General features: G+C 34.5%; 5 protein-coding genes across 11 annotated transcripts; 3 read left to right on the forward strand and 2 right to left on the reverse strand.

Annotated features, from left to right (window-relative positions):
- Nucleotides 1–6,328: 6,328 nt before the first annotated feature.
- On the reverse strand, nucleotides 6,329–25,011 carry MS3_00002969 (uncharacterized protein). 3 transcript variants are annotated; one of them, XM_051210644.1, is made up of 3 exons: nucleotides 22,397–25,011; nucleotides 20,544–20,690; nucleotides 6,329–8,259 (listed from the first exon to the last, which is right to left on the reverse strand). In XM_051210644.1, exons 1-3 carry the CDS (start codon nucleotides 24,702–24,704, stop codon nucleotides 8,078–8,080), a joined length of 2,637 nt encoding a protein of 878 aa, XP_051070659.1. In that variant the 5' UTR covers nucleotides 24,705–25,011; the 3' UTR covers nucleotides 6,329–8,077. The 3 variants fall into 3 exon arrangements, with proteins under 3 accessions (XP_051070659.1, XP_051070660.1, XP_051070661.1); XM_051210645.1 differs by having other exon boundaries at nucleotides 6,329–11,855; XM_051210646.1 differs by having other exon boundaries at nucleotides 6,494–8,259; nucleotides 24,958–25,011.
- A 7,322-nt stretch (nucleotides 25,012–32,333) lies between these two features.
- ARPC1A_1 (protein 2 3 complex subunit) lies at nucleotides 32,334–51,682 on the forward strand (the record flags this gene model as incomplete). 3 transcript variants are annotated; one of them, XM_051210648.1, is made up of 5 exons in its annotated part: nucleotides 32,368–32,828; nucleotides 32,878–33,343; nucleotides 47,387–47,634; nucleotides 49,229–49,359; nucleotides 51,119–51,682. In XM_051210648.1, 2 exons carry the CDS (start codon nucleotides 32,532–32,534, stop codon nucleotides 33,217–33,219), a joined length of 639 nt encoding a protein of 212 aa, XP_051070663.1. In that variant the 3' UTR covers nucleotides 33,220–33,343; nucleotides 47,387–47,634; nucleotides 49,229–49,359; nucleotides 51,119–51,682. The 3 variants fall into 3 exon arrangements, with proteins under 3 accessions (XP_051070662.1, XP_051070663.1, XP_035586787.1); XM_035730609.2 differs by having other exon boundaries at nucleotides 32,532–32,828; nucleotides 32,878–33,193; XM_051210647.1 differs by having other exon boundaries at nucleotides 32,334–47,634; nucleotides 49,229–51,682.
- Nucleotides 51,683–66,150: 14,468 nt separating this feature from the next.
- Nucleotides 66,151–91,956, forward strand: SOAT1 (Sterol O-acyltransferase 1; the record flags this gene model as incomplete). 2 transcript variants are annotated; one of them, XM_012943730.2, is made up of 3 exons in its annotated part: nucleotides 66,390–66,724; nucleotides 83,474–83,864; nucleotides 90,647–91,956. In XM_012943730.2, the coding sequence occupies 3 exons, from the start codon at nucleotides 66,390–66,392 to the stop codon at nucleotides 91,691–91,693; spliced, it is 1,773 nt and encodes a 590-aa protein (XP_012799184.2). In that variant the 3' UTR covers nucleotides 91,694–91,956. The 2 variants fall into 2 exon arrangements, with proteins under 2 accessions (XP_051070664.1, XP_012799184.2); XM_051210649.1 differs by lacking the exons at nucleotides 83,474–83,864; nucleotides 90,647–91,956 and adding an exon at nucleotides 69,762–70,217 and having other exon boundaries at nucleotides 66,151–66,724.
- A 5,240-nt stretch (nucleotides 91,957–97,196) lies between these two features.
- Nucleotides 97,197–109,070, reverse strand: RAB4A_1 (Ras- protein Rab-4A). Of its 2 annotated transcripts, none has more exons than XM_051210650.1 (5): nucleotides 108,776–109,070; nucleotides 108,604–108,743; nucleotides 106,498–106,580; nucleotides 103,619–103,892; nucleotides 97,197–98,614 (listed from the first exon to the last, which is right to left on the reverse strand). In XM_051210650.1, the coding sequence occupies exons 1-5, from the start codon at nucleotides 108,819–108,821 to the stop codon at nucleotides 98,507–98,509; spliced, it is 651 nt and encodes a 216-aa protein (XP_051070665.1). In that variant the 5' UTR covers nucleotides 108,822–109,070; the 3' UTR covers nucleotides 97,197–98,506. The 2 variants fall into 2 exon arrangements, with proteins under 2 accessions (XP_051070665.1, XP_051070666.1); XM_051210651.1 differs by having other exon boundaries at nucleotides 97,702–98,661.
- Nucleotides 109,071–126,224: 17,154 nt separating this feature from the next.
- MS3_00002973 (uncharacterized protein) lies at nucleotides 126,225–135,408 on the forward strand (the record flags this gene model as incomplete). The annotated part of the gene is made up of 3 exons (XM_035730608.2): nucleotides 126,225–126,390; nucleotides 132,709–132,858; nucleotides 134,770–135,408. The coding sequence occupies 3 exons, from the start codon at nucleotides 126,225–126,227 to the stop codon at nucleotides 135,171–135,173; spliced, it is 720 nt and encodes a 239-aa protein (XP_035586786.1). The 3' UTR covers nucleotides 135,174–135,408.
- Between the last annotated feature and the right edge of the window lie 8,771 nt (nucleotides 135,409–144,179).

A 144,179-nucleotide genomic window follows, 5' to 3' on the forward strand; every position in this document is an offset into this window, starting at 1 on the left:
TTGAGATTTAGATGGTGGTTGGAGGTAGTCAACAGGAAACCCGGGTCCAGGGTTTCCTGTTGACTACCTCCAACCACCATCTAAATCTCAATACATAGTGCCCGCAGTGTCGAGTCACCTAGACTGGTGGCCCCATTGCAACATGATCGATAGCATTCGATCTGCACTAATAAGGACTAGACAAGCATGACATTGATCACCACCCAGTGATCAATCAATTGTGATTATTTTGTCATATCCCCTATATCAAGCGAATGATTTCGTTTTGATGTTGAGTGACGTAAATAATTGTTATCAATTATATTATTTTCATTTGTAAAGATAATGACTCTGTATAACTAATAAGTCCCAAATGCCGAGAAGTCAGTATGGCAATATTGGTAACATTATAAGTGTTCCGCCCTGTACTTAAAATGTACTAGCCGGAGAAGAAATGAAAAAAGCGAAATACAATACTGTAAAAAAGTCTCATTAATAATAATGTTATTATAGAAGTAACATCAAACTTATGAAAGCAGCCATATGACAGCTGACTAAAATATTTCATATTGATACTGATAAGGTTTTTTTAAATATTAAAAAGTCAAGAGACTATTACAACTTAATTACTCTCCTTGTATAAAGACCTCCATGTACTTTTTTCAAAACTTTCTTCTCTATTGTTTTTATGCTTCTAACAACATAATTCACAGAATATACCTCAATACCTTCATGAATTGAGTTATAAAAAATATCTTTACAATCAAGTAGATGAATTAGTGTAATCCATTTTCAAGCTCAGCGAAATCAACATGGCTACCAAGGAATTAGTTATCGTACGGTACTGTGGTATATACATTATTTATTTGATAAGCGTAAATCTTATCAGATTCAATAGTGAAAATAAAAGAATTATTAGAAATTACTTTACAATTTGTAATGTTTACTTTTTAACAGAATGGGGAAATAACTACCAAACTCGATGAGGATATAATCGGTTCATTCGCGAACGCACCAGCCTAATAGGATGAGCTTATCAACATATGAACATTTAAAATCGACCATAATTATAAGCATTTTTGATCGAATTGAATTTAGTCATTTATCGACACATGTACTTCTTTTTAAATGACATTTCACCTTTTGACTTTCGAGGACTATTTAATACTGCTTGTATAAACCTCTTAAGAATTGTTATATCAAACAACACAACTTATTTTGTATTGATCGTTTTATTCTTAGGGATTAATAATAAAGCTTATATTTTGCGCAAATTAAATAGGTAGTTCTAACAAATTAACCACGTGAATTAAGATGATCGGATATTAGTAATAATAATCATTTTAATGTTATTCCTGTTGTCGGCAAATAAATGTGTATTTATTTCATTTATTTGATAAATATATCCCAGCTGGCTAATTCACAAACTCAAACATATTTACTCAAGAAACTAAATGGTATATTCAGTTGCAAATTCAGGTGAAACTATGTGATAGCTACTCAAATGACTTCGTATGCTTTATAATAATAATAACAACAACTGTGTATAAAAGTTATGTAGCAGAAAAATGGGTTTAATTTGCTTTTTATCAAAGTGATACACATGTTACAAAAGACTGCATGTTATCTACTTAACAAATAATAGCATTCTTCACAATATGTATATGTATCTACCAGAGTAATTCACAACCAGCTCGATCATATGGATAATAATTCACCAAACAATACATGTAATGATTCATTTTCCGCTCAAGTTTCTACTGCTAGTCAGCTGTGTGAAACCGTGATCACATTATAGACACGAGCAATATCGAAGGACCACCTCCAGGGAAACAAGTTTCACGAGAGTCACTGCATATAATCCTGAATATTAAAGACGGAGTATACAGACTTATACAAACAAAAATATCACACCAATCTAAGGAGTTAGTGGCTATCTAGGCTCGGCAATCTAATTCAGCGTTAGAGTCTCGGTGTGGGCATCAAAACTTGATTGCCGGTGCATCTAGTCAATTCATTACAAATCGACAAAAACCCTGGTCCTGGATAACCATTGTAAACACAGTTCAAGAGTAAATTTTATTTATGTAAGGATATCAATAGACAAGTAATATTCCTTGAAATAAAACGAGGTATTTTTAAAATAGATGCGCGATGACGTCACATGACGATAGAGACTTTGAACGTGTAAAGTTGTTTTTTCCTAACATAGTCATGCTGTCTAGTTCAGTCGTAATTCTTAAATTTTACGGATTTAAAATACCTAATTGAAATATTTTCGTAACTGGAATGTGGATTGATTGGTTTGTAGTGTCCGTTGGTATGTCGAGCCCACATAGCTTATTCTAGCTTCCGGACAGACCAATTTATTCATCCTTCTTGAGTAACATTTTGACCTTGGTAATTATTCGCTTATCAATCTTGGCTGTTTTTATAAAAACGTATGTGTGTGCATATCCTACCTATTCATCACATGTCTGTAACTTGTTTTTGACTATAAATAACGATTCATGTTTGGTTAAATCGAGTTTGCTTACATGCCTTCTCCAACGATTGTCTGTTCGGGTCAACGATTGTATGAAATATACTTCATTTTCGTATTTATTTAATTCCGTTATTCACTAACGCAGTTTAAGTCGATAATAATATAGGAGGATTGGTGGGATGTATATTTCAATAACAATCATTCATAAGAGACACCTGGAGTCAGATATAGGACCATTTAAGGTTGATTCAGTCAGAAATATATCAGCTAAAGGGTAAGTGAGAGATAACATGGGAATTCACTTGATCAAGATTTATCGTAATTAACCACAGACAGATATAAGTACGTCAGTTTTTTAACGTTGGTTTTTCAACCAAAGTAGCAGGTTCGAATAACAAAAAAAGAGTATATTACAGTAGTAACCGAATTAAACAAGTGGCCAACATAAGTAAATGGTTCTATATGAAGTGAATATAAATGATAAATTTTATCTATATACTACTGCAGTACATCAGTCGAATTTCCAAATACGTTCCTTTATTCATATATATTACCATTTTTAATAATTAATCTATTAAGTAAGCAAATAGTTTGGAACTATTTCAAACTTCTTGCAAGTTGGAGTTAGTTTTAACAAGAATCGAATAGTCAGTTTTCTAGGGAAATTATCATCCATATGTCCGCTGACGAATTTGAGAACTGTCTAATACAGACTTTTTATCTAACACCCTGACTTATTTCTTTTTACCTGATTCGTTCACAAAGAAATTGATGCTAATTACATATGAAGACTTTTCACTCATGTCAATCATAAAAAGTTCATTATTTGTTATTAACAAAAAACGTAAGCAATTGAGATATTGTAATTTAACTAACAATAATTAAAAATCGCTTGAGCCACATTATATGACTGACAGCTAATTGGTACTGATTTCGATTTGTTGACATGATAGAGATACTGACATAACTATTATTCAAAAATTAACAAGTTTGTTAATATTCTAACTCTTAAATAAACATATCACACAAATTAACTAGAAGTGACTTCCTTTATTGACATTTACATTAAAATAACTTATTAGTTCCGGTTAATGAAGTACTTTAGTCGACAAATCAAATGCTATGTAGTATATAGAATATCAACAATAAATGATACGCGTCGTTTTAGGCCTAGGCTTGAAAAACAAGATTCCAGAACAGCTGTTCAGTAATTCGCACGTGGATATGTAACTATTTGATAAAAGCTCACAGTATTATCATCGTCACTATGATCATTCGGTGATATTGACCAACGATATAGGCACAGTCTAACTGACAAATTTAAAATATCTATCGAGTTTCTTTTCAGCTCATTAAGACCAAATCAGGACTAACTAAAAACAGAACTCAGACTATTTCATCTTAAAACAGTTGAATAGATTAGCAACATGTATTGGTAACGTTCCTTACTTCATTATTTCAAATGACCTCTAACACATATCTAAACAGATTACAATGACTCATTCATGTTTTGAAAATACACTTATACGAAACAACACATCAGAGTAAAAATCACTAGATCAATAAGCTAGATAAAATGTATACTAGTTTCATAGTTATCCTTTTGAACCTAGGCTAATGATACCACTATTCTATCCAAACAGGTGTGAGGTAGTTCTAGAAATTATAGTCGAACGTTCGATAGCGGAATGCCTTTATCACTAATCCACCGCTATACTAACGGCAAGATGTAAATAACGCAAATTCTAAAACCAGTAAGTAAATAAAAGCCAATAGGCAAATAGAAGCATAGTAAAACAGATCGACAATTTGTTCGTGATTTCATAATCTATGTGGTAGCATCTCAGATTGTGAGACTGAGTGAAATGTGTCAAATACCCTAAGAAGAAGCAGTTCTCTCACGATTACAGTTACACTCTTTTGATGAGCATCAACAAATATGAAACCTGGGTCCAGGGTTTTCTCTTGATTACTTTCAATCACCATACTATGAGTACTTAAAAGTCAGACAACATATACCAAATATTTAGTACCGAAAATTCGAGAAAACCTAACAAGCAGTGACAGAAGCATTTATGTATGAAAGAATACCAACTACCATTTATTTACGATTCGATCTTTCCACATTTCTGTTAGTTTATTATATGAATGAAAAATTCTCCTCTTATTCACTAAGTTTGTAAATACCTAACCAATATCGGTGTTCGGTAATCCCATGTCGTATTTCACGATGCATAAATGTTTATATAATTGTAAATCTCAATTTATTACTGATCAAAAGCTAGTTAAATAGATGATTTTGTTATTTTATGATCATTTGTTGATTAACTATGAAATAATCAATAGAGACTAGATTGCATCAGAATGAAATTGATGTTTCTGCAGCGCAGGTGGTCGAAAATATCACAAACTAAGTGGTAGGTATAGAAATAAACACATCTCAAAACTCAACATGGTTCCTAATTCAAACAAGTCATATGCTTTACTAATTATAAAAAACAAACTATCAGTAATAAACGTACAGGGATCTGGAATAAGTCTAAATTATCATATTTCATATTAGCATAAGGAGAGGAAATCAAACACGATGAAATACAGGAACGAAAAACCAGTACCATTCACAGTGAAGCACTCAAGATGGGATATATGGATTAAAAGTATAAAAAAACGTGTGGAGTATAGCAGAAGAAAATAATACCACAAAACCTATCAGATTTGAGATAGCGGTTTTTGAATTTTTGTGCGAAATTCAAAGAGAGTTGAATAACTTTTAATTTATTAGGAGCTACTTATGAAACGAACTAAATGTTACCATATTTAGAAAACAGGATGTTTAAAATGAATGAAAATTACAGGGATAAAAATCAGAAAAGAATTAGGTTGAGTACTAACGTTTCACTAGGAACGTGATGTTTTCCAGGGAAAAAGTACAGGATAATAAAAAACCGAAGTAGATATGCCATGGTTTGTAAGATTTTCAGTGTTTTAATGCACAAAAATATCTGGAAAAGGGTTTAACATTACTACTACAGAGCACGCTAGCCCTAATTTTTATCCACAAACTGTAACCCTGGAGCTAAACATCAATCCTAACTCCCAACCATTTTTTGCTAACTATAATAAATCAATTCACATTGAAAGGTTCATAAATCATGTCAAAGCTGTCTACTCATTAACTTTTTTCATAAATCGTTTGATAACTAATGACCGTTATTTGACAGACTAGTTGGCTGCTCAAGATCATTTCATCTATCGCTTTTACTTGAAGTACTGTAAAGAAAATTAAAATTTAAGGGAAGATACAGAATAGATAGAATTCAACAACCGATTTCGACCCACAATATTTGAAGTCTACAACAATAAGATAACATCATAAATTGAAATGCTTGTTACTTCTAACACAGTTTGTGAACTGATATCATTACTATTTCTAGAAACCAGAGTAACACATTGGTGCTGACAGTAGCTTGGTATGTGTTATGCATGATTCAAGTAAATTAGTCGATGGTTTACATCATCAATAATAACCCTCAATCGAGTACTACACAAATAACCACGTTGTATTTTGCTCGATCAGAGTAATAATTCGAAGGCATGAGTTCAAATACTGCTAACTCACGAATATCCTCAACATTCATAGACATAAAGTAATCCAATCCCAACTACTTTCACTTTGACAATAGACAGACTCTTGTCTGATGTTTAACTGAAGCAATCCGGCTTAATTGAAAACAGTGACGTTATTAATACCAAATGTAAGATTTCATTATCGGTAACTAATCACTGTGTGCCAGGTAAATTGTTTAGATTCAATTTAATTACCTAGTAAATTCAGTATTATTTATTTTATAACTGTGAAACAAACTGTTATCCAGTAGATAGACAAATCTATTTTTCTGCTAATGTTTATCGTATATGTTTGAGACAAATTATTTTTGGATTTCAACTGATTGATCAGTATACAAAATAAACAGGTGAACATACATATTCTAAACTCATTGTAATGAAACTTATGGATAGAACAACGTATGATTTAGTAAAGTTTATTAAGAATCCGTTTCATCAAAATTATATTTGGGTATTTGCCAAAGTACAGTCAACTGTAAAAATTGATATACACTAAGAGAATGTTTATTTCTATTTTTTCATCCACAATAATTTTCGTATTGGTTGACATAAAACAAACAAACATCTACATTCCCTGTTAAATACAACTTTTCCTTATTATTTGAATGCGTAATGATAAAATCATATAACATTAGCATATATATATAAAAGATTTACTTGTCTACAGTGTTTATCGAATGTTTTGCTACGTATGGAGAAAAATAAACTTATGTATGTGGTGAACAAACAATTGAAAATGTACATTGAATAAGAATATCTCTCTCAGAAGATGAAGAAAGAATATAGGAAACAAAACCGGCTATAATAATAAATTCCTCTTTTTCACATCCACATACAAAATAACTATGTTTGAATGCGTAAAGTATGAAAATAGTGTGACATTATCTGTGAATCTAAATACTAATAAAGTTCCACAAAAATAATAATAGTAAGGATGACAACAATATTAATATACCAATAAGAAGAATGATATTAACAGCTGTAACGATTATTATAATTGCTAATAGTAATAATCAAAGCAGCTGTATTGGTTGCGATTGTATTAATAATAAGCCGTAACCAATAGAAAGATTTGAGTCATGAAAGCACCATTTGTCCCTCACTGAATTGACATTCACTGATAATAATAAGTTACACCATTATGTCTAGTGTTTATAGAAGTTTAATGAAGAGATAGAAGATACAAAGTAAAGTATACAAACAGGCTGAGATTAATATAAGGAAAGTAAAGATGTAAATAACAACAGAAACAAAACGATAGGTGTTTTCAGAAGAGAGAATGCCAATACGAAGCACACTTACAATGGAGCGAAAAGAGCTTGCAGTTGAGTAATGATATTCGTAAACAATACTCTATTTCTGAGTGGAATGTAAAGTTCTTTGTGTATGTGTATTTGATTTTCGTTTAAAAAGAAAGTAACTGTAATTTGAACTTCTATAAGCAGAGTAAAATGCTATAATTATTTTGTTGAATAAAATAAAGAATAATCTTTATGACTAATGCACTTTTTTGAATTGGTGTACAACACATAAAACTGTCGGATTCAAACAAAAATGGATGAACAGATAGTTAATTAACAAATTTGTGTATAAATTTTAACGAATAAAAATCAAACCAGCCATTATGGACTGTATTGATAAGTGAAACCAATGTTTATTTCGAAAAAAAAAATAATAATAGCAGTAGATTTCAAAAGTAATCTCAAAGAAAAAGACAGGACCAAGTCTGAAATAAACATTCAAAACATCTAAGATACAATCCAACGAGAAAAGAGAGGAAACAAAATATAACGAATTAGTTGAAAAAAAGACTATTAATAAAATCTGAGCAAGATAATATTACATCGTCTTTTAAGGTAGTGGTCATTGTGATGAATCATAGAAAAACCATTATTATTATTATTATTATTATTATTATTATTATTATTATTAGTAGTAGTAGTAGTAGTAGTAGTAGTAGTAGTAGTAATAGTAGCATTATCGTTGTTACGTTTGAGCTTCTAATACAATTTCAGAACAATTTTGTTGTAAACGACGTAATCGGCGAGCACGCCTTCTTCGAAAATGCTGTATAATAATAGGAACAACTGAAAATGCTGCCAAAACCATACCCAAACCAGAAATAATGAAGGCTGGATCATGTGACTGAGTTAGATCAATTATATAACCTGATAGTACAGGAAAAGAAAAATAGTAAATGAAAGGAAACAAGTCACTATTCAAGCATTTTGCATTATCATTCATAACCTCAATATTACTCGGTTGCATAGAACTAAACAAGCATAGTTGGGCTAAATCTTTCATCTCTAATGAATTCGTATATCAGAATCGATTACCCACAGGGTTGAGTTTGAATAAGTTCTTAACCACACATGAAAATAATGTTCTTATTTTTACCATAGTATAATAAACTTAATTAAGAATTTGTGTACTTCACTAAGCGACTAGTCATAAAATCAGTTAGAAGAATTTCACGAGTTTGAAAAACAAAATGCCGAAATAAAAACCCAATACTATTTGATTTTGCGAAATTTTTTAACAAATATTCATAAGCAAAATAGAAATTGGAAGCAACATTTTCATTTTGATTAGTTCAAGCTTTGAGAAAAAAACAAACACACTGAGTGATAATAGCTTTCTGTAAAGTTAACTAATTTCAGGCTCGACAACTAGATTAAGATTTATCCTACAGGTTTAGGTAATTAATGAAGAGAAAGAGAGATTATTGGAACAAGTGAAAAATTGTCAATTCAAACTAAAAACAAGAATTGGTTAGAAAGGTGTTATATAAAGAAGTGAACACCACGCAAATGAGCAATCAAAAACCATTAAACAGCGAAAAATAATAGAACACGATAAATCGGCAAGTTTTAATAGACAATTTTTTTATTAGCTCAGTGTAAAAACACAATTCCGAAAAAGGATGTGTACCACCTGGTGGAAGATGATTCAAAGCTTTACAAACTAGTAAAAATGCATATATAGTATTTACTAAGCATAAGTCATGAAAATTTTTAATTAAGCTTTTGTTAACTTAAACTGAAAAATAATTTTTGGACGTTTGTAGGATGGTCAGTGTGAATGTATCACCAACCATATCCTGAAATTCAAAGTTGAGAAATTATTGTACTTTGATAAATGAACAGTTAGCCAACGAGACTATCTGAACCTATTCTACTCCTTGTACCTGTTTGTGAAGTTAAAGTGACAATACATTACGTAAAACATTTCTAATGATAATAAACAACACTGTAGATATTCAGGACAGTATTTCACATAGTCCCTTAAGTAATAATCATATGACAGATTTAAGATACCTTTATCTACTGTGTTTATCATATCATATGAGGATTTTCCCAAACAAAAAAGAACCCTTGAGTTGAGTGAATTGGGGATGATATAAAGACATTTGAAACATTTACCGTTAACCACCTGCTACCAGTACACAATTAAGTACGATACGTGAAAACGATTAAAGAGGAGTTTATATTAATGACGTTATTCCACGCTTTTTAAATTATTATTTATTTAATCCGATCCACTAACTTCAACGATGCATTTAAAAATAAAATGTGATAATCAGACACATTAAACTTCACAAATTAATCACACAGAATCCAACTTACTGAAAAATAGTACAAAAGTGTTTACAACAATATTTAGCATTTACAAACAAAAAGTATTTTCACGTCGAATAAAAAAAATAATTGAACTTACACGAAACTTCTATCAACTTTTAAAACACAAGAGAAGTAACAGCATGTAAATTACTAACAGAAAAAAAATTAAGAGTACATACAATTAGCATTCTTTAATTAGTAGAAAAAAAATAAGCCAAATTTTTAATACTTTCAAGTAATACAGTTCAAACGTACATAAAAATGATGGTAATATATATCGTCAATATACATTTTAATTGAGTAAGATCTAATAGCAAATAATGTGAGAAGTATTACTACAATACGGTGTAATTCAGGTTTATAATATAGACTATGACAAATGTGTCCTGCAAAGTTCAAGAAGAAAAAAGATGAAGACAATATTTCAGAACATCTTCACACATCGTAGTTTTATTATCACACTAGTCTTTAACAGTCCGAATTGAAAAAAGCTATTATTGTGTTTACAGTCTTACTTGATAAGAAGCTCAGTGAGTAAAACTATACCATACTGACTAAATTGGCCGATCATATAGATAACTTATGAACACTTCCTTTAACAATCTACGATGCTGCTCATTTCTGTATCCACATAAATGAAAATCTAAGACAGAAAAAAGTTATTGTGCATTCTGATCGGCGTAATCTGAAAGCTAATTTTTGATTACCATCACCTTAACCAATTCACAATTCCTTTTTCCTATTTTTACTACAAATAAAGTGAACCTTTACTATATTATTTCAAAAATTTCATTGAAACGAATAAATGTGTTCAGGTCATCAGTCGTTTGCATGTGACTGCTTTATATACTCCCTCTCTCCCTCTTAAATTTCCCATACATGCTAATCACTAGGATAAGATTTCCTAACTGTACTTTTAACTGTTACCAAGTCGATAACTAATATATGTATCCATGTATACACACGGTTATAACTCGGTTAGTCGGTTGCCATAGTTACCCGTTTTCTTTATGTTTCCATCTTATTTAGTTGCTAAAACTGATTGCTTTTATTTTTTTAATTGCGAGTTCTGGTTTTCATTTTAGTCATTTATTTGCAATATTTATTTCTGTCTTGTGATGGGAGTAGGAAGTAGAAGAATAGAGAAATCACAATTAACATTATCTAAACGAAGGCTTGGGAATAGTTAAGAGAATTGTAATATAATTGTCTAACTGGTCTGTTACCTTGTTGTGTGTGCATATGATTGTTTAATTAATGAATTCATACACTCATTTGATAATACCATGAAAATAAGTCAAACTCAACTGTTATTATGATATGATGGAAAAGTTATGCGCGATTGCATTTATAGTCTTTTATTTTATTTTTAATAGAATTGCATGTAGACAAAGTGATAAAACTATTATTGTAGTAATACAATAGCTTATCTTTATCTCTGAAGTGGTTAGGACTGTAGAAGCTATAGATCACTGTAATACTTCACTCACTATAAATCCACAAATCCATCATGTTCTATTAAAGTATATGATGTAAAGTACTCATATTTAAGTCACATTTTCAATTTAGGAATCAACGATACTATCCAGCTACACTAGGCAAAATAAGTGTTCAGTGTATTCAGATCTGCGATTTATTGACTAAAAGTCAGGGGCTCGACTCACTAAACGATATCTTTTATATGAAGTGATTCCAACCCTGAATAATTTACTTGTGACTACAGCTACAGGCATTCAAGTTGTCAAAATCAAATCCTGCTTTTATCACTCATGAATATCATTAACTTGATGGCAAAATCTAGTTCCACAACTCCCTGTTTATCGTTTTTTAATTCGTACAGTCAAGTACAATCCATGATTTATAAACTTGCATAATAATAAATATACTGGATGTGACATGAACTTAATTTTGACGTTAGGGTTAAAGGCAAAGTTGTAAATTTTTATGAAACACATACACATTTTAGTAGAGTTGAATTGTGCCTAACTAGAAGTGGAATGCAATACGCGAGTTTCATCCTGTCTTTGGCTCGTCAGCTGGATGTAACTAAATTCCAGTGTTGACGCCCACACAGACTCGAACCCAATACATTTCGCTTCAAGGGCCAACGCGTTGTCCATTGAGGTATTGAATCCATGTAGCCACTGAATTTTTCAAAGAGTATGAACGTATTTTTAGCTTCACCAAATTCAATTAAAACTATATTGATATCAAGAAAATCAGATGTAATTCCATCAGATTCCTGAGACCAAGTCAATTGATTTTTCAAGGTAGCCAAAATCCCGGATCCAAAGGAAGCACTTGATAATTATTTTCTAAATACCCTAATAAAGCTCATTTGGAGCATTTTCCAAGCCCGCTAATGAGAAATTTGCTATCAAATAATAAATTTTAGAGAATACTTAACCCCAATCGAACAAAGAGGTATCAGGATGGTACAACGACGAACATGACTAGGTAGGTTGTTTATAGTACTTACGCTCATGGTTGTTTGTCGTTATTAAAATTTTCAATAATAAAATAACAAGAAAAACACTTGAAAAAGCAAATTGTTCAAATGAAATCTATTACCAACCAAGATATATATTGCTGAAAAATGAAAGAGAATCTGTCATAGATACAACTCACCAGTTTAGTCTGCAGATTTTAAGTCAATGAATTATATGTTTGAGTCACGTAGAATACTTTGTATTTGAGAAACATACATAGTTCACACATACATAATATAAATATATATCATGTTTCCATCTATCAAGCACAAGTTACTAACCACCAAAACGTAAGTGTTATTAAACGTAGCATGTAATTATCAAGAATTTGTAAGACAGGGTCTCTCCTTAGTTGATCAAAATATCATAACTTTAGGTCACAGGTAGGTACTGCGATCAATAATCATATTGCCAAACCGAAAAATGCCAACCGCTTAAGATAAGTATTTCATATGATTACTTAGCAACTAGTGAAGACCCTGGTAGTACAATCATTACTGAATATCGTCAAATAGGTGGTGTCAAAACAAATATGTTAAATAATGTGAGTAAATAATAATTAATAACTAAATACTGTTAGATATCACTTGGTGATTATATATATATATGGTTATAAATTAGTTATTCTGCTACCATAGTTACTCATATTCTTAATATTTACATTTTAGTTAGCTGCTGAAATTGGTTACTTATACTTTTTATTACGAATTTTGGTCTTCATTCCAGTCATCTACATAAAAATGCTGAGAAACGATAAGTTTCTTTGAGATCGAGAAAATGAATACTATACTGACAAATATACTCACTTACTTACACCTGTTACTCCTCGTCGAGTAGCATAGGTCGCCCAACTGACAGATATAAACATGTCTAACATTACACACTACTAGCTATCTAATACCCAGAGACAGTATAAAATATGGTTATCAGAAGACAAATACAATTCAGGGTCACTGTTTGATTAGCTCACTTTTTGAGGAACTATTTGTGTAGAGAGTGAAATTGACTATGGAACCTCGTAAATATCAAGTATAGCATTAAATGATTTTTTTGATCAAATCTATACGTAAATGTACACTTCCACTTTGCTTTTTTAATTATCATCCTTACTAGAGTTTCCGACAGAAAAACCTACCTTCTAACTCTGTTAGCATTTACAATGAGATAAAATGTTGTTACTAGTATTCTGTCGTGTGCACCACTGAATCAATCGCTTTCTTGATACCTTACATAAGACAGTCTCTTCAGTTTGTGATTTTACGGATCATATAATAGCTCTAATATAAACCACGGCAAAACAAATATGGCTAAGAATTTGCATATCATTTTTATGAATAAAAGTCTACAACTGAATTCAATGGCTGTATTTATTGTTAGAGTCAACATAATCAAAACTCGTTACCTAAGTTGGTTTTCTTTAATTATTTACGCAAATAATAATAAAGTCAAAAAACCATTCGTGATGGTTAAACAAGTGATCATTTGATGAGGTTAATAAAATAAAATGGATCTAATAAGATTATTGTTGTGAAAAATAAAGTTTCTTAAACAATCAAAAATGTGAATGAATGCATGTACGGATATTTTCAATTTCTATTTATCAATTAACATTACAACTGTGGATGATACACTTAGAATTATTGTCGCATGATCGACAAATTCAATCGGTCAACCAGGTATATAAACAAAATGAGACAAAGTACATCAATCTACCCGGTAATAAAAAAAAATATTTTTTTTCGGTAAAACATGTATACAATTTACAGATGTATGCGCTAAATTCCAGTCAATAATGTAACTAACTTCATTCAATTTATTAAAATAATAGTTAGTCAACACTTCAGAATATTCTACACTTTATAATAGTAGTAATGAATTGGATTCATTAACAGTGAGTGAAATACACAAACTGTTTAGTTAGTATCGTTAAAATGATACATGATTATCAATTTGCATTCATACATATGAAGTTTGAAAACACATATACAGCGACTGCCAGGGAAATTTTACTCACTTTCTTCTCTCAGTGGGGGTGTTGTTTACGAAATCGGGAGGATAAGAAGCGCATATCCGGAGCTTACACTAGGTTAATGGGTATGAAAGGCCCACCTAGGGGAGTTGGAAAATTAAGATTCCAAACCGGAGGCAAACATGGGTTCCAGGATCCTGAGGGAACAAATGGCATATGAATATATTCTTGGTCACCGGTTACCATGAAACCGGATCTTCTAACGTTGCTCCACTGTCCTGAGAATTAAAACTCTATGTCAAAGGCTCAGGGAGTGGTCCCCTAAGAAAACCGCTTGTTTCGATTTGGGCAACCAAGTAGTATCCTACCCCTCATACAAATTTCGTGTGGTGCATACATAATTTGATCCTCCTTTGTATCAATGTATATGGGTTGAAATAAATAACTACGTAGTTGAAAATGACTTCTGGATAACCAGAATACGATGTTCCTAATGAATTGATTTTCAAAAACACTAAAGGATGCTACATATTTTTTATCTATTCATATACTCATCAGAAGACTCTACAAATGAAATTAACCAAGTCCCCCAAGATTTAATGCAGAGACATTTAGCTTTCAAATTAATTAATCTTAGCTATACTAGGTAACATATTCAAATGTATTCGACAAAGAATTTACTTTTTTATTCAGATCAACGATGAAGAATATATAGACAACTTAATAGGAATCAAGAATTATCTAAGAATATCAGATAGTATCAAGAAACCTCAGGAAAAATGATAAGGTAATAGCCGTCAGATGAAGGTTTACAAGTTATGCTAATGAACACAGTTGATTGTATTACTAAAATGAAACTAATTTCACATGATTAAGAATTTAGATAAATGAAGATTTCATTGATTCTCCGGAAAAGCAAATCACTAATACACTCAAAAGACTTTTAAGGAAGAAGCTCATTGATAACGTAACTCACAATAATCAACGGCACCGACGGTTTCACCTTTATTACATATGCGGTCTACCAAAGATACATAAACATAATGTCTTCATTAGACTTATATTATCAATGATTACATCACCTTATATCAAGGTTGTACCCAGAATCGCACAAAGGTTGGAGCCGGTGTGTTAAAAATCAGCTACATATATCTTAATACATTTGACTTTCTTGTCAGACTGAATGATGTAAACAACCCTGATAACCTAATAGTCTTTTTTGTTTACCAAAGTGCCTCTGGTTGAAATTATAGAGATTATTTACCGACGTTTTGACCTCGAACTTCTGCCAGTATATTATTTGAAACAACTGTTATTACATGGATGAGGGGCGTCCAGTTCCCGTTTAACAGTGCCACATACCGTCAGATTGTAGAAACTGAAGTTCATTAAGTCCGGCCCTGGGATATAGTTTTGTGGGTAAGCTTGAAAGACCGAGCTTACGGAAGTAATTGATAAATCGATGTATTATTTGAAGTATTTAAAGGATAAGTTTATGGTAAGTAATAATCAACATGCAACCTACATATAGCCTTAACTTTCTGGAAACGAATATCTAGCTTACTATGGGACACAAAAAGGATGACAAGATCCAATCTTTTAGTATCAAAATGAAACAGTTTAAAGTTTGATTTACTGACAAAGAGTGTATTATATTTGAACCGGAGTAGCATTTGTTCAGTTCGTTACAAAACACACTGACCAAGACACTATTTTACAGAGAAGAAAAGATATTTACCAATACAAACTAGGATAGAAACTTATGAATGCTAAAAGGTCCCCGATAAACGAGAAGTATTCATAAAAATTTGTTAATAAATACAGTAAAACGGGGTATAAAAAGCTTAAAATAACTCCAGTCACCAGATAGCCCATTACTTTTTGACCTTGACTTTAAACGTGTTGATGCTCCAATTTCAACTAAGATATCCTGGACCCAAAATGATCGTTTTCTGTGAAACTACATACTCCCTAAAATAATCAGAGATCGACCAGTATGACTTTCATATTATTTCCAACTGTGTGTACGCATTTATGTGTATCTCACAAATAAGTTAGGCTGATAGATAAAAAAAGGACCTACCTTAATATACTCGCTTGAATGTTATGGAGTTTCAGGATCGCTGTTTCAAAATATTCATTCGAAGCATAGCATCAAGTACGTACCGTAATATTTTTCCAGGTGATTATTAAAAAACTAATCTTTAGTCTTGTTCAAGTTGCTGAACCCGTAACTACTGAACGCATAAAACTACGTGTTTTCAAAAAGAAATGTTTATTGCCTTTGAAAAATATCTCTTGTTTCGTTACATCACAGTAATTTTTTCAACTCTTTCTTCTTTCAACTACATGGTCTCTCAACCCTTTACTTGTTTATAACTATATTTTTTACTAAATGAGCTTAATTCATGTCATTCGTTACTGCTATTAACTTGTATTCAGTTATTTTACTGTGCAATCACTTAGTATTTTGTTAATATCATGTTTGATGTTGTAGTCTTCTTTTGAACAAGACATTTATTTGCAACTCATGATTCAACCTTTTATTTTATTTGCATTTTTGTTTTACCATGATGATTATATAGTCGTATTAAGTTCTAACCAACTTCATTTATATAAGTATGTGAATAGTTGGTTTTATCCAAAGAGTAACCTGTAATACAGTACACAAAAGCTAGCGGAAACCCAGATGTTTGGAATGAATCTTCCTCTAGCGCTCAGGTCAACAACGACAACTCAAGTCCAAATGTTGTGGTACGAAGAACTTGAGAGCGCTACACCGGAAACTTGATCACAAACTTATAAGATACAGAATAAAACAACAATGAGATTTTCCAGAGTCCTAGTCGGACATGTCTATCATCCGAGCTACATAAGGTGAGTACGTCGAAAGCGGTCGACTTGAACAGCACGTACAGCTTCGAAAATATCTGAGTAAAACATAGGAGTGAAAGGCAGGATTCGGAAAGTAACCATTTATTGACTCGTGTTTGGTAGGTAAAAACAAAATAAATTGCAGAGTTAAATATGGAAATTACACAAGAAAAAGCACAAAAAAAATGAACACATAGGAGAACAGGGATATATATTAGGTATTTATAGTATCATAGCTAACTTTTGTGAGCAGACGTTTATTAAGCAGGTCATTCATATTACTCATCGCAATTAGCTCTGCTTTGTGGTGTAGTAATGCAACCTGGGTAAGCAAGCCAAAGTAGGTTGTTGGGGCAAAATTTATTTTACCGGCATTTCGTACGGTTTGATATCTATTACGCTAGTCAACGAGTGAAATTCGAGGAGTGACAGGTATACACTTTGATATATTTTACATTTACATTCTTAAAATATCTTTCGGAGATGGATATGACAAAGACTTCTTTTTGGACTGTCGAAAAACTATTTGCTATACAACCGTGGAAGATTTAATTATTCGTCTAGCTAGAAGAGCATCTACATACTGAACAGAGCTGAAAGAGGGTTGGTCTGATCAAGTGACTTCGTAATGAAAGTTTTCCTAAAGATCTCTGCTATATCACGTAGGTTGATATAACCAATGAACCATGAAACAAGAAATAATGGTTGAAGTTACAGAAAAAATAAGTTATTACTGTAAAGAAGCTCTGTCACAAACGTCCTAAAGATTACTTGATCGATATGTTGCCAACTATTGCACTGACACTTAATTTTTCGGTATTAGAGATTCAGATGAGTTGAGATACATTCCAACCACTGTTGTTATATGGAAAACCTACTATCTGGTGATTCGACAAAAAACGCTTGTTACAAATACCTACGGAAGTAAAGTAGGACCTCTCTATTGATATTTTAAAAATTAGTATTATCTTGTATGGAACAAAGTTACAATGAATAAAAAATATTCCAGTAGTACAATATAAAAATAACAAATTGAAAACATACAACTAATAGACGTTCATTGGATAAAGTAACTGTAAGCAATCAGGAAATATCAACAGTGACTTTTACTACATCCGTTTGCTATAAAATCAATGAAACTGGTGATTTACAAAGGAAAAAAACTAATCATTGATCAGTAGGTAGAAATATTATTCTCTCTAACGTTCGTCTCATATATATATATATATATATATATATATATATATATATATATATATATATATATAGAGAGAGAGAGAGAGAGAGAGAGAGAGAGACTATGTTTACTTCTAAATGACTACGTAAAAAACATTTTAAATGGAAATGAATTACAATCTGCAGTTGTTTAGACAAGAGTTTTTGATAATATCAGTCGACCTTTATACCATTATAATGATTATTTTTTTATATTCCATAGGAGCTGATGGTTATTAAAACGTTTATTATATAAATCTTATGTAATTTGTAATTCAAATTAATTTCAACTTAGAAGTTCAAGTAATTCTAGGTCACATGTACACGGCAATAAGACATACTTTTCACGTGGAAGCTAGTGGTATTACACACTGGAACATACCGAAGAACGTTGAGTTGAGTTTGAACCCACAACTGAAGGTTTGAAAAGCACATGTTTTAACTATTACTCTAAAACTTGTATTAATTTGGGTTTTTGCTGCTATTTATGGTTAACTATATGCGTGTATACATTTATTTAAGTAACCCTAACAATGAACAGCTATATAGTAAAAATAAACGGTTTTAAGCAAATCTCACTATGAAATTAATCGATTTCAGCTTAAAATAATAAATATCAGACATTTTCTAAACGTACCAATCAGATTATCCTGAGTTTATCTTAACAGTTGTTTTGCTGAAAATGGTGCAGCCGGAAACATATATTCTATGAGGAAAGCTACAGTACTTAAGGAACTAACATTAAATGTGTTGGGAAGTACTTACTAAGTGGTTAACTGTTGCCTTGAAACGAACATCATAACATACTATTTTCATGAATATCTTTCAACATATTTACTGAAATATTTGGGTTCATAGAAAACTTATTTGGTTATTTAGACTGTTCAAAGGCGATATGTTTATCACTCAGCTTTGTATCAATCATACAATACTCACATGATAGACATCTAAAACTTGGTTAGAACCTTAAACTTCATTAATGGTCAGAATTATACTTAAAGTTCGTCCGCATATTTGGTTAATAAGGATTGATATTATACGAAGTTTGACGATTAATTTATTACTGATTTAGAATGAATGGGATAATATCAAACTCTTGATTATGAAAACATGGACAATCTGCTAAAAGGAATAATGAAAATGGCGAATAACAACAGTAAAAATCATCTTTTGTCAGTGAGATGTAGATAAGATGAAAAAGTATATTCTTACAGAAAAACAGTACTAAGACAGTGATTCCATGAATTGAATGATAATACTTCATTAAAAGTGAACCAACTTAGGATTTTTGACACCCAAATCGTTATACATCTTTCCATCCTAGTCACAGTTCAAGTAAGCTACAATGGACCAGTCAGATATTTGCTGTGGCAGTTTCTGCATACAAGAATGGTTATGAGATTCAGTAGCAAAGAATAGGGCAGAATACACTACTAATTTTTAACGATGAAATGTTTTATTGACTCACTATCCGGTCGCCCAAAGTGAAGGTGACCGAAAGTTGAACACCTTAGCCACTAAGCCAGCACGCCAGTGAAGCGTTAGTGATGTTTAGATTCTTCAACCTATAAGAACCCTGAAAATGTAGTGACTTTTCCGACTGTGTAAGATAATCGGGACTAGCATGATTTATCACTATAAACAAAGAAAGTGTAGGGGAAAACTAAACACATATTGTTTTTGGTTTTGGAGTTACGCGGTAGGTTTCACAATAACATAAAATGATGAGTAGTATAGATCAAAGACGTCAATTACTCCTAAAAAAATCCCCGAAAATATTTTAACAAAAATATATTAGTATTCGGCTATGGTGCCACATTTTTTCTACTAAACATATATGCAAATATGTGTGGGAAAATAGGACAAACACATCAATATATTAGATTAAGAGGTGAGACTATAGTTTATGGACGACCTTTGAGTGACGCTATAATGACCTTGAGTATGTCTACCTACTTACTAGGACTAAATAAGGGTTATAAAACAGTTTGAAGAATAAGGATTATAATTTACTCTTGATGGTTAGGGTTAGGAATTAGATTTAGGGTTTTCATCACGAACTGACATCGGCTATAATGCCAAGACTCTATTCAACCAAATGGGTGGATGAATTTCGCGCCAAAATCTAAGACTTGTTATCGTAAGTCTGATTGGTTCGTCCATAAATTATAGTCTCGCCGATTAAGATTACTTGACAGCTTCTTTAAGGTATCATCCCATAGGAAACAAACTATATCGCACAAAGCGTTACAACTGAAGTTCATTTCAAACAGCTCCATACTTACCAATAAGAGGCGGTCCCAAAATATTGGCGACACCCTGACAAAAAAAACAAATTCCAAGACCATTGGTAAGGCGATGGAGTCCAACAAATTCTACCAACAGAACAGTGCACAGAGCATCATTAGCGGCCAATCCCATACCAAACACGCCTAAATTTGAATGAAAACGAAGCATACTGTTAACTGTATAGAAAGTGCAGACAGGCGTAAACAGTGTAGAGCCAAATACAAGTGCTTGTCGATTCAAAATGCAGAAACACACCGGAGTACCCGAGGAAAGACACGCTATTGATTGTAATAATACTAATGACAGTGGGAAACTAGAGGGAAATTATTTAAAAGATGGATCCAACGTAAAGAAACCAAACTAATTTTAGGACTTGAAGAGAGATGAATCTGACCCATATCACTGAAAGCCTTCAATCATAAATTAAAATTACCTTGTGAATACTACTCACAATGTATGCATCTCCAAGGATGACTCAGACAAACAACCAATTACATCATAGCCAACACAATGGGTAGTAATAAGAGTAGCAGCGAAATGCACAGCATACTGCAGACCAATTCAGTTGACGAATATTCATAACTTTAACTGATTTATCAAACTTACTTCAATATACACACCTCTTATTTTAAACTTCTACCAAACACGAACAATATTTCAAAAACGATTACGACCGAACATATACATCCAATCCATATTTGTATTGATTGACAGTAGCCTATGGTATTCAACACTAGGCAGAAAATGCAAACAACCCAAACGTATTCTAAAATGAAAATTGACAAGAACTTTCAGGTTCTGTTTTCATTTTAGGCAAAACATTTGCCTAATGAGACCCCTTTACCTTGTTTATAAACCATCCAGTTTGAAAACTACTGTTAATAAACCTATATTTTGAATACTTCTGTTAGAATGGAAAGCCATACTGACAAGTGTAAGAGCCTAGTTCAAATATTCATCAAGATGAAATACTCGAAATTCAATATTAGGTCTATGAACACCTAAATGAAATCTGCAGGAGCTCTTGTACGATCAGTTAGTTATGTACAACCTGATCCATAAAACAAAACCAATTCAAGTAACTAAAAAGCTAGTCAACATACAGAATGAAAACAATTTCATATAATTTTCCAACTACTGCATTATATTCAGGGTTGATCCTTGAAGATATTTAATTTCACTTAGAGACGTTTACAAATAGTGAACGTATTAATTTCCTCAAAGTCATAAGTTAGAGCTGCTACTTAATTAATATAGTCGCCCCTTATACTATGAGCGTACGCTTTAGACACTGCTGGGATATCAAACAGATATATAATACAGTCTAAAAATAATGGTCTCTTACATTTTGAATATCTTGCATAAGGTAATATGATGACATAAACATTAGGACACTTGACAATACAATTATAATCGGCAACTCTAAGGAATTACTGCCACACACAAATTAATGGACCTGAATGGAAGTCAACTAGAAAACGTTACTGGAGTGAATTAAAAATGTATGCCAATATCGTACAGTTACAAAACATATTCTACAGTATTTGGAGATAGACAAATACACTTATTTAGGCCAGTAAAGTTTTCTTTAGTTGCACCTTCGTTTGCTAACAAAGATTAACATCTACAGTAATTAAACGCACTCCAACAGTTAAGATGTGGCATTGGTGTTATTCAAAATGTCTTCAATAAATAATTGATATAGTTAGTAGATGAGTCAACGAACATATATTCGGTTAAATAGTTGGACCTGTTTTGTCTCTTTAAAACAATTACATCTGGTAGTAAGTGAGTGTTACACTACAGTTTAATATTAAGTGGAAACGATGGAAAACGAGAAAATACTTACTAGAATAAACAGCCATGGACATAAACGTAGTAAGTAACGGCATCAAACACGTTGACACACCACATGCAAGAATCATGAAGAAATATAGAGTCAGAGAATCGACACCATCACGATCAGCCAAAAATCCAGCTAAAACCTCACCAACCATGTTAGCACCACCAAGAACAGAAAACAAAAGGGCTGCAAGTGTTTCACTAAGACCATAATTGATAGCACGCACACCCATAAAAAAATATGTAACATTGTACCAGAAGTAGAGTAAGAAATTTGAAACCATAAACAAAACGAAGGTAGGTCTTCTAAACAGTCGCAGATCAAAAAGACGGTGAAGAATATCATGTTTGTCGGCACACATTTCCGTACAGAAGTTACAACAATATATTCTCCTATCCTGACATTTTTCATCTCCATCCACCGACTTTAATCCTGACTTTTTATTCGCCAAACAACTACAATTGTACCTCAGCGAACATTGAGATGACACACCAGATTCACTAGAAGTGTCGGTTTTGTACACCCTTCTGAGATGATGAAGATCCGGCAGACTCACTGAACTCTGATGTGTAGAGCGATAATACTCAAGTAAACTAGATGAAGAACCTCGAAGAATGTTTTTCTGATTATAACTCTGCGAGGTATTATGTGTAAAATTGAGGGAACTGGTTTCACAGCAATCACCGCGCATATACGTCTGATTGTCTTGACAAAAATGATTTAAAACGCATGCTTCATCCTTCTTAGGACAAACAGTGTCTTCATGGTTATAATGAATAAAGTTCTTGAACGATTTAAGACTTCCGTTAGTATTGTAAATTTCACATTTATTATTTGCCTCATGGCTTTTATCTTGTACACCACAATCAAAATCCTCAATAGGAAATAAAGGTGAGAACGAAACTATATCGGACCTAACTTCCGGACATTGGAGCATGAAGCTACACACTTTCTTGTTCCCTGACACATTTCGAGATTTAAATGTGGATGCACCGTCTTTCCATACATCCTGATCCTGGGTTTGTAGCGCTTTCTTATTTAGTGGTTGTGATTTGGAGTGGATCGGGGGGATTTGGAGAATATCTTTAGATAAATTCGTCTTGTTTTCTAGAACTTTGAAACAACTAGTAGATGAAATCAACTTGTTATTGATTTCATTTGTTGAGTGTAAATAGCTCAATGTAACTCTGCGAGGAGCTAACATATGGTCACGTAGCAACTTTATACGACCAAGCACATCCTTATCCAAGTAGTCTGCACTTTCAAAAGGTGGTAAGCCCGACTCGCGAGCTAGGTGTTCCAACCAAGCAAGACGTTGTCTATGTCGTTTTTCGACGTCAGTTTCAACAGGACGCATCAGAGCACCACATACTATCATATTTAGGAAAAACCCAGACAGTATCATCATAGCCCCTCGCCACGTATAAATATTCAGTAGCATGTCTACCATTGGAGCAAATACAAGCGCACCGACACCTGTGCCTGCTATGGACAATCCAGTGGCAGTAGCTCGTCTGTTATCAAAATACATAGAAACAACAACAAGAGCTGATGTGATGCACAAACTTGCACCCAGACCAGATAAAATGCCAAACGAAAAGACCAGCGATATTATAGAATTAGTGAAGGCGCCAGCAAAACATCCTAGACCGCTTATCAGCCCACCAACCATGCACGTCACTCGACATCCAAAGCGATTAAGCAGAAACGAAGACAAAGGGGCAGCGAGTGCAGGAATACCATACGAAAATGACCCGATCCACGAAGTAGCACTCATTGAATCTTGGAATTCCTCAACGAGAGATTCAATAAAAACGCCAAACGATACTATTACACCGTCGGTTATCATGTGTACAAAAAACGTGGCGATTACAACAACCCAACCCCAACCTCCATCTGGAGGTTCTGGTAAGGACAGTTGACTTGGAGACAATGGAAGTCTCACACTACTGGATTCATCACTTAAATTCGACACAGAGATAGAAGACATTGTTGTCGACGAGCTTGAATCACCGCTGAGAGATGACAAAAAGTAAGGCATATACCTTGCAAACGTAGGAGAAACGAAATTGGATGTTGTCATACTTTTCAATGATTTAGATGTTGGTATAGTGGGTTCCGAGAGAGTACGTGACGACTTAACCAAACCAAACCCCTTCCTTCCCGATTGAAACTTATTTAAGAGACGTGTATCGAAGTCCCTATTTTCACTACATGGAACTAAGCCGAAAGCCGCCGACGGGAGAGAAACTGCTAATTTTTCTAAGGAATCCATTTGAGTGGTTTTAAAGGTGTTCGTCTTTTCTTTATCCATTGTCGAAAATGTTGGATCCTTATGTATATCAAATAAAATCTAATTTACCAAATATACCCAAACTTTAAACTGTATCAAATGAATATTGTTAGGTATGGGGGATAAAAATTCAATACAAGCTTGTAAAGAATATGTAAGTCATCCACGCAGACTAGTAACATATGTGACTATCCTTAAAACAGGGTGCCAATTGTTCATAGGATAGACAAGCGTCAGCAATGCTTGCAGATGTTCGCATCAAAATTGTACCTACACAAGTATTTGAAATATCATACGGCCGGCACAGGAGCGCACACATCAAATTTGCCTCAAATTCAATGAACAATATCTGTCTAGTGAGCTAGTTTAAATCAATAAATTTCATTGCCTCCGCTCCTTGGTGTAACGGTACAGTTATGGGTCTTCCTTACCATCCAGTATAAAAACTTAATCATTTAGCTTCATGAATCCTTGTAAATTTGATGGTGTATTTTGTCGAGTACGAATGAGTGAATTTCAGTCTTCAGTCTTCAGTAATAAGGATAGGAGGTCTATCGATCTTTGTTATTCATTGAGGTTTTTCACGCTGTGGAGTTCCAATATCATTTCGAATATATTAACAGAAGGTACTGATATTACGTGTTCCGGTAGAGAATTCCAGTAACTCAATACTCAACGCGTGAAACGAAAGTCTAGACGTAAAGGATTTGATCTCGTTTTTCGGACTTTCTTCGAATGCCCTTTCAACGGATCAGTTCAAGATGGAAGTAAAAGATAAGACGTGTTAGTACCAAGGTCACCGTTCAGTATACAACAAGCCAATATTAGATCACCTCGTATTCTACGGTAAGATAACAGAAGTTAAGGTGTCTCAGTCGGTCTTCGTAAGATGGTTCAGACAGACCTTTAACCATCTTAGTTCCCCGTTATTGGACTCTTTCCAGCATATCTGCTTCACACTTGAAACAACGACTCGCTGCTTGAATCCCATATTCCATATGTGGTCGCACGAAAATCGGGTATAATAATCTAAACATTTCGTCATCTGAATACTACAAAGAAAAAAGAATGGACCATAACATCTTATAACCTTTCTCAGCAACAGCCTTTCAGTGACTGTTGGTTCTGAGATCATTGCCTAGTGTGACTCCTAGATCTTTCTTAGCACGAATCCACATATTGTGTAGTGATACGAATCATCATAGTTATTTAGTTGCATCCCCATACGCTTGTTAAGATTTAATTCTAGTGGCCACCTGTCCATCCATGTCACCATCTTCCTTACTTCGATCTACGAAGATCATATCTACAGGAATATTCAGATCTGCTGCTGCCCAATCTCCTCTAGCAAAGAGATTTGTCAAACATGATAGGCATCTCTGAAAACCATGTTGTTCCCTGGATAAAAGATTATGCCCATCAACATAGTCTATAACAGATATCCGAAGGATTTTTTCCATCACTTTTACAACTGCGCTAGTCAAGCTAGCGGGTCTATAGTTACTAACGAAATCCCTACTCCCAGCCTTATACACCGGACTTATTATCGCTTCTTTCCAGTCTCTTGGCAGTCTGGACTGATTACGAGGACAAGCAATGTAAAGGATCATAAAATTAAAATGTAGAGAAGTTAATAAAAGGCAAGGGTCAGAAAGGGTAGGTCAATCATTCACACAGGTAGTACAAACAGACAAGACTTTATGATAAACAGGTAGATCAAAGTAAAAATGGCTGAAGTGAGTGGAAGTGAGCTATAATTAATAGTAATAATAATGATAGAGACGGTAATGGTATCAAAAGTAAAGCACGAGATACGCATCAGGTGCTGCTGCTTCAGAGGGAGTGTGGTACGGATGCTTTTATTGGCGTACTCAGGAGTGCATAGCATTAAAGATGGCACAAGTACTGAGAATTTGACAACGCCTTAACTAGTAACACCTTTTACAGTCGAAACGTGCCAAACAAGTGAAATCAGAAGTCGTAAGCAAAAAGACTCGAAGATATATTTTATAGAACATCGACATATCGAGGAGTGACTTATCCAAACAGACTAGTGGTTGTTAGAGAAACAGACGACGGCGTGCTCTGGTGAACAGGTGCGGATGTGTAGTGACTCACTTTTATCACGAGAACGCGATTGGTTTATTGAAAACAATTATTGTTAAAGCCAATTGTACCAGCGACTGTTTTAATGTGCTTTTGTTTGACTGTGCTAATGACAGCTATATTGTGCTTCCATTCTTATTCTTACACTTTGATTGTGACTTCGCGCGAATTTGGTTACGTTCTGTAACCAAGCTTGTATCCTAGCAGGATCTCGGTATCCTTTCGATACCACGAGATCGCCAGAGAATATATCTCGATTTGATCCATTAACTGTCTTCTGATATTTGGCTTCTCGGGGATTTTATAGATTTATTTGGTTACGTTCAACCTTCGCCTTCTGATTTACTTGGCACGTGTTTCTCTGTAGCGGTGTTCATAGTTAATCTCAACTCGACACCACGCTACAGATGCATGACCGATCACCTTCACCTAAGTGAGCTCATTAAAACTAATGTGGTCAGCATCAAATGTCGAAGACTAACAGATCTATTGATTTTAGGAATTTATTTACCGCTACAGTATAATTTACTCCAATATCCGGTCGTCTCGTATTCAAAGCAGCAAGTACAACGCTCAGTGGTTTGCCCATAAATGTTATCACCCAGTTTGTTGAACAGCCACTACAGTCGCTTCAAGACGTTTATATCCCCTTCAAGTAGAGCAGGTGAAACAATGACGTGGGTCTCTAGTTATCCTAGATGTAAGTGTTGGGCAGCGTCAGAAAGAACTCAGATACCAGGATGTCCGTCCGTCTTCGAACGACTCTAAACACTCCGTACTAACTGGCCTGATGTCTCAGGTGGTTATTGCTTGTGTTCAGGTTTTGATTATTAAAAGATGTGAATCGCGCGTTTTGAAGTTCTGTTCTAAGCGTCGCCTGAAGAGAAGGTCGTCGATGTTGGTCTGCTTTGTAGCTCGCAACAGAATCAGCTGGCATTTCTGGAGACTGAAGACCATGTAGTCCTTGTGTGTCCCTTGTTTCAGTAGTACTGTGTCTCTTTGGAGATTTTGTTCAATCGCATCATATCAGTGTGCTTGTAGAATCATGGTCTACTTCGTTATAAGCATTATTACAATAATAGACCTAATCTTAAAATTGTAGATATGTCATGATGTGACTGCCTAACATATATGATCTTACGTGTAAGTCACATCATTGTCTACACTGACTCATTGTTTCGTAACTATAAGCAATATGATTGGCGTTTCTGAAGAACACATTTAGGCTGGAGATAGAACAATGTACTTAATATGAATTGAAGAGGCACGTCACACAAGAATGACCACGTTCGCATGGCTGAGCCGTGCCATTCGATTGGTTCTTAAGTGAATTTTTCTGCGCTCACAGTTCTTGACCTTTTCTATGTGTGAAATGTTGAATATCTATTTTCCTAGTTATCTCATGTTCGGCCTTGAAGATTGTATGGTTAGAACCAGTAGCATTACACTACTCTCCCACCAGAATCAACGCGACGTTGGTTCCATACCATATCGAGCGGGATTGTTGTGCACCAGAGGTTACTAAAATAATTATAACAATCTTCCGGGTGTTGATTGGCTGAAATTTAAATAAAAAAGGAGGCAGAAACTGATTGGAAAATACATGTAACAATTCCGAAATTTAATAGTTGAATTTATGAGTCAATTAAAACTAGACCAACATGGAAAAGCTGGGAGCACTAAACAGCCGTTTCGTCCTAGTATGTGACACCTCAGCAATGCGCATCCACTATCCCGCTCACGAAATTCTACCCCAGGACCTATCGGCCTCGCACGCGAACGCTAAACCATTAGACCACTGAGCTGGCATCCAACCGTGTTAACGTCTAACTTCAACCAATCCACAGTATTAGGCCATCGTCCACCATTGTCTTCGTGGAGTTACTATACCACAACAGACCTGGTTGAACTCCACTAGTCACCGCTTCTCACCAGAACTCCAGGAAATACCTCTTGGAGAGAGTCACAAGTGAGCATATGAATTCGATTATTAAATTACTAATATATTCACAAAACACCTTTCTGATTATAATACCAAAATTCTTGATTTCATTATTAACACAAAAATGAAAATATGTGTGGTTGTTCAAGCTTTAGACGAAGCGGAGTTATAATAATTGTAACGACCGAACTACCAGTATTCGGTTTGAACGCAGGACTGACGAACCAAAATGTATTCGATTAGGTCAGACTACGTTTTTGAGACACTCGTATTAAATTATACCAAAACACAAACTTCGTGCTGGATTTAAACGGTTCTATTTTAGGAAATAGAACAAATTACATCAGAAATAAAAAATGCCTCAAACGGTACAGCCTGTGCTATACAGTCAGAAGTTTCTCTGACACAAAGTAACGCGCTAAACAATAAAAAAACAGTTAATACTAAAGGGTACAATACCTGGGAATCAATAAAAATATTCCCAACAAGGTGGGATCAAATACCTATCTGCAGGGATTCCAGCAATCCTCCCAAGCAGACAGTCAAACAGCCACAAACTGAATTACGCCGTGACCTTGTGCTTAGTCAAACACGACCTTACTGTCAATAGTCCGGCAGCATGCAACAGAAAATTAGATAACAAAAGATAATTTTTTAATCAAGATAACATAGTGAAGGCTCAGACTAAGAAGACTGCAGAACCAAAGGTGTGGTTAAACAAGATCTGAACAAAATACACGACGGGGAGAAGAAACAAATAAATGACAGTACTGTCCAACAAAAAAGCTGCAAAGGGATTTTCATCGTTCTCTTTCTGTTACAATAATGAAGAATGATTTCGTGTAGAGATATCTTAGTAAGACACTCTGATATACGTAGCAAAAGCCGTTGGTTAATAGCTTAACTTGTAAGTAGTACAAGTATTTTATGCATAGAAACCTAAAAACAATCAGTTCTGAATCACTGCTAATTTTGGTATTATTTTTAGAATAAATTAGATAGTCAGTCAATATTCATATGTATTAGTGGGCTAACTAAACGAACAAAATTATTACCGTGAAGAGGAAGCATTTCAACTAGTGTTCCCGTAAATTTGTCAAGTTTCGCCATTACAGAAAAACAGGAATCGGGGGGGAGTAGCCTTATACTTACGATCATGCCTGGAGGTACACCAAGCGCACAACCAAGAGTTTATCAATCTTGATCAATCCATATTGTGCTCAGTATGACTGTCTACCACCTCGAGGTGTCTAGTTGTAGTCATCTACAGGAAGCCGACTGCTGACATCGAGTACAACAATCGTATGCTGGAAGGATTAGCCCGCTCTACTCGTCTCGGATTCACTCATATCCTGATTTCAGGGCACTCCAGTCTTCCTAAAGTTAACATAGGTATATTGAAGGTGAAAACTCTACGGAAGCTCGGTTCTTCAACCTCATTGAGGATCTGGGATTATTCGAAGATGTGAAGTCGGCTAATTGGGATTTCTTCCTGCACACGATCTTATGTGCTACAATCAGTCTATCCTTCAAATGGTCCACATGATCTACAAGCGACCCAAAGTCATCAAGAACCGCACTCTTCGTCTGCTAAACCGCAAAAGGCACTGTTGGGCAGAATACAAACGAACTGGTAACAACGGCACATACAGACAATACAAACACATAAGGAACATATTCGCAAAGACGATAAAAGCAGACAGGCTTCAAAACCAGATGAAACTTATCGATAAACTTGTCTCCAATACAAAATTCTTATTCCGTTATGCAACCTCCCTTCGAAAAGCCAAAACTGGAGTTTCTTAACTGCTAGTTCCTAACGGCGGTGGCGCCGCTAATCTTCTGGCTGAACAGTGCTCTCTGACATTTCAGCCGATCCACATCAACTATACTGATGAAAGCTTCATCTTCAACTGCACAGGACTTTCCGAAGTGAACCCGTGTCTGACTTGGTGTTCCGGAAACTGCAGCACCTAAGAACAGGCACTTGTCCTGATCCGGATATGATTTATTCTGATGTACTGAGAGAAGCCGCTTCAACCCTAGCAACAGCGCCTAGCATGATGTTCTCACACTCGCTAAGCCGAGGCACATTTCCGGAAATTTGGAAGCTGGCTCATATCACATCAATTTTCAAAGGAGGTCGACGCAGAAAACCTTCAAATTACTCTTATCTCTATGCCTTCAAAAATCATGGAGTCCCTGATATGCAATGGTACGCATGACTATTTATTGTCCTTAAATTTATTCTCACCACAACAGCATGGTCTTAGGAAGGGTTACTCTTGTATAACCAATCTGCTGACTGAGTTGGACAGATGGACAAGCATCCTTGATCTCTAGGGAAAAGTTGACGCCATTCACCTTGACTTTTCAAAAGCTTTTGATAGGGTCAACCATATATGTCTTATCAATAAGCTCAAACGATTAGACATTGTCACCTTTAATCGATTGTCCCATTTCATATCTACAAAATCGACGTTCTGAGTCAGGACTAACTTCGATTTCTCTCAGGCTATGGAATTTTATAATGGGGTCCCCCAGGGTTCGGCACTGGGACCTCCCCTTTTCTTGATCCATATAAACGATCTTCCACAACAGGTGTCGTTAGACTTATTACGATTTGCTGATGATATGAAGCTTTGGAGAGGGATACACGACCAAGAGGATATACTGGCATTTCAGAAGGATTTGAATAGACTTCAAAGTTGGGTAGATGACAACGGACTAGGCTTTAGCACTTCAAATTGTAAGATAGTCCATCTGAGACAAGTTGCGGACTACTGTTGCAACTTAACAAACTCCTGCCTCGAAGTATCCCGAGTCGAAAAATATTTAGGAGTCCTGGTACCCTACGATTTGAAGTCTTACGCTGTGACAAAAATGCCTTTCGAGCAAACCTTGCACTGGTAATATTGAAGCGCTTTTTTGTCAGTTTGATGGGAGAATTTTCCACGTAATCTTCAATAGTTTTGTTCGTCTACATTTATAATACGGAAACATAGTATTTCTTCCCTCACCCCAAAGGGACAAGGACACTGGAGCGTGTCCAACGGTATGCCACGAAATCAGTTCGGGGACTCAAATTCAAACCTTAAGAAGAGTGCCTTCAATCACTAAATTTTTGCCCATTAGAGTACAGGAGTTTTAGAGGTGACCTTCTAATGGCCTACAACATCCGTAACACTTCTGGACATCCTCTTAAACACCTACTTAAGTTTAGCTCCAGCACAAAACGAAGGAGTAACACCCAAAAACTGGAGACACAACACAGCAGAACGGACTGTAGACGCAGCTTTTACTCCTTAAGAGTTGTCAAATGCTGGAATTCGCCACCAACTGAGCTGGTTCCAGCGACTTCCCAGGATTCTTTTAAGAGGAAACCTGACCTATTCTTAAGGATTAAGAACAGTACCTTACTATGATTTACCATTTTCATTGTCCTCTTTTATCGTTAATATACCTAGATTCCTGCCTGGAGGTATTAGTGATCCACTGCTACTAGACAGGGAAGCCGTTAAGTGAAAGCTTCCTCTATTCCGTCAACAACCATTTGAACAATGCCATACATCGTAAAGTAAGAAAAACACTATCCACTTCATTATTGAATCAAAATATAGCTTTTCAAATTTATTCAGAATTAATTTTAACTTTCGACAGCGCAACGCAGAGTAGAAAGTAGCGCAAAAAGTGTCGTTGACCTCGTCATATAGATATTAGATATTGGGTTTTGCGGTAAGTTCGTTGAAACGAAAGAGAGGGGAATCTGAGCTGGCCTGACCCTGGGTTTTACTGTACCAATGGCTATTTCGCATACTTTAGGGACTGACTCACTTGTTAGTCATGCCTTCAATAGAGATGGTACAGAACTCGCCCTTTCTGTCAATACTAGTGACGTTTACTTGTTGAGTGTTCCGGAATCACCCAGTGGAAGGTTCCAGGTTATCGATGTCCTACGGGAACATAGTGCTTTGGTTACAAGTATAGACTGGGCACCACAGACAAATAGGATTGTTTCATGTTCTGCTGATCGTAATGCCTACGTGTGGAATAAGCAGTCAGATAATAAATGGAAGCCAACACTGGTTTTGCTCATGGTACGTTGTATCTAACAAGTTCTGTATTTCCGTCAAATTTATTGTCAAGATCGATAGAGCTGCAGTGTGCGTAAAGTGGTCTCCATTAGAGGACCGTTTTGCTGTGGGTAGTGGTTCCAAACTTTTGGCAGTGTGTTGGTTTGACGAAGAAAGTGATTGGTGGATTGGCAAAAAGATTAAAAAGCCTATAAGATCTACCGTCACGTGTATTGATTGGCATCCAAATAATGTTCTTCTAGCTTGTGGGTCAAGCGATTTTCATGCGAGAATATTCTCAGCCTTCACAAGCTCTGGCCCTTCGGAATCAGTGTGGGGCAAACACACCCCTTTGGGTGCCGTGCTTTTTGACTATTCGGATGGGGAAGGTGAGTGGTTTTTTTATTATATTTGAAATATATGTACATTTTTGGAGTACTTCCCAACTGATGTGGTTGCCTCATTTTAATGCGAAATGTTTGGAAAGTAAATGATAATGATGGAAACAAGTCATGGACCATTCATTCTGATGTTTACTGGTAAGTTTATCGTCATTATCTTTGGTCTAATTTCAGTCACGGAGTCACATGTTATGTGGGACGTAAGTTCTCGTAGTATTACTCAAACAGATAGCTTCGATGTTACAGGCAATAAAATAGACGGGACGTTATCTCGCGACAATCAGGAGTATCATTTAATAATATGATGGTTATATGATTTTTTTAGTCCTTGTGACAGCATGTGAAGACCGCAGTTGCTACCTTGACATATTGGTCGGGCTTGCCTATCTAAATGGCGCAACCAAGCTGTATTGGGACACGTTGTTTTAGGTCCTATCATGCCAAGCAAGCTGGTTTCAGAACAGCAAGACAAATCAACAAAGTCTGAGAGCGAAGTCGCACTGTTGGTGTTGATAGATGTGACAGTAGTAAGGTGATCCTCTCAAACAACCAGCATCTGCAGTAATGCTGCCTCACAAAGAAAGGAGGGGGTTAGCAGATTTTCATCGACGGATGTTGAGTATCTTGCATAGCTAGCTGTTAATAAGTGCCTGTGCTGTTTGATTATGGTTTCAGTCTCGGCTCCGTACAGTAGGACTGTCTTGACGTTCGTATTGAAGATTCTGACTTTGATATTGGTTGGCAGTTGTTCTGAGTTCACTAAACTATTCAATTGTAGGAATATTATACTTGCTTCACCAATCTATGACTTTACATCTGCGTCAGATCCTCCTCGTTTATCGGTGATGTTGTCCAGATACGTAAAACTTTCCACCTGTTCCAGAACTTCGTGATTGTACTTTCCCCGTTTTGAATATTGAGGTCTACTGATATAGGGGCTGCAGGTATATTGGCTGTTTTTACCTGCATTTGTTACTGTGTATGGGTTAGAAGAGATAAGTCATGTGCAAAGTCTAAATCATCTAGTTGTATCCAAGCTGTCGATTGTGTCATATGCTTCCCCTGAGATGTGGAGGTCTTCATGATTCGGTCAACCACCAAAAGAAAAAAGGTGAAGGTAAGCAGCCTTGTCTGACAATGGTCTTCACTTGAAGTGCATCTGTGAGCTGATCACCATGCACAACTATTCAATGCAGTCGGTCGTATGAATTCCATGTGATGATGATATTCTGGAGTACACCATAGTGTCGAATAAAGTTCCATACTTTTTCCTATATGCGCTGTCAAACGTACCTCATAGTTAGGGATGTTGGTGCATAATGAAGAGCTCGGTCAACAATGATCCATAGTGTTGCGTTTTGGTCGGTACACGACTGATCTTTATGCAATCCAGCCTACTGGTCCCGAAATTGGATGTCTTTGAATCTCTCATCCGGTTCAACAACACTGTTGAAAACCTCTCCTGATACTGACAGTATTGTGATTCCCTTGTTGTCCTCACATTTGCTCAGATCTCCTATATGTGGTATCTTGTTGAGATATTCTCGAGTACACCATAGAGTCAAAGGTTTTTTCTATCCATCCTGTCAAATGCTTTGTCATAATCAAAGAAGTTGGTGCAGTGACTACTTCCATTCAGTTGATTGTTCGACAATGATCCGTAGTGTCGCGATTCGGACAGAACATGATCGAACCTTACGAAACTCAACATGTTGATTTTGAACTTAAACATCTACCAAATCTTTTACTCGGTTTAGTAACACTGTTGGAAACTTTGCTTGTCACTGAGAGTAGCGTGATACTTCTGTAGTTTGCGCACTTACCAAAATCTACTTTCGGTATATTGATGAGTTATCCCACTTCCCAGTCTGTTCGTACTTGTACCTCCTCCCAAATCGACCACATATTAGCCATTCGTCAGATTTTAGAGCACAGATATGCTTATCGGCGTCCGACGATTATTGTTCTTGACCTAAAAGCAGCATTTGACTCTGCTGACCGAGAGGTTCTGTGGCAGTGTCTGTAATTCGAATGTACACCTCAGAAGTACATAAACCTTATGAAGGCTCTTTACTTGAACACTACTAGTCGAGTCAGAGCTTATGGCAAACTGTCATCTGATTTTGCAACCTCAAGTGATGTCAGGCAAGGCTGTCTACTATCTCCATTTTTGTTCAACTTTATCATAGACCTACTGCTGGAAATAACGCTCTCATCGACTGAATTTTCAGGAATCGATCTGCTACCAGGAGGTCCACTTATCGACCTAGAATACGCAGATGACATAGTCGTGTTTGGAGATGTTGATAAAATGCAGTCTTTTGATAGGGCACAGCAACAATACCAGGATGTTTGTGATGTGCTTCTCCCCCTCTAAATGCAAGCTGTTGCTTCAAGACTGGCCTGCATCAACGCCTGAACTAAGGATAGGGAGTGAATTAATCGAACGTGTTGACAACTTCACCTATCTTGGAAGTCCGATCAACCCTAATAGGTTGGTGTCTGAGGAATTCTGTGCACGGATTCGAAAAGCTCGTTTGGCTTTTGCCAACTTACGTCAACTATGGCGAAGGCGAGAATTCCGTCTATCAACTAAGGGACAAGTATACTGCGCGGCAGTTCGTTCTGTTCTACTTTACAACTGCGAAACGTGGCCTTTAAGAGTAGAAGACACTCGTAAACTACTAGTATTTGACCACATATGTCTTAGAAGTATTGCTGGCATCTGCTGGGATCACCGGGTAAGTAATAGTGAGGCTGGACGCAGGGTATTGGGGCGTGATGGTAAATCAGTTGATGAGGTTGTGAATCTTCATGGACTGAGATGTTTGGGCCACGTGTTGTGTATGCCTGGACACCGATTACCACGACGCGCAATAATGACTAGTGTTGAGGATGGTTGGAAGGAAGTTAGGAGCGGCTAGACCAAAACGTAGCATCAGTGCTTGACGTCAATAACTTCTAGTCTGAGTCATGTTAGTAGATGCGAACTACTCGGTTGGGGTCCGCTTGACTATCGTAACCAATGGTTGGAGACTCTGTGTGACATGGTTCAGAATCGATCACAATGGCGTAGGTGTATATACTCTCTGTCTTCCCTTGAACAATGAGATTAAAATTGCTCCATAGTTTTCTTTCGACCAACTAATTCTTTCTTCCTGTACTATAACCTTATATGCAATCTTTCTTTCATATATTACCACCATTGAATTAACTACTTCAATGTATTTGGTGTTCATCTTGTTGTGCTAATGAGGCATAGCAGCTTGGACCGATGCATATATATGTCTGGTCCTATGTTGTAGCTGACTGACTGACTCCTCCCAAATGTTTATAGAGAAAACGTGAAACATCTTTGTAGTTACCATCGTATCTAACTGCAGTGTTTAGCTGGTGTGTTGTCTGATCCATTGTTGATTTATCTGACGGCCTTGTAGATCTCTTCGATTACCGTTGAGTATGATCTATGGAGAGGTGTTCTGTGTGTGCTGCTTGGACATCCGTTGAGTTCATTGAGACTGGTCTATTCAATAGCTCTTCACATTGCTCCACTCACCTGTTTAGCTTTTCTTGAATCTCAGTGACTGCTTTGTCTTCTTTATCCTTGAATGGTCACTCTAGTTTACAATATTTTCATACTAGTTTATTCGTCGTATCATATAGTCGTTTCGTATTTCTTCCTACAACTTTTTCTGTTGTCATTGCTAGATCTTGTACGTATTTCCGCTTGTCGGCTCCAATGCTCCTCGTCACTTTCTTGTTTGCTTCTGTGCATTCGGCGTGTGCCTTGGTTTCATCTGTCCTTGTTCTTCCTTTTTAAAGATTGCCTTTGGTATCAATAGAGACCTATTGTTTGTGATGGTGCTTCTTGCGGCTCAGAACCTCATGACATTTTTAGTGTTAATGCTTCTTTAACCACTTTCCAGTTTTTCATGGTAGCTTTCTTTTCCTTATGTTGATTTTTGTAAGGCTTGGAGCTTGTTCCTGAGAACTGTCTTAAATTCGTTGAGTTTGTTACTATTTCAAAGAAAGAGTATGAAAATTTTGAAATTCTTTTCCAGTGGTTCTATAGCTTCAGTTTCATCTTGGCCGCATCTACGTGGTGGTCTAAAGCTATCTCAGCTCCTCTCCTGGTTCTCACGTCTTCCACTAATTTTCTGAATTTGTTATTGATGCAAATATGGTCGACCTGCTTCTCTGTAGTGTGGCCCCTTGAGACCCATGTAGCTTTATGTATGCATTTATGGGTTAGTTAGTGCCAGTTATAACCGTTTTGGTGAAGGCACATAAATTTGCAAATCTGTCACCATTCTCGTTCCTTTCTCCCAGTCTATGTCGTCCCATGATATCTTCATACGCGACTTTGTCCATTTCGACTTTGATGGTTAGGTCTCCCACCAGGATTGTCAGGTCTTTTTCTGAACACTACGATCGACTGTAGCCTGATAAAATTTATCTTTATCGTCTTCGTTGCTTTCATTGATGCGTGCTTAACTCTGGGTAACAGTCATTGTAATCCCTTCGTTCTTTGTTTTGAAGAATGCCTTGATGATTCTGGATCCATGAGATTCCTACCATATATGTGCTTTTTGTGCTTCTTGTTTGAGCGAATGATTATTTTCTTCATTTCCAAGGTACAACAGAACGTCTCCCGAATCTATTATTTTCTGTCCAACTTGTGTACAATGGGTTTTACTTATTCCGAACACCACCAGATCCTGTCTTCTCATCTTTGCAGCTATCTGACTTCTCTCGATCTCCCCCATCATCCGGACATTCCATGTACCTATATTAATTGTTGCTCTGATTGTTTAAAGGGTCATTGGCTTTCACCATGAGGGGTCGTAACTCTTCTAAATGAAGTGTATTCAACTCCCAGGACACAGTGTAAATGTATTAAATGATTCCTTCTGGTCAGCGTTTTCTTAGCAACGTTTTTACCGAATGGGGTTGCTAACCCCATGCCTAACCGTCACCCCTTATCGGGGTTTGGGACCGTCAGTAACTCTAGAAGGGTTACAGGCGCAGTTCCGATGGTCGATAAATAGTGCACGATGTGGAATTCTTCGGGAAGACATTCGTAGGACATGACCAAGCCGTTGAAGTCGATGTTTCAAGATAGTGACACAAATTGGATTATCGCAGCTGTGCCCGAACAAAAGATGCCGAACCTCTGTATTACTAACATGCTGTTGCCATTGGACGTCGGCAATCCTTCGTAGACAACGATAATTAAACACAGAGGGTCGTCTAACATCCTCAACTCGTAGGGGTCAGGTTTCACATACATAGAGTAAAACTGCTTTCACTGACGCGTTGTAGGTTTTACCTTTTGCAGCCAGACTAACATCACAAAGGCGCCTAAGATGGTCCAGATTAGCACAAGTCGTTCTACCTTTCAGTCACGCCACCACCAGCACTTACACAGCTACGCGCATGCATGAATTTTTCAACTACTTCTATCTGGTAACTACCAAGAGTAAGTTCAGGAACAGGCTTCTGTTAGTCTTGTAAAATTACTTCGCATTTAGAAAGTAGAAAGTACACTCCATATCTGCGAACACTGATTGTCGACTGACTAAGCGGAAATTACATTGTTTGAGTAAAATCACACAGTAAGACAATATCATCCTTATACTCAAGGTCGAGAAGTCTTTCTCCAGGTAACAGATCTACACCACCATTACCTACATCCACCAGAGCTGTTTCCAGAACGTCATAGATATCAAAGTTGGAGAGGAATGGTGAGGTTGAGGAACCCTGCCTAACCCCACTGCTTGAATGGAACAACTCAAGGTCAAAAGTCCCTCCAGGTAACACACTGCCATTCCTACTACGGTTCATCATAGCTGTTTCCAGAATGTTTTGGTGGCATAGTTGAAAAAGAATGGTGAGATTAGACAACCCTGTCTAACTCCACTGTTCGAATGGAATAATAGAGAGTGTTAGTTGCATGGCCTCACTCTTCCTGAGTTGTCTGTATACAGGGTTTCTCCATCAGGCGTGATTGGGTTGGTGTTCTCTGTGTTATATTTGAGGATCTTGCCTCTTCCCTTGTGCATGTCGAAACCTACTGATGCAGAGGCTGCTGCTACAGTGTTTGTCTTGACCAGCCTTTGATGTGTATGGGATAGAAGGGCCAGGTCATCTGCGCGGTCCAAATCGTCTAGCTGCATCCAACCTATCTATGTTATTCCGTGCTTCCCGTCAGTGTGGAGGTCTTCATAATTCAGTCAACCACCAGAACAAAGAGAAAAGAGGAGAGTAGGCAGCCTTGTCTGGCTACGGTCCTCATTCGGAATGCGTCTGTCAGCTATCCTCCATGCACGATTTTGCACTCTAGTCCGTCATATGAATTCCTCCCAAATCTTCCTGAGTAGATTGTGAAGCATGTTTGCAGTTACTTCTATATCTGACTTTAGTGCTTCGTCTGGTATATTGTCAGGTCCTGCTGCTTTCCAACTCTTGGTTTATTTGATGGTTATGCTGATTCCTCCCGTCGGTGGATTGACATCTATAGGAATGTCTGTGTATGCTGCTCCGATGTCCGGTGGATTTAATGGAGTAGGTCTATTCAAGAGTTCTTCGAAGTATTCCACCTATCTGTTCCTCTGTTCTTGAATCTCGGTGATTGGCTTACCTCCTTTGTCCTTGACCGGTTTCTCTGGTTTACTATATTTCCCTGCTAGTTTCTTCGTTGTCTCACATAGTTATCTCATATTTCCTTTTCTTGAAACTTCTTCCTCTGTCGTTGCTAAGCCTTCCACATATTTCTGCTTGTCAGCTCCAATGATATTCACTCTCTTATTTGTTTGTATGTATTTGGCGTGTGCCTTGACTTTCTCTGCTCTTGTTCTACTGTTGTTAATTGCTATTTTTCTCCTTTTTTGAATCTTTTCCCGGGTTTCGATAGAGATTCATACCTTATTATAATGCTTCTTGTGGCCCAGAACCTCCTGACTGTTGAAGTTAGTGCTTCTTTGATTTCTCCCTAATTGTCCTCTTTTTTAGGTAGATCTTGTAAGGCTTAGAACCTCTTGTTAAGTGTTATCATGAAGTCGTTGAGTTTGTCTCGAATGAAGGCTGTATTGAAACTTTGTAATGTTGTTTCCCCAGTCGTCAAGTGCTTTTTTAGCTTCAGTTTCACGTTGGCAACCACCAATTTTTAGTGATCTGTCAGCTCCTCTCCTGGTTTTCGCACCTTCCATTGACCTTTTGAATCTTTTACTGATGCAAATATGATCTATCTGGTTCTCCATGATGTGGTCCGGTGAGACCCACGTAGCTTTGTGTATACGTTTGTGTGGGAATATTGTACCGCCCATAACCAATTTGATGGATGAACATTGATTCTCAAATCTCACCATTTTCGTTCCCTTCTAGTCCATTTCGTCCCATGATATCTTCATAACCGTTGTTGTCCATTCCGACTTTGGCGTTTAGGTCTCCCGTCAGGATGTTGAAATCCTTTCTAGGGTACTCCACTATATCTGATTGCAGCCTCTCATAAAAGTGAACTTAATCATCGTCATTTCTATCTTTGGTGGGTGCTTAACATTGGATAACATTCCTCGTGATTTCATCCTTTGTTTTGAAGGATACTTTGATGATCTTGGGTCCATGAGACTCCCACCTTATTAGTGCATTTTGTGCTTCTTTGGACAGCATCGAAGCAACTCTCTGAGTGTGTAGGACATTTTCCTCTTCGTGACCGGAGTACAGTAGCATCTCTACCGTACGTAGCCCTTGCTTTTCAGCTTGGATCCAATGGGTTTCGATGATTTCGAGAACCGCCAAGTTATATCTCCTCATTTCCGTTGCTATTTGACTGCTCCTCCTGGTCTCCCACATTGCCCAGACGTTCCATGTATCTATAAAAATTGTTGCTCTGGTTGTTCGAAGAGGCATCAGCCGAAGAATCTCGGCTTTCATCATGAGGCGTCATAATTCTTCCTTCAACTCAGAAGGCAGAGTTTAAATGTTTTAATTTGTTTAATCTGATTGGCGTTTTTTAGCAAGATTTTTTTCTGCAGGATGGGGTTGCCGACCCCATGCTCAACCCTCCTCCTTTATCCAGGCTTGGGACCGGCAGTAGCCCTAGAAGAGCTACAGGCTGAGTTGTTTCATAGGTAGGGCTAACCATTTATAAAGACAGTAACGACTATTGCCTTATCCCAGGATATTAAACACTCTAATTACAAGACGTTTGTGGAAAACTCAGTTCCTCAACCAGACAGTTATCACTGTCTCTAAAAAGGGTTTTGGATGTTGAGTCATCTGGGCCTGGTGATTTGTGGCGCTTCGGGAGCTGGAGTTTGCGGACTTGTGCCTCGTAAGGCGAACTAGTTGTCATCGACCACTCGGTAAACGACAGCCTGATCGATATCGCCGGAGCAGCAGACTAGTTGGACTGTATGTCTAAAATACTTCGCCTATCGTCTAATACGTTGGTGGGTGTTATTGATCAGTGTCTCCAACTTCACAGATTGTTTCACTCACACCAGGCTTCTTACAGTCAGTAGCTGGGATGAGTTGGAAGAGCTTCCGGCAGTTGCCATATGCAGCTACTGCTTCCAACATGTTAGCATGCTCAGACCATCAGGGTCTTCGGTTCTTACGCAAACATTGCACAGTTTTTCTTCGTAAGAGTTCGTTTATGTTCATACGGTTTGCCCGAGTAGACTGAGGTGTTTCATTGAACTGTAAGGAACCTGTAGGAACCTACTGCCTATAGTTGGGACGTTTTGCGGAGCTGCAAACGACGTTTTTCTTTATTCTCATTTCAAGTGCTCATCTATATTTCTCGATAGATTGATAGCTAACCTTGAATCAAGCTCGGTTTGATATTTGTCTGGAATGGAAGCTACGGCCAGTTTACATACATCGATCCGTTTAGGACGATAAAGTTGTTGGTCTCAGACGCAAGATAAGATTAACACAAACGAGAGCATGATCAGAGTCTAGATAAGTATTTCAAAAAAGGACGGCAGTTTTGTACGCAACCACGCTAGTGGTAGCTGATCGCGGTGTAGTCAACTTGGGTTCAGGCTTCAGTTGGAGAGGAAGGATGCTAGACTTTGAAATACGCCAGCTTGAATGGTATACATACTTTCAGAAAGGGTGGTTCAAAAATTATATTCGGTGGTAGCACTCAACTTTCTACTAGCCACTAGCATAAGGTCGTTTATATAAGACAGGATTTTCACTGTAGGGGAGCTTCTGTGTTGGTCGGAAAATAAAAGTAAACATAGAATAGAAATGCTATGGAATAGGACTATAAATGATCATAATATGAGTTTGTATGTAATTAAGGACTTGCAGTAATCGTTTATGTAGGTATCTAGAGCTAGTAAAAGCGTTTTCGTCATTGATAATTATATTTATCGTTGTGTGTGGGTTAGGATACTGACCGGGTACCAAGGCCGAAGCTGGTAATTTTCCTTGGAACCAGCTCACCGAACCTTTAACCTAGAGGTCTAGTCCACAAGGTAGTGTGCTGTGTTAGGAGATGGAATCCAATGGTTGCTGGCTACCATAAATAGGTTTATACTCCACTTAACCTTTCTGGATCCTGGAGCCCGTGTGCACGGTTGGTTTGGAACTGGAGTTTACCAGATGACTACGTGGCTCCACCATATTCAGAACTCATCCACGGACTACTCTACTGCTTACAACAGTTAACTAGGAAACGACAATTAAAGTAAAGGCTTCTGGCGTTCTTGTGTAGTTACCTTGCCAAAAATATGCTCCATGTACGAAGAGTGATTGCCCACTGATTGAAATTAGTTTGGGTTGGAACGTTTTTCTGGTGGTGACAAGTTTACACTGACCTAAACTTCTTGGTTGTGTTTTATTTTCTTCATCCAAACCATCCTCTTGATCTGCAAATATTTACCATGGCTTAGGATTTCTCCATGTTTATCTCCAGAATATTAGTGTGAAAGTTAACGACGAATGATGTGGTTGAGGTAATCTTATCCTCACCACTTGTTACGAACGACATAAGTGGTTAAATCATCTCACCCTATTTGTGTATTCATGTACAATTTCCATAATCTCAAGAAACGCCCCACACACGACTTTTTTCAACAGGGTTTCAAAACACAATTACGTCCAAATAATTGGAGGCGGTCATCATTTCAAAAAACATAATAGTTAGCCTGTATTAACTATGATATTCAATCATGGAGTTCAATGTATGAACCGTCTGAGTAAACCCTCACAAGTCCGTCAAGCCTTCACAGTCATAGTATAAAGAAAACCACTATACTTGTTAATTAGTAGTTGATCTAAATCCCGATGACTCTTATTCTAAGCACAGGAACATTTACTTGTTAAATGAGTTACTTGTTCTGACAAACGAAAATTATTTGACCGTCTGTTATATCATTACCATCCTGGCATTGTTATTGAGTGCTACCAATAGACTCTTCATTTTATCAATATCTTCACCGAACAGGACTAAGTCGTCTGCGTATTCTAAGTCGATAAGTGGACCTCCTGGTAGCAGATTAATTCCTGAAAATTCAGATGACGAGAAAGTCATCTCCAGCAGTAGGTCTATGATGAAATTGAACAAAAATGGAGATAGTGGACATCCTTGTCGGACAGCACTTGAAATTGAAAATTCAGATGACAGTTTGCCATAAGCTTTGACTCGACTGGTAGTGTTTCGGCTGTAGGGAGTTTCTGGCATCTGAAAAACGAATTTCAATATTGCAGTCTTATATTTCACCTCATTCTTAGTTTTCCCATCAACCTTTACTTCAAAATTCAGAAATGATTCGATTTGTTTATTTTACCGTTAGAGTCTTCTGCACTCGAAGAGAAGTGCTATTTAGGGATTGCAAATACAGACCACACGTACTGAACCAATCAAGTTCGAGTACATTTAAGTTTTCTTTAACAGTGTAGCATAATTTAGGGATGGTTTTACCTTGGTACAGAATATTACAATGTAACAATATTTCACCGCAATTCACTACAGTCTGAGGTGTTTTCTTGAGTTATAGCGTGGGTATGTGTCTGTATAATTTCGTTAAAATGGTTATAGTGTCGTACGCAGTATTTAGCTACAGACGCGTTGTGTATTCGTTGATTTGTAACCATCACGATCATCTACGAATTTTATGGACAGGCTTTTTGAATGAATATGAGGTTTGGGCTGGGAGGACTTTCTACGTTTTGCTATAGATCTGATGGTGCTAGGACGTTATACGCGATACTCATCTCTTTTTATAACCAGTTGCATTGTTTACAACAATGTTTCTTGCTTGAGCGACATTCTTCACTGTCACAACATGTTTATGAAGATGTTTTCCAGGTGTTGGTTTATAGGGGTTGACTGGGTAAATGCTTTGAACTTGTAATCGTGTACACTACTGGATTGTCTCGGTTACTACAGCATCAATGTGCAATGTTTGGGGTTTGTCAGTCGTTGGCATTCCATATTAACTAACTATAGCGTTATCAAGAGGTCTTAGTTAATTTCAAACTTGTGGGTATCTTAAACTCTTGAAGGTTTTATTCCACAGACAAAAATGAGACACTTGGATCGGTCATGGGCTGTCTTAAAATGAAGCGTTCGCATTATCGTTAGCCTACGTAAATGAAAAGGTCTTCAGTTTACCGTTTTATCAACACTACTGGTGTCTTGTATTCAGAGTAAGGACTAGTTCTTAGAAATCCATTTCCTTTACTGTCTCTTTAAGATTGTGATCACTTGGCCGATGTGGCAATATCAAGTTTGAGTCCTTTTCATGTTCTGTGGTACCTGGAGTATTAGAGCATCAGAGATTTATTAGCGATTTGTTCTGTTGCCGATGTAGTTCAGGACTGGGCAACCTGATTCGGTGTTATAGCACGTAATCTCTCTGTCACAGCTGTCGGTGTCGTATCCTGTTAAAACATCAACTTGTAATCTGGGTCAGTCAAAATTGTTTCTGAAGTAACCGTCACCACTGTCGTAAATCCCACTGAAACATATAAATTAACACTGTCATCACAGTTATAATCCAAAGACTTCACAAAATAACACATTTATATATGGAATATTAAACTAAAGAACAAATATATTCAAGAGCCTTTTAATAAGCAAATAATTGGAAAATATGAAAAATATATGTCATTCACTCTACAGTGCAATTAATATCTGACTTTAAACTTATCTTGTTTCGTTTACCTGTTTTTAATCACTATTATTCCTTGTTTTAAGCTTCATGATCTTGATGTTGTGTTATATTGTGTGATACTTATCGTGATGATCATGTGCGAAGTTGTCCGGATAGTTACTACTGTAATCTGTTTTTTTCCCAAAGTTTTGTTCTTCGGTTAGATATGTGCTTAGAAATAATAGAGAAGTATTAAGCTATGTCTGAACCCTCTCGAATTCATGCGAAACTGTACATTGTTAGGTGAAATTTGGTAAGAAACTGTCCATCCTTTTCGGGTTAAATGAAGGAATCGGTATTTAGGTATAAAATTTTTTAGAAAGGTAAATGACACCAAATTGTTACACTTTGTAAAATACTTGTTATTGATCTTATCGTTGATTGTTTACTTGCTTTCTATTGCCAGACTGAGATAAACCAAAATCACAAACTCTAAAAGTTTATATGTTTGTTCGTTATTTTTAGTGAACTTACTCTACATTTTATACCATCATACACTTTCCCTCTTTATGAGTTAGGTAATCTCAACAGCAATAACTTTATAATATATGTGTATCACTTAGCTGTTTGTTAGTATCTTTTACTACCTAGTAACACCAAGTTTGCGTGCCACGATGTACAAAATGTGTGGAGACTCATCTGACCCTGTCGACATACTCATACCCTTATACGTAAGTACATCATGTACTGTGCATCTTTGAAATGCAAATTACTTTTGAAAGATTGAAAGGAATCCGTGCCGCATTCATTCTTTTTAGGTAACTTGTTAGAAATAGTCGGGAAGTTCATGTATCTGGGTAGTGTTATCAGAGAGGATGGCGGCATGACAAACGAAACCGATATACGTATAGTGAAAGCCAGAATGGCTTATACCAATTTGGAAAGTCTTTGGCAACGCTGTGATATTAGTCTGGCTGTATATAACCGGGTTTACAACCCGTGGGTAAGAGCGTTTCTGCTCCATGCTTGTGAAAACTAGCGTTTGGCGACTCCATTTAATCATCCTTATCTCCAAAAGGATTGCTCATATCCATTGTCAACACTATGTTAGTAACGTTAAGGTTCAGCACTTTGTGTTCAAACCCAGTGGCGATAATTCAGTTCAAATTACCATCTCGAAACACCGACTTCAATGGCTTGGGGATGTGTTACTATTGTCATCCCATTGATTTCCACATCGTTCATCATTTAACAAATCTGGGACTGGGCGAAAAAAGTAAGGAAGTGATTAGTTTTTGACATGGTGCCTTTGCATTAAATATTCCTGACATCTATTGGTCCATTGCGGTTTTTGATGCTATCAGATATAATTCAAAATAGAATGCAGTGGCTGTGTTGTTGTAGTTTTCTGGTGAATGTTTGAGAAAAATAGGATGAACTCTGTTAACTAGAAGAAGACTTTCTTGACTACATTCTTAGCTGAACGGTACCAAATACTATTCCTCTTCAACTATTTATTGATTCTGCCATCCTTCTCTTCTCTATTTTTTCACAATATCACCACTTCATTTGTATAGCGCATTTTTTTAAATGTAGTGAACCATAACCTACGTGTTTTAAATAAATGATATATAGACTAGTTCATAGTATACATACCATTACTTTTACTAATTACACAAATTCAAATTGTTTTATTTTTTTAGAATTTTAACATTGTCTTTAAATCGATATCTTAAGGTTTATTAAATTATTCTGCTAAACTTACCAGTTCATAAAAAATGAGTAATTAGCTACTGAACATAAATCATAGTGAAAATGCATTCAAAGTTCATAAAGTAATGCAGCAAAAATGTGTTCAAAGTCGACTTTATATTCATCTTAAATCAATATTGATTTTCCTCCTTATAAGTTATATTTGGAGATTCAACATCCTCAATAAATCCATATACATGTTGCTTCCTTTCCTTTTTTTTTTATAACTACGTGAAAGAATATTCTTGGCTTTTTTCATCTTTATTGATACTCGTATTTTCCATATGTGTTTCAAGATATTCATATGTTTATATTTTAGGTGGTTGGGTTCTAAGCGTTTCATTTTCGGCAGATGGAAACAAATTAGCATGGACTAAGCATAATTCAACAATTTTTGTAGCTGATGCAAGTATCAGTGCCACACCTATTGTTACACGTTTACGAACTGATTTCTTACCTTTCGTCAGTTGCATTTGGATTGGACCATCAACTTTTGTAGCAGGTGGTTACGACTGTTGTCCTATGCTGTTTAGATATAATGACCAATCGATCAGTTTTGTTCACCAGGTACGTCGATTCGATTGTCATATACCTGTTATTTTATAAAAAGATGTGTGCGTCATTTTTATGTATAGTGTGCTTTTCATGGAAAATTTTTGGTTTAGTTCTGTTACTTGCGGATGTACAAACATTATTTCTTGCAGATGTAGTAGTCTTTGTTCATCTCCTCTCATTGTGTTGGTGTGTATTATGACAAACTGAACCGGTGTGCATCTGTACCAAGTCCTGTATTGTTAAATGACTTTAGTGACTAACTACTTCTAAGTAGTATGCATGATTTGCTTATAAATGTACGTTCGTATTTTAATGCATTGTTGTTTTTTGGTTCAATTAGGAAGGGTAGATAGTCACTGTTCATCCACTAAATACAAACCGAGTCGCTTCATGCCAATGTATATAAATAGCTACTACTGTTATTATTCGGAGTTGATCACACTTATAGTCTTGTGCAATAACAACTAGGTTTTATTCCATAAGTACTTCTAGGTAATCAAAATGTAAGCATGTCTTATTGTAATTGATTGGGATTTATCCATTAGAATAATTTGCTTGATACAAATTTTTTAACCTATTCGGTTCTTGGAATCGAACCCATAATGTAGTTTGATTGCATAACCTAAGTAAATGGTTATAGTACTGTAAACTTTTATAATTTAACGGTGCTACTATTACGTATTATCAAGTCACGCACTTAATCCTCATCTTATAAATCCTTGATATTTGTATTTCAGTTCTCAATATACATCTATATCTTTCAGTATGTCCTCTTTTTATTCCCTCTTTCTGTGCTAATGTGGAACGCCGCAACTTAAATTGGTGTATTTCGTGTTATTTCCTTTCAGATTGAGTTCCTTATGTCTTTTTGTAATAGAACAAACTATATATATGGTCTCAACTTATTCTATTAGTAATGATTCTTTCAACGCGTTAAGTAAATGCTGAATCAAATATAGATAAGCTCTGAGCCGTAGGACATCTCACATAAGCGCATATACACAAATACGAATCGTAATTGTCGCTATCTGTCATTCTTACAAACTAATCAAGGTTTATCGAAAAGTTATTCTCTCGTATGTTTTACATAAAGTACTTTTCTTCAGAAACGAACCAATCTTTTTCTCTAGATAAACTTTATAAGAGGAGACTGGTGGAGATTTATGACTACCTTACTTTTTAGAAAAAGCTATCCTAATTATGTGCATGATTAACATTTGTATTGTTTAGATAGAAAATTAGTTAGGTAAAATGTGTTTCTATCGAATGCTTGGAAATGTGTTTGATTGCCTTCATTTAGATACGGTTACAAGTCAATAAGGTATTGAATAATGCACATCTTAGATAGAAGTATAACGTGGTAATTGGTTTCGTCGTATGAGTATATCATCAAATGTTTGCATCGAACTTGGATTATGTTTCGTAAGTGATATTTTTGACTATTTTGATTCATAGGTGACAGAGTAAACTGGTAATCAAGCTTTTTTATCGGGAGGGCTTGAAATGAATGATGATTGCTAGTGGAAACAAGAATAATATTTGTTTTATAGATTTTTATATTTGTTGTTCATGACGCTATCTGAATTATCTTTGTTCCCCAACCTAGTTGGATACTAAGAGTGAATCTCGATATGGTGGAAAGGTAACAGCTATGAAGAAATTTCAAGATATTGATCGCATGGCTACAGCTGATAATACTAGCTCTCGTTTACCGACGATTCATCAAAACTGCATTAAGTAAGTTCAGTTGATTGCTGTTCTTCATTTTTATTTTATGTTAAGGTTACTCTTGAGTGAACAGCAGCATAGCGTTATACATACAGCCATGTCACCATGCCAAACCACCGCATAATTCGATGGGTGATATTGTCTAGTGTGGTAATAGGCTAGTAGAAAGTTAGGGGCAGCCAAACTAGGATGTAACATCAGTCCATAAGGTCACTAGCAATTGAAATGAGCCGTACATTTAGGTGCATACAACTTGGTTGGGTCCGCTCGGATTTTGTAACCAGTGATTGGAAACTGAGTGACGTGAATCAGAATTTTCCCCAATGAGGAGTGTGGATTCGCTCGTTATTTCCCCTTAGATCTTGGGTTTCTAAGTTATCTTGTGATTTTCTTTCGTTCCACAAACCCAAATTTCCCCCTAGAATCATATCTTCTACTCCTGGACTTCTATACTACTACTGGTACTGTCAATACTTCTACTTTTCTGTGATTTATTTCACTTCACTTTGCTACTTTGGATTAATTTCACTTCACTTTGCTAATTTGGTGTGGCAACTCGAACCGATTCACATATATGCTAGGTTTCATGTTGCATATGACTGGTTGCTTGAAGTTTGCATGGTGGTAGTGTTACATCTTTGATCTGTTTACCCATTGATATACAGAAGGTAACTTGTCTCAATCTAGATTAAAGCCTTGATACGATAGGCCTAATGGTTCAACCTTGAGGCTAGAATCACGTGAGTTGGAAGTGAGACCAACTACCTTGGGTAGAGAGACGGAAACTGTTCTATCACCTGATTAATTGCCAAGTGAGAGAAGACGAGTCAGCTGGAACACTATTCATTTTCCCGATTCCGATTCACACTCCGGTTCAGGTACATGAATAATATATATGACTAACATGACCACAACGCACAAACAATTAGAAAATACAATTATGTTCAAAACTAGGCATTAAAGTAGAAAAATAGAGTACTAAAGATTACGTTTAAGTTATAATAACTTTGGAACAAAAAAGGGTACGACAGTGAATCATACATCAAACGAAAGCCTTTAGTTTGTAAAATGAACTAGGGACAAAACTGAATGTTAGTATTTTGCAAGCTTTGAAGTAAGTGAAAGGACTTCCTCAAAAGTAGCTTCCGTTGTTTGTCATGGCTTTTTTGTTTCCCATACCACATTACCACAACGAAATAAAATCAACGAGTTAAATAGCAGGAGTCGAAATAATGCAGTGGGAAATATAGTGAGAAAGACTAAACATTTAAGTAGTTCGAAGAGATATTTGTAAGTAGGCTGATTAAAGGCTAGTAAAGGGTAAATAAATAGCACTCATTTTTTATCTGCAGTTTCAATAGAGCAGAGATTCGGATGCTTTTTTGTCAGAATGAATTGTCAAGCGTCAGTAAATAAACTGACTCAAGTACACTCCCCAATCTGAACCTTACAAAAAATATAAATCGACTTCGTTTCATTTTTGGTTGGGATTAACCAAGATCTTTAGCCGCTTATCTGTGTTATTTTAATTTCTCATTCTTTTGAGCTTTCATTTTTTCAAGACAAGAACAAGAAGTTATAGATATCACGAAAACAGTGACATGTCTCATTTGGTTTTATGCAAAGCTTTTCATTTTCTTAGTTTGATCGAATATAAGTTGTTACATTTATAAACTTGTCACCTAAATTTCACACCTAATTTACATAGGTTTCAAAACTTTTTTATGACTCGTTAAACTTTTATTTTTTTGTCTACTCAAAACTTCAGTGAAATTCGAATTCTTAAAGGTGATCGTTCAATGGCTTCAGAACTCAGTTCAGTCGGTCGAGATGGTAATCTCGTATTGTGGAACTTTCCAACACTATCTGAACAAATTGCAGATTTAAAGATAGTTTGATGTGTCTCGGTAATTCCCTTAGTCAGGAGATTTGTACGTTTATGTCAAACTCAGTTACAATTTATATTGTGATCACTGCGAATGACCGCATAATTACCGTCATCTTTCTTACTAATGATTTTCACAATTTGTGTGTAAACTAAATATTTTATAATCATTTTACCTAATTGTTCAGAAACAGTTTTTCTTTCTTTCAATTATGTGGGTATGTGTATTTGTGTCTATCTTTATGTAAATGTAAAGAACACACTAAAAGAGAGTGTATTTTACGCCTCCGTATAACAGTATCCTATTGAGGGACGGGCTGAGAAAATCATAGTCTGTTGGCATTACCTTTTCCCTCATGATGCTTTCATTCATTTTCCAAAAATCAGTACTTTTAATATGTGCGGAATGGTTAATGTTAGTTTGAGATCTTTGATTTATCTTACTTGATTATATATATATATATATATATATATATATATATATATATATATATATATATATAAATGATCGAACCTTACGAAATTCAACGTGTTGATTTGAAGTTACTCCGTTTAGTAACACCGTTGGGAACTTTGTATGTCATTGAGAGTGGTGTGTTACTTCTGTAGTTTGCACAATTACTAAGAACCTGATCGGAACTTACAAAATTGAAATTGTTGGTCTGGAAGATGTATCCTATGTCGTTTGGAACTTGTTGCTCGGACCCACTCCGAACTCTCTAAGCTTGTTAGGTGCTTAGAGAAAACATATATTAAGCTTTTATAGCGCTGTTCATTCATTTTCCCAGAACTTCTTCATTTTCAGCGTGACTAATACCATGTGATGATGTCTTCATAATCTGTTCCTATCTCTCTGTTCGTACATCTCACATGCACCTTGTAAATATTTTATTGACGCAGATGTGGTCAGTCTCGTTTCTTGTAGTGTGTTCCTGTGATTCCTGTGTAGCTTTGTGTATGGGATTGTCGGGAGAAATACTGCCGTCTATAGTCACCATGTTGTTGATAGCACATAGATTCTCCAGTCGCACTCCATTCTCGTTACCCTCGTAGTCTATGTCGTCCCGTAATGCGTTAGTATCCGGTATTGTCTGTCCGGAATTCGGTGTCGATGTTTCATATCAGGATGATCAACATTTTTCTCGAAGATTTGTTCAGGGTGAGTTGGAGTACTTCGTAAAACTGGTGTTTAAGATGTTCTCTGTGGTGACTGGTAAGTTTGTTGCAGAGGATAGCGTCGATTGTAGTGCTTGGTTTCTTTGTCTTGAGTGATGCTTAAATGTTCCTGGAGCCTTGTGTTTCTCTTGTGTTACATAAGCGCTTATCCTGGTTCTTTAGATAACGTGAGTGCGACTCCTTGTGTGTATTGGATATTTCTGTTTCTGAACGAAATACAATGAGTGGTCTATCGAAGTTATTGTTTTTGTTGAGATAGTGTTTAGTGTGTTTTACTTATTGCAAACACATTCAGGTTGCGTCTGCTGATTTCCTCGGTTACTCGAATGGTTGTCCTAATCTTTATCAGTCTCCGACATTCCATGTGCGTGTATTGATTGTCGGTTTTGGTTTTGTCGGAGGAGATATGGTGTTGGTGATTGCCGAAGAATTTTGGCTTTCGTCATGAGTCGTGAATAACTGTTCTATAGGAAAATTCTTGAACTTCCATAATAGAGTGTAAGTGGGCTGATTAGTGTATTTTCGCCAGGCGGGGTTGTTGAGGTTACACACAGCCTTTCTCCTTTTCCTATGTGTGGGATGGTCAGCAATTAAAGGATGGTTTAGGCGTAGTCAAATGTCATTTCAATCTCTGCGATGATTTTAAGTTAAGTTTTTGAAACTAACGTCTTCTATATACTCCGATCCTAACTTCTACTATTTATTCAAATATTGACTAATATCTGTATGAATCAATTGCCATGATTTGTTTATTTATAATATTGAAGTAACTATCAAGTCGACCGATTTGTGAATGAATATACACAAGTATTTATTCCATTGGTTTTTAATACCATGTGAATTTTTATTTCACTATGTTTCTAAACGAGTTTGGACATTGGTTTTGGATATTTTATTTATTTATTCATATTAAATAATTCACTACCAATGAAATGAAATACTTTCATCATACATCATAAGTTAACATTCGTATCACTGACATCAAGTTTTATCAAGATGACCCATTTAATTTTTTACAATAAATGTAGCCTGGTCTTGTTTATTGTTAAATAACTGGTGTGTGTTTATATAGAACTCATTTTAATAATGTCATTCACATTTGAAGTGCATAGGTTGTTAGCTGTTTTTCGCATAGTATAGCGAAACGGTTTATAGTTGTTAGTTCTTACTGATAGAGTATGAACTGTTTGTACAAAAGACCAGGAGATCTTAGTACTAAATCGAAGCTGTCCATTCGGTATTTATGAAGTTAGTAATAGCCCTATCAAAGTAGATGAAACATGCTTGAATCTGTCACATTATTGTATTCTGAAGATAACAAGAAACTGTATCCTAGTATTTTTAGAATAAAGTATTTCAGTGGAAGTGTCTGAAAGACTGTCATCCGGTAATGTCTGTCAATTGTACCGTTGATTTCTCCTGTTGCTCTTTTTATCGATCTACTTGGTTATATCGCTGAGCAATAAATGGTTTGTATATAATTCCATGTGTGCTTCTTTTATAGTTTCTTTTTCTAATAACTCTGCTACTTTCGTGAATTTACCTCAAATTCGGGTATTATTTCTAGGTGCGATCAATATATATATTTATAATTTTGGGTGCATAACTATTTTCACGATGTCTTCGTTGAGACAAATAAGGTTGTTTGAATATTAAGCTTTTGAAACGTTTTATAATATGTACATGAACACGAAACATCAACGATTAGCCAGCGAGTTAAATTAAACTTAAAATTATCTACCCACCCAAATATGTCAGCCTACAACGCTTTGAGAAGTTGAAATAGCTGTAACTTATCTTGGTCAAAGGTCTCTAGTAGCAAATGCACTGACAATATTTATTTTGTAGTGTATTGGCTTTGAGATAATTCCTTAGCTTTGTATATCAATCGCCCTGATAACCGTTAAATGGTAAATTCTTGCAGTGTATGGATTCAGAAGGCAACACGAAGTGCCTACCGCAGTTTATCATTGGATAGCACAAATCACAATTCTACAAGCGAATTTGAGCAGAAAGGCTAGTGCAATCGATTTCAGAGTCGACATAATAGTAGTAATAATATAATGAAGTAGACATATATTCTAATAACACTGTCTGTTAAATAAGTTAATTGGAATGCTTGGTAAAATTAACCATAAATAAACTTAATTTTAAGATAGATGCTATAATCTAGTAATAGCATGCTAAATGAGAAGTTGCTTTGATTTTTGTGCCGTTAATTCTGACGGATATCGATTGGTGATAATCTCGGCTCATAAAGAATAACATAAATCTCGTGATGATACATAACCTGCTTTTTCATTTCTACAATAATTCAACACTTAACTGTGGCTGAGAAAACGGGAACTCGAGATAAGCTAAGAGGTTTCGATACTGGTTGTCCAGCTCAATCCATTTAGTTCTAGCTTCTCTCTCTGTCAGTGAATTTTAGAACATAGAAATACCTAGCAATATTGATGCAGAATTTAAATCACTATATTAAATTCAGCATAGAACTGCCTAGGTGATATCTGTTTTGCGCTCAACAATTTACCTACATCAACCTTGGAAAGAATGGGAATATAACAAATCAATTTAATAAGTTGTCGAATTTATGTACATTGGTATTTCCTGTATAATTAACGTGAAAATATTGTGGTATAAAAATGCTTATACAATACAAGGTCTTGTATAGATGAAAACAATACAACCATTATATAGATTTTATGGCTTATTTTTGAACGAATAACAAATTTTTAACTCTCAAAGACAAAGAACCAGACAATATTTACCCTAATAACGTTTAATAAATTATTGATATTCTTATAGACTTCTCGTAAACTTATGTCTCTGACCAAGAACTTCAACTTTTTAAATCTACTCTTCCAGTATATTAACACACAAGTAACAGGTGAAAGTCTTCTAACAAAAAAACAGAAATCAGCAACGATAACCTATTAATATCCCGTCAAGATAAACGTACAGGTTTAGTTCTGTCAGACCGCAAGATCTACGTAGACAAAATGATAAACTTATCAGTTGACACCGAGTTTGTCAAATAAATCAATGAGACGAACAAAAGACCAAAATGATCGAAAAGTAACTGAGTGGAGTTATCAATGAGAATGAAAAATGGTCGTGTAATGAACGAAGATATTTATGAGTGCATAAAATCATCGGGATCAATAATAACACAACTATATGGTTTTCCTAAAATACACAAACCTCACCGACCAATTCTTAAAATGTTCAGGTCCCCTTAACACTCAATGATAAGGCGGTTGACAGATCTCCTGGGACCCGTAAGATGTGTTTGTATGCATTCCCCACATGATAATTTTGAATGCATTAATTACATAAAAGAAGTGAATGTAAATGATGAACTTATCCTTTCCCTTGATATCAAATCACCATTCATTACTATACCACAGAGACTATCAGTTTCATTTGCAAATATATAAGTAACAATCAGACTAATATCGGAATACCGGAAGCGTATTTAAAGGAACTACTATTACAATACACTTGTAATGTACGATTTATATTCAGCGACGTAATTCATAGGCAAAAGTATGGCATAGCAGTTGGATCCCATATTGGTCCATTACAAGCGGATTATTTCATAGACAGTCGAGAAAAAAATCAGCCTAAAACAACCTACGCACAAATAAAAGATACCTGGATGGTATTTTTATCATTTGTGACGATAAATATTATTTCAGTCATCTAAAGATATTTAATAACTGCCACTCAGCAATAAATTTCATATTTGAATATGAAAGCAAAGTATTTACTTTCTTGATATCGAAATGACAAGGAAACACGATGGATCTGTAAGAAGATTCATCTTCAGGAAACCCTCATGAAATGGTCAGCTATCAAGTTTTTACAACTGGGTCCCCAATGGACAACATCGAAATTTAATCATATCTCCTGCTCTGCGAATACGAAGAATTTGTAATCCCAAGGTCATGGATAACAAACTGAAATACACACAGTACATACAGACGTCCTGAATAAGAGGATTTCCGACCCTCGAACGTTATTCGCAGCAAATTTGAGACTAGCGTTCTCCGCGCGATCAATGTTCACCAATAATCTTAAGCAGAAATTATCTTATTTGGTCAACTCTATGTGCTTTTATCAATTTACTTCTTCATGTGAGGCCAGGTATACAGGTCGTTCGATGAGCATTTTATCTAAAAGAATTCAAGAAAACTATCCGGCTTGGCTGAAAAGAGATAGAAATACCTCAATAAGAAGTTCGATAATCGAACACCTTGTGAACACAGATCACTCAATCAAAACCTATTCTGCGTTCAAAGTCTTCGAGGTAATTAGAAGGCTAGCAACGGTAGTTATAATCCATCTTCTTAGCATTTCAGAAGCACTGGCTATCCATCTGGAAAATCCAGAATTATTTGCCCAAACGAAACTGGCACAACATCTTCATCTATCATGATCTTAATCTCTCACAAATTTTCTTTATTAATAATTTTCGTCTTTCAAAGCCATCTGCTTCCCTCTGTCTTTTTTATAAACCTTCTGTTTCTATGACCCTCCCGATTACAGTTAATCTCAATTTTTATGCCTCTGTTTATTCTACCTCACTGTTGCCATGTTTAACAATTTTATTATCCATATTCTTGTAATAAGTATCATTTTGAAAAATAAGTATATATTTACGATTGTACAGCTTTGAAAATAAATTCTTTGAAAAGGCAACGCTTCTCTGAACCGGAGTTTCATATTATGCAAGGGTAGGTAAATAAAGTGTTTTTTTTTTAGCAAACAGTGTTTGATCACTATCAAAGTATCTACCTTAAAGATGTGATAAGTCAAACGATGGTAAACGGTGTTTTTCACTTTTTAGTTATAGCCCGAATCGCTTCCCAGTAAATTTATATAACGTTCGGTTAAATCTAGTTCCTCACATTAACACTTATCAAATTTCAAACTCATACTTTTGACTTGAAAATGAAATGCAATTTATTTTTAGGCAGAATGATAGCAGAGTTTTCAAATTTATGTTTGAATTCGACCCTAAGAAAGTACAATGCTTTGGTATATCCGATTCTCTACACTAGAATGTTCTGATATCCTAGCCAATTGCACTTGGAGAATCTATATTATACTTTTCTTTCCCTTATAAGACGTATTACTTAGTTTCTAAGAGAGACAAAATTTCTGTTACGTCCATAACCTTTCTAACCAATAATATACAAGAGAACTCGTCTCGAAATAGGTTAATAGCTTAACACGATAGGCTAACTGGTTTAACCTTGAGGATGGAAATGCGTTAGTCCGAATTGAGACTGACAGCCTTGAGCAGAGAGACGAAGAATTCTATCACATGATTAGCTGACAGGCGAAAGAGGACAAATCAACTGGAACAATACTTGGTTTATTCTTATACCCAATTAATATTAGCGTAAATAGATCCATGAATAAATATATGAATAACACAACCACAACGCATAAAGAATTACTTACTTGCATATTTAGGCCTGTTACACCTCGAGAAGCAGAGGCTGCCTACAAGGATTCACCAACCAGCTCTGTTCTCTGATCACCTATCCAGTTGATTCCAGGTACTATTCATTCTTTTCATGTCTGCTTCCGATCCCCAGTGCAATTTGTTATTTGGTCTTCCTCTTTTCCGTTTCCATCAAGGATTCCAAGTTAGCGCTTGACTCGTGATGCAGTTTGGTGATTTTCTCAATGCATTTCCTATCCACATCCAACGTCTTTTCCTAACTTCCTTTCCAGTTGAAAAGTGTTTTGTTCTCTCCCACAGTAGGTTGTTGCTGATGATATCCGGTCAACAAACATTGTGTACACAATTGTTTAGAAGTACTTGTACGTTTTTGATGATGGTTGTGTTAGTTCTCCAAGTTTCAGCTCCGTACAGTAGAACTGTCTTGACGTTCGTATTGAAGATTCTGACTTTGATATTGGTTGGCAGTTGTTCTGAGTTCACTAAACTATTCAATTGTAGGAATATTGTACTTGCTTCACCAATCTATGACTTTACATCTGCGTCAGATCCTCCTCGTTTATCGGTGATGTTGTCCAGATACGTAAAACTTTCCACCTGTTCCAGAACTTCGTGATTGTACTTTCCCCGTTTTGAATATTGAGGTCTACTGATATAGGGGCTGCAGGTATATTGGCTGTTTTTACCTGCATTTGTTACTGTGTATGGGTTAGAAGAGATAAGTCATGTGCAAAGTCTAAATCATCTAGTTGTATCCAAGCTGTCGATTGTGTCATATGCTTCCCCTGAGATGTGGAGGTCTTCATGATTCGGTCAACCACCAAAAGAAAAAAGGTGAAGGTAAGCAGCCTTGTCTGACAATGGTCTTCACTTGAAGTGCATCTGTGAGCTGATCACCATGCACAACTATTCAATGCAGTCGGTCGTATGAATTCCATGTGATGATGATATTCTGGAGTACACCATAGTGTCGAATAAAGTTCCATACTTTTTCCTATATGCGCTGTCAAACGTACCTCATAGTTAGGGATGTTGGTGCATAATGAAGAGCTCGGTCAACAATGATCCATAGTGTTGCGTTTTGGTCGGTACACGACTGATCTTTATGCAATCCAGCCTACTGGTCCCGAAATTGGATGTCTTTGAATCTCTCATCCGGTTCAACAACACTGTTGAAAACCTCTCCTGATACTGACAGTATTGTGATTCCCTTGTTGTCCTCACATTTGCTCAGATCTCCTATATGTGGTATCTTGATGAGATATACCTCTTTCTAGTCCGTCGGCAATCCTTCGTAGACAACGATAATTAAACATAGAGGGTCGTCTAACATCCTCAACTCGTAGGGGTCAGGTTTCACATACATAGAGTAAAACTGCTTTCACTGACGCGTTGTAGGTTTTACCTTTTGCAGCCAGACTAACATCACAAAGGCGCCTAAGATGGTCCAGATTAGCACAAGTCGTTCTACCTTTCAGTCACGCCACCACCAGCACTTACACAGCTACGCGCATGCATGAATTTTTCAACTACTTCTATCTGGTAACTACCAAGAGTAAGTTCAGGAACAGGCTTCTGTTAGTCTTGTAAAATTACTTCGCATTTAGAAAGTAGAAAGTACACTCCATATCTGCGAACACTGATTGTCGACTGACTAAGCGGAAATTACATTGTTTGAGTAAAATCACACAGTAAGACAATATCATCCTTATACTCAAGGTCGAGAAGTCTTTCTCCAGGTAACAGATCTACACCACCATTACCTACATCCACCAGAGCTGTTTCCAGAACGTCATAGATATCAAAGTTGGAGAGGAATGGTGAGGTTGAGGAACCCTGCCTAACCCCACTGCTTGAATGGAACAACTCAAGGTCAAAAGTCCCTCCAGGTAACACACTGCCATTCCTACTACGGTTCATCATAGCTGTTTCCAGAATGTTTTGGTGGCATAGTTGAAAAAGAATGGTGAGATTAGACAACCCTGTCTAACTCCACTGTTCGAATGGAATAATAGAGAGTGTTAGTTGCATGGCCTCACTCTTCCTGAGTTGTCTGTATACAGGGTTTCTCCATCAGGCGTGATTGGGTTGGTGTTCTCTGTGTTATATTTGAGGATCTTGCCTCTTCTCTTGTGCATGTCGAAACCTACTGATGCAGAGGCTGCTGCTACAGTGTTTGTCTTGACCAGCCTTTGATGTGTATGGGATAGAAGGGCCAGGTCATCTGCGCGGTCCAAATCGTCTAGCTGCATCCAACCTATCTATGTTATTCCGTGCTTCCCGTCAGTGTGGAGGTCTTCATAATTCAGTCAACCACCAGAACAAAGAGAAAAGAGGAGAGTAGGCAGCCTTGTCTGGCTACGGTCCTCATTCGGAATGCGTCTGTCAGCTATCCTCCATGCACGATTTTGCACTCTAGTCCGTCATATGAATTCCTCCCAAATCTTCCTGAGTAGATTGTGAAGCATGTTTGCAGTTACTTCTATATCTGACTTTAGTGCTTCGTCTGGTATATTGTCAGGTCCTGCTGCTTTCCAACTCTTGGTTTATTTGATGGTTATGCTGATTCCTCCCGTCGGTGGATTGACATCTATAGGAATGTCTGTGTATGCTGCTCCGATGTCCGGTGGATTTAATGGAGTAGGTCTATTCAAGAGTTCTTCGAAGTATTCCACCTATCTGTTCCTCTGTTCTTGAATCTCGGTGATTGGCTTACCTCCTTTGTCCTTGACCGGTTTCTCTGGTTTACTATATTTCCCAAACAATTAGAAAAATTCTGTTGTGCATAAACTGGTCATTAGGGAATCAAAATGGAGTACAAAATAGTACATTCTTATTACAATAGCTTTGGATTAGAAAACGGTATGATAGTGAATCATACATCAAACGAGAGCTTTCGATATATGGAATTAGGGAGAAAACTGAATGTTAGTATTTAAAAAGCTTTGAATTAAGTGAAATAACGTCCACAAAAATAGGTTTCGTTGTTTTTCCCGGCTTGTTTGTTTATTTGTTAACATCAGCTTTTATTTCTAAAAGAGAAAGTCTCGGTCTATATCTTTCATCGTCCATGTCAGCAGTTCACATGTTAAATTACTGTGTGGTTTTACTGACCACATGAATCAGATGTTATCAAATTCAGTAAAAGCTCAAGTATTCGGACAGTTGATGATTATCGTTTAGCTCTAAGTAATTATTTCGATATAACAGCCTCTAAATTTGCTATCAGGTAACTGGTTTACTAGATAGTTGAACTGAAAAAATTAATTATCTTTTGTCAAACAAACCAATGTCCAACCGTATTAAAAGTTTGGTTCATAGAATCCGATAAGCACTAAGGACTAGATTAGTAAGATACTGGTTATTCATTTGAACACAAATATTGGTACAAGGAGGCACCAAATATACATGCGCCACATAATTCATTCAAGTTGTGTGAGGGCTGGGATACTGCTCCGGCATTCAAACCGAAGCAAGTGGTTTTCTCAAGGGGGTACTCCCTCAGCGCTTGATCTGAAGGTCTAATCCACAAGGCAGTGGAGCAGTTCCCATGGTAGCCAGTAGCCAACAATAGGTTCATATGCCAATTGTTATCTTAAGATCCTGGGGCCCATGTGTACCATCGGTTTCGAATACGGGTTTTCCAACTCCCTTAGATGGATTCTCCATATCTACCAACCCGTTTAAAGCGCCAATGATTCGCTTTTCATCCTCTCAATTTCGTGAACAACACCCGTGGTGCGAGAAGGCAGTGGGTAGGACTTCCCTGGCAGTGGCTTTATATGCGTGGTCATGTGAGTGCATTTGGAGAGAGAGAGAGCTGACTATCCCCAACCTCGGCTGTACCAGGGCATTTGAGGGTTACTACGTAATGATTAATGAACGTAAATTTCCCAGTCATGCTGTAGGTTAGTCGCTACTTGGATAGTTCGGTGACAAACTCTCTAGTTGTGATACTAGGCAACGATGGTTCGGGTCATTTAAAGATAACAAGTTCGCTAAAGGCTGCAGATGCGTCTTATTGACAAATGCTTACCAGCGCAAAACACTTTCAGAGCATCCCATTGACTACCTTTTGCCATCCGACATAAAACCTATCTAACTGATTACCCGAAGGCCAGTAATTGAAGTGTGAACTGTGAATAGGTCGATTAGTTAGTCGAATAATTTTATAGAATCATTTAGCGATAAGCACTTTGTTAATTACAATGAGTAGTCACATTTCAGCTTGTATATACAGGAGAAAAAACAATATTTATTCAAAAATCAAAGTCTCTGATAACCCAAATTTTAAGAAAATTTTATGTTGTTACATGTGTTTTCTTGAAGCTAGATGGTTTTATAGTGAAACATTGATTGCTCTTCTAAACATCATCAACAATAATTTTAGCCTGAAAGATTTAACTGTTCATTACGTTGTCATGTTAGATTGTGTTGAAGATATTTTATATCAGTCTATTATTATTAATAATAATGGTTTTATTCAATATTATACACTTAATACAATAGAGAATACTCAGAACAAGGTATTTCAACAAGTTTCTTTACCAAAACGTAAAACACAACTGCCTACCTATATACTTAAATTAAATCAATAAACTACCTGGGATTAAATGAAATGCGTTTTAAATAAAATTGGAACATGTACAACTTTTAATTAGAAATATGTCTAATCATATTTCGATAAATTTGACTAGCTTAGTAGCATATTATATGTTGAAAGGATTCGTACTTACTAATGGCTGGTGGCAATTACAGTTTATTTAGTATGTCACTAAGTTTGTGATGAAAATTATTGGGTAATATATATATATATATATATAAACATGTATAATGATAAATTTTAATTCTGAATCATGAGTAATTGATAGCATGCAACCTCTTTGACCTATTTATTTGACCTATCATTCAGCTTCAATCAATTTAACCGTTTTACATAGGTCAGCAGAACTTTTAACCGAATAAATTATAATATTTTTGATGTGTCTAGTAAAGCTGTTGAATAATTCATATTGACTTAAAGTATTTAGGTTGAGTAATACATAGACCAAGCTATCAGTTTTCAGCGAAAGAGTTTGAAAATGATGCAGAATTAATGGGTTTACAAAGGCATTAAAACACCTTTTTGTTATTTTTAGGTTTTTGTTTGAGATCATGAATCGATTGATGTTAGATCACCACTGAAAACCTCGAAGCACTGGAGGGCCGTCTCGTCCTAGTATGAGACTCCTCAGCAGTGTGCGTCCACGTTTCCATGCGCGGGATCCGAACCCAGGACTTCCGGTCTCGCGCGCGAACACTTAACTTCTAGACCTCTAATATTTCCTAAATATTTGTTATACGTGCAGAGTTGAAATTATGAATTATTATCTGACAACAGTTTTCCAGTTTGTGATCGCAAGTGAGAAAAGTAACTAAAGACTTGAGATTAGCAGCAGAAATCTCAACCGTAGAATTTATTAAACAGTAGCCTAAGTGCGTAACACCAGGTGTTTAGTGCATCCAAGGTTGATATAATTTAAAATGCTTCAATTAGTGAAATCGAACGCAAGATCTTCAGTCTCGTGAGCGAACGCTTAACTTCTAGACCAAAGGTCTCAGGTTCGATTTCGCATCCGGAATTGTGGATACTTACTATTATTGTCTTACTTATTTTTAATCAAATATCTTTGTATTATTATTACTGGTTCAGTATTACTATTAATCTTCCGAACATATGAGTATAATTAGCACTCAACCCGCTTTATTATTTCATACTGAATTCATATAACTTTATATACGATATAATCTTCGACTAAACATTTGATTTGATTTGTGATTGCATTATTATTTCTCCTAATTTATGTTACCAATATCTATACAGATAATTAATTCCATAATTTTATTTAACGTATGGGCTTGTTTAAGTTAACACTGCATATTTTAGTCATTTCAACATTATTATTGTTATTTTATTTGAAGAACAATCTTAAATTTACTTGTTATAATTTTAAACAATGTATTATCCTTAAACATGGCCACTTTTAGAATTATTAATTTGAATATACAACTGTAGAACCTGAAGAGATGTTATTGTAAAGAATATTCTTCGTTCATATGTCAGCATTTTAATGTGATGCGGATTTTTTAGTCGGACTATATATTTTCTTATTTTTTCAATTTACAAACAAAACAATATATAGAAGACATTGATATATTCATCATTCTTGTAAAATCATTTTATCCTTTTTTATAGTATTGTTCATTTCTCACGAACTATTTATTTATAAGAGCTGTTTTCTGATTGGCTGATAGATGGCTAAAATTCGTCGTGATTGTTTTAAACTGAATGCTTTTAACATGAAATGTTTAATAGGTGATCAAAAAACCTTAATAAATCTTGTCCAAGGGGTTTATAGGTAATTATTCCTTTAATCGAAAGTTAGTTGCTAGATGTATGTAAATAGCACGAACAGAACAGATGCGATTTGAATAGATTAGAGGATTCATACCAAGGTTAATTTACTCATGGAACTGCACCATTTAGACAGCCAAGTAGAAGTAGTCAGATGTCTCGTCCTCGTATATGACTCTTCAGGAGTCTGTACCAGTGACCTCACACAGGATCGAAGCTGAGACTTTCAGATCTGGAGGCCAGAAGGATAAAATTTGGTAACCATTTTGAAATCTAGTGGTTCAGATTTTCGAACACAGTTGATTTATTTTACAGCTCAGTGTTCCATAGGTCACAGCTTCGTGAAGAAAATTCGAGAAATCTACTGTAAAGCTAATATATAATAATTAACTATAACTTCCTAATTTTCAGTCGTCATCCAGGTAATGTTGTTTCATTATGAAACTAATGTTGAAAATATACGAAATCTGAACAAAATATATATTCAACACTGCAAGTAATCTTTGATCCTTTATTTGTTCACTTTGTAATACGTTTTTGCCACCTTTACTCTAGTTTTATTTTCATGTACACTCATTGCCTAGCTGGATAGCTAACAAGCGTCTATACATTCATCTATTATTTTTACTATCATCTTTATACCTCCCAAATGAAAAAATGTCCAGGTGTTGGTCTGTTTTATTGGTTACATTTTCTGCTACACCAGTCACCTTTATTATTTCTAACATTGGAGATCATTTATCTATTCATCCAATATACTGGTTTATTCTAGATGTTTCATGATTTGTCTCAATCTCATCTTTAGTAAACGTGATCATCTAGAAACGTATCATATTTCCTTGCTATTTAAGTAATTCTTATCATCACAAGCTGAGTAGGATAATATTCAGTTAGAATGGTTTTCGGATTAAGTATTCGCCATTTACATCCTAATAAAGTGTTGAATCTGTAAACGTTTTCTGAAAAATAGTATACCTATGCTAGCAGAATATTTGTCCACTTATTTGTGTTAATTATTCTCTTGCTACAGATTTATAAATGAAACTCTTGTAGGATAGTAATCAGCTAAGAAAAGTTCAATCATAGCTTAACTATCTTTTCTTGATATTGATAAGTATGTGGTTTCTGTCATTGATTGGTCATTAGTTGTGGCATTAAAGAGAGCTATGACCACTTGAATATTGTTTTGTCCCGGTTTCAGGCTCTTCAGTGGTAACCACATGCAATCTGTTAGAGTCTGAACGGAAGATGTTTAGTTCTCGGGGCAGGTACTTAACATAGAGAAACCTGATCTGGAATAGAATAGCTAAAAATATCCAATTTCAATTGAGTGGGGATATAATGTTGTGGTCAACCAACTATCATGTACTTACTAATGACTTTACTTGGCATCCAGCGATTACAGAAACAAATAATCATTATGAACTTGTCGAAGTCACAGATACGGATCAGTGGATTTAAACTCAGTGTTTTTAAGGTTAAACACTTGTCGCCGGACCTGACAGTTCTACATTTAATCATTGAGGGTGTTGTGGATGAATTTTCCTTAGGAATCATAAACCAGAATAAAAGACGTCATATACTCTCTAAGTTGAAGGGACACTCCAACTGATATCAATCTATTATGTAGAAACAGACAAATTAAATGTATCTACATAAAATCTATCGACTATAATAGTAATAATATTTTTTAATGTAAACCAAATTAAATAAAAAATTAAGTGAATTTTATACGTCATCAGTTAGATGAATAATATGACCAATCACGTTTTCCAATTTCATCACCATTCACATAATAATTACAGTAATCATAATAGTTATAAAGTGTATGTATAGATTTATATTTATATATATATATACCAATGGACAGAGTAAAGTTCAACTGATGTATACAATCATAGATATAAATTAAATAAACTATAGATTAACTGTATTATCTCTTTAGTGTTTACATTTATAATATATTTTTCTCAAAAAAGCAAACAGTAATTATCAAAGAATAATTACAGAAAGGCACATTGATTTATGAAATCAATATAACCATTGAAAGGAATTTCAATATTGTTTACTATTGTGAAAAAGCAAAATTTTATTCTGATCGAAAAGGGATGCAAGAATCTTTAGTTGATGAGATGAATATTCGTCGACGTCATGATGAGAAAAATATGAAAACCGCATCAACACAATCATTAAATAATTTAAATTTACAATTGAAAGAGTTTAAAATAACGGAACAAACTAATTCCAATAGTCCAGATAATGATAAGCATAAATTTGTACATGATGTTGTCTGGTGTGATTTAGCTGAGCAATTTCGACTGAATTTAATTACACAGTTAGATGAACATCTAAAAGTATCATTGAATGATCTAGTAAGTACAGCAATTTCAAGAGATAGTTATCTACAAAATACACAAGCACTTAATGACTGGATGACTGATAAGTAAGTTACTTCTATTTAGTTACATCTATTTCTTATTATTCTTACATGTGTATATGTGTGTATTGTTTTTATACGATTAAGTTAAAGATGATTTATTTTTCCAACTTATCATCATGTTGTCGAACGGTGTTTTCTCTTGTATTATTATTATTATTATTAATTAGCACTATGTTTATAAAATTTAGGCTCTCAATAAAATGAAAATTTCTGACTGTTGAATTATACCAAGTTAGAATGAAACAATTGACAAGTAGTTTAATGATTTCCATTTCTATTCTGTCTTAGTTATTTAAATGAGTTTAGATTCAATTCAACAAGTCTATAATGTTGATTAGTGATAGAGCAGTCGACGAATGTAAAGTGACCATTGAATCGTAGCATTTTATGAACATCTAATTTTTACCTGTTGATACTGAGCAATAACAGCATAACCACTGAATAAAATAAATTTAAAATATCAAGACATTCAATGTGGAGAAACGTCATTTTTTATCATGTATTGTCCAATTGTTATATTTTGATTAACATTTTCACATGAATAGACATATTCAGTAATATAGACTCTAAATTAAATCAACGAATAAATTTAATTTTAAAGATCGTTTTTAATTCCCAGGGAGAGCAAACAAATAGCTTTCATGACTATTAATTAGTATAAACTATTTAATACCAGGAAATATATATTAAATATTGATTTGAATGAAATGATTCTTGTAAAGTCCTTAAAGCCAAGGAACTGCCTCAGTTAAAGTGAACAAACATACTCCAGATATTCATCTGCTTTGTTGTTTTATAAGATGTAAATTAAATAAGTAAAGTTCACAAGTTGTGTTGAAATGGTAACTATTCCTTAAGATGACACAAAATTTTGATTACGTAACTTTGTTTTACGATAACAGACTCATTTTTACGTCATATCTTTGACTCTTTACCAAAGTTCCCATTTAGACTAATTTTAAAAAAGGATGGTTTGCCTAAAACATAGTACATAATAAAGTTTATATTCCAATGATAGTATGCACATATTACCTTTACTACAAATATAATCAGCAGTGTTTTGATTTTATGTAACATTTCATTCGACTTGGTTTGACGTTTTGTTGTTCTTTTTTCTATTTTGTTACTGTTACACAAGATATCGGTTATCGATTATGTTAGTTTTGTCACTGTTATAAATTTTTTTCTTCAATTTCTATTTGTTGGTATTAAATTGAAAATAATTGAGTATAAAATATTATCACTGTACTGTTACCAAGTTATTGTGTAATGACACCAGGGTGTTTTTTCGTCTAGATGAATCATTTAGATAGACTTAGTCAAGCACATTTTTCATTAGACTGGTATCAACTGAAAAAGCTTTTTAAAATGAAGGACCACTGGTGATTCGTTTCGTCATTGGTCGAAATTATTCAGTGAAAACAATTATGTAGGAGGTGAAGCAATTATCACTGATAACAGTGGATGGTTGTCACAATAAGTGGCGAATAGATTGAGGTTAGCGCTGTAAACCATAGGATTTGGACTCATCAGTTTAAAGATATTTTGATTCTCGTGCAATCTGAGTATATTGAGTTGTAATCCATGTGGAACCGTGGATATGTGTTCCAAACTTAAAAAAACACGTGTTATGTGATCCTTACTTTTAAACGGTTATCCAGTCAATACATGATATGCTTTAGACGCACTATGCAAAAACAGAATAAATTTATATTAAAGAGGAAGAATGTATTTATAAAATCTCAGCGAATGAATTTTGAAGTAAATCCAACGTTTCGCCTGGCAATCTGGTCCAAGCTTTTTTGTTCCTCTTTAATGTCTCACATTAACTCGGCGCCGAAGTACTGTGAAACTATTAGAATAAATTTATCTTTAAAATTTAACTAGATAAGTTATTTTTCTTGCAGTCATAATATTTAGATAAGCTGACGCTGATAATAGACTGATACTATAGAACGATCGTTTATACCCTTAGCAACTTTTTGCAATAAAAGTAAAGACAAATTTCATTTTAGTCAGCTTAGTAGCTTTTATTATTAAGACATTGTGAATGTACTTCTACTAATAACATGCTTAATTTTAAATCATTGAATATCCCCAAAATATTACAGTTCCGTATGGACAGTAGAAAATATGAACTGGAGGATAATCGTAGCATAAAGTATTGTCACGTGGTATTCAGTATGATTGACTAACTTAGCATCAAAATTAGATATAAGATATAACAAGATATTCATCTATGAGAAAACTTGCGGGAATGAAACTCGGACTATAGTTTTTATTTAGTTTTAAATCAGGCTAAAAAAAGATTCGCAATACGTTTACTAATTTAACACTGAGTTAGAAAAATACGGACTATTAGTTCACGATGCAGTAGTTAAACGGCGTTATGCTCACCGTAAGATCAGAAGAGTACAAGCTGAGGGTTATACTGACGCGTTCCAAATAAAATCGAAAAAACCGTCTACTGCTCTCCTATCTACAACTGTTTTCCAACTGTTGTCAATTCATGGTGTTTAAAATTAAAAATCTCCCATAAATAGTGAGTCCTACTTAAATGCGTCCATCAACATACCAGATACACAATACGTGTATATTTTGAAATGTTTACCCGTTAGACATAGAAAGACATGATTCCCTTGTATACAATGGTGTCGTTTTTTGTCACTCATTTTCTCTCTATTCGATCATTCCATATTCGAAGTTGTCTAGGAATATCATTTGAAGTGTATTTTTATAGTATTGACCGTCATGTGCTAAAATGTATTTATTTGACATTATTAAGTTTATAATTGTTAATGAATGAAAATAAGTATAGTTTTACCAATTGATTTCATCACAGCAAACATCTTTTCCAATGTACACTAGTGTGATGAACTGAAAAACACTATTTGTAATCTACGCTATTTCAAATAAATATTTTCGTCTTGACATTTTTTAAAACAAAACAAACGTCTCGTCAACATTAAGAAGTTTTGTTTATAGTTTTAATTAACAATAGTGAACTTCATCAAATATAACAAATAATTTGTTTTTTCAGGAATTATTCAACTTTTGATAACTACAAATTAAGGTCAACTTCAGCATGATAGGCAAGGTGTATAATGGTTATCTGGATTGATCTTTCTTAATTACTCGGACAAGTATACGATACTTGGTTGTCACACTACTGAGGTGGCTGGGGAAGAATAACAAATTCATCAATCGTCATTTATATTGATATAGGATGGTGTCCAGTATAGAATCAGTGTAGAAGGTCTCAAGGAGCGATCAGACCGTGAAGCTTTTGGCTGTCGGTCTGAGACCTATGAGATAATTTAGAATTTCTGGTTATGGTCTGCACGATCATTCCTGTATATGGTTGGAGATACTGAATGAGTGTCTTCGGGATTGTTTGTCGAGACAGATTTATTCATTCATTCATTCGATTATTTAAATCTGGATAATTTGTGCCATTCATATTCATCCTCACTCAGTTGTATTTTTGAAGTCTACGACTCAACAATAATAGATATTATCTTTTCAAGTACTTTTCTTTTAGTTTCTTGTGGATTTTCTTTTCCGGTACTAGTGTAAACTTTGGTCAATGAACATTCGTTTATGACTGATTGATCGCTATTAGCAAAATGAGAATCATGTGTTTAAACGTAGTAACACATATATTACCGCAAAATAGAATTCCTTTTTGCGAGGTAAGCTTACTAACCGAACAACTAAACCTTCTCCTTTACTCTGGTATAGGACGGACAGTAGTCATAGATGGAGTTCTTATGCACTTATTATTAGTCTTACAGAGTTTTCACCAAAATCCTTGACTGACGGAAAAACCTATGATAATTCAGCAATCGTTGACCAACAGGATTATCTTAACATAATTGAAAAAAAGTAGTGTTTGGAAACAATCAGTCAGTCAGCTACAACATAGGACCAGACACATATATGCATCGGTCCAAGCTGCTATGCCTCATTAGCACAACAAGATGAACACCAAATACATTGAAGTAGTTAATTCAATGGTGGTAATATATGAAAGAAAGATTGCATATAAGGTTATAGTACAGGAAGAAAGAATTAGTTGGTCGAAAGAAAACTATGGAGCAATTTTAATCTCATTGTTCAAGGGAAGACAGAGAGTATATACACCTACGCCATTGTGGTCGATTCTGAGCCATGTCACACAGAGTCTCCAACCATTGGTTACGATAGTCAAGCGGACCCCAACCGAGTAGTTCGCATCTACTAACATGACTCAGACTAGAAGTTATTGACGTCAAGCACTGATGCTACGTTTTGGTCTAGCCGCTCCTAACTTCCTTCCAACCATCCTCAACACTAGTCATTATTGCGCGTCGTGGTAATCGGTGTCCAGGCATACACAACACGTGGCCCAAACATCTCAGTCCATGAAGATTCACAACCTCATCAACTGATTTACCATCACGCCCCAATACCCTGCGTCCAGCCTCACTATTACTTACCCGGTGATCCCAGCAGATGCCAGCAATACTTCTAAGACATATGTGGTCAAATACTAGTAGTTTACGAGTGTCTTCTACTCTTAAAGGCCACGTTTCGCAGTTGTAAAGTAGAACAGAACGAACTGCCGCGCAGTATACTTGTCCCTTAGTTGATAGACGGAATTCTCGCCTTCGCCATAGTTGACGTAAGTTGGCAAAAGCCAAACGAGCTTTTCGAATCCGTGCACAGAATTCCTCAGACACCAACCTATTAGGGTTGATCGGACTTCCAAGATAGGTGAAGTTGTCAACACGTTAGATTAATTCACTCCCTATCCTTAGTTCAGGCGTTGATGCAGGCCAGTCTTGAAGCAACAGCTTGCATTTAGAGGGGGAGAAGCACATCACAAACATCCTGGTATTGTTGCTGTGCCCTATCAAAAGACTGCATTTTATCAACATCTCCAAACACGACTATGTCATCTGCGTATTCTAGGTCGATAAGTGGACCTCCTGGTAGCAGATCGATTCCTGAAAATTCAGTCGATGAGAGCGTTATTTCCAGCAGTAGGTCTATGATAAAGTTGAACAAAAATGGAGATAGTAGACAGCCTTGCCTGACATCACTTGAGGTTGCAACAACAGATGACAATATAGTCAATTAACAAAACCTGAAAGCTGATTATTCTCAAAAAATCAAAACAACGGTGTAACACTACCTAATGAAAAGTGACCTAGGCATATTGACAGAATAAAAAATGGGTCTATTCATTCAGTAAAAACTACTACGTTTTTTTAAGGGGATAAATCAGAACGAAACCAAATCTTAAATTAAATAAACTAATAAAATAATGTTCAGGATACTAACCAAAGAGAAATACAAGATTTTATGTTGGTGAGATACATAGATCGGGCTTTCCAAGTTTATTCAATACAATGTGCCCTTTATATATAGTTTAAAGTCGATATTGAAAAAACCATAGAAAATATAAAATCTATTTAATATTATAAGAAAGTTTTACTGGAAGTATTTGAAGTAGTTTATTACAGTCGCTTATACACACCCATGTTATTTTACTCATTCGGTTAATTTTCCTTTTTAACAAAAATCGCAGCCTAATGGTTTTCATTTAATTGAACTATAGCGTTCGATTAATTAGTGTTTACCAAAACACAGATTGTATACACTAGAAAGCGAATATTCACAATACAACCAGCTTCCCTTACGAGTCATAAAAGTCAGAATAAGAATTTAGATTACTCTATTATTGGCTTATGACGGAACATACAGCCTCTGTGATTAAACCAACAAACTGGAATGTAGATCGATGTTATATAAGTTGAAACTAATAGCTCATAAAGATGAATAAAAGCGTTTGTTGATTTTGTCAACCTTCTAAAACAGCAGATGATATGAACTAGGAACATTTCTCCACGAATTCGGTTAGTGTTTTTCAAATCTGGTCAATAGTAATGTCTAAGACTTATTCTGCTTTGACGTAAAGCATGTTAGAAAAGAAACAGTACTTTTATTCATATGACTTTATAAAGATCACGAAAATTTCCTGAAATCATGAATCACTACAAATTTCATTAGTAAATATTGTTTAATATACCTATCAAACATGATCTATCATTTTTGTCAAAAACTGATATTAATTAGACAGTTGCTAAAGTAAGAGACCATCAAACAGTTCGGATCACCTCAGAGGTGTCCCTTCATGGCTCCATAATTGCTGTGTGACACGTTTTAGAGAAGAATGAATCGAAGTTCCAATCAAAGCCATGAATTGTTAAACCATTAATAAGATTAAATCGCTCTACAATACAAGCGCACTGATTATTGGGTTCCCATCCAATATCAGGATCATATTCGGATTTCCTCATGATATTAGGCTTTCAGGTTTAATCTTTTTACGGAGTTGTTATTATTCAGTGCTGGATAGTTATTAAGTAGTTCGTCTAAGTGCTTCCTGCTTTCTAACAACTTATCTGATGAAAAGTAGCTTCAGCTCATACAAATTACAAAGTTACATGAATAGATAATCGTATTTGACGTTTTATTTTTTGTATTTTTAACAAGATGAATCCTTCAGTTCAAAATACACATGTACTGAAATATAAAATAAACAATCGAATATGGTTATTGATTATCGTAAAGCTTATAATAGTAAAGTTATTGATCTCTTTAAACTGTACTAAACATATTTTAAAATAAGTAGTATAATCTGTAGAAATCGATAGATTAATTGTCATAGTCATATGAATAAATTATTTTACAGTATTTCGAATAAAATGAATTTAATAATGGGGACTAATCAAATAAATAACTACAACTGAATTTTCCCAGAAAGTGTAATTTTTTAATTTCCTCCTGAAACTATACAGCCAAATATTTATCTTAAAATGGACATATTTATTTTCAGTGTCTGAGCTATAAATGACCATGGAATTCTGATAAGAATTATCACTTTCGTATAATAGTAGTAAAATAGAATTCTTCAGTTTAAGGAGAGGAAAGTTATGTTGAACATAAAATTAGTGTGATATCTTTGTAGTTAGTGAAACAAAATTACACTATTTTTTATGGATTATTAAATGAGGCTTTCTGTATGTCACTTCCAAATGACTGGTTTATAAGTACATACTTAAAAAATTCTTCAAAATTTTTTTACGGAACATGTGCCACGAATTATGAAAACTGACTATAATCTGTTGACAGTTGATTACCAAACACGATCTGATTTGAGAAGTGCGTCTTTCAAAGAGTTTTGATGTCATAAGGTAGATTATGGTTTGATTATTTTTATCAGTAAAGAAATGTGGAGATTGTTGAGTTTTAATTGAGATTATGAACCTATCAATGTTTGACCACTATCGAAAACCTGGGAGCACTAGACAGCTGTTTCGTCTTGGCACAGAACTCCTCCTCAACGCTCATGCACGATGTGGTGTGGCAACTCAAACTGATGTACGTACGTACGAAGTTCTACGTTATTACTGACTGACTGACTGACTGTTCGTGCACGATTCCACTCACGAGACTCGAACCCAGGACATTCGATCTCGCATGCGAACGCTTAACCTTTGGACCACTGAGCAGGCCGACACCCAACGGTGCTAATGTAGCTTAAACTAATCCATAATATCACGCGACTATCTTCAATTGCCTTTGATGAGTACTCGCCTCACACCCGACACGGTTGAACTCCACTGGTAACAGCTTCTCATTAGAACTCTGAGAACTAGAGTCTCGCATGAGGGGTCGTGGATGCGCACTGCTGAGAAGTCCCATACTTGAACGAAACGGCCGCCCAGTGCTTCCAGATTTTCAGTGGTGGTCTAACATTGGTGGGTTCGTGATCTCAATTAGTACTTTGGTTTTTACAAATTATTTCAATAAGTTTAGGGACTGGTAGTTCGTGAAATTGGCTCGGCCAACCCAGCTAATCTTCGAAGCGAGATTCACTCAATATGAAAACTTCCCAAAGTGAACTATTCTATAACTGTGAGCTATAGTCATATTTACAAGATGGGTTTTTGCATACCTGTGTTGTGAAGTTTCACACAAAATATTACGTCTCATTTATTTACGAAATAATTTTCATCATCGTGCTAAACTAAAAACGAAAAATTCGTCATCTTTTTTTAAATATTTTGACGTAAGACAGATAACTGTGAGATCCAGATACGTTCAACTATATAGTCCTAAATGGGATGGAACACGCGTCCTGGATTCAGTTGATCACCACATTACATCTGTTTTACAGAAAGGGGTAGGCTATAGTTTTCTGAGAAAAATTTTAACACAATTTGTCTTGATTTATAATATGCTTTACAAATTAATTTGCCATAAGTTTACAATGGCTGTGAAAATTTCAAACAATTTTAGAGAAATCGGAAAGAATGGTGGTCTGCTTAAATTAGTTAGTATGCTTATCGTTAGTATGATGAGTAGGTAGTTTAGTGATGTAAGTACACCCCTACATTCTAAAGTTATGAAAGTCAATCACTCTATTCTTTAGTATGTAACAAAGTGAAGTCTCTAAGGCTCAACTTAAACTAATACTGTAGAAAGGTTTAAACACCTCTAGGATCTATGTATAAACCTACTCTACGATGGAAAGGCCTTACTTTTACAATTAAATCAGATCTTCTTATATAATCTATTTGTCAGATCCCTTTTAGTTTCTATGACAGAAAGTAGTGATTTCTTGCTTTCAAGTAATATTTACACATACGATTTCACTTTTTAACAGTCGTTTCTGTTTACATTTCGTGGTTACCGCTCTTATTACATAGCCTTTGTACATAATACGCTTGGTCTGATGACCGAACATTTCCCACATTTCGTAAACTCCTATATTGTATCCTACTTATTCAGTAAAATTGTAACCGATATTATCAGGCCTGTATAAATTGCATTCCTATTTATAATTAACTTACTAAACATAATTATGAAAATAAGCTAGTTATAATGAATTCCTTCACAGAACTTTAAAAGAAATATGTGTATACTGTGTAATTAGTGCACAGGTGTTATTTTTATCAGACTTTAATAACATACTTCTCGTTTGTTGATGAAATGGATTGTCCTAGATGCATTTGGTGTATAATTTATACAAAAATGCTCACGTGTAAAATATATGATTTTTGTTAAATGAACAATAACAGATTTGCTAATCATATTTAATAAAGTCTTTATCATGTTTATACAAACCTCGTGTGACACGATGAATGCATGTACTGATTATTTCATTTTGTTTATAATGATTTAACAATCTGAAAAGGTCGTTTTGGTTATGTTTTAAATTATAAGCACATAAACTAGATTTTAAGAATTTTTTGTCGATTTGACTTAAGAAACTTTATTTTAGCTTCATTCAAAGTCGACTGAATGAACACGATGTTTATTAATAATCAAATTACGAAATGAGTATTGGACTTTATGTAATATTTCAATAAACATTTTAGTTTGATGGATTCTGAACATCAGCGAGTAAATTGAACTAAAAATATAAACCACAAAATCCTCGGTAGTATCGCATTGGGGATATTAAAATGTCAATGTAGAAAGATCGTAATTTATCATACTATGAAGTTTCTAAAGAATTTCAAACGCGATAGGTAAAAATATCAAATATATATCATTACAAACTTATAAGTTTACCATTGTATATAACTGAAACTTCACACTCTAATTGAGAAAATGTTAGTGTATGTATAAAACAAATAATTAATATAGTATATCTTAATTTATTATTGAGTTTGCTGAACATGTAGTCATCGTTAATATACATCAGTTCTGAACAACCGTTGTTAGTTAGAATATGAAACACTTATACTTCAGTTATCTAAACTTTTTTCGACTCGGATACTGATTGCCCAGTTGTGATAACGGGTCGCTTTGTTCCAGACAATAGTTGATAATCTTAGAAATCACTGAAGTAAAGGGTTAACTGAGGTTATCAGGTATCATTCTTTCATAGTTTTGACCCAAATGCCAATCAAATGCAAATAATAAAAAAGGGTAACTATTACTTTCAGCTAGTTGTTTGAGAGGTTACATTTTCAGTCAACTTTACAGATTAATAGGAAATCATTTCCATTCGGCAAAATCATATACTCGAAAATAAGAGTTCCCTTACTGGTTTTAAATATTTAATTAAAACCTTGATTCCAGTGTGAAAAAAGTAATTAGTTAGAAAGAAGGAAATTGGCTTTATATGTGATTTAATTTATGTATATTTAAATATATAGCAAACAGATTACCTTGCTAGTCAATGAATAGAGAATGAAGTCTATCACCTTATTGGGAATTTTATTCTCTTTAAGTTTGATATTTACTTGTTCTTATTAGGTATACTATCTGGTTTTAGTAGTCGATAATCAGATTTAAGAGAAAATATGAATCATACTACTAATCAAAGTTAAGTTAGTTATCAAGTCATCGGTTTAATAAAAATAACTATCAAACAAGTCTTGTATAACCTTTAAATATTGAATACTTTCCCAAGTGTAAAACTTAAAGAATTTCCTTGGAACAATGATATTTTTGTCAAGAAGTTATTCTACGTAAATATTGTCCCAAATTTTCTCGGATGAATTTGTCAATTTTGGATTGAAAAATGGACACAATTAGATTATTCACAAATTTGAATGCATAGAGACTGAACAGAAAGCTTCTTGTAGTGAAGAATCTATTTAATTTATTATTTAACAAATTATTGTCGAGAGCGTTCTGATTCCCAAATAATGCCAGTCAGTGAGAAAATCTATAGTTTCATTGAAATGTACCACTACATAACATGGAGCCTTACATTTTTCTATCGTTTACATAAAAATCCAGGCACAGTACAGTCAAGTATTTATGAAATTCTACACTCGAACCTCATCATAACCGTTTCATTCACAAGACTTCTATTGAGGGCAAAAGTAAACTGAGGTCATCAACTTTAAGTGAGAACCAAAGTCACTGTCGAGCGTGAGGCAATAGAAATCATGATAAACAATCTCTGTCATTGGATTCCAAGTGATATTTCTAGTAGTTTCAGAATTTTTTGCTGAATGACTCTTCAACAGTTCAAAAACATACACTTTAAATACATTTTGTATTGTTTTTTGAATATTAATATTGATGTTTAGAACTGCAAATGATCAGTTTCTTATTGATATATATACATCCCGTAAGGATTGCCTCGATATTACCTTAAATCCCATGCATTATAAGCAAAATTGAATGGTGGCAGTTCGTATCCTAGAGCGAACATCAACTCTGGGATGCAGGTATATATAGCTGACGAGTCCCGAATAGGATGAAACGCACGTCCTTGATTCCACTACTAGCCACCATCCATCTTTGTTTATTATACTCTTTAAAGTTTCTCATGCTTATTTTCTCTTTATCAGTCATGTTTCTGAATATAGTAATTTCATTTCTCGAGCTACTTTAGCAATGTATATACCATAGAAGCACCCTTCCCGTCAGCGCATACAAATCCCTCCACACATACACTGGATAGCGTGACCACTAAAGAACTCGATGTTTATGGTATGCTAAATAAGCTTGACATAGGTAAATCCACGGGGGCCGATGAATTGCATCCTAAGCTACTGAAGGAATTATCTAACTTCGTTGCGAACCCTTTTAGTATATGCTTTAATCTATCCGTAACGCAGGGTCATTTACCAAAAGACTGGAAGAACGCCATAGTAAGTCCTGTCTTCAAAACAGGTACGAAACATAAACCTGAGAATTACCGACCCGTTAGCCTAACTAGTGTGGTTGTTAAAATCTTGGAAAAGATTATTCGGGAGGAGCTGTTTAAGTACCTCGATGAAAACCGGATCCTTTCGGAGAAGCAGCACGGTTTCAGAATAGGTTATTCTTGTCTCACTAACTTATTAGTCGCTCGTGAAAGCTGGTGCGCTCTTAAGGACCAAAAGTTACCTGTAGACGTAGCCTTCATTGATTTCAGCAAAGCTTTTGACAAAGTTCCGCACAACCGGCTGTTATATAAGTTAAGAAATGTCGGGATTGGAGGTAATCTATTGATGTGGATAAAAGACTTCTTAGTTGGGCGCCAACAAAGAGTACGAGTGAACTCAAAGTTATCTAGCTGGGAAACTGTGCTCAGTGAGGTGCCCCAGGGTACATCTTTGGGGCCAGTGCTATTCCTCTTGTATGTAAATGACCTTCCTCGTCTCCTATCATCATCGGTCTTACTATATGCTGACGATGTCAAGATATGGAGAACGATACGATGTACGGGTGATAGCTTAGAACTCCAAAATGACCTGAAGAAGTTATCTGAATGGTCTCAAACCTGGCAGTTGCCGACAAACACTCCCACGTGTGTTGTGATGTATATCGGTCATCAAGGTACAGATACATACACGATGAATAACACTGAGCTACCTGTCGTCCAGACATATAATGACTTAGGAGTCATCGTTAGCCAAGACCTAAAGACTACTGCACACTGCCGTGCAACAGCCGCCAAATGTTTTAAAACCTTATGGTCAATACGTAGGGCTTTTAGTCATGTCGACGCTAGAACTTTTTTGACTTTGTATTCAGTGTTCGTACGTCTTAAACTTGAGAACTGCATACAAGCGCTATCCCCTGCTTAAAAAAAGACAGTGAGCTTCTGGAAAAGGTTCAGAGAACAGCAACTAAGCTGATTCCCGGAATAGCGAGGCTTCCGTATGATGCTCGACTGACCAAGCTCAACTAGAGGCGACTTGATTACAGTCTTCAAATTGCTTAGTGATAGATTTGCACCTGATATGCCCTCATTTTTCTTGTCTTTCAAAACAGAGAATTTACGAGGACACTCCAAAACAGTTCACAAGCCCAAAACAAATTGTTTGTCAGATGACTATCGACTTTCCCGTCGAATCATCAACGAATGGAATTCATTACCTCGGCACTTGATTGAGGCGCCATCCGTCGACTTTTTCAAAAGGAAGTTGGATCAACTGAGAGACCACCATTACCAGGACTAACACAGGCCATCAAGCCTCTTGTCCTTTCCAAACTGGAACTGATTTGTTGATGAGCTCTTCATATTACTTTTTAATGAATAGTAGTATATTTAAAAGCCTGGATTTTCGCTACCAGAACAACTACTTTTGTTATGCTGGAAATTAGATAGCAGTTTTATGATATTTCTTTGGATGCAGTTAATTATGTTTACAATAATACATTGCTTGTTGTATTTAACTGTATCAATCGAGGTCTAAATAAAACAATTTGCTGACGGTAATACATATGAAACCTTCCAGATATCACTCACATACACCTATTAGTTTTCGTGAGCCATGGGACACTGACAAGGGATAACCAATAAACTATGTCCTGGGCTCTCCTTTTCATTAGTCCACAACCTTACATAGTAACCTATTCCCAACCGTGTCATCGTTTACTCGGTGATTCAAAGACGCCTATCGTTCAATACTAGCATCCTACAGTATTCTTCAGTCTTAATGGTCATATACATATGACCTGTCCTCCACGTACTATGACCTTGAAGTGCAGTCACTCGTATGAATCCCGTATGCTGGTGGCAATTTCCTCACGTATTCCATGGTGTCGAAGGAGATTCCATAAGCTATTGCCATTCACGCTGTAGAATATTTTCTAGTAATCAAGGAGGCTGGTGTTCAGTAATGAGTCTCATTCAATTGATTGCTCAACAATGATCCGTAGTATTGTGATTTAGGTAGAAACTGATAGAGCCTCACGAAATTCAAATTGTTGATCTTGAAGATGTATCCTATGTCGTTTGGAACTTGTTGCTCGGACCCACTCCGAACTCTCTAAGCTTGTTAGGTGCTTAGAGAAAACATATATTAAGCTTTTATAGCGCTGTTCATTCATTTTCCCAGAACTTCTTCATTTTCAGCGTGACTAATACCATGTGATGATGTCTTCATAATCTGTTCCTATCTCTCTGTTCGTACATCTCACATGCACCTTGTAAATATTTTATTGACGCAGATGTGGTCAGTCTCGTTTCTTGTAGTGTGTTCCTGTGATTCCTGTGTAGCTTTGTGTATGGGATTGTCGGGAGAAATACTGCCGTCTATAGTCACCATGTTGTTGATAGCACATAGATTCTCCAGTCGCACTCCATTCTCGTTACCCTCGTAGTCTATGTCGTCCCGTAATGCGTTAGTATCCGGTATTGTCTGTCCGGAATTCGGTGTCGATGTTTCATATCAGGATGATCAACATTTTTCTTGAAGATTTGTTCAGGGTGAGTTGGAGTACTTCGTAAAACTGGTGTTTAAGATGTTCTCTATGTTCTCTGCTTCGGTTTGGGCACCCGAGCAGTATCACAGCCCTCACACAAATCAAATGAGATTAGTGTGGCGCATATTTATTTGGTGATTCCTCGTACCAGTATCAATGTGTTCAAACTATAACAATAATAATAATAATCTCTGTGGTGACTGGTAAGTTTGTTGCAGAGGATAGCGTCGATTGTAGTGCTTGGTTTCTTTGTCTTGAGTGATGCTTAAATGTTCCTGGAGCCTTGTGTTTCTCTTGTGTTACATAAGCGCTTATCCTGGTTCTTTAGATAACGTGAGTGCGACTCCTTGTGTGTATTGGATATTTCTGTTTCTGAACGAAATACAATGAGTGGTCTATCGAAGTTATTGTTTTTGTTGAGATAGTGTTTAGTGTGTTTTACTTATTGCAAACACATTCAGGTTGCGTCTGCTGATTTCCTCGGTTACTCGAATGGTTGTCCTAATCTTTATCAGTCTCCGACATTCCATGTGCGTGTATTGATTGTCGGTTTTGGTTTTGTCGGAGGAGATATGGTGTTGGTGATTGCCGAAGAATTTTGGCTTTCGTCATGAGTCGTGAATAACTGTTCTATAGGAAAATTCTTGAACTTCCATAATAGAGTGTAAGTGGGCTGATTAGTGTATTGTTGTTGGTGTGTTTTCACGATATGATTTTTCTTAGTTTCCTACAACATGTTATGTGATAAAATCTATCTTTATACTACATTCATTAATCTACAAGAAAATCTAAATTGGTGCTTCTCTTTTAGATTGTTCATTTAAAACTATTCATATGTGTTAGATTTTACAACAAACTTTTGTGTGACATAAATGTCAAAACTATCGAAACGTGAGTTTACAGCTTAAAGAAGCAACTAATGCTGATTATATTTAAAACACTATGGGGACTGATGCTGTCAGCAGAATTCTCAGCCATAGTCCACAGTATCATAGTTATAGATGTTACTACTGGATTATTTGGGTGATGGAAGATCTTTTGAAATACTAGGATGTTTTGTACATTAATTAAATGGATCAATAGAAGTACTGAAAACACTGGAATGTTATCGGGAGGATTTCGTCAGTACTAAGGACTAGACAAAATTATTTTCGTTACTACTTTGAGTGACTTACAAAGATGATTTATTCTAATGGTGTTAAACAGGAATGATATGACTTGCTAGATTATGTCGAGGTCACATCTCTCTATCACTATCTAATCTTGTGTATCTTGTTGTGATAACACTGTGAATCATCTTACTTGCTGACTCTCTAGAATACATAAGGTTTAACAGGGATAGTTCCATCTCTTGATAGGAACAGATTAGAGAAGGATTCATAATAAAAAATAACACTGAGGACATAAAAAACGCTGAAACTATTAATCCTTTCGATATAACGTTTCTGATATGTCTAAGTGATTTCAGGAAAAAATAAACTCCAAGACAATAAAAAACGGATCCTTATGTAATTGTGAAGCATTTTATAAACTAGTAGTAAGATTGACCTTAAGATGAATCTTTAAGAAATGTGTACCGATAGTCAGAGATAAACCTCAGCCAAATAAAAATTCAAGTCTCCACACTTTACCGAAAATTCAAGAGTGCGTATTCTGGTGACGATTATTTCAACTTCATCATTCAAAATGGTGTGAATGCTTTTGTTGTTATATTATGACCCGTCTAGTTGGACAACTTTTGTTTCTTATATACATATCTTAAGAAGTTATAGAGTAAACAGATTGTTCAATGTATACATATTCGAAAGCAAATAGTCAACTTTAAGTTATTATCATATCAAATATTTTATTGAAATCGTGAATCGATCTAAGCTGGGTTACCACTAAAAGCCTGGACGACCGTTTCGTCCTAGAATGGGACGTCTTAGCAGTGCGCATGCATGGTTCCGTACGCAGAACTCGGACCCAGGACTTTCGGTCTCGCGCTCACACTTAACCTCTAGACAACTGAGCCTAGATGGGTAAGATCAGCTAATGATTTTAATGAAGTCCAACAATTTCCACACCTTCATAATCCAATATTTTATATTAGACTAGGAGTACATATAGTCCTATGTTTAACTTTCTCCTATTTTCGTGGAGATTTAAACATTGCTCTGTCTCTTCTAATTTGAATATTTAATTAGCCTTCATATAAAACGTTCCCCCGAAAGTTTGTGTACATATATAAAAGCTTTTTGTTTTGAAAATACTGAAGAAATCCTGAATTTGCCAAGTCAGCACTTTTTTCACGAAAATCTCTCTTAAAATTGTCACATATAGATCTAGACACCTCATATGAAAATGTCTAGCAGAGTTTAGTTATTCTGTAATGAAAGTGCTCGTTAAAGGTTCCTAAATTATGAGTTGAAAATTTATTGTGAATATACTGAGTCACAGACAGTCGTTTCCTGAAAATCCCAGAAATTTTCAATCTTTTTACTAGTATTCATACAGTTTTTTTCCATGTATAGCATATATTTCTTTGTTATCTTACAGGCATAAAACAGAGTGTAAATCGCTAACCTCCCACAGTCTACCAACGAAACATTATCGCACTCGTGACTCTGTACTGACTACACTGTTTCAAATCTCTCATATACGTACTGTTTATAATATATTTGTTGCTGTGACAATAATCTTCTCAGCGAATACAGTGATACAAGATTTTATTGATCCTAAGATTAATCTATATGCCTACGATATGGACATATTGCGATTCACATTTGGTAATTTAGATGATGTATTCCGTATATGGCTTTCAATGAAGATGTCCACTATTTTTATACCATTTTGGGGTGTTCTATTGTGGATGGCTTATAGACCAAAGGTTGGCAAGAAAATCTGTCCAACGGATTGGATTTTCTTTATTGCGTATATCATTTATCAGGTTAGTTGAATTTTAATATCTGTTTATTCTTCTAGATTTATATTTTTTCATCTTTTACTTAATTAAATCTGCTTGCAGTTTTAACCGTGTTGATCATATAAACAACCACTGATAAGTGTGATTCATACTGGCGAAAAAAGATATCAGTCTTCAGGATTAAATAGAGTAAACTTTTTGTATAGTATGTATCATAATCTACCATAGTTTAGTCGGTTGGCTGGTGATCATCATTTCATTTCTCAAACTACTAAAAATCTGAAAACTAGACAAAATTATTTATTTTCAATGATGTACAACAGAGGAAATTTTCACGAAATACCATGACCAATGATTTTAGTCAAGATAAGAGTGGCAGAATGTGTTTACTGTTAATATTAGTCAATAGTTATAAAACACCAATGCATTCTTCCTGAAATCGGAAATCGTTGTCTGGTGAAAATGTTTGAAGTGATGTTTTTGATTAAGTACGTCGATGTCTACGCGAAACAAATACTTCTACCTTTTCTATTGTTTTGTTGAAACAAATCGATCATAAAATGTAAACGAGCAATTTATTAGTAAATTAAACAGCTGCAGAAAGATTTGACAATATTAGTGAATTTTTCTATCAAGAATTAGCAATGCCAAAAAACTATGGAAAACCAGTAAGTACTGAATAGACGTTTCATTTTATGTTGACTCACTTCGACAGTAAATACCAACGATGAACAGCATTGTGTTTAACCTTCTGATTTACATGTTGTCGTCATCATTTAGGAAAAACTTTTATTGTTGTTTAAATTCATTGACTATCAAATACAGGGAAACAAGAACAAATAATATTATCTGATCAATTTCAAGAACAACAGAAGAGTAAACAGATGTTTCAATCATCAAATTCTGTAATCCCATAAATGCTCTTATTTTTCTTGTATAAAATGAAATTGATAAGAATCCACTGGCTGAAATTCGTAAGCAATTGTAAAGAAAATAATGGCTCACTGGTTCAGTGTTATATTGTTAAGAACTTTCATTTAGGATTTGAAACATAATTTCCAATTAAGAAGCCAATAAAATTAAATGAAAAAAGTAAGATAATCAACTATCCTAAATAACATTAGCTCCAAAGATTTTTCAAATCATAATTAGCGACTTAAGCTAGTGAATAGCACAATTTGTTCAATATTTCACTGATACACACTATGAATAATAATAATAATACTGTTAATAGTATGAACTAATAGAACTTCTATAGGATAATCGATTATTACATTTTTATGACCATTGTATTGTACTACAAGTTATAAATTTCACCAATAAATACCATTTGGAATCACATGATAATAACGAGATGTAATTCACATGAACAAGTTAGTAAAACAGATTAATTTCAAGGTTTAGTATATAGAAATTCGAAGTGGTCGATTAGCGTCTGTATATAATTAAAAAAATAATATGACAAACATCTTACGATTTATTAATTTTCCTATGAATATTAATAAGAACATAAAAATGAAATGATCCATCTATAAATAACAATTCTAATGAAACATCTTGGATTGGTATGGTAGTTTAACCTTAGCGCCAAGGTACAACAGAAGAATTATAACGCATCTAGAAAACATTCAGAATTAAAGCTTTCTATAAAACAACCAACAATCTTCGAAGTGCTTTAGTTATAATTAAATATAAGATCCCGTTAACATCCAAACTGTTATAACTTGTGGCCTCCAATTAGAGAGCAATGAATTATCGATCGGACAAATGACGCGTAAAACCCCTACGAGCAGCCTGGAGTCCTGATTGGTCCCGCTTTCCGCCTGGCCCAGACAGTTAAGTACAGAATACCAATCTCAGCCTCTAAGATATGAATCATTTATTTCAAACATACTCGGTTTATACACCAACCAGACAGACCACATAGTACCAATAAAATAGGAAATAAAATTTATACAAGATTTGGCCAAATGTGGCTGTGAATGTGGGAGGTAGTGATTAATAGATGGGGAATAGTTCAAGAATGGAAAATCATCTAGTAACAGTTCATAGGTTAAAATAAAGCTTATGATAAGAGAGACATGAATATTAATAATTTAGTTAACTAATAATTATACGATAAAAATATACGTATAGTATTGGTCCACAAATGGATCCCAAAAATTACCACTCATTATTCTTATTGGGACATGACACAAAGAAAATTAAGTCTACAGTTTAATTTGTGTCGATTGTAATGCATGTTTTGTTGGATACTCTTCTCGTGAAAGCTGGACTTGAGCCAAGGAACACTTAAACTACACCAGAAAATCTAATAATCCTGTGGAGTCGCAAAATCTATAAATTAAACCGGCAATAGCAGTACAGGTTATTTTGAATAACCACCAAGTCGAGATTACAAATATATAGATAATCCTAAAAGGTCTTTCCAATTATAAAGAAAGCCGAGTAGCTTAAACATTTCGTTTGATACTAAACTCCCCTGTCCTCAACAGGAAAGAAGGACTGACTACTTACTCATCCACCTTGATCTATTTATTATAACAATAAATGTGGCTTTGTTCATATTATACACAACTAACACTGGCATTCACACACAGATTTCAACACTGCTACTTTATATTGAAAATTTCACATTTTTCATATCCATAAAAATAGATAAAATCGATGCCTCACACAGAATTATTGACCCAAATTTAACATGACATTGACGTGACCAGACCTATTTTAACTTTGGTATCGACTGAACTAAATATTCTGGCTTGTTCATATTCTCCAGTTAAACTTGTGTTAATTTAAAATTAATTTATTTACGCTGAACAAGTGGTTTACCTCGAATCACAATATGCCAGGAATTCAAAATTTTACAATCTTTGGGATATCTTTATTTACTATGACGATTGTTATTCATCACTCATAAGTCTGATATGTACTAGGTATCTGTTTGTTAGTCATTCAGTTAATAGTGAACAACTTGTGCTTTGACGAAAATATGCGTTGATTCAAGCTGTTACACAATATCACACAATTTTAAGATTCTTTATAAATAGGCAGTATCAATAACCCATTTACACTCAACTTTAAAACATGTGACACTCGTGATAATACAAATGAGGATAGGAATATTGATATTAATGAATTTACAATATCTTAGTGCTTCTGTTTGTGTAATTTCGAAATAAATTTAGAGAGAGTTAAATGATACTTTGGAATGTTTTTGATTCATTGCAAAGTTTGTTCGTAAACTTGTTAACATTTTTATCGGGCAGTTGCTTACAAAGCTTCATGTACTCGAACGTACTCAGATTTTGGAGAAAATCATATCCTAACTAAAGGAGGTCAAATATTTGAAGCTTGATACTAAGAAGTGACTTTGATTAAACAAACATTGAAAACCAGAATACGTTGGACAGCTGTTTCATCCTAGTATGGAGCTCCACAGAAGTGCACATTTTTGAGCTTGTAGGGGAAAGAACTCAGGACCTTCAACTTCAAATTCAACAATCTTCATAATCCTCTATAAAAACTTGTCAAATATGATTTATAAGTTTCGTTCTCGTTCGGTTTATTTGGCTATAACTATTGTGTTACTACACGAATCCTGTTAAAGTTGACAGATTAGTTAGGATTATTAAATCCTTAGCGATGATTTGTAAATGTTTTGTAGAACTGTATTGAAAGACATGGAAATGTTTAACGTTATCCATTTATTCATATGTTAATCGTTAGATGATTGATTGGATCTAAAACCTATTGAAATGGAATGATAATATTCACATTTAAAATTAATGGTGTGAAATTCGTTTGTTTTTGTTGTTTGAATCTTTCCATTGATGTGATCAATCTTACTTGACATATGTGCATCCTGTGCGAATTGTCTTGATATTGCCGTTAATTCACAAGCATCTCACGCAGAGTTAGTGGAATCCAAGACAAGAGTTCCATACTACTCGAGATTCGTCAGTAGGTCTCTGTACCCCTGTGTTGTTGCTTACATCAGGACACGAACCCAGTACCTTTCGCCTCAACAACCCAACAAAGTACATCCAGTTAACATGTCCCAAATGGAATGAAACGCATGTTCTGAATCTTCTTCCTAGCCACTGTTCAACTTTGTTTAAAGTATTCTAAAATTTCTAGCATGAAATTCGTTCCCCATGAACGATTCACAATTTAATTTAAAAAGACTGTGAACTCTTCAGATAATGGGACAATGTTTTTGTAGTTTCTTCGAATGTTTACATGACATAAATTCTCAGTGAAGTAATATTTTGACAGCAAACTACTGCTTTGTACGAATCTCCACTCATTACGTGAGCTAAATAGCTCATCCTTCTGTAAGTTATGGAAGTAATGAATAGAAAGTTGTTGCTCAAGGAGATAACCTCAAATGATGTCAGTAAACTTATCAACCTCTGTAATATCTATAGGTATAATCAAGAACTGTGCCCCACACTATTATATATTCACGATAAGGTCCTATAAAATGCATTTTTACAATCCTGAGTACCACAAAACGACTGTGACCAATGATCAAAAGGATAAATGATGTCCAACTACTCTATAAAGTTTTAGTTTTTGACTCCATTTTCTGACAGATAAACATATCGACAGACTATATAAGCTTTATGGTTTTACTTGCGATAAGCATACAGATTATACTGCCCAAAAATCACGTAAACTTCCATTCGGTTGCATCACTTCGTATTTGACAACTTCATTTTTAAAGTACTTATTTATTTAAAAAGATTAGTCCCTTTGATAACCTTATATAATCCAGCGAGAAAAGAAATTGCTTCCTCCTACCTCCAAATTTGTCTTTTTCACCTTGTATTTTTCATACAGAATGTCTTAACGAGTATATATACATACATAGTTCTGATAACCTTCATCTTCTGATTGTATTATCCGAACGTATTTATTTGTTTCCCAGTTTAGCTCAGATAAGAAATCGAATATTACCAAATTATACAATGTGTTTTTTATTGATTTAAAACCAAGTGAAGTTTAGTCATGTTTTTAGATACAATACAGATATCTGATTAGTACTGATCTAATACTACGTACAACTTTTAGGTAACCTTCAATTATACCAACATTTTCTTACTGTGAAAATAGTAGGAAATATGATTGAAACTAAATTAAACAACTAGATAATAGTACGGTAGATGTAAATATATACTACAATTCATTTAAATATATGTTCGAATAAGTACATTGACAAGTATTGATTAGATTTATGATACAATAGCTGTACCCAAATTTCATTCATCAGAGAATGTTGCATAAGTCAGATTTCTTAGTAATAATCACATCGTGGATTGGTTGAAGTTAGAAATTAACACCGTTGGATGCCAGCTCAGTAGTCTGGAGGTTAGGCGTTTGGGCCTGAGACCGAAGGTCTTCGGTCCGAGTCTCGTGCATGGGATCGTGGATTCTTACTGCTGAGGAGCCCCATACTAGAAGGAAACGGCCGTCCAGTGCTTCCAGGTTTTCCATAGTGGTCTGGCTTTAATCGACTCGTGAATACAACTATTAAATAATTACACTTATTGATCGATGATTAATATGCAATATTATTTTTGTTTTGCTTTCTGTTTTGTTGGGATGTTGTCAATTGAGTTGTAATATGGGCGCTAGTCTAATTAACCCAACATTGAAGCACAATATGTTCAAATTATTCTACGGGGATTCTTTGGCATAAAACTCGTTCCACTGTTTTCTCAAAGATGTTTATCTGAAGAAAAATAAACCATGCTTTTTTTACTAGTATAATACTTTGCTACAAAGTGCAAGAGAAATCCATTTTAAATACTAGTTATGCATGCGCATTTGTGGACTATATACATCAGTGAAGGAAGCTAGAAAGTTGTGATGCTAAACAAGTTTTTTTCTTTCGACAATAACAAACTACTTGGTTGAGAAGTTAATAGGGATTATTACAATTAATATTAGTTTGGGTCTCCCAGCAGTGTACACCCACAGTCTTGCTAAGGGTCAAACCGAAGACATTCAGACCCTCCAGTAAAGAACTAACCTCCAATCAATAATTTAGGATTGAATGGTTCACATTTACAAATTCACACAGCTCTTGATTGATAAATTGGGTACCGAAAGTACGTCATATGCTTAGCATTTCGAAAATAAAAGTGCTAAAAATTTCAATACTCTTAATTACGTAAATTTGAAATTACTTAAAAGTTGAATATCAAATCGATTTTTATTTAAAATAAAGTACTTTGATAGACATACAATAGATGACTTGATAAAGAATTGAGTTTTTATGTTTTTACTCACAGGCTGTTTTAATTGTAAGCAGATATAAATTGGTTAATCAATGGTATTTTTTGTGCCTGGATATTAATGATTATCACCATATTTTCAAAGTGTTTAGTTTTATGCAAATCTAAGTTCAGATTTTAGTGGGACCCTAACCATCTCTTAACCAATGCTGATATTCAAGTTCTTAAGAAGCATTTTAAATTCTCTAATTGGTCGAATGTGTAAACTATCCATTTTATAGCTATATATTCCAATTCTTGAATTAATTGAACATCTTAAATTATTAAAATTATCCTATTCCCCTGATCATCACTCTATGAAATGACTAACTAGTTATCACTTGAAGAAGATTAGTCTTAGTATCAGTTCTAAATCATATATATGTATAATGTTACTTTGCTTTCTAAATGTCTAAATGAGAATTTTTACCTTAATTGACTATATCGGTTCAAAAATGACTTCATGTTGGTATTTTCCAAAGATTTTATAAATATATATTTTTCTTTTATTAAACGTAAATATAGGTGGTGTTTTTTATGACGTCATTTCGCTTTACAATAATTTGTGACTTGCCACCGGCTAGTACAGCAATCGTCACAGGTGAACAAGTTCGATTAGTTATGAAATCACATGCATTCGTACGCTATGCAATTGGTAGAATATTTGAAGAAGGTCAAGATGAATCAACACCACCATCACCAACGACCACTGTAACAGCAGGAATCAACAATCATCATCATGTAAACCAATCAAATTCATGTGTTATAGAAATGGAGGAATTTCCTAATTTCTCACGTTATCTTTATTTTTTGCTAGCCCCAACTTTAGTTTATCGTGAAAAATATCCACGTACTCGTAGTATACGATGGTATTTTGTTTTTTCTAATTTCTTACAAGTAATTGTTTGTTTTATATTTAGTTATTATATTTTTATGCGTTTTTGTTTCCTACCATTTTCCCAACTTGGTAAATTAAAAAAATTTTCATTCAAGAAATATATTCTAACATCAACAGCTTGTACGTTACCAGGTGGTTTATTAATGCTGATCGCATTCTATTCATTTTTGCATTCATGGCTGAATGCATTTGCTGAAATGTTACGTTTTGGTGATCGTTTATTTTATAAAGATTGGTGGAATGCAACAACATTTAGTGTATGGTATCGTACATGGAATGTAATTGTACACGATTGGTTATATACTTATATTTATCGTGATATACAATTCTTAATTGGAAAACATTCACGTACATTGGCAGCAACCGCTGTTTTTTGGTTATCAGCCGGTGTACATGAGTATATTCTAATGATGAGTTTAAGATATTGTTTACCAGTGTTATTTTTATTTTTTAGTGTAGGTGGTTATGTGTTATTTTTTGTACAGGGTAGTGGACGTGGTTGGAATGTAGTTATTTGGATATTATTATTTATTGGTTGGGGTCAAATGATTTGTTTATATTCAATGGAATGGTATGCACGAAAAAACTGTCCACCAGTTATGGATGGTTATCTGAATTTCTTTATGCCACATATTATATTATGTCCTAGTACTAACCATACTGGGCATGTTTGATATATTTAGGAAGAAACCCAACACAAAATAAAACAGGCAACTTATTGAAATTTCTATGTATTTCATTTCTTTTCAATTTTATGTCATTGACTTGAAACATAAAGGAAGAATTTGAAAAGCTCTTCAATTATTATTTACTCTGTCATCTTTCATAAACATATTTTCCAAACTGCTGTCATACAATTCGATTTTTATTTACTTACATTTCTATTTTATTTTATACATAATTAAATAAAACAAATACAAAGATGTTTCGTTGTTCACAAGATTTTGTTTTGCCGTTGAATTTAATTTACATGACGGTAGTGCTTAGATGAATGTAACTAATAAATAATTATTAATTTTAATGACTTTCTAGTTTCGAAGCGCTAACTGTATAGTTGATTTTGGATTTATTACAGATAGGAAAAGATCATAGATAAATGAATGTATCATTGCTAGAATATAGTTTGGTAAGCAAGCATAAACATTTAAGCCTGAACGGTTTAGCAATATAGGTTGCAAAGTTCTGAGTTTAGAAAGCTAAATATCTATAAATATTTACATAAAATGCAAACTGTAGAGAGTAGTTGAAAAATGGTTTATAACAGTCATAAAGTTACCAACTTTTAATAAGTCACATGAAGCACTCGAAATATTTTTGAAATTATTATTATTATTATTAGAAACATTTAAAACTGCTAAAGGACAAACTATGGGAAATTATGATAGGTTTCTAAGCCATTGGTAATTAGTGAAGAGTTTCCTATAGTTCAAATAAGCCGAATGTTCTGAGAAATACTGATTTGTTATGACTTGAGATTCTAACCGATGTGAAGCACTATATTGCCAGTCGGACCGGTGATCTATTTTATAAAGTTACGCACTGGCTAACGAACAACAGTCAAGGTCTTATTGCTTATAGGCTCCTGAACCTCCTTCTAATCCAGTAGCCAATAAGAAGACGATAACACGAAGGAAATCAGTTCTCTGTTGTACCCAATTCAATGATGATTCAGAACTCGTACAATAATATTACTGGGAATGTGTGAACACATAGCACACTAAATAAGAAATCATACTTTAATGATATCATATGTGAAAGGCTGCGGAGCAAACAGTACATAATTAATTTGCACTAAATAGGAAATAATAAAGTATAAAAATAGTCAATAGGTTCACTGAAAAATCACAGTAACGGGTACGTCGAAATGCAAGAATATCATTACCTATTAACAATGCGGTAAAGATATAAACAATGGTAATACGAACCATAACTCTGAAAGCTCCAACTTTCCCAATATTCATGCTGTGTTAATAAATACCTTTTCCGATTATCTCTGGCTGAGATTAAATAAGTTAACTTGAAACTTTAAAAAATAGGGATGACTAACAGAAGTTTTGTGATGTTAACTTGTAAGAAAGTTTAACACGTACCGGAACCGAACTTAGGGACTTTTGATCTACAAACAACACATGTACCTCCACCTTTACTCAATTAGTCTTTCGTTCTTAACGAACTCAGATAACAAGCCTATTAAGGCCACTTTAATTTTGCGTTAATACTATTACTGATTATTCGAAAATAATCATTTAGAACCTAAATTTCAGGGCAGGATTTTTCATCAAAAAACTAAAATTTAACTAACATATTTAAAAGTACTTCGTAAGATGAATTTCGTTTTCAGTGCCTAGTTGTTTAGTATTTTATTTCAGTCCACCATTTTCTAGGATTTGTTAAAAATCTTTCTTCCTTCTGTCCAAATTATGTCCATTTTATTATAAAAAGTTATTTTAAGACGGGATTTTAACTTTAAGTAAATTGTCGTCTGAATGCGCTTCTCTATTATACGTTAAGAATCCATATATTCTATAAGTATTCTCTTTGATTCCAATTTGTTTGATATCACACTTTCAAAACATCATTCTCAAACAATATTTACCTTTGAACATGATAAATGTATGTGCATCTTTTTGTAAGTAACTTATATAAACATTTGTAGTGTGTATAGCTGGAAACAGACGATAAAACAAACATTATCACAGTCCTCATATACACCTTCACTTTGTTTTAGTGGAACCATAGATTAATGTACAAATAAATATCTCTATTGAAAGTCTGAAATAATTACTCCAACGACGTTTGTTTCCGAAGCTGTTGCCATTCACGCTGTAGAATATTTTCCAGTAATCAAGGAGGCTGGTGTTCAGTAATGAGTTTCATTCCATTGTGTTCAACAATGAGCCGTAGTGTCGCGATTCGGACAGAACATGATCGAACCTTACGAAACTCAATATGTTGATTTTGAACTTAGACATTTACCAAATCTTTTATTCGGTTTAGTAACACTGTTGGAAACTTTGCTTGTCACTGAGAGTTATGCGTTACCTTTGTAGTTTGTACACTTATTAAGATCAGCTTTCTTCGGTATATTGATGAGTTATCTCTCTTCCCAGTCTGTTTGTACTTGTTCTTCCTCCCAAATGTTTATGGAGAAAACGTGAAACATCTTTGTAGTTACCATCGTATCTAACTGCAGTGTTTAGCTGGTGTGTTGTCTGATCCATTGTTGATTTATCTGACGGCCTTGTAGATTTCTTCGATTACCGTTGAGTATGATCTATGGAGAGGTGTTCTGTGTGTGCTGCTTGGACATCCGTTGAGTTCATTGAGACTGGTCTATTCAATAGCTCTTCACATTGCTCCACTCACCTGTTTAGCTTTTCTTGAATCTCAGTGACTGCTTTGTCTTCTTTATCCTTGAATGGTCACTCTAGTTTACAATATTTTCATACTAGTTTATTCGTCGTATCATATAGTCGTCTCGTATTTCTTCCTACAACTTTTTCTGTTGTCATTGCTAGATCTTGTACGTATTTCCGCTTGTCGGCTTCAAATGCTCCTCGTCACTTTCTTGTTTGCTTCTGTGATTCGACCTGTGAATTTTCATTCTGTGCTGTTGTCGACTATTATCTTCTTGTTTCCTTTGGTGAAACTTGCAAAGGCTGTCTACAACGATGGGTTCCTTATATTTGTGCTTCTAGAGTCTCAATAGCTGGACAGATTTTGAAGTTATTGCCTCCTCAATTCTCCTCTTGTTGGTCTATATGTTATTATAATATTCAGGGTAGACCGTATTGTATTCCTTGTGTTTATACATAGGGTAGTTGATTTTAAATGTTGCAAATTCTAAAATGTTATATATATACCGCATTACATCCTCTCGCTTGATATCGTGGACTCCAAATGACCAGTCTCTATTGGTTCATGTATATCATGTTTAGAGCAAGTAACTGAATTCAATATTTGTAAAATAAATGAGTAATGGAATACCATATTCCCTAAACTTAGTCACTGTTTCGAACATGGAAACTGATATAATAGAAATAAAGAGCTCTATGATTATCCGCATCCAATTATGTATGCTGGATAATGTAGGTTTAAAATCTTATTTCAATCCAATTTTCATGTCATTTTTATTAACTTGGCAGTAAATTATATGCATTGGCTTCAACTACGGGCGTACATGAGCACGCACAATTATATTAAGTTCATTAACAATGTAGATTAACTGTGATAACAACGTATAACGGTAGATTGTGGTTAAAATTATTTAATGTGACCTTATCAATTTCAGTGGGACGTTCAATGTGATTTAATGACAATACTAACCAACATAATCATTAATAGTAATTAAGAATGAGACAAATTTATTTTATAAGTTGAAATTTGATCTCAACAGAAAAAAGGACGTAGATAGTTTATCTTTAGTTAATTTTATTCTGTTCAGCATAATCAAATCTTGAGTCAAGTGTACATAATCTACGCTAAAACACCAAGTAGGTTTGTGATATCAAATTTCGATAATCAAGTTAAAATACGAAATAGTAAGCATTTTTGGTTCCTGATATTCCTGACTGAACATAATTTGTAATTCATAGATACTTAGATAATAACTTCTAAGTAAGAGCATTTTCGTTCAACCGAGCATCAAACTTTATACCAATTTAGTTTATTAAAGAACCATCTTTAAAACGTTTAGTCCAGGTTCAATCTGTTACTGTTAACACGTGAAAATCTCTATAAGGCAATTGTTATCATGACAAGTTGTCCGAGATAGGATTCATTCAGAAAGTGTCTAAATATGACATCTTTTGTAGTTTTAAAAACTAAAATTTTTAGAACGAATAGTGTAAGCTATGATATTGTTAACAATATTAATTCTAGCAAACATATGCATGACATATACTACTGATCGATATGTGAAGAAATCCCAATTAGTTTCTGTTTGCTTACATTACCAATACATAGTACTGTGATAAGTATGTCAATCAAGGACCATACCACTCTTTAGACTGATTTAATGCTTTATTGAAGCTTCTGGCCCAAAACCAAAATAGGCACATGCTTATGAATAAGCAGTAATAAATTATTTCTTCAGTCTGAATAGTCGTTATCAACTTCAAAATAGATAAATCTATACTCTTGAGTTATTTTTTACTACCGTCCCAGTAGGTGCTCTCTTATAGGTCGAGGCATGTCCGTCGATAAATAACCTGGCTATATATATAATGTGAGTCACACAAACCGTTTAATGGTGCATAAGGTGTGACTCAAAAATGTACAAATATACATACTCTGTGAGTTATAGTTGCTGTCCAGATGCTTAAGCTGGAGCAAATGACATCGGCATGGACTTATGAACACCGTATAAGTCAAAAGCATACACAAGGTAGATTGTTTTAAATGTTTTGTTGGCGTATGTAAAAAAAATTGGTAGACGTTCTGAAAAACAAACGATTTTATAAAGATACCTTTTGTTTTACTGAGCTGCCAGGCAACGAAAAATTCAAAACAGCCATGTCAACATTCATCTCTTGTGTCTAAATTTCGACGAACAGGTAAATTATAGTTTATAACTGTCATAAAAGTCTTCATACTTTATAAACTAGTCAAGTAGTGAGGACAGAAAAGATGCAGTAGACCGCAGGACATAAATTGCAAATACTATATTCTTCTTGCCTATTGATATTTATTTTACAATTGAAACGTATACATGCACTCATTAGAGTAACTGCTAGGTTTACAACAAGACTTATCAGATGTTAAACATAGCTTGTTTTTATTAACAGAGAAGATAAAACCAACTTGACAAGAAATCAAACTGTTTGCTTGTTGACTTTGTGAAATGCAAATAAAAGCACTTAAGAGTCATTAGAAAAATTTAGTATTAATTCAATCCTCTAGTTGTTGTGGTTGTTTCTACTTGTCTTATAACCAAGTTCTTATCTGAGAAAAATCAACCGTTTTATATTACTATTAGGAATATCATATTGGCGATGACTTTACTATCGTAAAACACGTCTCTTTAGCATAGTAACATAATGAGCTAAATTGACTAAATAGTTCAACTGAATCGTACAACCAAATATGACAATTATGATATAAATTACATTTGAAGAATCATCATAGAAACATTAACTTTGTCGTATAAGAATCTATACTTGAAATGTAAATCAGAATGTCTACAGGTTACATACATTATTAATGAGTCGGTTTAAATAAAACAATTATTAAAAGTAGAATAATTCATCTAACTATATTTAAAATCATGGAGTTTGAATAATAAGATGAAACTTCATGGAGAACTTGTAATACTTGTTTAGATAAATCGTGAAAATAACTTGCACTATCTAAAATTATGCATTCATGGAGGTGTAGTAGCAGTTAAGACGTGTTATCTAACGTCTCCAATCACTCAGAAGAACATTCTGACTAATATTACCTAATTTTATATTGTTATCAAATCGTATCAATAGGATAAATGTACTAGAAAGCAAACATCATATCAATGCTCAAAATGTGTTCTAAATAATTGCAAATAAATCTGGCTTACGGAAGCATACTCAAGTGATAGACGTGAATGTTATACATATGGCTTGACAAGAAAAATTCTTTAGAGTATCTTTATCAATCAAAGATCATCTGACATAAAGTACAAGTTAAAATGAGTACATCATGAGAAGAATTAGACGAGTAATAAGGTTTATTCTGATATCTGACAAAAAGAATATTTATAAAAAAAAACCTGTCAGTTACGATAGAAATTTCTATACACACTTGAACACATTTGAATAAAATGATGATTACTAGATATTCAACGGTTAAATAAACAAGAATACAACAACAAAGGCGAGTGTAGTGAAAATTCGACACAAAGCATTTAATTTTGCTTCACATAACCATCTAAAAAAGAAGATACACATTTGGTAGCTTAAAAATATCAGGAAATATATTTCCGTACATCGGGATACACAAACACAATATGAAAATAAAGTAAACGAGTAACGACAGTAAAATTAAATAATGTGAACACAAGATGGAAAATCTCTTGTTTCTTGAAGAAGAAATGAATGAATATCTTTTCACAGCATGTATCATTTTTATAGATATTTTATAACAGTAATGTTGCATGATTGGAATTTGGATTTTCATTCGGAATCAATAAATATCTGCCTTTTTTAAAACATATTTATAGATATAATATAGACAGCCGACTGATTGAGAATAGTGAATAAGATCAAAACAAGAAAAATAAAGTACAGGGAAGTTGTTGAACAACTTACAGAAAAATAGACAATAAAAGTATTCATTCAAAACAATGGGGGGTACACATAAAGCACATGAAATTAAAAAGTACATAAAATGAGCAAAGTAAATGAAGTAAAATAGTGAGTGAGAATCATAGAAAGGTTGTCATAAAACATAAAAATAATCAATAGCAGTTATAACTTTTATTATCTTTCCATAAACTAATCTCTCTTTGGTATGAGCTAACAACAACGTCTTCTTAGATTACCTCCTGAATCTGAGCCAACCGGACCGTAGGAACCACTTTGTCGAGTACTTAATTGTTGAGGACCTAACTTTATGCCATTTGCCTAAGTTACAAAAAAATGTAGATTGTTAGGCGAGTACAGAGATATATCTGGCCATAAAACGGGATAAGAAAAAGTTTTTAGAAATAAAAGTTAGTTAGCTAGCTAGTTACAGTTAGATTGTTAAACAAAATTAATAGTCTACTTATAATCGACAATCATCAAAATTGAAAATTATTCTTATACGTGGGAAAAAATAGTGTCTTATCGGAAACCGACAAGCAAAGAAACTAGTTATGCAGCTATGAATGAAAAATTTTTGCTGCAATTAATTGATAACACCAACTATGGTGATAAATATGTATGAAAAAAGCTCTGAATAATTGAGTCAGAGAAAAGTTATCATAGAAAATACTATATATCAACTAAATATTTATAGAATGTTAGTTACCTAAAGTATTACCGCTAATGAATATTTATGAAGACATTTTGACCAACCATACAAGTATTCGATTGTTTTTAATAAGTTCTTCACTTAACAAGTGCATGAAAGAAGACAAGCAGATTAAGGTGTATTGTATCGACTTCTTAACGAGTGTGAATACAGGATTACCAGTGTATTCACTATTTGTCGATAACAAATTTTGCAAAAGTTAGTGGTGCCCAGTATTTAAACAAAGTGGGTTGAACTGATATATAACTGGAAATGAGAGTATGTTACTTATTAAAAAGGCTTTTGGAGTTCAAGACCAAAATGGGTTTGAATCAGTTCCGATGATTATATTTTGATGACTCAAAAGAACCAGCTACCTTTCAACGAATCCTGTACCCAATGAACTAGGTGTTGAAATGAATTTACTTAGTATGAACACTAGGCAATAACAACTTACGTTCAATTCACAAGAACATGGGTACTTTTTCATGCAATCAATCTAATATCTTAGGTTGCCTAGAACTGGAGAGATCTCGTAAAGTGGGCATTCATAGCTCACTGGCTAATCGTTGATGTTTCGTGTTCATGTACATATTATAAAACTTTTTAAAAGCTTAATATTCGAACAACCTTATTTGTCTCAACGAAGACATCGTGAAAATAGTTATGCACCCAAAATTATAAATATATATTGATCGGACCTAGAAATAATACCCGAATTTGAGGTAAATTCACGAAAGTAGCAGAGTTATTAGAAAAAGAAACTATAAAAGAAGCACACATGGAATTATATACAAACCATTTATTGCTCAGCGATATAACCAAGTAGATCGATAAAAAGAGCAACAGGAGAAATCAACGGTACAATTGACAGACATTACCGGATGACAGTCTTTCAGACACTTCCACTGAAATACTTTATTCTAAAAATACTAGGATACAGTTTCTTGTTATCTTCAGAATACAATAATGTGACAGATTCAAGCATGTTTCATCTACTTTGATAGGGCTATTACTAACTTCATAAATACCGAATGGACAGCTTCGATTTAGTACTAAGATCTCCTGGTCTTTTGTACAAACAGTTCATACTCTATCAGTAAGAACTAACAACTATAAACCGTTTCGCTATACTATGCGAAAAACAGCTAACAACCTATGCACTTCAAATGTGAATGACATTATTAAAATGAGTTCTATATAAACACACACCAGTTATTTAACAATAAACAAGACCAGGCTACATTTATTGTAAAAAATTAAATGGGTCATCTTGATAAAACTTGATGTCAGTGATACGAATGTTAACTTATGATGTATGATGAAAGTATTTCATTTCATTGGTAGTGAATTATTTAATATGAATAAATAAATAAAATATCCAAAACCAATGTCCAAACTCGTTTAGAAACATAGTGAAATAAAAATTCACATGGTATTAAAAACCAATGGAATAAATACTTGTGTATATTCATTCACAAATCGGTCGACTTGATAGTTACTTCAATATTATAAATAAACAAATCATGGCAATTGATTCATACAGATATTAGTCAATATTTGAATAAATAGTAGAAGTTAGGATCGGAGTATATAGAAGACGTTAGTTTCAAAAACTTAACTTAAAATCATCGCAGAGATTGAAATGACATTTGACTACGCCTAAACCATCCTTTAATTGCTGACCATCCCACACATAGGAAAAGGAGAAAGGCTGTGTGTAACCTCAACAACCCCGCCTGGCGAAAATACACTAATCAGCCCACTTACACTCTATTATGGAAGTTCAAGAATTTTCCTATAGAACAGTTATTCACGACTCATGACGAAAGCCAAAATTCTTCGGCAATCACCAACACCATATCTCCTCCGACAAAACCAAAACCGACAATCAATACACGCACATGGAATGTCGGAGACTGATAAAGATTAGGACAACCATTCGAGTAACCGAGGAAATCAGCAGACGCAACCTGAATGTGTTTGCAATAAGTAAAACACACTAAACACTATCTCAACAAAAACAATAACTTCGACAGATCACTCATTGTATTTCGTTCAGAAACAGAAATATTCAATACATACAAGGAGTCGCACTCACGTTATCCAAAGAACCAGGATAAGCGCTTATGTAACACAAGAGAAATACAAGGCTCCAGGACCATTTAAGCATCACTCAAGACAAAGAAACCAAGGACTACAATCGACGCTATCCTCTGCAACAAACTTACCAGTCACCACAGAGATTATTATTATTATTGTTATAGTTTGAACACATTGATACTGGTACGAGGAATCACCAAATAAATATGCGCCACACTAATCTCATTTGATTTGTGTGAGGGCTGTGATACTGCTCGGGTGCCCAAACCGAAGCAGAGAACATAGAGAACATCTTAAACACCAGTTTTACGAAGTACTCCAACTCACCCTGAACAAATCTTCAAGAAAAATGTTGATCATCCTGATATGAAACATCGACACCGAATTCCGGACAGACAATACCGGATACTAACGCATTACGGGACGACATAGACTACGAGGGTAACGAGAATGGAGTGCGACTGGAGAATCTATGTGCTATCAACAACATGGTGACTATAGACGGCAGTATTTCTCCCGACAATCCCATACACAAAGCTACACAGGAATCACAGGAACACACTACAAGAAACGAGACTGACCACATCTGCGTCAATAAAATATTTACAAGGTGCATGTGAGATGTACGAACAGAGAGGGGAGAACAGATTTTGCGTCATATTAGCACGTGGTAGTGACCAAGCTCAAACTGAAGTTGAAGAAACACTGTATAGTTGGATAAGTAGCATTAAGAAGGTCTGATATCCCATCCCTAAAAGGTGCTGACGAGCTCAGCGAGTACGTCAAGTAACTAAAAAGTGTATTCGGTCGTGTTAACAAGTGTAGATTACCTGGTTGGGGACTGTAAATTACAGGAAACAAAATCGTTCGCAATTGTCCAGGTCCATCCATTCTTTATCTTCCCACAATTTCTAAGCTTCTGAGTTTCTCATAATTTACTTTTTATTTGACTAATTTATAATTCCTTGAGCCAAATCTTCGTTTCCCAGTCTTTTCAATTACCACTAATACTGCTACAACTTCTCATATTCTGTGATTTGAACTAACAATTCCATTTCGCTGTGCTAACTCGGTGAGGCAACACAAACCTACGTACGGATGTACCAGGTTCTACGTTGTTTTTGACTGACTAACTGAGTGTATTCCAATTGAAGACTGGTGTTAGACAAAGATGATTCCTCTCGTTTTTCCTCTTTCCGAAGGCTGTTGACTGGATTGTGAAGACCTCCACTACATAGGAGACAAGAGAAAATACTAAACGCGGTGGACATAGTGAACCCAAATAGATGATTTGCACTTTGCAGACCACTTAGCTTTTCCACTGCATACATGACAACAAATGTAAATGAAGACAGCCAGTGTATCAGCGGCTTCTCCAGTACCAGATGTCAACAATCACAAAGGAAGAAAAGAGATCCTGTAATATGATGCGGTGAGCACCACCTGACTCACCTGTGTTGGAGTCACTGGAAGACTTGAGAGCCTTCACGTACCTGTACAGCCTTATCGACAAACAAGAAGAATCTGATGCAGGTGTGGAGGTTTGAACTGAAAAGGAAAGAGCAACATCCTTACAACTGAAAAATGTCTGAGACTCAATGGTTCCTTTACACAAGGTCAAAGTCGTTAAGGGAAATGGAAAAGAGGTAAACAAAAACATGGCGTCGAGGATCGGAGGTAGACGTCAGGACCATAAATAATACTCGGCAACAACTAAAAAGGGAAGGCCATGACTGGGTTTGTTGGAGCTTTCTGGTCAGTAACCTATGCCCAAAAGAGGTAATAGGTCTAAGTATGTAGTGTGGAGATATTTGGAAACTTCTGGTTTTCACGAAATTGTTCGACATAAATTCAACGGCACTATGAAATTAATTCACAAAGGATTAACTTTTTTGAAATTTGAAAGTCAAGATTATAAATGATCCGTGAGCGTGTCATTTTTGAAAGGATTAGCATATGCATTCAAGAGTAAGAAAATTTGAGTATGAAAGACAAGTTTCTAAAACGTTGATCTTCAAAAATGATGCGGTAGGTTTCAACTTTCCTTCACATATTTTGGTTTAAGCAGTTGGGTGGTATTTCTGATATTTGCCACACAAAAAACTCTTTCAGTCCTTAACTCTTTGAGAATGACCTCCAAGGAATTTCAAGCGGACTTAGCAATCCCCGGTGATATGGAGACTAATATATGAAATTTTCATGATAAGTGCTACTTTGTTGAGATAAAAATAAAACAAGAAAGTATTTGTAATTTTTTCAGATGGTCCATTTACTTAAAATTTAACTCTCGTTCTACTTCACAGTAGAATACTTGAGGGTCGAGAAAACTTACGTCAAAATACCAACCTATGAATAATCACAGGTTTAAGGAAGACTGCTTTCATATAACAGACCATGTCTAATTATAACCGATCAAGGCGAATTAATTGATTATTTTTATAACGGTTAAAACTAATGAATAAAGTATTTTTGTACAAACCTAAATAAGGTAATGAAAACGGAAACTTTCTTTCGAAACAACAGACACCTACATCATTATTGATATCTAAAAGACCTAGTTGTAAGCGTTCATAGATAGCGCGTGCGGTAGTGGCAAAGGCTTGTTCTACATTTACTCCGGTTTTAGCTGATGTTTCTAGGAATAATAAATTATTCTCACGAGCGAATGCTTCAGCTTCTTCTTGTTTAACCTCTCGCCTCGCATCCAAATCACACTTATTCCCAACTAATGTAATAACCATATTTGGGCTTGCATGCTGCCGAGCATCTTGCAACCAGGATGCCAAATGGTTGAACGTATCACGCCTAATAAACGTTAAAAATTGAAAGAATAAAATCAACACAAAATATGATCGATTGATTTTACGAAATACTGTAGAGAAAAGTAAAGTTATTTAACATATTACATTATGACTAATAATTAAAGTGAAGACTGAAACAACCAGTTTACCCAATAAATTGACTTTAATAGGCATCGAAATTATGCAACGTTGATTGACAAAATGAAGATGTACATGTCAAGGTACTAACAGAAAATGAAATTTATAACTGAACATTACAACTACACTGACGAAAGATCACTGTTGAACCTGAAGCTATCTAAGCAAGAGATCTAAGTGAAGTGTACAAAATTCGGATTCACCATATTAACATGCACTTCGTTGATAAGCATTTCAGAACTTAGAAGAGGGAGAGCATCCTCTCGTAGAACTCAGTTTTTACACAGAGCAATGTTACTTAAAGAACAAGAGAGAGTTTCTGTTCTGAACTTCACACTTACGGTTACTGGGGAAAACTGAAAGTAAAACTCAGTAACATGACAAAATGTAAGCTGATGGCGATATAATCGGAAGAATAGCGTAGAAGCATAGCTTCTAAGGTTGTCATCCGAAAAATTATTATTTATGTCTTAATTGCATAATTCGTAAACACTTACGCTGTTGCATTTTTCGAATTACAGAGTGAAAAGTGCTAAAGTTAGACACAGAACACTGTTCAAAGCAGTTAATGATGATGAGGCTGTGGATCTTCATCGATGGAGGAGATTCAAACATGAATTACGTATGCTTAATATACACTTACCTCGATGTTAGATGTTGGTTGATGAGGAAATATCTTGTAATAAAGACGAGGAGAAATCGAAACGTAGGATAAGTCCTAAACGTCACTGATCGTTAGGCTAAGCCATGTTAACATGTGCTGAGCACTTGGGGCTAGCGCAGTCATCATTAAATTTGGTTAAAGACGCTGCGCAATATAGCTAGAATCGGCCGTAATCGTCTAGCTGTACTCACTATTCGTTTACCTCTATAACCTGAGTTCTCTTCACTATTTATTCTGCGAGTTCGTTCTTGTATTTGGGATATTCTCTATGACGAATATTTTCTGTCATTGATACTACTACTTATTAATACTCTCTTTATAAAGCTAATGTGGTGTGGCCAGGTGTGTGTGCTAGCTTACAGATTGCTGACTAAATCAAGAAGTTTATTTACATCGCAGATTCTTTGCTATTTAAATGACCCTAAATAGCTGAATCCTCTGTTGTTGAAACTCATGTACCAACTACCGGTTTATGTACCCAACCTTCAGCTACATTTTAGATATATGACTGCAAGGGAAACTACCCAGGTCCCTAAACTGGAGTAGGTTGAGAGAGGTTTAAACTTACAACCTACTGGTAAAACGTTTAGTGTCTGAACTAAAAACCCACCGCTCCAGTGACTATGCAAAGTCTCGTTATTGACTTTCACCATATTTAAAAGACTCGTATTAATAACCCTGATGGCATCAGTTGGTCCATCACAGTTTTCCTAAGTCCTAAAATAAGGAAAACCACTGACTTGAAATGTTATTAACACAGCTCAGAACAGAAACCTATCGTTATTCTGCCTCACTTTCCTATCACATTCTTCACAGATATATTCTTATAAGACAACGAAATCCAAAATCAGTTCCTTTCTCAACTGGATTGGAATTACGCTTCGCCAATATTCATTATTCTTACAGTTTTTGACAGGAAATGTCGTTTTTATACATTTTGTTCTGTACGAACTTACTTTACTGGTTACATCCCTTTCCAACTCCAGCAAAGAATTGCGCTTGGTAATTACTAACTTTTTATAACCTAGTTCTCTACCAACAATATATTCAAAGATATTATAATATTGTTAACTCCTATCACTTACTATATTACAATCCTGTCGAGGTTATTAATAGACTTAGTGGTATCAAGTAATGGGGTAGTGGTTTCGTGGTGAAAGTTGAGTTGCAGGTCCAAACTGTATTTCATCTACTTTGGTTTGGACAATCAGGTAATATCACTATCTCTTAAACAACGTGTTGGCCAATGATGTACTTAAAAAATTACTTGATATATGAGTTACATCAAGCGGAAACCACAAGCTGTAATCCGAAAACTTTAATGAAGTGTTACAATTATTTATCTTTCTTGTGTCTGAATTACTATAATTATTGAGGTGAACTTACAAACGGTTAGCTTGGCTCAAGTAGAAATAATTAAAGTAAGAATAACTTTTAATAAGTCTGTTGAGTTGAATCACTTTGGTAACATTTAAATTCAATAAAGCATCACTAGTCGTTTTATTTCTGATCGATTATGGTGTATTAACGATGGCCTGTATAGTTAAGTAAACCTGATAAGTACCCAAACTCGTGTCTACTAAACTGAAACAACAGCTAAGAAACTGCCATTTACAAATCTAGCTAAGAAAATAATAAGCCTTAATATTTAGTGATGTTTAGGTGCCTAGAACGCTCTAGTTCTCCATACTGAGTCGACATAAAGGAAGAACATGTATCAAAATTAGTGCAGTTAATGCTTTCAGTTAATATCCACAATACGTTAGTGAAGTGAAGAAATTAAAAAATCAAAGATTTCATAACAAACCTGGTAACATCGTAAACAAGAAGAGCACCTGCCGCACCCCGATAATACGACCTGGTTATGGAACGAAAACTTTCTTGTCCAGCCTGCATAAGAATTAAAGTAACAGTAATAAGTAAAATGTAATGAAGGTGAACTGAAGAGTTTATTGAATAGTGTGATTAGGTAGAAATTTAGATAGACGGCTAATTAAATTTAAATATAGATTATTGAGGACATATTTAGGCAAATAACTAATATTTACTTAAGCAATGATTATCAACACGACACTAATCCCCTAGTATAAGCCACTAAATTTACTTCAAAGACAGTCGTTAGGAAGCATATACAGTAATAGACTGTTTGTGAATGTGAACTATTACAGAAATTTTGTTGTAGAAAGTAACTAATTGATATGGAATGATCTCAAAATCAATTCCTATCAGTAGTTAACGTCAGTTGAAATCTATTTGTTGTATATAATATTTAAGTACAGTGCACTATTTAGGGACACAAGGTAGTGTTCCAAACCCAAGATATTTCATAATCACAGTTCGGCATTTATAAAATATACATTATTCGAGGTTGATATTGAGACGAGAATAAGGTTGAGTCAACCAGTATCAATTAGTACAATAGATATAATGCCGTACGCCTAATGCTACATAAAAAGAGAAATACCACCGGTATCAGACACTGAACGCTAATGAAAATACAGTCAAAAGTGGACAGCAGGCCTCATGTTAAACAAGCAAATGTAATTAGTCGATTAGGATGGAAAGTGGTAGTCCCTTGTCATGAACACTTTAAACAAACAGTCTCAAGCTATTCACAAATTATTTGCCCTGTAAATTGCGGTTTTACTAAATCATAACCACAAAATGGACTACAGTATTGACCTACTGAAGCTCATATTTTAGACGTATAGTTATTCTAAAATTCCCTGCTACGACCTAGGGTGGGGAGTCAACTCTCCCTCTCGAAATGCTCACATGGCCAAGTGTATGCAGCTACTGCCAGGGAAATCCTACTCATTGCCCTCTCGAGGCGGTGTTGATTACGAAATTGAAAGGACTAGTGTCTACTCATTTGCGGATAAACCTTTCGCCTTTTACTAAAGATTTCCGTGGGAAGGCACAGTACAATGAGTTTAATATCACTTTTTCCAACTTCAAAGTCCAAAAACCGAGATCAAATCGTTTACATCTGGAGTTCCGTTTCTCGCATCGAGTAGTAAATTACTGGAATTCTCTACCGGAACACGTAATACCAGCACCTGTTGATATATTTGAAACGAGATTGGACCTACACAGTGTGACAAACTGCAAGGATTAATAGAGGTCGATAGACCTGTTGTCCCTATTGCTGAAGACTGAAAAGCGAATGTCCGGCGCTTCAACCGGGTTTATGGACGCGGATGGTCCATCTAGAGTTCTTGGGAAACCCTGGTTCCAAACCAATGGTGCACATGGGCTACACTATCCTGTGGGAACAAATGGCGTATGAACCTATTGTTGGTCACCGGCTACCATGAGACTGCATCTCCTGACGTTGTTCCACTGCGTTGTGGATCAGACCTCCAGGTCGAGGGCTACAGGTGTGACCCCCTACGAAAACCACTTACTTCGGTTTAGGCAACCGGACAGTATTATAGCCCACACATAAATCAAGTGACTTGTGTGGTGCATATGTATTTGGTGCCTCTTCGTACCAATATTTATGTGTTCAAATAAATAAATAAATAAAATAAATTAAGACCTGTATACAGAGATATTGGTGATTAACTTATTTATGTAAAGCTAGTCAGCTAGATAAAGTCCCACGACCCACCTAACATTACATAAGTACCAGTTTTGGATCTGAAATGTTTACACGAAAAATATTTTAATAGGATTAGAGCTGTCATAAATGCCTGAACTTAGCCAAAATTCTTTTCAATAAAATTAATGTTGTGATAAAGTTTTGTAGGTGCTGCATATTACAAGGGCGTTATTGAGACTACTCGCACTTGCTAAGACCTAAAACAAGAAGTTTTAGGTTGTAATTTTGTTCCAGTTTAAGTTTCTGAATGAGAAGAGATTGATTACATATCAAAAGATCGGATAAATCTGGCTTCAAAAGAAAACTAACCGTGTCCCAGACTTGAAGCTTTATTTGCTTGTCACCAATATTCACCATTCGAGCGCCAAACTCTACCCCTATCGTTAAGTCATATACAGGCTGGAACCGTTGGTCCGTAAATTGGAGAAGCAAGCACGATTTGCCAACAGCTAACGAGGTAATATCCACGTACACAACATACCAGTGTCCCCAATAATGATGTATTTGAACAGATATGCATAAGACATTCTCAGTTTAGTTTAAAGTATGTGACCAATACTGTACTATTCCGAAAAACACGACCCAATATCTGCGCAGTCAAGTTCAACGTATGAGTTAGTGTTATAGTTCGGTATTTGATAAAAAATCAAATTCAGCAATCTTCTGATCAAATGTGTACAACTTGCAGGATGGTATACAGAGCGGAACTACTATGACTCGACATTCAGTAAGGCCAACCTCCGACAGTACGAATGACCTAGACCTGTCAAATGTCCTCCCTAATATTCAATATACCTAATATCTTTGTGAAGAGCTTTATTTCTTTTCATCGGTTTCATGTTGTGTCGGTAAGGCTCTAGGTATTTGGTAATGTTAAATAGCCTCTAGACTAATAAAATACACCATTTTTTCGAAGTTCGTTAGCGTAAAGTTGTTTCTTCATTGCTCTCCACTCTTTGTTTTCCTGTAACGTATGTTGAGGCCTACTGGTGCAAAGGTTGCTGCCACACTGTTTATCTACAATGGTGTTTGTTCGTGCGTATGGGATAGAAGAGCCAGATTGTCTGCAAAGTCAAAATCTTCTAGTTGCATACAACCTGTCAAATTTATTACGTGCTTCCCATCAGATGTGGTCTTCACAATTCAGCCAACCACTAAGAGGAAGGACAATAGGGATAATAAGCAGTCTTTTCTGACCTTGTTCCTCGCTTGGAATGCGTTTGTCAGCTGCCCTCTATGCACGACCTTTCACTGTAGTCCGTCGTATGTATTTCAGATGACGTTAACTATTTTCCCAGGTACTCCGTAGTGTCGAAGAAGTTTCCATAAGGTTCTCCTACCCAAATGCTTTCTTATAATCGATGGCGTTAATGTGTAGTGACGGATTTCTTTCAGTCGATTACTCAACAATGATCCGTAATGTCGCGATCTGGTCTGCACACGACCGGTCCTTACGGAATCCAGCCTGTTGACCTCGAAGCTGGGCGTCCACTGAATTTTTCACCCGGTCAAGCAACAGTAGTGTGACAGTAGTGTGATTCCTTTGCTGTCCTCACATTTTCTCAGATCTCCTTTCTGTGGTATCTTGATGAGACATCATTTTCCAGTGCATCAGCATTTGTTTTCCCTCCCATATCTTCCTAAGTAGATTGTGAAGCATGTTTGCAGTTACTTCTATGTCTGACTTTGGTGTTCCGGCTGACATATTGTCAGGTCCTGCTGCTTTTCCACCCTTGATTTGTCTAATGGTTATGTTAATTTCTTCCGTTATTGGTGTAGTGACATCTATAGGAATGTCTGTGTGTGCTGCCTCAATATCCAATGGTCTATTCAAGAATTCTTCGAATTATTTAACCCATTTGTTCCTCTGTTCTTGAATCTCGGTGATTGTTTTGCCTTCTTTGTATTTGACTATTCCCTCTGGTTTACTATATTTCCCTGCTAGTTTCTTCGTTGTGTCATATAGTTGTCTCATATTTCCTTCTCTTGAAACATTTTCCGCTCTCATTGTTAGGTCTTCCATGCAGTTGCGCTCGTCAGACTGATTGCTATAATCGTAGAAATGGTAGTCGTGTTAGTAATAGGTAATTTGTGGGACAATTGCCAAACGGCTGTTCCTGAAGAAAGATGGCAATTTGTGGGCAACAATCAGGCCTCCTATTGAAACTATCCATTGAGAGTCATGTAGTCACATAGTTTTAGAAAATATTATGGATAAGATTGGTTTATGATGGGAAAAAGCATGGCCTTATTTAACTTTTCGACTTTTGATATGTAACAACGTTATTATGTGAGTATATCATAGACAAGTACCACTTTGACCCACCCCTCAGCAACTAAAGGAATAAAACACCATATAATAACAGGATCAATAGAGGAAAATCGCTATGAGTAGCACTGAATTTACCTAACAACAAGGAGGTCCTAAAAATGACAATAATCATAATCATCACGCAAACACACAAATTTAATCTGGCTTCAATTGATATGGTCAAAATTAAAATTTGCGGTGAAAATTATTCGGGGTCGAATACACAATTGATATTAGTGTGGTGATAAGTTATTATCTCAGGCTATGTGAAGATATTTTTGCTCAAATAAGACTGATGTCGTTTATGAGGAAAACATGGGATCATAGAGTCAAAAGAATTCGGTGAATAGCTTCAAGGTGGCAACCAAAACAAATAACTGAGCCTTTCATATGTGGTCCCTCTAGACCTAGATAAGTGTGGAAAACAGACTGGGAATTTAATTTTTGTCAGTAAAATCAGGATGTGTGCATGAATCAAACAGATCCATCATAAGGTGCCGGCGTTATTATGAGGGAGTAGTATATTCGTAGGAGGATAGTGAGAAAAAAAGTGAAACGAGACGAACATGTTGTTTCAGTGATGATTCACTAGGACGTTTTGTGAATATTTGTCAGAGTAAGATCACGCACTGATACCCACTAAAATTAGCAGCACTTGAATTAAATTTCAAACACTTATTGGATTATTAATGTTCAGGAATTGTTCGTCGTAGTAGCGAACTCTTACAACCTGGTTACCGGATGGTTTCAGTACCACGCCTTTCACAACAGATACGAGCTTAGAGTTACAGTTTAGTCCCTCATCAGTATTTGTCGTCATTATGCTTCCCCATAAAGTACTGAGGATTCATTCCCATGAGCCTGTTTGCTTAGAGTTTACGGTGTCTGTGTTAATGATCAATTAGATCCATGAGCTAATAGTGGGATAGTTGTCATTTTCGCAGTCGCTGTAAACGAAGATAAGTGTTGAGTTATGCTTTGTGTTCTGTGTGGTTTAGTCCATAGTTCACGATGTACATGACCCATTTCTTATGAACAGATTGACATTTTTAAAGTAATGATCAACTATTTACAACATAGACCTTCAAGGGAAACACTACCCTAGTAGGGTTATCAAGGAACATTCCGGAGCTATCTTCAGGCCATCCACTCATTTGCAACTATTTTTCATTATTTTGTTATTATCTGAGAACATTAGTTTCGATTAGAATATGATCGTCTGAGTTGGTAGAATAGCGAAACCAATAGGAGTCTAAGATGCTGTAGGCATGGGAAAACAACCTCAATACTGTTCAAGATTTTTCTCAACTCCAACTATGAAGAGATCGAGTCAAACAAAACGTTTTGCCTCAGAAACGTTGGTGAACTGAAATCATTGCCTCCACTATCAATGTTCCCTCCTCTTTTTGTGTTAGGCTCTCTTCCAGTGATGGTTCAATAGAGATCATGTCGAACTTCAGGGTTTATATTCCAGTCGTTTAGAGAACGTCACGTCTACAATTATCAGTTCACAAGAATACTAAACGGTCAAGGCTTATAGCAGAAGGATAAAGTATGAGTTTCCGGGCAAAATATAAGCTATTGGGAAAGATTAGAGGAAGATAGGTACTTAACTCAGTACAGGAGTTAAATAAATTCAATAAGGTTTCGGGCTTTCAAGACTTAACATAAAACTTTTCAGGTACATGAAAAGCTTTCTGAAAATCATGCTTCCAAATTTGAACTGGTACGCAGTTGTTTGTGTCCTAAATTTCTGAGATGTAAGCTTATCTGTATAAAATCCAAACTTCGGTTTGGATGTTGAAGAATAGCCGACCGGGGACTTTAGACACGCGCCCTTTCCCGTCGAAATCAAAAGAAGTAATCGGGTAAATAGAGGTTCTATAATTCATCATAAATTTAAATGTAAATCGTTACCTAAACAAATATTACCACCCGGCTATTCAACCAATAATTGTTCAATCAATCAAATCTAAATTACAATAAATAAAGAAGTTGATAGAAGATGAGGGAAAATTACCAGTCAAAACAAATGAACGTTATTCTATCCTGACTGGATAGAGCACACACAAAAGGAGGAGCAAATCAATATGGCTACCGCCAAGAACAAGTGTCAAGTAAAACAACACAGATGAAGTTCAGGAAGAAACACAAACTTAGTGAATGCATAAGAAAACAAAAACTATAATAAAAAATACAAGTATTAACAATTCAAATGTAATCAAAATACAACAATGTACAACTAAGGGGATCAATAGGAACAAAGTACAAGTATATACATGGATGGATTTTCACCAACACACAAAACCTTCGAAATGGATCTTACAATCTGTCAGCTAAATGCATCAAAATACACGTAGTCAGACATTTGTATACTACGAACAAGAGACAGTGTGTTGCATCGATCTTAAAGCTTATCAAGATCTACCTGAAATTTACTGAGTGAAGGTTTAACTGTTGAGAACAACCTATTATTACGAACTTTTAAACCTTTCAGTCTTAAAATCTTTTGTGTCTCGAAAGCATTAGATGTTAGTAAATACTGTCTGTTTATCAAAATTAGCACAGAAAGCTTGGTAAACAATACATGTTTCGTAACTCTGACTTAGTTTAGAGTTTGACAACGATGTAACCGTAATATTGAAAAGTGTGATTTTTATTTCTAAGCACGGCGATTGTTTTGAGACAGATGTGAGGATCACGATAAATAATATCTAGTGAATTATTAATTTTACTTGAAGGAAAACACTTTTCCAAAGTCTACGTTATAGAATTTCGATGTACATCAGTCAGTTTGTGAGAAGTTTTTTGAAGAATCTGAAGGTAGTTCATTACTAACCGCATTTATGATCATATATGTGTAATAATTTAATCCGCCACTAATGTTTGGCAGCTACCTCAAACTCCACTGTTTGTTGGCAGATATAGCAACATTTCACAATCCCTAACATCCCTCTGGAAAGATTATCATAGACAAGATATCGTGCGTTTTCCACGCACACATCTATATTCTAAATCAGATTTGCTTATTTGAGACAAATTCAACATAAATGGGAAGTTTCTACGAATCAATATTTCTTTTTAACTAGGATATAGCCTTATAACTTTATTTTTACTAAATATGTCGTAAACTCTCCACCTTTACTTTTTAGATTTCAGTGTAAGATAACTACAATTTTCAGATCCCAGGAAGACATGTAATTGGGAGCAAAATGTAAGGAGTTTTTGATGCTATGGTAGACAAATACGTATTGAATTAGTTTTTCACACATAAATCACTTTCTTTACGCATATAAACGTGGATATTTTGACACTCCATAGTCTGAATCCACACCAAATATCCTCAATACTGTTTCCCTTAAGTCCTGCCAGGCTTTTTTAGATTTCCTCATTATAGTCTACTTAGGGTTGATTTTGATAATTCATGTTCATTTTAAACATTGCAACACAACTATTTTGTCGGGAGATATGCAACTACGAAGTGCCTGTTAGAGACAAGAGGAATAAATTCACTGAAGTATCATTTAGTCATTTCATTCCTAGATCAGCTCTTTCATCAATATCCTCAACTACCATGCAGTGGCAGATAAATCCCCCAAATCAATAGCTCTGTAAGTCCTTGACACTGATGCTGACTGCATTAGTTTTAATGGACTCACCTAGCTGAAGGCGCACGATCACGCATCCGCAGCAGATTACGAGTGGGCACATTGTGATGAACTTCTCCTAAAACCACTAGATAGATTGAATTAATCACTTCTCAATATATCTATGTTCTATCAAATATATCTTCAAGCCTCTATGCTTCTGACTTTTGATTTGAATGGGGTAGTACGTTTCGATTATTAACAGTGTAACTAGTAAAGCAGATGTCAAAGTCCGAATATTTGCGACGTCTTTAACCTCACGCATCATAAATAACAGTCTAGCATGAAACATGAATGAGCCACATGTTGACTGTACACTGCGACATCGTATAACGTGTGCGAGCCGAATAATAATATCGATAATATTAACGATGCCAGGTATTTATAGTTTGATGACGCGTTTATATGTGAGACCCTTTTAATCAAAGTATACCAACACGGTCAAATCTGAGGTCTGAAATGAAGAGTTTCGAAGATATATTTGGAGTGGAGTCGATATGTCGGGAAGCAACCAAAAGATTACCTAATTTATTATATACAGGACTTATCGAGAAATATATTCTTTACTTGAAGATTTCGTCGGCCGCTGATGATGTTCTTCCGTTCTGCATAAATATTTAATATGAAAATCGTTCTCTTTGCTATAGTTGTCCCACGTAGTAAAATGACGGAAAGCCGGATTATCGTAAAGTGTTAATTGTCTGGTTAACTGTAGTGTTTGTATGAATTAATGATTCCTTTGTACTTGATGTCTACCTGATTTCAAATTCTGAATACAATACGTTCGTTTGGGCACACTACGTTCTCTTTAGTTTAAATTGCACTGCTTCGCGGGTTCCTAGTCCAAATGCTTTTAATTATCACATTTACTCATTTTTAGCTGAAAACCCAGCGCCAATAAACATATCTCGAAACCTTTTCCTAACCTCGCTATTTGATAAAGACATGTGGAATGACATGACTGCAGTGATAAGTTTGGTGAAACGCTGCTCCTTTGAAGTTGATAGTTTATATCCATCTGTAAGCCGGGTTTCCATTGGGCTGTGTGAACTACTTTTTCAATTGATCTTACGGTAAGTGTGACAAGGGTATACGGAAACAACTTCACACTCATAAAAAATTGGATTTCCGGAGATCATGCATCACTCCAAAGATACACACATTTTTGGCGAGACCCTAATTTATGGACGAGCCAATCAGAAGCGTTTGAGAGCTTTCAAGGTCACGGCGCCAACTTCATTGTTTAATACAAACGTACGATCGGTTTTGCAAATAATTCTGTACGAAATGTGATAATTGTGTTGCTATAACAAATAAAACTGTAAGACTATAATTTGTGAACTAATCAATCAGGTATAAGATAACAGATCTCGGATTTTGACGCAGAAGCCTTTCATTCATTTGGCTAAATAGATTTCTGGCATTATAGCTAATGTCAGTTCGTGATGAAAACCCTACATAGGTTTGGTTATGTGCTTCGTGTCTTTATCCACATTTTTCGTGAACTAAAAACCGTGTTGCACACAAACAATATTGAAGCTATGTGGTCGAGGATGAAGGAGTTTTTGAGACTTTATCCTGGCTCCAGAGGCCAACTATTCTGTTGCCATATGGATGGTTTCCTCCACTGCATGCATTACGATTTCAGAACCTCTGAATCTCCTTTTAACCTTGAAAAAGTGTATCCACTTTATTTCTTTAATTTTTCTATAATATATTTTTCCTCTATACTGACTGTTTGCTGACTGGCTAATATTTCTCAAGGTCATTTAAGATTTGTTCAAAGGTCTTCCATAACTCATGGTCTCGCCACATTCTCTTTTTGAACAATGGAAGCGAAAATTTCATCGCCACTGTAGATCACCAACGTAGATGGTCTATGTCGAAATGATTGGACGCCTACTCGAGTTAGACGTGAATGGTGTGACAAACTAGATAATGTCGAAGTCACACCTCATGGTCAGCACCTTACATGGACTATCCCATTGACATACCAAGGTACTATAGATGCTTTGAAGACTGTACAACACAAAGGACGTTACTACAGAAATATATTAGTTAAATTAGATACAAGCGAAAGTAAGACCATTGCCGCATGGGCCAGTCCATGGCATACGATTAACTGATGCGCGTTGGTTGTCCCTGACCTTGACGAGGATCAATGATTTGCTCGATATTCAATGACCCAACTGCCGTATGATGTGGCTAGGGCTTAGCGACATTTCGCTGGCCCTACACCACTTTTGTTACATCCTCGATCGGTCTGTCCATTATTACACAGGGAATAACTTGTTTCAATCTAGGTTAGGAGGACAAGGGGTATATGTGTGTAACAGTGTATTTGTGAGTGGTACTCAGGGTGTCATACTTGGGGGATTCAAAAAACGAAAACGAAAGATCCAATGTCATGAGTTTTTGAAAAACTACTTTACAGTCAGCCATTGTAAATGTACCAAAAATGAGAATTAATGAAAGAAATGCAAGTAGTAGTGAAAACTAGTTAAGAAGTAAGTCTGTCGTAATGTAAGGTCAGTGAAATTCCACTGAGCCTTAGGCAAATCATCTGGCAGTTGAGTCATTGAATATCGAACAGATCATCGATCTTCGTCAAGGTCAAGAGCAACCAATGAGCATCAATTAATCGTACGACATGGACTGGCCCATGCGGCAATGGTCTTACCTTCACTTGTATCTAATTAAATGATGTTTAAGGTTAATGGTCCAGTCTTCGCTGTTCACTTGACCGAGGTATTAGCCAGAGTGTATGAACTGGATGTAATTCCATCTGACTTGTCTCTATTGCTAACCGTTTCAGAATATAGGAAAGGATAGCAACCTTCCTGTGATAACCACAGAGGGATCATTTTGGCTAATGTGGTGTCTAAAATACCACCCTAAATAATCATCCAATCCATAACATAGGCTCCTGAAGAGTGAACTTGCAGACCCAGGTTTTTCTCAGACCTGGACGTGAGTAAGTAAGCTAAACGTATGCAGTTCTTCAACTTCAGAGGCATAAATGTACCTATCAACTCTCAACTATAGCTATGTTTCTCAACCTTAATATAGCATTCGACTCCATAGATTTACAGCTTTTATGGCAATGTCCGTAATTGTAAGGGTTACCAAATTAGTACATTGACCCTGTACAGGCTTTCCACTCGAAAATCACTAGTCGAGCTAGAGCTTATGGCGAAATCTCATAGGAATCAGTCTTCATCAAAGCTGTATGCTCTCTTCATTTCTCCTTTATTTTATAATAGACATTATTTTAGAGATTATGCTCACATCGTCTGACTTCTCATGAACTGATCAACCAAGAGGTTCGGTTGTTGACGTAGAAAATGCATATAAGCAGTTTCCTGATTACTTTGATCGATAGTGCAAGGATTTCTTGAATATGTTTCTTTATCTCCAATAGAAATTTTGCTTCAGGACCGGGCTTAATCAAGCCTGAACTCAGTATAGGGAGCGAGGTAGCTGAGTGTATTTATAACCTCACTTATATTTAAAGTTCCATCAGCCCTGCAAAGTTGGTGTCAGACAAAACCCCGACACCGGTTCATAAAGGTCGGTTACCTTTTCGCGTCAATAGGTAATAATTGAATTAGGTTTGGCTAGGAATGATTTGTAATCTAGTATCAAAACCAAGGAGAACACAGTGACGGCTGGAATTATCGTATTTGCAAATCAAATCAACCGCGAAATCATCTACATAGGTATTATTACTATATACAAACGTCTCACTTTCGTCAACCTACGAGATATCTGTTTTATCAACTCAAGGATGGGTTTACTGCGCAGCGATCCGCTCTTCCCTAATTTACAGGCTCAAAACACAACCTTTAAAAATAGAGGATATTCGTAGGTTACTAGTATTGGATCATTGGTTTCTTCGATGTATTGCTCGTATATTTAGCAACTTAGTAATTCTGAGGTTGGTTGAGGCCTTTCACTGACATGACTAAGAATCGTCCGCAATGGAGCAGAGTGGTTCACTCTTTATCTTCTCTAAGATCCAAAGTTTTCAAATTCTCCAAAACTTTCCATTATTATGTCACCAATTTATATTTTCTTCTCTAACTATATTTTGGATGTCGAATCTTTTCTGTTAGCACTAATATGTTACTACCTCTGCTACATTGGAATTTACTCCTACAATTTCATCTCATTGTGCTAACGAGGTATATCAACTTCAATTAATAGTATCATCAGTCCAAAAAGAAGTTACAAAATATTTTCAGTGAAAACACAAATGGTACACAGGACAAAATTTAAGAATAGTAAGTGAAATTAAACTTTACATGTAGCAGTTATCAGAGATCTTTCAGGTAAATTTAAACTGTGATGTCCATATTAACAAAAATAAAATTACTAATGTCATCATAGAGATCGACTTCTTTACACTCTTGTTGACAAGTGAATTTAACTCATAACTATACTCAAACTACTTAAATAAACAACAAATCTTTTTATGAAGCTGTTTGGCCAAAAGCTTTGTTAAAATATTTTGATTTAGTTTTTGTCTATACTCTAATGAATGCTGTAATGTATTAGTAAATTAAATAACAATTACAGTGGTTTTGAAATAATGGATTTCTAAGTGTTTATTTAATGTTGTCATTTAAATTCCATCCATTTAATCAAGTTTTCTAATTGAACAACTCTACCTTATAGTCAGCTATTATGTATCAAGATGTATACTGAAGTAGAAGTTATCATTACCAAGGTTCGACTTGATGATTTCGAATAAATTCAGAATTGGGTAGATTGTTATAAATAAATTATAATAAGTAGAAAAATTAAGTTTCCTGACGTTTTGTGACTCAGTGTAAGTCACTTCTTCAGTGAATAAATAAATAACGAAATTATGTGGTTTCTTTGTGTACCTAAGATGTTCTTTCACTCCAGTGAAGATTTCGCGAAAGGTCAGGAAATTTAATTTTTCTATTCATTTGGATATTACAGATATATTAATTTATTTTATTTATGTTGAAGTAGGTTTTTAGAATCATAAACTTGTCTATTTAAGTAAAAATGTAAATACAAAGTTTTTATTTCACTTAAACAACACTGATACAATAAGAACAAAAAAAATGAAATATTTGTTCAATTGAAGCATAGTTTCTTTATAGAAAACATTAATAAACTATTTAAACGTAGTTTATTGTTTTAGTTATTTTTGTTGACGACATATTAAACATGTTAATTGTACTTTAAGTATTCTGAGTTTAAATCAGAATATAATGTTTGGTAGAAAATTATATAAAAAAAACAAAAAAAAGAAAGAATCTGTTCATTAAATTATGTTAGATGAAAGTATATAGCACACTTAAAGTTCACTCCTAATTGAAGTCCACACATCTTTATGTTCATACTGACAAAGATTGTTTATAGTAATACAATCATCTAGTTCTGTGAGTTCAATATCACCAATATAAGTTAAATATAGTGCCAAGTTTCTTTTTTTTAAAACTAATGGTAAATATATTTTAAATGTTTTATCAGTCCATTTAAGTATTTCAGTCCGATTAAAATCTGAAAATTCCGAACAGTTTCTTTTTCTTAAAAAACAAAATAAATACGTGAAATCAGTCATTAAAAAAATTAATATAACAGAATTTTAACGGTTTGGATAGTGAAAATAAGTGTGTTTGTTAAGCTACTATTTAATGATGGAGAAAAATCGATTAGCCATGTTACAAGTCAAATGAACTATGCTATCAAAAGAAAACTAGAATAGAGTATACTCATTTGATATATAGTAATAAAAGTGTTGAATATTATAACTTTCAATGTGGCTCAGTTAATTTGATGAAGCTTCTTATCTTTGTTTTAGTTTAATTTTCATCAAATATGATAATTTCAAATTAGGAAGTAGACCAATGTTTTGAATTATTTATTAGGATTTCTATTCATCACCTATACAAGTTGAAGTCATTTGATAGTAGGGTGAAGACTACAATATTGGAAGTTTCAATAATTGATTTAGACATGTATGGGTCTATCGGGAGGTTGATTATGAATACAGTAGTCTTGAGTGCTGTTAGAGGTATGAGGGCGGTTATCACTTCCTGGTTGCTCACACCGTGGAAGGGTTCTTCTGGAGGTACCTGAAAAGGGAATTGGATTAAAGATGGTCTAAGTGACCAGAGAGCGTGACCGCAGTGCCCAAGAGACAACTGCTTGAGGTCAGTCACACACGACCTTTTTATGAGTAATTTTCATGTTAGCTCAGTATTTGTTGAGACCTTACCGCCGGAGACGGATATCCGTAGGATAAGGCAAGGTGCGCATTTTTAGGGTCGACCTTTTCTAACCCCACCACTCCTTGTGGGAAGGCAGCATCGCTGTCATGCTGGTTGTCTGAAGGAAACACCTTACTGCTGTCACACCTCTGTACAGTCAGCAGTACGACTTCGCCTTTGGACCTTGGGTTTGTTGCTTTTAGTCTTACCGCTCTTCAACCGATCTGTCTGGCATCGTAGGGCCTTGAGGAATGGTTGTTCCAGCCAGTATAGCTCGGTCGCTTCATTATGATAAGTAAGCCCAACCACCACATCAAGGTAGCAACAACGGTCTGGTCTATACTTGTATATACTTTGATTTAAGACAGAACAAGAAGTACCTAATACTCTGAAATTGTAAAATATACTAACACAGACTTCTATCATTTTACGTCATGACTGGAAATCCGTTTTTTTTCAATTTCTCCTAATTATTTATTTTTACATGAGTGAATTCCGTGATTTTCTCAATTAATCAATTCTATCAACTAATATTCTGTTAATCAGTTTAAGCTATACGTCAAAGATCTAGATGAATAAATCAAATTTCGGATAGTCTATTTCTATTATTTCAGAAATGTTTATTTATAGTTTGGTTAATTATTATTCCGTTAACAAGATTATGTTATACTTTATCTAGAAGATAACTATTATATATTGTTCAAAACAAAATGTTGCAATTCAAATATGTCATGTTTACTACTCACCTTGTTACACAATCACGTTGATACTTAAAGACTGTTTTCATCATATATTACACGTCAGGTGTTATGTCTCTGAAAATCGGTTAACATTAATTATTTTAGAATATTGAAATTTCATTACTGGACATATTATTACTCGTTTTTGTGACAGAATGGAGGATAGTATTGAGGAACAGTTGAGTCATTGTTCACAACGTTCTTTTTTAAGTAACTTAAAGTAGTATAGTTCTGATTCTACCAATGTGTAATTTAATAAATCAATCCTTTTTCAAATATTTGTCATGTTTCCTAGATATATGATTTAACTGAGGCTTTCATTATCGTTTGAAGAAACTAGAATGTTTTGTGGTTAACTATTTATAGATAGAAGAATTTTGTTTTTGATGTATAATTAGACATATCGACTTTGCTAGCTGCTACGTCAAGTCTTAGTTACAGCTTGTTAGGTCCTTGATCTACCTGCTCTCTAGTCTGCGTTTATTGTACAGATAAAGAATCGCACTGGTCTAATTTACGGTCTTGACGAGATGGTTACTTAGTACAGCCCTAAGACTTGTAACATATGAGTTCCTTGTGCCTGGACGGCCTTGAGGGTATATATATATTCACGTGTTTAACTATCAGGTCACTGAAAAATTCATTTTCAGCTACTTTTTGCATAATAATAATTCACATTTTTTATATCTAATTAACATTATTAGATAAACATATGCATAAATCGTTGGCTTCACAGAAGTTCTGAAAGTTGTAGGATTCTTTTTTGCCTAGACGTAAATATTGGTGTTATACCGGAGTAGCGAATAGTAATGACAAAACCATCCATTTTCGCTTCAGCTCACTAGATATTCCCTTCAAATAAATGTTTGGAGACACTGTTATAAACGACATCACTATTTCGTGGACTGCCTGTGTATTTAACTGATGAGCCGTTTATACAGTTACAAGCAGCCATGAAACTATATAATAAGTTCAAGTGTATATGTATGGTGGATTGTGGAGTTATCCGGAATTCCTTATTTAAGCTAGTTTATTATATAAATGTTTGGAAAATCTTAGTTTTTGTAGGGACTTAAGAAGTGATTGATGATGTTCTGAAAAAAAGGTAACTACCTTGAAATTTGGTAAGAAAACACTTTTCTGGTAGTTTATAAGATATAAGTTGGCTCTTTTTGAAGAACTAAGTTACAATGACTATTCACCAAATAATAATGTTATACTATATATTCAAATAGGTCATAAAGAAAGGGAATAAAACACAATTATTTCAATATTGCACCCGATTCCAAATATTTTCAAAGATATAATCTCTTTCATTGAATTTTCGTCAGTAAATTAAGAATCTTTTCTGTGAATTGTGTGAAAACTTATCAATACTCAATCCTTTTTAAGTTTGATATAAACTGTACATAATTAGTTTACTATCAAGTTACAAGTTTATCAAATATTATTTCTTGATTTAATTAGAAGAATCAGAACATACTTTATGTAATAGTTTATGAGAGGTGTTTTAAAAAATACATGGTTAAATTTATACTATGTACTTGTGAGGACGGCCCACGAGTGAATTCAAGGAAGCTCTAAGAAGCTCGGAAATGGTCGAAGATATTCAATCCATTCATCTTTTGGAAGAATATTACAGAATCTTTACATGTAGCTTCTCTATTGAACAAATACTAAAACCCCCTGTATGCGTATTGGATGACTATAATGATGATTTTGTTTTTACTAAAAAAACTATATAGACCTGAGAGTTTTGTATCATATTTGACACTGTTTGGATTAGCATTCCTTACACTTGTCCTCTGTCCTCTCATTTGCGACTTGGAGGGTTCTAGCGTTCGAGTGCTCTATTTGTACGTGGTATATTAAGAATCTAACCTCTAGATATAACAGTAATGTGATAATATATATATATATATATATATATATATATATATATATATATATATACAATCATAATAATAAGAAATTATCAGGCTTTGTTGGTTAGAAAAAAGACCAGTCTGTTACAGAAAACAATAATAACATATAAATATAGACCAGCCGTTCTAACTCAGTGGGTCTAACTTCTGGTGGGTTAGTAGTGGCACACTTTATAAGGGTGCTGTAATAAAATGAAACGAATGACCATTATTTATTTTTATACCTCTGTTAGCCACTACCTAAAATATAACGAATAAAGCTTAAATGATTTATAGTATTTTTAATTTTTAGAAATCAAAGTCTTAATACACGGGTAGTTAGAGGAAAGGTTTTGCTAGAATAATTATAACCAATAAGAACGAAATTATCTGCTCATAACTGTGTACCAACATTTTTACTATTATCTCTTTAAATGAGAAAATCAAACATCGTGAAATATTCTAGCTATAAAGTAATCCAGTTGGGAAATCCAAAAATTTCCCTCTTCAAAATTTCTAGAGGCCAAAGAAACATCAGGAAATGTTTTATCTAATTGATGTTGCATAGAAGCTTCAAAAAAACATCTGGGAAATGGGGAATCAAGTGTTATGTTTTCGAATAAATACTCACCTATACCATTAGCATGTTTTCACGAAGTTCCAAGAGTCCAAGGTCACAACTAACATCAGAAATCGACCTTAGAGTAAATCTCTAACTTACATTTTGCGCTATTTCTCCATTGTTCCAATTAACTTGCAAAATCAGTTTTGGGGCAAGATAGTAATAAGACAGTCAGCAGTAAACGTTTGAAATACTTATTTGAAATAGTTTATAAAGGCATATATTCTTTGAGAACTGCAAAGTAATTTAGAATTGGATTGGTTGTCAAGGCTAAATGTAACTTTCTTGTCCAATAGATCCTTTAACCACATTAAATATCACCTTAAATTGTACCAAGTAATTTGCATAGCCTTTTGGAATATAAGGAGGGCTGAATGGACAAGTTCCACTGGATTTCATGAAGAAGACATGTCTATCAGAATAAAAATTTACAAGGACATTTGGCAGTCATTAACTGAATGTACTTACAACTTCAAAATAATGAGCTATAATGGTTTAGCCGAAAACAATTTAAGGATACATTGATTCTGATTGACTTATTATGTTAGTTCTGCAGTGTAAATTATGAACGTATTTATTTGAACGAAACTTAATCACCGTAAGCTAAATAATTACAACAAAAGCATTGATTTGAATACACTACATGGTTTTAAACCCGTGTTGTAAACTTCCTTATTTATCAACATTAGAAAGCAGTTATTCTACTGGACATTTTTAGTAAACTGCATTTTGTTTTGTTTCTTAGTACATAAAACTATAAGCACATTGAATACATATATTCTTTGTATGATACAAGTGTTTGTTGTAATTAACCTTGTTTATGTTTCAACTCCCAAAATACCATAAAAATTAGGTTTTTAAAAATATATTTGTGGTTTAAGTCGTAACATCAAAGTTAAGGTAAGCTAACTGTTGAACTACCGTTGTCTCAAATTATCACTAGAACTAGTAATTAATTATATTGATTTTTCAAATAATTTAAGTGGAAACTTCTATATTCTTCTTAGTATCATTTTGTACATTCATGTGTCAAAGAAGTGATGTTGAATCCATATTAAGAAAAAATATACAATCAAAAAATATATTGATCTTTCAATCCGAGAATAAAAATAATGAGAGCACGCAAAACTGTCAAAAATATGATAAAAATTTCAATAATATAACTGATGATTAAGTAAGTTGATGAGAACGTTTGTTATCTAAAAATTGTGACAAAGTTGATCCTTTTCTTTATCACATTGAAAGATATTTTGATAATCGAGCTTTGAATGTAGGCTTTTTAGTTTGCTTCAATAGTTTGACATGCCATCAGAGAAGACTTTCTGGATACTTCTCAAACACTCAGTCGGAACGCAGTCGCTCGTATATCGAACTTTAGTAAGTCGCTAGTATATATACTATATATTGATCAACTTCATCCATGGTGTCTTGTTCATTCCTAACATGTCCGATTTCTGTTTAGCAACAATACTCCGTGCGCTTGTTATTTCTGGGATAACGCTGCTTTTGTTTTTTAATAAATTTGAACTAAATATTCTAAACCTTCCCATATGCATATGATTAACTTGCTTATTAATAACTTATCATCATTTTCCCTATTTCACATCGACTTAAAACTTCGTTTTAGTAAAAACGTTACTCTCTAAATGCAGCAAAACGTATAGCATTTAGAAATGGATGAGGAGATGTCAGTCTCAGAACAACAATCAAAGTTTATCTACGATTCACATATTACAATAGGTTGTTGTAATAATTCTGACTTACACTTTCATTATACAGGGGTACAGGTTTAATATTGACCAAGTCACGCTAAAATATGTCATAACCGATTTATTTTTCAAATCGCGAACTTTAGTGCGCAGTGCAAAGCGAAGTGTTCCCATAGTTACATATTAGACGTTTCATTAATAAATGCAATCTAGTGTGACTAATTTATCGTCAAAATATTATTTGCTATATCAGTAAATGAATTATTCTTTGAAATGGATAAACATTCGATAGAGAACTACATGCACATGTATTTTATTTTTTATTCAGTTAGGAAGTTTTCTTCCAATATCGTGTCAAGAAACCAGTGTAAGACTTTTGAAATCATCTTGAGTGTTATTATTTCATTTTGCTAGTGTAAAGTTTTTTACACCTGATGTTAGCATTATGGGTTGTTGTAACTACAAACTAATCACAGAGTAACTGGACTATTTTTAACGAATATTATTGTCAACCAATCAAATAATTTCAGTGCGTTTCTACCAATCAAATTCCTGTGAATAGATCACAGTCATAATCCCATGAAGAGAAGAAATCTTTTTAAATCATCTTGCAACTACAACTATTTTAACATCTAAGCAATTCATTGTTTAAATAATGAATAATAAAAATGATTAAAAACTGACTTCTGTCTCTTAATTGAAATCTACATGCACATCTTAAATGTTTTCAGTTGATAAATCTATTGTAAATGATATTTAAAAATCGGAAAAATATATTTTATGTGGAAATAGGGATTATTTTACTGTCTGGAATAGGTGGTCTTTTCGCTTTAATTAGTGTATGCTTCAGAGGCTCATGGATCTCTCAAGAATATTTTGATAAAATACATATGCATAGGAGTCGAGATCATTTGAGTAAGTTAACTTTAAAATTTAACAGATTTGAGTTCAATAGTTTGATTTGCATTTAATATCGACTGATGTATTGTGTATTTAATAATGAGTATGTAGGTATCATTACCAAGGTTTGAGTTGATAATTTTGAACAAATTGAGCATTGAGTAGATTGTTATAAATAAATAATATATTTGTAATATTCCAATGAGTTCAAAAATTAGATTTTCTGACGTTTCGTGACTTGGTGTGAGCCACTTCTTCAGAGAATAATTAATACGTTGTTTCGAATACATTTATGTACTCGGTAATTCATTCCTTGATGTCTTAATTAAAACCTAGAAATATCTATTGTAAATTTTATTCTTACATATATGAGTAAACAAATATCACCAAAAGTTTGCTAACTGTATTATACTAACTACTCAACAGATAAGGAAGATTAAGTACGAAAATACACAGTCAGATGTCTAATATACTTAACCTGTTTGAAATATACATCAAAAATATGTTTAGTTACTATTTATTAACATTAAACAAATCGAACCTTTCCATTTTCATCAAGTGATCTCCGCCAATCATAATTTTCTGTTTAATTTTTATAAAACGCTAACTCTAATTGTACTGTTATCTGTATTGTATCACTTATCATATCGGTATTACAAAGATTTCCAGTCTGAACCACGAGTACAAAAAGTGGATGTAACAGTGTAATGAATGTTTGTTTATCGAATTATTCTGAAATACAATCAGACGACTTGTGTTGTTTTTTCTTTCCAATAGAATACCTTTATAAAAGTGATTTATTGTTAACTGTGTTAATTTAGATCCACCAATAATGATATTAAAAATAATCTACTTTAATGGTGAAATCAATTAATTTTAGAAAATTAAGCGTATAATTCAACATGAATAACTTAATAGTTGAATTCATGAGTCATCTGAAGCTAGACTACCATGGAAATCATGGAAGCACTAGACGGCCGTTCCGTCCTAGTGTGGGACTCCTCAGCAGTGCGCACCCACGATCCCGCCTCACAAGATTCGAAACCAGTACCTATCAGTCTCGCGCGCGAGCGCTCAACCATTAGACCACTGGGTTGGCCGGCATCCAACGGAGTTAATGTTTAACTTTAACATGAATAACAAATTATTCATTAAAATGTAAATATTTTGACAAAATAAAAGAATAATCTTTCAGTTCACACCGTCTAACGATGTACAAAACTAAGCTCGAAATTATAGGGAATCCCTTAATTGCCAGGTTTATCCGTTGTTTTTTTTTGCCTAACAATGTTGAATATTGTTATCAAAGTGTCAGACAGCTATTATTTTTCATTTGTCATTTGCTTGAAAATTGAGTCGTTTATAGATTTGGTTAAATATTCGATACCATTATTCTTTTATATTGTTATTCTAAACGTTTACTTTCATACTTTGAACATTTACTTATTAAGAGATGTTTTTCTTTTAAAATCCAAGATTTGTCCCAGTATTTGTTTTTTGAGAAAATATAATTGGTAGTTATTATGATAATTTAACTTTTCAAATAACATATACGTTTTGCATTCATTCTCTTCTAATATCTACTTTTAAGAAGCCACATGATAAAAGATGAGATATCTTGTAGTAAACTGACTACAATTAGTAAGTTATTGTCCTTACCACTTGATAAAAACGTGAATAACGTTTGATCATACATAATTTTGAACAGAAACAATAAGTTAGTTGTTCAGTTTATTTTGGTAACTATTCGAAGGTACGGATGTTTACTGAAGAATATTCCCATGGAAAGTAGGCTTCGATCAAAGAACTACTGAAAGCCAAAAAAATAGTGAACAACTATTTCAAAGTTTATTCCGTAAGAAAATTAATAGAGAGGTCTCAGACGATAAGTGGTCATTATTCTTTGTACTAATTTCTGAGTTTATCTCTCAATATATTGTTCATCATTTAATGTACAAAATAATTCTTCAAAAACTTAACACAACTTACTTCAATCAACTTTCTCATTAATTAACTATCTGAACTAAAAGAAACTATTAATATTCATTGATGAACAAATTAATAAGAATCAACAGTGGTGAATACACTTATATCATTAAGAATAGCAATAATAGTAGCTCTTATAATACCATAAATGTTTTAAGAAATTCACGGCACCAGTTGCATAATCTTTCATAACGTCCACAGTTCACATGCTCCATATAGTAATTATTGAAAAAATATATTTTACAAATGTTTTTAATGGCCACTCATTTACGATGACGAAAGTTTTATTTTCCGGTCCAGCAAATACACCATGTTTAGGGAGAATAGGATTCCCACGTGTTTGTTGATTTCCTTTGCAGGATAGATAAAAACGAAAATATTCCGTGTTAATTCTCCATTATTTAACAAACTTTTGTGTTAAGTTATAAAACAAAAAAAACTATGTGAGATAAATGTTACTGATTTTTTAATCAGCTTAAAGTTTTCAAAGAGAAAAAATGGCAATAAAAGATTCACAACACTCGTACTTGATAGTTAAGTTTACGTTATTATATCGAAGCATTTACTAAGCTTCAATAGACATTTTTTCCAGTTATTATCTAATCAAAATAAAATGATTTTGTTATTTCAGATATCTCAAACGTAATCTATAAACAACTACACAAGCAATAAGTTACTGAATGGACTGAATTCAATATAAAGCTCAAAGATCAACCATTTCTCTCTCATACTGGTTGAAACAAGCCAGAAAGACTTATCATAATCATGTTATTGAACCGTGTTTAATAAAAGCACGTGAATTGGTATTTTTTTTCGAACGAAACTAGATGAACAAAACTATTTTTCGTGCAGTGAAAAAAATCGTTTTCAGCTGGTAAATAACTATTGGAGTATATATATATATATAGTCTTGAGGATTTGAGTTGTAAACGATTTTATTTCCAGTATTAACAGTGAATCGTGTGACTTATTGTGTAAATGTGTACCACTGGAGATCATGTCCAGTAAACTGTCAAAAAAAGTTAGAAATGTGTACACAGATTTCAGTTGATTGTTTTTAGAAATACAAGTAATTTGATTTTCCCCAATAAAAAAAATAGAATTTTATTAAAGATGAACATCTCTCTAAGATAAATACCGTGTACGATTAACGTTTATAAATTTAAACAAATCTATTACATAACATATGCCTTTAGGAAAAATTGACAAAAAAATACACATAATTTCAGCCATATTTACTGTGAAACACTTTTGTAAGTATTTTAAAAACAATATGATGTTTTATATCAATTTTCGTCAATATTAGAACCAATAGTTTGGTTGTCGAGTATATAGAAGACATAATTTGTATAAAATTATGTCTGAAATTATGCCAGCAAGTGAAATTGCAAATGATATCGATTTTGATTATTACCCTGAAGTCTAAAAAAGATTTGTTGGACGAAACTTTGGAATTATTTTAATTCAGTCGATGCGATTAGTTCAAATATAATTTTACACTAATAAGGTATGGTGTTTTGTAAATTTCTTTTAAAGCGCTTAGAGTTTTTCGATTGTAAAACTACCATATCTAATGTTGATAAACTAAGATGTTTGTGAAGGTGACCAATTTCATAAAAATATACTTTATTGACTTATTCGGTTTGTACGACAGAAACTGATGAATTTTTGTCCAACGAAAATATTTCAGAATCCTTGTTCACCTCAGTGATTTTCTTTATGTTAAACATCGAGTCCCACGAGTGCTAATCATTCATAACAATCAAATTTTGTCGATTTTGGAATAAGTATTGAGAACAAATACAACAGACTATCTCATACAGTCTCACTTTGAAGTTTTCCTTAAGTTAACTTCATTTTTAAAATATAAAGGTATAATCGTTCATTACATTTTGTGTGTCTAAGCATATAATTCTAATACTCAAGTCGTGTTTTTTTTGTAAAGTCTGTATTAAGTAACCATTTTAATGTTAAATTATAGTGGTGAATCCCGGAAATACATCACTTGTTTCTCTCTATAATAAACTATTCCTAATCTAGAAACTCTTGCATTTCTATTTTTCGCTTGTTTTTTCGTTTCTAGTCTAACAAAGTTTAATTTGTAATGTAACGGTGTAGCAATAAACTTATAAATTCAGTGAAACAAATGTTGTTCCAATCCACTGTTATGCTTCACTACTGACAACATTTATATGATTTAAAGCGAATGACATTACTTTTGAATAACAGAATGTGTATAACTAAAATACTTTGAAAATGAATTTGACCGAGAAGTTGAATCAATAGCAAGTTTCACGTGAACAAAATGGAACATGTTCATGGTCTAAAAACTGAAAACTGAATAATCATACCGTTGATTTTCTAGTTTATGAGGTCCAAACCCGTCTGTGGGAATGATTAAACCTTTACTATTTACTAATATTCTCTAGTTCCAAATGAATTTTTGTTCTATAAATCTATCTTATTGAGTTGTTCGGTTTCAGGGGTGATTATGAAAACAATTATAGAGCCTAGTAAATATTTGTGTTTTAATTGACACAAATATGATTGATTAGACTTGAGATATCACCTTGAAAGTAAAATACCAAGAGCATAGGTTGTTGACGTAGCGAATAATTGGATTTAATGTGTTATTTTGAATTTACCTTCAGAAAAATCAGTTCCCCAGATGATATTAACTTTTTATCATGATGATTTCATTGTCGTTCTGTATATCGTCAGGGATTATTCCATTTGAAAGCTCAGAGTGTGGTGTACGCTTCTTAAGTCGACAGAAATAAGCAGTATGTAGCAGGAATTGAAAGTGGAATGCTTAACAGCAGAATATTAAAATGAAGAGAAAAGGAAGGGGAACATAGAGAAAATGGAATATCAGCATGATTAAAAGAATTGTGGAGTATGTAAAGGACTATTTAAAGAAGATATGTAAATAATGTGTGCCATGTTCTTATGACTGAACAGATCAATGATGCATAAACCGTTCCGAGCAGTGCAGAGTCAATTCTGAGTTTTTAATGGTCCACCGAGGTACTAGCTTCTCGCCTAACCCAACCAGTTTAGTCCGGAACACCAATATCAGCCTCTGTTATACACATAATATATTCCAGATATATTGAGTTTATATACAAACAAACCAGACCGCATCATACCATAAAATAGAAAATAAAAATTATACAAGATCAAGCCGAAAAGTGGCCATCATTTTGAGAGACTGATACTAATAAGTTGGTAATATCTTAGGAATGATAAATCGTATAATAATAGTCAATGGGTCAAATATGGGCTCATAATAAGAGGAATATGAATGTGCATATAGTATAGTTACTTAATGGTTATAGAACAAGAATATATATAATAACGGTCCATAAATAATTACTAGCGGTTACTATCCATTTATCCTCGTCCGGACCTAACGATATGTTTAATACATGATTTTCATACTTTATAAAGACACCTGAGTTTCCATTCACTACAAGAGGACATAACCAAAAACATACAACTGAACTACAGATCTTAGACATAATGTGTTTTGATTATGAATCCAAACAAATAAAAATATTTGGTTTAAAGTGAGTAAACTGTACTTTAAAAGTCTCGGAACGGCAAATCATTGAATTTCATTTCAGTTATATTTTCCTTTAGATGTTCGTGTAAATAAAGTAGTTATTTCATATAGACATTTTACGAACATTAAAAATCTGTAGAAAATGCGTTGCATTGCCGTTTAAAACAAATTATAAACTTGTCATTCAAAAACTTGTGTTGCAGCAAATTGTCAGCTTTTCACTGAAATTATCAGTTGTTTTGATTAGTATTGTCGACTGTGGAATAGATCTTACAATAACTGTCTATTGTCAAATGGAATAGTAAAATTACTGTTGGCATATTGAAGTCTGAATTCACTGAATTTCTTAAAGTAAATTATCGTAATCCTATAATATGGACTGTTCTAATTATACTCATCCCGAAACTTGAGATTATTAAATTAAATGACACTTTGTGTTGTTATTGTGTTCTATTGATCAATCGCATAACTTGAAGAAATACATACCCAGTACTGCTCAGTATTTTTTTATTTTTGAGTTGATGTCGCTTTATGTTGAATATTTTGTTTCTAGTAGGTAAAAATGAAAATTTGTCTGAAATGATAAATATAAGGATAATGCTTTTCCTTAAGTCGTTTCATTTATCTAATATGAATACCCGAAGAAAAAGACATTACTTTTATTTGAAGAGTGAGTCATTTTCATTTCCCTATTCCACATTCACTGTATAATGTAAGTGTTTATTGTTCAAGGCATATTTTATGATTAATTTCTAATTACATTACTGTTTACCTATATACAGCTAAATGTGAAGCATCTTGTTGGCTTGCAATAATTGGAACAATATGTTGCGTAACCTCATCATTTATTGGTGCATTGAGAATGAGATATTGCAATGTTAAGGAGACGAAAAAGTATAAAACAGCACAATTCATTAATTCAATAGCTGGATGTAAGTTACCTTTTGGTTTTCAGTTTTATATAATGTTATTATTATGTATTAACGATTTTTATATTCGACATATCCCCATTATTGATAAAAGACTTGGATTTCATAAATAAAAAAATAGGCTAAAATTAATGTAGATGCAAAAATACCCTTCCCTACAAATGTAACAGATCAAATCAGCAGATAAAATTCTTGTACTCTGGTCTTATTTCGGCTGTAATAAAACAACAATTATAATGTTGCTGATTATGATAAAGTACTAAAGTAAAATGGATAAACTACTAACTTTAGTATTTAAGACTACGTTGTTAACTAATGAGTCAAACCGCTAGTACGCACTGTTTATTAGGGACAGGAATAAAATATTTCCCATTTTATGTAATTTATCCACTAACTGTTTTTACGTAATGGTCTATGTGAATCGTGAAATCTTTATCGTCAACCAACAATCTTGAAAATACTATCAGTAGATTACAGTTTATGGATATCTGGAAGATAATATTTATTAACTTACGCTACGATGTTCATGATAAATAATAATAAAGTTAACTTGTTAAGATGATATCCATGACTCACATTATTATATTTTAAAATGACAGTGAGATGAAAGGATGAAACTTTTGAGATGTGATAATTTTTATGATCCCCAGATAAAGAGTTCCAATACTCAACGTCATTTAATGATTGTCAACATAGTAGGGCCGATTCTTATCTTACTTCGAGGACTTTAGTAATGTTGTGTTATAAAACTAATAGTTTAATAGTGAAAGATTCGCTGTTTTCCAAAGAAAATCATTGAAATAGGTCTCATAAAGGACTCATCATCAAAATTTCCACATAGCTGATTCCTTAAGCCCATTTCTTTGAAGCTTGTACTGATGATGCTATCTAGAACGATAATGTGAGCTTCATGATCAAACCATTCTGTCAAGAGGAATCAATACTTTCTATTATTAATGCTGTATACATACTTACAGTAAGCCTGAATAAAAATTAGTGCATTAATTTAAATTAATTATCTTCAAGTCTAAAATAATAATGAAACACAATTGTTTAATCTATTGAAACCTAATTATCTTCCTTGAAACTTTATAACACCAGATTATAAGATAGAGGATAAACAATTAGAAACTGTTGGTTCAATGTTTATTTAATTTTTTGGCTAGATGTAGTGAAATCCAATACTTTTTGTCAGTCATATTAATTACTAATAGCAAGCTTCTTTTTATTGTTTTATGGCATAATTAAATTAAGCTTTTCTGTTCAAACCACTGTTAAATTATATAAAATGTGGAGATCATCATACACAAAACACCTTTCCGCTGTCCTCTTAATAAAACAGCATGTTTCAAAACAGTACACAATCATTAAGTTTGCAAGAATACTGTATCTATAGTGTAAAGAACAGTTTCGGGTATAGTACATTTCAAGTATAATAATGCAGAATTGTGAGCTTTAAGGCAATAAATTTGACTTGACTAATTAAACTGGGAATAAAAACGTATATGATTGGATTTTTAAATTATTAAACCCTAAATGTCAAATATTTGGTGGTAAAACAATACATAATTTGGTTCTTAACAAAATCGTTTTATCTACGTTAATTTGATTAACAGTTATTAATGAAATCTAAGACGAACTCCTCAGCTGGAAATATAACCATTCCAACGTTGATACTCACGGAAAGACATACTGATTAGTTGAAATCCTTGATAACGACTATGGGAGAAAATGTAATAAGGTAATACAAATAATCCAAATTGTTAGTAATTTTAGCGATATCTAACCTTTGTATCATTTCAAAGTGTAAAGATTAAGTGAGAAATACTTCTAATTACACAACTATATTTATTCCAAAGTCTTAATTTTTCTTTTTTTGAAATTAGTTAAATGCTGTTTTTATTCTTTTTTCAGTTATTAGTTTGTTAAGTTCCGTGTCTGTTTGGGCAGATTTTCTTTGTCATCTTCCATATGAACTAAGTACAACTTATCAATTGAATAAATTAACTTTTAATCAACATAAACAACCAATTAAGAACAGGAAAATATTTGTACCTCAAACTGGCAATAATCAAACTAATATATTAACAATTTCTTCAATGTTACATCTTTCTCGTAATTATTCTCTATCTAATTGGATAAAATTTAAAAAGGGTTTAAATCATCTTGAACATTTACATTATAATGGAAATTATTTATTTGGTTGGGCATATTGGTTTTGTGTAGTATCAGTTATATTTTTATTTTTAAGTAATTTGATTTATTTAATGAGAAAAGATTGTGAAGATGAAAGACCAGTTGAAATTGTTTTCACTTGACAACAATAACTCTAAAATGTTATCAACTAATGAATCCCTATTGAATGTAATAGTTAAATGTGTTATTTAATCTCAAATACAAAAAAAATGAAGTAAATGTGTTAAGTCTTGCTGATCGGACGCTATATTCGTTCCTAAGCTATTCTGATAACCCGCACGCTAGAACTATACAGCGACCTGAACACCAGAAAGAAGATGCGAAGTATGAGAGAAACACTTTACTCCAAGGTTAGTTTTTGTACAGAAAACATGGGTATTTATAGATATTAACGTTTGTTAAATCAGTATCATATTTCGGCAAATCCGTTAACGACATATTATGCTACTGACTAATAGTAGCACGCTACGTTGTAATTCTAAAATGCTTCATCATGCTCTGATTGGCTAGGACTCTTCGGCTCCGTTGAAGTTCTCCAAAAGCCGACTCAACAAAATGATGATAAATAAGAAATAATATTTCACTTCAAAGTTTGTTTTCGCTCCTGGTAATTGTAATTTCGGTTCACATGAATTAGGTAATGAATATAGAAATAAAATTTTAAAAGTTGAGATCATGAGCCAATTGAAGCTAGACCACTATGGACAACCTGGAAGCATTGGACGGCCGTTTCGTCCTACTGTGGGACTCCTCAGCAGCGGATCGTGAATGCGCACTTCTGAATAGTCTCATGGTAAGACGAAACGGCCGTCTAATGCATCTAGGTTGTTGTTTGTCTTAGCACATCATTATGTCTATTGTGCTCACAATCTATTCAGGCGCGTTTATGAAAAGTTTACAACCTTTCGCTGTACGGGATACAAAAAGGTACAATCAGCGACATCATGGTGGCTGGCAATATGCATTGAAACGAATGAACATTAATCAAATGTGGATTACCGAACTCCTAACATCTAACTGGTCATCATTCAAAATTTATCGTCACAATCGATCAAGGTATAAGAAAAGGAAACTTGTTGAAATACTTTATGCTGAGAATTCTATGTTGTACCAAAAATATAATGTTGAATAAAGCTTCTAATAATAATAATGATAGTGGTCTGGCTTCAATTGACATATGATATCAACTATTAAAATTACTATAATATCCACAAAAACCCTTTCTGATGTAAATAAAAGTTTTTTTCTTTTTTTAAAGACTTGAAAACATTTAATATTATTTAAGTAGATAGTTAATTTAGAAATAAATCGTCATACATGTGTGCGAAATTACTTTTTAGATAAAATATTTCAACTGTATAGGTAATCGAAATTCACTTGATGTTGTTTACTTGTATTTTCCAATTGTTGCTTATAGAGCTTGTGAATTAAGATAATATCTAGACAGACAGGATGCACATATGCCAATAAAAGACTGATCAATTGCAGTCCTAAATAACAATGGGAAGATACAAATAAACAGCATCAAGTGAATTTAAAACTTCACCCCATTGCACAAGCTGATGGCTATCAGGACTCAGTAGCTAAGTGGTAACGGGATGGCGTTTGTACCGGGTACGAGTCCCAGAGTGAACATCAACTCTGAGGTGCAATTGCTTCCGGTTGACGAGTTTTAAGTAGGACGAAACGCGCGTCCTGAATTCCATTGCTAGCCATTATCCATCTTTGCTTGTATAGTCAATCGTTTGTGGAGAACATTAAAGATAATGAACGTGACTTTAGAAAAGTATTATATTCATAACAAATCAGATACGAAATAAAGTTAAACAGTTTCTAATCGATTGAGATCATGAACCGATTGATGTTAGACCACCACAATTGAAAACCAGGAGGCACTGGACGGCTGTCTCGTCTTATTGTGGGACCCCTCAGCAGTGAGCGTGCACGACCCCGCTCGCAGGACTCGAACCCAGGGCCTTCGGTCTCGCGCGCGAACGCCTAACCAACTGGACCACTGAGCCAGCATCCGATGGTGATAGTTCCTAATCGAGTTTATCAGCATTTAATTCAAGCAAAAAAGGGTTAAGAAAAGTATGTCTGATTTCGATGTTCTTTATTCAACGGTAAGCATAATTTCTTTTCCATCTCAAAACTATTCACAGAAATGCTGATGATCAGCATACATTGATAAGAAGGAAAGAATTTGCGAATAGTTTGACATTTACATCTGTCCAGATGCAAAACTTCACCATGTTGTTTCAAACCAATAGGTATTCTGTAGATGATAAGCCTCAACTAAGAGAGTTATTCTGTATAACACACAAATTCAGAAAGATTTTCAAGTGACAACCAATCACTCGGCTAATTAAGAACAATAAAATTAATCATTCAATAATCTAATGACTTTAACATAGGTGTGAATGTATATTTCGACTTCAGATTAGTTTATGATTACTGACAAAGTAATGAAAAGTATAGTTTCAATCATAACTTGATTTTCATCCTTGTGAAACAAGATTAGAATATAACAGAAATGACAACCGTTCTAAAATGCCTTTGAATAAGTGAGATACATAAATTGATGCAGTAGTATTCAGGAATTTCATGAAAATATATTGAGAATACATTACAACTGCCATAAAGAGAATAAAGTTTCTCTCATTTATTATGACGATGTGATCAAAGTGCCACTACATTGATCTGTGAATAAGGTCACATTTTAGTGGCTTCTCGTATAAAATAATAAGATCCCGAATTAAAAGATTATTCAGTTGGTCAAGACCTTTTATCAATAAGTCAACTTATTAAACCCATAATGGCATTATCAATATTGACAGACACATTTAGTTATGGTGACCATATCTCGTTTACAAATGAGAAAACGTCGAAAATGATTAGATAACTAAGAAGCTCCTGTTCTCATCCTCTGTTCTCTAAAGATGCTTGGAATATTTTCGATAATGTCTGATTTCTGTTTAGTGATGAAATTTTGGAGTACGTTTTGTTATATTTAACTTTCATCTCTATTATTATAATCTAAATTTCAGTATCACTCAATAATCACTTTCGATTAAACATTTCATATAATACACCAGCTTTCTACTCATCAGGTATAAATCCGTTCTCGGAATACAGGGGCAACAAATCAAATCGATCTTTATTAACTCACATATTTCTTAATAATCAGAGTTTGATAAGGAAACAGTCAAAGATAATTTACATAATGGGCAAATTATGTTGTAAATAACTAATCAACTTATTTTAAGCATTTATTGATGAAGTGAATGATTTTTGATATAGGTGAAGTTTTTAGCTATAAAATGTAAATCAATAGAATTAGATGTTAATTCACGATACATAGATCTTGATGAACTTGTAACAATCCTCTCTCAACTTATTATTTTTCTATGGCATATAAAATGGTTTAAGTTAACCTTATCATGTTTTCTCTGTCTACTCACTGTGGCTTAGACTTTTGATTCATCGTGTATATACGTGTCAAAGTGACTGAATTCACGTCTGTATTTAATTTTTAACTATACCCTCATTGGTTGTAAACACGATTAGTCAATAATTTTATTCATTCATTAATTTCCACTGATACTAGAAAAAAACATGTTCATACACATACATTCTTTCTCTTCTCTCACTTACCACTGTACTCGTTTGATCCAACTGATTACTAATAAACGCCTCAACAAAAATCCTATTCTTACTTCTGAATATTCTCAAGGAAATTAACGACGACACCTAGCCAGAGAATAAATACTTGGTTAAATGGATTGGTAAAATTTGTGGTCAATCAAGGGAACTAACCTTAACAAACTAGTGACCCTGATGTGAAAACTTCAGGGATATATCAATGAGCTATGTATCAGTAGAAATTTAAAAAGATCTGTAATATAATGTCCTTACTATAAATGCTGAAAATATCACAGGAGCATATAAGACTTATTATTCTCAAAGCGGCAGGTCACGATGAGCAAGATGAGTAAAAATTATTGGATTAAGGTTACTGTGAGATTTTCGAAGCTTACCTGGATTTACTTAAAATTTCGTAACTTCAGCTGAATATTCTGAACAGTTTATTGAATTTATAGGCAACCATACTTGACAAACAGAAGAAATATAGCCTCACTCTAGCCAATTTTACACAGTTAGTGATTGAATTTCGTCATATTTTCTACGATATTATGGTACATAGATCCATACCGTATAGATAAGAGCTAAAATTATGTCAAGTACCTATGACTGAAAGTCCAATATGCCCAATGCTTTGACAACTACGATCCAGAGTTGTTTATGCTAAATTTTATTTTAGTAGATCACAGTGGATGCAACTAATTGTCCACCTAAAAACAACTTTATGTTAATTTCTTGAGGTGTTTTTCCTTATGCTCTCCGATTTTGTCGATTGATTACTGAACGTTAAAGATACATTCAATCCTTTATTGAGACGTTTGTTTGCTTAGCGTAGTGAAAAAAAAAACAATAAGAAAATCAAATATGTTTAGATACTCTCAGATAATGAACAGAGTTTATTAGGCTATAATAGTCAATAATGTTACTAATTTCATTGAGATTTTTTCTGACTATCAAATGCCACGTATGGTATATGACATTATAGAGAACACTTATTACTTTATTCAAGCAACGAGGATAATTAGATATTGAATGTTAGGAAACACCAGTTATTTAATAGATAACAATTAGAATTAAAGATCAGTATCTTTTCGGCATTTTTTGGATGAAGTTCAGTTTAACGATTCTTCAGCTTGTAATGTTTTTATCTCTTTTTCATAATGTTATTTATGTTCGTTAAATTCCATATGAAAATACAATACACAATAAGGAGAAACTGACGTGAAATATTGTCTACGAGAATACGAATACAGGAACACTTCAGTAATAAACATAATAATCTGAATGAAAAGTAGCTAGATTAGAAAGAATATCAGGCCCTTACTTGGGTAATAAATCCTTCTTTCAGGATTCAGAAATGGATAAGATCATCTGTATGACACTAATTTTTTTCAATGATAAGAACCATTAATTAGTTATGAGAGCAGTCTTTATCAGAAACAAACTTGACTAATTCTATACAATCTGATCTCAGATACTGTGACTCATCAGCTTACGCATCAAAATTACACAAAGAATTACATCACTCCTAGTAAGTGAAATATCGTTCATTCACTTTATTGAACAAAATCAAACGAACTTCGTTTAGTTATTGCAACATAGCTTTAATTCCCTTATTTTGATCAGTAGCGTCTCGCGTAAGATGATTACGAAGAGAAATATCAGTTTTTATATAATACGAATAAAAAGAGATTGTGAATGAGGAAATTTTTGGCTACAAACCTAAACTATGGACAAAATTGTGAATGGTTAAGTGATAATTTAGATGCTTATTACCGAAAGGATTTAGCGTTATAGAATTCTATAACTCTACATTGAAATCAGGAAAAACTTGACTTCAAATTAACTTGGGTTATCTCTTAAATAGTGAATTTAGATTTAGTAAATCACTAAAATAAGTGTAATTTAATAAAAGCCGAATTCGAATAAAATAAAATGATCAAATAACATTTTGAAGTGATACCATAATCACAAATGAACACAGTTAGATAGGTAATATATTTACTAAATTAAACATTATACATGTATTCTTAAACTCTTTTCGTGTGAAATGACTTTCTGATAAGCGATGAATCATATTAAATGTTTTGTTTAATAAATAAAGACAATTTATCTAATCACGTAAATTCTGGAGTTAACTCTCAAACTTCAAGACAATAAAAAATGTCCTGGCAACGTGGTTTGGTTTAAAAACTATACAAAATGAATAAGTATTTTTTTCACACAAATCCTTCTTTATAATTCCACATAAGGTATTTTGTGAAACCTAATACGAGATAACATAGTTTTGCATCGTTAAATAACACCACATGAATAGATAGGAATTAATTTCACCTATATCAACTCCTCCTAAGAGCCTTCTCAGAGTTACCGTCGATAATAACTTCAAGTAGAGGGGGATGGTCAGACGTAGTTTTAGCAACCGCAACTTTTAAAAGACAACCTCAAAAATTATATCCTAATTGGAGTAAACCAATTAATCTATCTAGGCTCTGTCTTGGGAATTGAATGGTATTCGTAGAACCGAGTCAGGATTCATCATGATGAAAGCTGGGATTATTCGTAAATAAGTAGACTCCCGACTTCGAGATCGACAAGTTACATTTCATATGGGTCAATCATGTATAGACCTAATCGAGAAACTGTAAACGATTTCTGAATAATCAACTGAATAGTACTGATCAAAAAACATCATCTTCATCGACTATAATAAAACATTAGACGGAGTGAATAGAAACACCTTATGGGATCTTCTTTGACACTATGGAGTACACGAGATCACCACCAATATACGGAAGTCGTATGACGGACTGCACTGAACGGTTGTAGTACATGGAGGACAGATTCTACGTTGCGTGAGATTGACTACATGATGAACTGAATGCATACAAATCGAATGCTGGTGTTAGACAAAGATGATTCCTCTCGTCTTTCCTCTTTCTGAAGGTTGTTGACTGGACTGTGAAGACCTCCACTACATAGGAGACAAGAGAAAATACTAAATGCGGTGGACATAGTGAACCCAAATAGATGATTTGCACTTTGCAGACCACTTAGCTTTTCCACTGCATACATGACAACAAATGTAAATGAAGACAGTTAGTGTGTCAGTGGCTTCTTCAGTACCAGATGTCAACAATCACAAAGGAAGAAAAGAGATCCTGTAATATGATGCGGTGAGCACCACCTGACTCACCTGTGTTGGAGTCACTGGAAGACTTGAGAGCCTTCACGTACCTGTACAGCCTTATCGACAAACAAGAAGAATCTGATGCAGGTGTGAAGGTTTTAACTGAAAAGGAAAGAGCAACATCCTTACAACTGAAAATGTCTGAGACTCAATGGTTCCTTTACACAAGGTCAAAGTCAGCATTTTCAACACTAATGTTGGACAGTTCTATTGTGCGGGGCTGGGACGTGAAGAAGTACCACAACCACAACCTAAAATGTGCAGATATTAACAAACAGCTGTCTGTGTAAAATGCTTAAGAGATTCGTTGGTCAGAGACCATCACGAATAACCTACTCTGTCAGAGAACAGTCCAGCTACCAGTTAAGGGAATCAGTAAACGACACTGGAGGTGAACTGGACACACTTTGAGGAAACCATTAGCCCCCATCATAGGGCAAACCCTAACTTCGAGTCGTTAAGGGAAATGGAAAAGAGGTAAACAAAAACATGGCGTCGAGGATCGGAGGTAGACGTCAGGACCATAAACAATACTCGGCAACAACTAAAATGGAAAGGTCATGACTGAGTTTGTTGGACATTTCTAGTCTTCAACGTATGACCCAAAAGGGGTAACAGGTTCCGTGAGATTCATTTTAGTTATCCTTTTAAATGATTTTTTTATATTTTTGACAACAAGTATGTACAAATCATTCATCAAATATATTCGGTGCTTGAAAGAATAGTTATACAAATAAGAGTGATCGCAAACATACGCAGTTGAATATGAATGAAAGCTGATCAGTATATAATAAAGTTTTATACATATTTTTCATGGGTTCACTAATTATATGCTTATAAAATAGAAATCGCGATACCATTTGTTTTATGTTGATGATTCTTTTCGATAATGAAATATAACCATTGAATAAATTGAGCATTAAGAAGTATCAATTTTTTAAAGAAAAAACACAAAAATGGAATAATCGAATGAATTCAATAGCTTTAAAAACTGACAAAAATTATATTTACAGTGGTTCACCTTTACCTTTTAACAATAATCTAATGGTATTCGGCATACAGTTCATCCAACATTTCTTTCAAGAAAATGATAATGACAAAATCAACCCATGATGTCATCGAAAATTAAATAAGGACAGTTTAGTAAAGAAGGTTGTTTTTTGTTTACAATAATAATATTTACTCAAGCCGTATACTCGTACTTGAATTTAATTCAGAATTAAAATAGTCGATTGAAAAGTAGAGCATAATAATGTCACATTATGTGTTAAAGAAAGTTGTCTAATGATAAACGAATGAAAAGAAATAAGACAATCAATTCAAATATAAGACACATCTTCAAGATTTCCACATTAGTATCCATCTTCAATTCAGTGTTTCTTAAGAACTGCATAAGATCTTTCAGATTATTGTCTATGTTCCATGTTTTGCTTAACAATTCTAAATTGATAGCTATTTTCAATGTGTATCTGTCAGGGAGATTGAATGATTACTTATCAACTATGTCTTCTAAACAAATATTCACCTAGACCTTAATGTTAAAGATTGAATTAACTTTCACTTTCTGTAATCAGGTTCTACAATTATAAATTTAAATTAATAATCCATAAAATTGGCCAGATTCATGGCAGAGTACCTCATTTGGAGTTAGTCAGTTAGTTAGTTTTTTTTTTCTTCAAATTATTTCCAAAATCAATTCTATGTTTATCGTGTCTTTTGTCAAATTTGTTATGTTTACGAAAGACAGCCAATATTTCAAATGAATTCATTCATGATTTATATCATAAATAGTTAAATTGGGAAATTCTTTCAATTTAATTATACCTTAGTAGTTAGATTTATCTTATTAATTGAAATGACAAAATTTCATTATAATTTTATTGTGTTATTTGAAAAGTAATTGATTAATTATTGTATTTTCTAATATAGAAAATTAAAATTGTTCCGACTATTTATAGGTTACTCATTGTTCAATTTGGAATATAGTAGTAAAAGTAGTAGTAGTAGTAGTAGTAGTTTTGTGGGATCCGAATAGATTATTTCATCTAAATGACATTTTTATTTAATTTAAATATAATGATTTTAGAAGGGGTTTTTGTGGATATCATAGTAATTTCAATGGTTGAGATTATGAGTCAGTTGAAGCTAGACCATCATGGAAAACATGATCGTTTGATCCTATTGTGAGACTTCTCAGCGGTGCACATCCACGATCCCGCCTCGCGAGATTCGAACCCAGGACCTATCAGTCTCGCGCGCCAACGCTTAGTCATTAGAACACTGAGCCGGCCGACAT

The sequence above is a fragment of the Schistosoma haematobium genome, chromosome ZW (assembly GCF_000699445.3).
Source record: "Schistosoma haematobium chromosome ZW, whole genome shotgun sequence".
In the NCBI taxonomy this organism is placed as follows: Eukaryota; Metazoa; Platyhelminthes; class Trematoda; order Strigeidida; family Schistosomatidae; genus Schistosoma; species Schistosoma haematobium.

Bases quoted from the DNA above. Each gene is read 5' to 3' on its own strand.
- MS3_00002969 (XM_051210644.1), bottom strand. From the start codon at position 24,704: ATGGATAAAGAAAAGACGAACACCTTTAAAACCACTCAAATGGATTCC. The intron at 20,691-22,396 runs GTAAGTATTTTC...ATTCAAATTTAG, and splicing joins GTCCATGGCTGTTTATTCTA to GCGTGTTTGGTATGGGATTG. The intron at 8,260-20,543 runs GTAAGTATGGAG...CTGTACTATCAG, and splicing joins TTTGGGACCGCCTCTTATTG to GTTATATAATTGATCTAACT.
- RAB4A_1 (XM_051210650.1), bottom strand. From the start codon at position 108,821: ATGTCTTATGCATATCTGTTCAAATACATCATTATTGGGGACACTG. The intron at 103,893-106,497 runs GTTTGTTATGAA...AACGTTTATTAG, and splicing joins CTTGTTTACGATGTTACCAG to GCGTGATACGTTCAACCATT. The intron at 98,615-103,618 runs GTAGGTGTCTGT...TTTGTAACTTAG, and splicing joins TTTTAGATATCAATAATGAT to GCAAATGGCATAAAGTTAGG.